The sequence below is a fragment of the Pinus tabuliformis genome, chromosome 2_2 (genome assembly GCF_031772625.1).
Source record: "Pinus tabuliformis cultivar Carrire ecotype Pingquan chromosome 2_2, CPIR1, whole genome shotgun sequence".
Lineage (NCBI taxonomy): Eukaryota > Viridiplantae > Streptophyta > Pinopsida > Pinales > Pinaceae > Pinus > Pinus tabuliformis.
Genome location: NC_142300.1, coordinates 15,915,722 through 16,059,900, shown reverse-complemented (window position 1 = coordinate 16,059,900; position 144,179 = coordinate 15,915,722). Strand labels below are relative to the sequence as shown.

Below are 144,179 nucleotides of genomic sequence, written 5' to 3'. Positions count from 1 at the left end.
TCTATGAATCAGCTGTTCAAATCATAAACAGATCCAGTGAATGGATTGAAGCAGCAAATGTCTACTTTGCATTTGTTAATGGCAAATGCAATTCGATTGCTACTTATAAGTTTATGAAATAAACAACAAGAGAAACACAAACAAACTAATTAGACATGTTCCCCAGCGGAGTCGCCATTTTGTTATCGGGAAAAGTGTCTATTTAGAACTGCTCTATCCCACTAAGGTGTGACAACTACCTTAGAAACAAACAGAGAAAACTACTTTTGTATTCTTCTTTATGAACTATAAACAAAGAGGAATAGGATGAACCAACCTGTGTCTTGCGCTAGTCCTTTGATCCAATCTCTCTCCTCTTTGACAGCTTCCAGTTACCTGCTCCCTTACTTGCCCAGCTTCACCAAGTACCTGTAACATCACAGAAGAAGGAAACTATACAAAGACATGGGTTTATATTCATAAATGACTTAGGATCAGATTTAAGTTAACCATACAAATGTAACAGGCATCAATGAAACACAAGCATGGAGAAGAAAATCAAATAGTTTTATTGATATACAAGAAGATCCAGGAGGAGTTACAACCGATGATTCCTGACCCAGCATCAACCTCCCAGCAAAGAATTCCCTTCTTCAACCCCAACAAAGCATAGATCACCCAATTCTCTGATATGTATCTCAAAACCAACAGCAATTCCTTACAATGTGCAAAATTCCAGCCTCCGGATCTCTGGGATGAGGGATCCATATATAGATGTATGCAAGGAGGATGAGTCAGCTCATGATTTGATTAGTGGCTTCTCTCTATCAGTTCTTGCTTCCACTTGGAGACTGAAAGCCTCTTACTCATCCTTGGTCGAATTCAGTGAGGCAAGTGTCATTAGAGAAGATTCTGGAAGCTTCCATTGTCTCTCCACCTCGCGGGATGACACTGCCATTTTTCATTTCCCGATCAACGCACCCTGGTAGTGCATTTAGGTGCGTTGCAACGCACCTAGCTAGTGGATTTAGGTGCTATGCAACGCACTTGGCTAGTGGAGCAGCTGAAATGATCTTGATTTGACTTATTCTGAGCAGTTTCTGGTGGAGAACTTCTGGGAGAAGCTGTAATTTGTTGACCTTGTTCCTTTAGGGGTTGGAACAACACTTTTAGGGACTTAGGAGCCCTTGGTTTATGGAAATTTCATGCTTAGAGCTGTAAGGCACAAAAATGTCTATAACAACTTGTGAACCACAGGAACGAAGAACAAAAGTTACACAAAGAAATGTGCAGGAAGCTATGGGGAAAAAGGGTAGAGCTCCAATGTTTAAAGATAGAGAAAAGGCGCCCTCATAAACAGATACCGCATGCAACAGAGCCGCAGATTCACAAAATGCTACTGAGCCATCCATTACAGATCTTTCATATACAGCCATGGTTAAATGGGTACTGAGCGATGCTGATATCAACAGACAGTTTAATGCTTAGGGTCAAGAGCTCACGAGGTCATTATTTTTACAAATTTTGAAGCTTTATACCCGATAAAGAGGAAGAGGCGCAAAAGGCGAAAAACGCATCAGAGAAGCCCAGATCAAAGAACGGAGGCAGTTTCCGATGCGCGATTAGCGCCTAGCACTAATCGCGCATCACTGAGAAAATTGCTCAAGAAGGAAAGCCTCTAACTGCTCAGTCACCTGTAAGTCCAAAAATTGCAAGAAAGCATTGATAAAAAACAAACTGGAAACAGAAAGCTAAATAAAAGGCAGAAGCAATCCAAAGGGTTAAACAAGTTGAACTGAGATTATTACTGGGCATACGCGGTAAAGCCACATAGTCAGTGGATGACTCTCAAGTATATCATCGATTTTGCTGAAGAAGATGGTGCCAGCTCTTGCCAATTCTGTTTTCTTAGCTCAACCAAAAGCGGAAGACAGTCAGCCGACTCTACTCAAGCAAATACTGAATGCTTGCAACGTTAAGGAGCAAATGCAGAAATCGTTAGATATTAGATTTAATTTTTAGAAATAGTTTTGTTTTATTTTTGCTTAGAAAAAGGGCGGTCATTTAAACCGCATCCCGAATCTTTGTAATTAAGTTATTTAGTTAGTAGTATTTAAAACCTTCTCATGCATTTAGAGAAAGGTCCAGAAATTTATCAAAAACTTGTCCTCAGAACATGCACTTTTGCACCCTCCGAGGAGGTTTTGATGAATGAATGGAATAGGATTTGTTGATGTTTGCATTTGATATCTGCTACTGATGTTGCACTTCTGTACTCTTAGTGGATGTTAGAGCAAAGAGAGATAAATCATTGTGGCTTGAAGCTCATGAGTAGGACTAGTTATAAATGGTACTTTTATCTCTTAACCATTTCTGCTTATGTGTTAAAGTGATATACAATTTTTAGTTGTTTATGTATTATTGCATGAATGCCTGAGTTATCATTTGGCACTTTTGTACGGTGACAACTATTTATTTATGCTTAATGTATGAATAGCTCATTATTTTTCACAACTGTTTCGTCTAACTTTTTATGCAAAGTGGTTCATTCTTATTGATTTATTTTCTCATAATAGCTGAATGATCTTTATTACCAGTTGTTATTTGAAATCTTTTTAGATCGCATAATAGAAGAATTACATCCCAGGTTAGTATAGACTTAGATGTTGCTGCTTATTAGATTACAATAGCATAGCATTAGATTAAAGTTAGAATTAGAATATCTCAATTAGGAACTGTTAGATCAGGAACATCAAATTCTACACACACACACTCATAGATTGGGAAACTGGTCCCATATCCCCAGTCGGACCCGCTATACCAAACGAATAAGGAGCTGCCAACCAAGGTCCGAACCGGGCGGGTATCCCCTTGTTGTAGACCCGATTTTCAGGGCTTCAACATATTTGGCGCTAGAAGGAGGGCCTGAACTATGAATGGAAAGTAAATCTAAATCTAAATACCATTCTGAGAGTAAATTGCCCTCACCATCTCCCCCGACTTCTCCATTGCACTTAAATCCAGAGTTAGAAGTCGCTGAAGTATCAACCGCTACTATGCACCCTGACATTTCAGAACAATCTACCATTTAACCTCCTGAAGTCGAATCTCTGATTCACAAACTTCAACAATTTTCCATTTCTCCTCAAAGGTTTGATAAATCTCAAGGCAGCGTGACTTCGCAATATAACCCTGCTCATCCCTTGACCAGATTAAAGAGTGAAAAGTTTGGTTTTCAACCAACCGAATTACCTCTTCCCACAAGGAAAAGAGCAAGGAAATCCCGTAAGGAGTCTTATAGCGAGACTCTTTCATCATCATCATCCATCTCAACTTCTTCACCGCGAAGTCAACCATCCACTCCACCACTTCATATCATCGTCCATCCGTCCACTAGAACCCCCACAACTCTTCCTCAATCATCTGCAATCGTAGTATCCTCATCTTCCCAACTGTAGGGATCATCTTCTGCACTTTCCTCTGTTAGTAGTTCAACAATGGCCCAGTCTCCATGGAATAACCCTGGGGCAGTCTTAATGCTTGCACCCTTGAGTCAAATACCGGCCCATCCTGAGAAATGGTGCCTAAGTTTAATCCCGAGGCAGGCATGCTAGCAGAATAGCATATAAAAAACTTTATGCTATCCATTAATCTCAATGGGGTTACTAATGAAGATGCTGTTGTTCGACTTTTTCCTTATACTTTGCAGGGAACAGCCAGATCATGGTATTTCTCATTACCCTCTGGATCTATCACTAGTTGGGACATCTTCCAAGAGCAATTCCTGACCAAGTTTGGTGATGACAGGTCTATGGCAACGCTAATCAATGACCTATTCAACCTTAGGGCCGAATCTAGAGAGCTTATCAAAGATTTCAATTTACGTTTCAATAAAATCCTAAACAAAATTCCTATTGCTTCCCAGCTCAGCGAAGAAGTACGAAGTGAATGGTATATCATTGCTCTACCATCAAACATAGCAATCTTCGTGGACAGGGCTAATAAAACAACCTTAGCCGAAAACATGAAAGAAGCAATAGCAGTAGAGAAACATATAATAGCCCTGGAAAAGAAATCCGTGATAGAGGAACGAAAATCCAAGAAAGTCACCTTCAAGGAAGACTCCAAGAAGAAACAAGCAAAAGATCCATTCGATTTGGAAGGATTGCAGAAAGTTCTAAAGACCATGTCCAATGAAATGGTCGACATCAAGAAGCAAGTAGCAGAAACTTCTTAAAAAAAGCCCTACAAAGCTTTTAAAAGAGGCCCTTCAACGGATTCAAAGCCACCCAATGCTATTTCAAATGCTGAATCCGAAGAAGAGGAAGAGGAAATTTCCATTGAAGGGCAAACTGATGAAGAAGAAGTTGTATAATTACAAGGAATGTGGGATTTCATCCTCCCACGAGAAGAAGATCAAGAAGTATTCTCATTTAGCACACGAAGTAAAAATCAACTTGATCCTCCCCAAACTATCCCTAAGCCAAAGAGCGCAAGCTCTGCAATAAAGGATAAAGTTGCAAAAAAGAAAATGACATCTAAAGCGACTCAAACCAGCCCAGTCCAAACAGATGCATCAACTCCATCTAAAACACTGATCATGTCGGATGAAATGGAGTACAATATTATAGAAGATATGAAAAAGACTAGGGCCAACATCACTCTTTACGAACTGAGCAAGTTAAAGCATCAACAAAAGATAATGCTGAAAGAATTACACGCTGTGCCAATTGCACCTTTGCCTGCCGCTGTATTTTCTCAAGCTTCTCATAACATGGGAAGACCTCCAACAAATGCGATCAATAAGATTGATCCAAATGACATCGCTCTAATTGGAGGAAGATCGAGATCGCATACTCCCCCGTTTCTCCTTACTTATGAAATTTTCAATAAAAATGTGCACAATTTCTTGGTGGATTCTGGTGCTTCATCGAATATTTTACCAAAGTCCATATGTGCCAAGTTAAACGTTCAACCACAGAAATCCACTGTGCGCATAGTTCAGCTAGATCGATCTCAAGTCGACGTGATTGGCGAACTAAATCAAGTAACCATAAGGCTGTCATCCAACCCGAAGATATGTCAAGTTATTGACATTTTAGTTGCTGATATTCCAGAATTTTATGGCTTAATTCTTAGCAGGGATTGGTCAGAAAAACTTCATGGATACTTCGCAACTGATTGGTCGCACATGTGGTTGCCCTACAATGGTAAACCAAATCAAATAAGAGTTGAACGAGAACTACATCAGAAATACATAGTAACGAAGCTAGAGTGGGAAAATGAACCAGTAGCATATAGCAGTAGCATTATTGGCAATTACTCGGTAGATTCTTTCCTCGGCAATTTCAATGCTCATACATCACCCTATTTAGAACACTCTGTTTTGTCCCAAATCGAAAATTTTTCTCGAACTGATAGTTCAAAATGTATCAATTTTTTAGATAGTCTTGTAAATAAATCTTTGTTTTGGAAATTATTTTTTGATGGTTATAAATCTAACGAAGGAGCAGGAGCAGGATGCGTTCTAATTAGTCCAGAAGGAGATAAAATCATGCTAACATGTAGACTCGAATTTGATTGCACCAACAATACAACAGAATATGAGGCTTTGGTCCAAGGGCTGTACAAAGCAATTGGGTTAGACGTCAAGTACCTTCAAGTTTTCGGAGACTCTGAGATTGTGGTCAGACAGGTACGTAATACTATACATTGCTTATCAGGTCATTTAAAACATTATCAATCCTTAGTTCAAGATTTGACTGAGCATTTTATAGCATTTAATATCTCTTCAATTCCCAGACTGTTATAGACATTTTTGGGCCCTACAACCCCAAGCATGAAATTTCCATAAACCAAGGGCTCCTAAGTCCCTAAAAGTGTTTTTCTAACCCCTAAAGGAACAAGGTCAACAAATTACAGCTTCTCCTAGAAGTTCTCCATGAAAAACTGCTCAGAATTGGTCAAAACAGGATCATTTCAGCTGCTCCACTGGCTAAGTGCGTTGCATCTCACCTAAATACACTGTGTGGGTGCGTTTCATTTCAAAAATCCCTTCTGTGGGGTGCGATGGGCGAGAAATGACAAATGGCAGTGTCATTCTGCGAGGTGGAGAGGCAATGGAAGCTTCCAGAATCTTCTCCTGTGACACTTGCCTCACTGAATTCGACCAAGGATGAGTAAGAGATCATCAATCTCCAAGTGGAAGCAAGAACTATCAGAGGGAAGACACTAATCAAATCATAAGCTGACTCATCTCCATTACAAACATCTATATATGGATCCCTCATCCCAGAGATCCAGAGGCTGGAATTTTGCATATTGTAAGGAATTGCTGTTGGTTTCTTGAGACAAACATCAGATTGTTGGGTGATCTAAGCTTTGTTTGAGGTGAAGAGGGGCTTCTTTGCTGGGAGGTTGATGCTGGGTCAGAACAACTGGTTGTAACTCCTCTTGGCTCTTTTCTTGTTTATCAATAAAAGTTATTCAAGTTTTCCTCCATGCTTTTGTGTCATTGATGTTTGCTACATTTGTATGGCCAATTTACATCTGATCCTAGATTGTTTATGATTATAGATCCATGTCTTTGTATAGTGCTATGCTTCTGTGATCTTACAGGTACTTTGTGAAGCTGGGCGTGCAAGGGAGCAGGTAGCTGAAGACTATCAAAGAAGAGAGGGATCAAATCAGGAGATTAGCGCAAGACAAAGGTTGGTCTTTCTGTTCCTCTCTATCTATAATTCATAAAGGAAAAACGAAAGTAGCTTTTCTCTGTTTGTTTCTAAGGCAGCTGTCACACCTTAGTGGGATAGAGCAGTTCTATACAGACACTTTTCCCTGTAACAAAATAGCGACTCCGCTGGGGAGCTAATTAGTTTGTTTGTTTATCATTCTTTGTTGTCTGTTTCATAAACTTACAAGTAGCATTCGAACTGCATTTGCCATAACAAATGAAAAGTAGATAACTGCTACTTCAATCCATCTACTGGATCTGTTTATGATTTAAACAACTGGTTCACAAACTATCTGATTGCCCTTGTGATAGCTCTTAGATCCTCCTTAGATCTACCCCTGATTGTTCCATTACTGATTGCTTTTTGCTCGGCCAAAACCCAAGAACTTAACTGCAAACTGTGACCCGGAACCCGAACAGAGTCTCGTTTCTAGCCCAGCGCAGGTACTGTTCAGAGATTCTGAACTTCAGCGCACTTCCTGAGTGGAAAAGATGCGCTGCATTTCAAATTCTCTGTGTTACAGGTGCGCTGATCAGACTAGCTCTGTGTAGTTGTGGCTTCTTTGGTTCATTCTTTCCAGTTCTATTCCTGAATTTTGCTGCCTGTGATCAGTATATGTCTGTTTGGAACCCCTTTTCCTTGTTATTATTCCACCTCCTTTGTACAAAAGAACTGCAAATGTTTTTGTGTGTTTGTTGAGTCATTTACAGTTCTCCTTTGCAAAAGTAGCATAATCTTACTGTCGTCCTTTGATTTGAAATTGTTGCAAGTGTCGATTTCAATCGTAGGAAAGAGTTTGATTGCTGTTGATGGTCGATTATCCTGTTACTATTGCTTTTGGTCTGAATTTGTAATTTTCTAGTGTCGAGAACAAGTATTCAGTTCAAAATCGTAAAGTGTTGTGATCGTCTCCATTTTTTTGATTTCGAAAAGAAACTTGCTGATATTTGTCGCTTGAAAAGAAATTCAGATTTGTGCATCAACTTTCTTTTTAGCATTCATTACTAAGAAAGTCGAAAACAAATACATGCATGTGCATTTGCATATAGACCGTCTGATTGGCTTGATTTAGGAAAGTGCATTTAGAGTGTGCTCTTTTCTCTTTGTGAAAAGATTTTGTCTTTCTTTTCCTTAGTAGCTAGGATTTTCATTGCACAAAGGAGATAAAAAGTTTGTTTATCATCTTAGATTGCATTTTAGGAATTACATCTACATCTCGTGGTGAACCTGAAAGGCAAACATCATAAACAAGATCAACTTAAAATAAATTCAATGAATCTAACAATGCTTTGGAACTTAACGCACAACATTTAGAAGTCTAGGCTAGAGACGTATTCCGGCGTCGTAAAGCCTGGTAACTGTTGTTCTCACTGATGGTTGGGTGATTCCTCCAGGAATATGACATTGAGATTAAACCAGCAAACATTGTAAGAGGCCAAGGCTTTTGCAAAATGCTGGCTGGAGCGTCGCAAGTTTCTGAAATTCCATCTGCAGAGGTACAAGTGTGTGAGGTAAGCCTAAACGATGCAGAGTCATTATACGCTGATATCATTTATTATCTTAAGAACGACTATGCTCCTTCACACCTCGATCATACTAAGAAAAGTGCTCTAAGGTTGAAAGCCAAAAAATATCAGCTCATAAATGTATTCTTTTTAGAATAAATTATGATTCTGTTCTTCTTAGGTGTCTTGAGAAATCTGAAGCTGAAAAATTTTTGCAGGAACTCCACGATGGGCTAGCAGGCGGACACTATGCTGGAGATGCTACTGCACATAAAATCTTGTGCACAGGGTATTACTGGCCCACATTATTTAAAGATTCGCACAGTTACGTGAGGAAATGTCAAGTCTGCCAAACTACTGCTGGGAGACAAAAGAAGCCATCCTTGCCACTACAGCCGGTTAACATTGAGCAACCTTTCAGTCAGTGGGGATTGGACATAATAGGTGAAATCATTCCTCACTCTTCTAAGTAGCATAGATATATCCTTACAGCAAAAAATTATTTTACTAAGTGGGTAGAAGCAGTTCCACTCAAGACGGCTAATGCTGAAAATATCATTGAGTTCATAGATCAATTTATAATCACCAGGTTTGGATTGCCTTCCGCTTTAATGTTTGATAATGCATCATACTTTTCTGGAAATGAAATGATTGAATTTGCACTTAAAAGAGGATTAAAACTTAAATATTCGGCCAATTATTACCCGCAAGGCAATGGGTTAGCTGAGTCCACAAATAAAAAACTAATCAGGATTATCAAAAGAACAGTTGACCAAAATCATAAAAATTGGCATAAGGCTTTGATATATGCTTTATGGGCAGACCAAATAACGCAAAAAGCTTCTATCGGCACTTCTCCCTTTAATTTAGTTTATGGGAAAGAAGTGATTCTTCCGACTCATTTGGCAATTCCCTCTTTGTCTCTAGTTCAATACATTGATGAAGTAGCCACTTCCTCCTTACAGCTAAGACAAATGGAAATAATCAAATTAGAAGAACAACGAGAACAGGCTAAGAAAACGCATGCTCATCATCAAGCACTAGTAAAATCCTCTTTTGATTCAAACATAATGACCAGAAAATATTTTCAGATGGGAGACTTAGTTTTAAAATGGGACAAGGCTCATGAAGAGAAAGACAAACATACAAAATTTCAAAGAATGTGGCTTGGTCCTTTTCAAATTGTAGAAGTCGTAGGTCCATCAACGTTTGTGTTACAGGATTTAGCAGGTAAGAGAGACTCTTTGCCTGTTAACAGACAAATTCTCAAGAAATATTTTCCATAGAAGATTATTCTTCTATTTTTGTAGAGTAGTTGTTTTTCTTTTCATAATAAAACTAGTTGTGAGTGGTTACATTAGGCATTTATGCACAAGACACCAATTCTCTTTCAGATTTTGATTTTTCGCTTGTATAAATAGCAAATCTTTTGGAAAATTGATCTTTATTATTGATAGATACAGTTAAAGACTCTAGCCTAGATATGATACTAGTTTCAACTCCATAAAGTTTGATGAAAACAACCTTTAGTGAAGAAATTGTTTTATCTCAGTACAATGAAAGGTATCAATAACAAGATAAAGATTCTCTGTAGAACAACTATTTCCAAAAACTCTACTATTGTCATCCAGAGCTATCTTAAGGAAACAATGACTTCCTCCCTGCTAAAGAGATCACAACTTTCAGAGGAACAACCCAAGGATACACTTCATCTTGAAGAATAAGAGGTCTCATCACGAGCCGGCTTATCATAATCACAGATATTATAACTTGCTGACTTTGCCAAATACTGTACACCACAACAGGGCAATGACTCAAGATTGTTGCAATCAAAAGACAAGGGGTCTCATCACGAGCCAGCTTGTTCAGTAAAGTTATAAATCAAGTGAATGACTGTGTCATAAATTGGCTACCAAACCAAGACATTGTTCTTTAAGAGTAAAAAGAAAATCAAAGCAATAAGTGTGGATGTGGATTCTTCTTTGAGAGTTGTAGGTTGCTTTAAGTAGGATACATGATCATTGCTGGGTAATAGGTAACCCTGTTGAGGCTATAAACGCATGCTGGCAGCAGAGGCTCTACCTACGACAAATGAGCATATTTAAAACTAGTTTACAGAGAAAACTTTGTTTTATCTTTACAAGACCAAGTAATGACTGATGTAAATACAAGGGCTAGCTTGAGGAAGCAAATAATCAAAGTTGAAAATAGTTGAAACAAAATGTCATTGACAGGTTAGAGCATAATGTACTTTATCTTTCCATAATAAAGTTTAACTTTCTGAAATTTTTTCTATTTTGGAAGTTTAGAAAATTCAATAGAAAAACAGAGATAACTGGTTCTTCCAAGTGATCGCCAATTGTTGTGGCCACCAACAACCCTCTTCCTTATTTAGTATTAGCAATAACACTATATAAATGGGGACCCTTAGAAAAAAAATTTAAAAAATCAATTAGTGCTTATATGTCACTCCTTAAAAAAAATATCGCATCGCGCCAAGAATGATAGGGCATTTTCTTATGAGTCAAAATGATAAAATGCGAGATTGCGATGCGAACTCCATCGCATCACATGCATTAATAAACACTCACATTGGAAAACCTTAAAATCACCGATATGCGATATCGCATGTCGCATGTCGTAAAATCGCATAAAATGCACATAACAATTAAATGATTAAGCGATCCGCGATCTTGCGATATTGCGATTTGCGATCTTTGCGATATTGCGATCAAACAACCTTGTGATAGAACAACACGATGAAATTGCGGTAATGCGATACAACAAAATGCAATACTGCGATGCAGATCGCAGAAACATTCCATTGTGGATTTTCCTGGCTCAATATTCAAGAAAACGTTTTTCCATAAACCAAAAACTGGTTACGCACTTTAATGATATTTAATGATTTACACGCCAGTTGTCAATAAAATATGGTTTTGTGTTTTTCAAAGAGCCAGTTCATGTCAGATGGCATGTTTTTGCATATCCGTGGCATTTAAAGCTTTCCCGTCATTATTTATTATCATTACTCTCTCGTCACTTGTGAACCGCAGGAACGAAGAACAAGAGTTACACAAAGCAATGTGCAGGAAGCTATGGGGAAAAAGGGTAGAGCTCCAATGTTCAAAGACAGAGAAAAGGCGCCCTCATAAATAGATACCGCATGCAACAGAGCCGCAGATTCGCAAAATGCTGCTGAACCATCCATTACAGATCTTTCATATATAGCCATGGTTAAATGGGTACTGAGTGATGTTGGTATCAATAGATAGTTTAATGCTTAGGGTCAAGAGCTCATGAGGTCATTATTTTTACAAATTTTGAAGCTTTATACCTGATAAAGAGGAAGAGGCGCAAAAGGCGAAAAACGCATCAGAGAAGCCCGAAAATTGCAAGAAAGCAATAATAAAAAACAAACTGGAAACAGAAAGCTAAAGAAAAGGCAGAAGCAATCCAAAGGGTTAAACAAGTTGAACTGAGATTATTACTGGGCATACGCGGTAAAGCCACATAGTCAGTTGATGAATCTCAAGTATATCATCGATTTTGCTAAAGAAGATGGTGCCAACTCTTGCCAATTCTGTTTGCTTAGCTCAACCAAAAGCGGAAGACAGTCAGCCGAATCTACTCAAGCAAATACTGAATGCTTGCAACGTTAAGGAGAAAATGCATAAATAGTTAGATATTAGATTTAATTTTTAGAAATAGTTTTGTTTTATTTTTGCTTAGAAAAAGGGCGGTCATTTAAACCGCATCCTGAATCTTTGTAATTAAGTTATCTAGTTAGTAGTATTTAAACTCGTCATGCATTTAGAGAAAGGTCCAGAAATTTATCAAAAACTTGTCCTCAGAACATGCACTTTTGCACCCTCCGAGGAGGTTTTGATGAATGAATGGAACAAGATTTGTTGATGTTTGCATTTGATATCTGCTACTGATGTTGCACTTCTGTACTCTTAGTGGATGTTAGAGCAAAGAGAGATAAATCATTGTCGCTTGAAGCTCATGAGTAGGACTAGTTATAAATGGTACTTTTATCTCTTAACCATTTCTTCTTATGTGTTAAAGTGATATACAGTTTTTAGTTGTTTATGTATTATTGCATGAATGCCTGAGTTATCATTTGGCACTTTTGTACGGTGATAGCTATTTATTTATGCTTAATGTATGAATAGCTCATTATGCGATATGTTTTTCACAATTGTTTCGTTTAACTTTTTATGCGAAGTGGTTCATTCTTATTGATTTCTTTTCTCATAATAGCTGAATGATCTTTATTACCAGTTGTTATTTGAAATCTTTTTAGATCGCATAATAGAAGAATTACATCCCGGGTTAGTATAGACTTAGATGTTGCTGCTTATTAGATTACAATAGCATAGCATTAGATTAAAGTTAGAATTAGAATATCTCAATTAGGAACTGTTAGATTAGGAACCTCAAATTCTACATACACACACTCATAGATTGGGAAACTGGTCCCATATCCCCAGTCGAACCCACTATACCAAACGGATAAGAAGCTGCCAACCAAGGTCCGGACTAGGCGGGTATCCCCCTTGTTGTAGACCCAATTTTCGGGGCTTCAACACGTCCTCATGTCTGTACTGGCTGTCATAGTCTTACCTTCCGTTACGCTTACTCATGCACCAAGCTTCATCCGCGTCTTACATTGCTTGTTGGGTACAACATAACTCTCCTCAAGCTCCACTAACTTTCCCCTTTTCCCAAGAAATTCCCAAGGTTCTCAAAACACAAAACACAAGAATCAAAAGAAACCAAGAAATGGTATGGCCATACACTAGACGTAAACAAAGTTGCAAATCAAGAACAAATAAATCACAAAGAATCAAATCACAAGATTCTCAACATACATCATGACTCAATCCCCATGGATCCTAATGCTTCCAAAGGAAAGCTCAACCTGAGCCTTCTTCAGAATTTCATGGTAGTCTCATGCCATGCAATCCCCTACATCATATTGCCATACACACATAATTGTCAGGAAATAAACATAACAACACATTTTTTCCCTTACCTTTTTGTGCCAAGCACGTTTCTTACAACTGAACACATCCACGCCATCTCTCAAGGGACTCCAATTCCCTTGACAGATCCACCTGTAACTAGAGACTAGCTAATATACCTATCAAATACATGCTCATGAATCTAGAACATATCCACATAATGTGAGACAAGATTAAGGTTAAGAAGACTTCTTGTATGCAAAGAAATCATTCGTTTGGAATTAGGGTTTCCAAAAATTCCTTTATTTTACCTCTTTACCTTTTCACACTAATAACAAGCATGTGTACCCTGCAATTGCTCACACATGTCAACCACATGTTCCAAACATCAAGACAATCATATCTATCAATTTGAAATCAACCTTTACCAAGACTAACAATCATGTCATAATCCATAGTCAACTCATAGTCATTAGACATAATGCTACAACTGTCACCTACTTATACCCAAGTACATATCAGTTGTCTCAACACATATGTATTAGTACAATCATCTTAAACCAAGATAATATGAACACATAATCGTATTATGTAATTCATCAAAAATCCAACCAGCTTGCAAACATACCATGTTAAATTAATCAACTAAATGACATAATTAAATAGTCAAGCACCAAATATACAACATAAGAAAACTCATACCTTAATGTATCTCAGGGGAGGTTATCTTGTTTGCACAATCAATCTAGTTAGCACAATATAACTTTACAACACATAAGCTCAAGCACAAATAATATCATGATATCCATAACAACTACTAACTAACATGTTCACATCATAAGCTCATATGCATTTGTTTTTCATGCATAGAAATCACATATGCAAAATCAATCTAGATTAGTACAACACCATATCAAAAATATGTCGTCTCATACCTAAATATCATAACCATAATGATCTGCATAGACCAATCCAGGTTAACACAATACATATAACATCAAGATTTTAAATGCAATAACCCTAATCATCAAGTTATTAACATATAACAACAAGAAGTAATATATCATGATCATCAACAACATATAACCTAATCATCAAGCTAACTAGAATATAAAAACAAGAAGTTAACCTATAACATACTCATTGACAACATATAACATAATCAAGTTATATAACCTAAAACAACAATATCAATGCATACAACCACATGATACTATCATTCATGACTATTCGGCACATGTGCATATGACTACACTAATCAGCGAGCATCTATCATGTATGTAATCATAACATTAATACACTGAAAGGCACACACATTACCATAATGCATATAACAATCCTTAACCTACATCCCTGCATGCCCAACATACAAACATGTATGACGACATGCTCTTGCCTCGAGGTCCAATGCTGCAACTTCACTTTAATGATCTACATATCTTGCTCTATCTCAGCCAACACATTAGCATCGTAACATACCAATATAATCATGAATACCTAATTGCATACAATGACTTCACAATGCATGCCTGACCTACCATATATGCATAACCATAACCATGACAATGCATGCATAACAACACACACATATTGACATGCATAACAAATGCATATACAATCATACACTCATGATGACACATCCCACAACAACATCATCAACCTTCACATGGCGACATCACTACAACCATGACTGACACCATGCATATGCGACAAGCACATAGACTACAGGGATGATTAACACACGTACAAACGACGTGATTGCATGACCAACACACTGCCCATCCAGTCTAAGGGGTGAGCCATGCTCTGATACCACTCTGTAACACCCTCCTCCCAAATCTACCCAAGCAACTGCCCACCAGGGTAAATATGCAACAAGAGGCCACTATGATATGATTCAACCTCCTAAGTCACATTAAGGAAGTGGAACCGAGGGAAACACACCATACAAACATCCAACATCAGCATTAGGACCCTTAGGAACCAACCCAACCTTTCTATCAACCAGCCCCTACGTCCTAATGACATTTTTGACTACTTGACCTCTAGACACTCTCATGCGATGGGCATGCCAGCGTCCAGGGACCTCTTGACGCTCTCACAAGCTTGCAAGCCAGCGTCGAGGGGCTCTTTTTCTCAGTGTTGTGCCAACGCCCTCGAGATTTGAGGCACTTTTTCAAGCCCAGAGCCCATAATTGAATGACACCATTGGAATAATAAGATAACATGGAAATAATAGTACTAATGCATTTACTTGAAGAAGACCTTGACTGGGCCCCTAGTAGCCATGACAAGAATTTCGTCAAACGTATCACGAATATGTAATCTACAGGTGTAAATAACAAATCTAAGCATAAGGGTCTCATACTTATATGAGGTTCGTTGTGAGGCATTGTTTACATGTCACTTTAGCCAGAGTTTCATCCATTAAGCCATGGATACATTGTTCATTCGTTTACAAGTAAAAACATGATGAGAGCCATAGATAGATATTGTCATAAAACATATACATAACCAACATAATAACGACAGAAATACAAAGGATACAATAACCATAGAATCCACATATAAATTAGTATAATACTCATAGAATTAAAAGGAGAAATAACCTCATATTGATGAAGCAAAATCCAAACCCGAGATGGGACTTCCATGTTCCACCTAACTGTAGAATGAATGATCCAAATCTCTCTTCAACCATTCACCCTCATGCCATATTCCAAGCATGAATGTGGGATCTCATAGAACCCATCAATAGAAAACCATCAAGGGCTTATAAATTCCCTCCACCTAAACCCATCAAACAATGGTTTCACCTTATGACCAAACATCACAAAAATATCATCAGATTGGTCTCTATCGATGCCTTCTAAGGCTTCTAGAGCCTTTGTCCAACCAAGGCTTCCAGGACTAGTAACTCAACCCACCAGGGAATTCCAGAGTGTTTGTCTCACCAAGGCTTACAAGACTAGTAACTCAACCCATGATGTTATAGGGCTTCTAGAGCGTTTGTCCAACCAGGGCTTCCAGGACTAATAACTCAACCCAAGCTAAGGAAACATGAGAACCAACAAAAAAACAACAATGAAATAAACCCACATTCTCCATGGGTTTTAGGAAATGACAAGGCTAGGAAATCCACTGTCAATCCTGGCCATCCTCCATGCCAATGACAGATCATAACCAACAAAACCACATGCATATGCCATGCATGCCAAAACTATTGAGGAAAACATACATGCAACTCAGTACCTACAAGAAAAACCTATTGTAGTCGTTGATCCGGATGTCCTCTTGCACTTTCCTGCTCTTCCTTTGCCTTCTTGCTCCAAAACTCCAAATATGCCACACTCTCCAAGAGCGCTCCAAGAAAAAGTGTCCAAGAGTATGAGAGAGAGATTAGAGAGAGAGCTCCAAAACTGAACTAACATAAGCTTACAATGACCAAGCCTAACCACTAATCCTCATAAACCTTTTATCAATGAGACCTCTATTTCTTCATTTTCCATTATTTCCTTCATTTTCCTCCTCACATGCAACCTGTGACCTTTCACCTTCCTTTTCTTCTAATTTCCATTATTTTCATAAATAAAATTCCAATTAATAGCTCATGCCTTTCCAAAGATTTTGCCATTTCCTTTGTTAATTTCCTTAGCCATAATAAACCGAATGAACACCCACTAGGATGTCTTTCCAAACGTTTAGCTTGGAATACGTGTCCCATCATTGTGGCCTTGTATATTTTTACATGAATTTTTAACCAAGGTTGTTACATAAGGGAGTGGTTATAGCCGCGAGATGTTAAAGTTGCATGGATGACAATGCTAATGGAGCGACTATGGATTTTTCACTAAAATTCCTCCACATTCCTCACGTATGATTTGAACTTAAACATAAAACCCTAAACAACCAAAACCCTAACCCGAGAACATGTAACACCAAGAGTCTATGGGCCCTGTTGGGCAACGAAATTCCCGAGGTCGTAACTTGGTCATACTATCTCTGTTTGACGCATATGCTACCTCATTGGAAAGATCTCTATGAGGACTACAATTGCTGATGTGATTACCTTTTTAATCACTAAATGAATTTTTCCAAAAAAACATCATATAGGGCCTCAAAACAGCTCCTAAAGTTTAGGACATGAAAAACTACCAAAAATAGTAAACTGTGCTACAATTAAGGAAAATGAAAAACTGAAAGAAACGATGATGATGGTCCAAGTGGAATAGGTGGGTGGCCACCAATATCCACCTAGATCAATCCTCCCCCCTTAGGAACAAATGGTCCCCATTGCGTTGAGTTCCTCCATGAGATGAGGATACTTCTGCTGAACTTGGTCCCTGGTGATCCGTTTGCCTTGGTGAAGGAGTTGGCCTTCTTTGACAACTCGATATAGTTGTATTCGTTGTTGTCGATTGTTATTGATATGTGTATCCATGATCTGATTAGTTGTGGCCAGTTCCATGCAGTCCGGGTTGAGCTCTGTTGGTGTGAGTTGTTCTGCAATGTCAGATGTGTCCAAAAATGGTGGAAAGTATGACCGAAGGCGATCAACATTGAACACTGGGTGCATACCAAGGAATGGTGGGATGCTGAGCTCAAAGGCATTGTCCCCGATGGCCTTGGTGATGGTGTATGGCCCATATTGGAGCGAGCAAAGCTTGCGGTGGGGTCCAACAAGGCGCTCCTTCTGCAAATGTAGCCAAACTTTGTCGTCCACCTGGAATTTGTGTGGCACTTGATGTTGATCATGGCGCTGCTTATACTTAGCATTGGATCTGTCCAATATATCATGGACCTGTTGGCGGATGTGTTGAATGTGCTCAATGAAGTTGCTAGACCTTTCAACTTCAGACTACACGCGAGTCGAATCTACCTGAGTGGTTGGAAATGGTATGGCCACATCAATGGGGCATAATGGTTGAAATCCCAACCCTACCTGAAAAGGGTTGTGGCTTGTTGAGCTCTGGAGAGATTTTTTGTAGTTGTGTTGGACATAGGGGAGATTTTCATCCCATGTGCATGGATGCTTCAAGTTGTACATGCACAGAATGTGTACGATCATCCTGTTAACAGCCTTTGTTTGGCCATCAGTTTGGGGATAGAAAGTTGTGGACTTAGTGACTTTTGTATCAGCATCGACTAGAGACTTGACCAAAATGCACTCAGGAATATTTTATCTCGATATGAGATAATGGACTGTGGGATCCCAAAGTGTACCCACACTTGCTCAAAGAAGAGCTTAGCAGTGGCCTCTGTTGTGATACTCTTCTTGCAGGCCGCCATGATGGCCATCTTAGAGAATCTGTCAACGACCACGAAAACACAATCGTTGTCGTGCTTAGTAGAAGGAAGGCCCGACATATAATCCATGAAGACAGATTCCTAAGGCTAACTAGGAGTAGGTAAAGGAGTATACAGGCCTTACTTCTTGATGGTTGGTTTGGAAATGGTGCAGGCGATGCAGGATCTGATGTACTTCCCAACATCCTGACAAAGTTTAGGCCAATAAAAATAATTATGTAATACCGCCACAGCTTTCTCTAATCCAAAATGTCTGGCGACCCAACTGTAGTGCGCCTCCCAAATCTTGTTGGCACGCTCACTTGAAGGAACACATGTGTCCTAAGTGCCATAACAGTGCATCCTGAAGGTGAAAATTTGGAAATTTTTTCCCTTCCAGGAGTGTCTGGTATATGTCGCTGAATTCTGGATCGCTATTGTAAATATGCGTCCACCCCGATGTCTCATGCCCACAAGAGTCGAGCACGGTGATTAGCGCCATGACCGATGGTCGGCTGAGGAAATCAACAACATTGTTGGTGCTGCCCTTCTTATACTTAATGTTCAAATGGAACTGTTGTAGATAGGTGGACCATTTCTAATGACGATCGTTCTGCAACTTCCCTTGTGTCTGTATGAATTGTAGAGGTCAGTGGTCTGTGTGGATGACCATTTCCTTCCCCAAAATGTAATGCTTCCATTGACGGTAGGCTTACACAATGGAATACATTTCTTTGTCATAAGTGGGGTACTTTCATACTGTGCCTGAAAGTGTCTCACTATGGTAAGCCATTGGATGCCCATGCTGAGTAAGGACTACACCAATAGCGTAGTCAGAGGCATTTGTCTCAATCTCAAATGGTTGTTACAGGTCTGGTAATGTGAGAATTGGTGTAGAACAAAGGCGATCCTTCAACTCGGAGAACGCCCGCTGCTAGGTTTTTGACCAAAAGAACTTTGCTTTCGCTCCGCCCTTTTTTTACTTGACTTAAAGGCCAAGTGATATGAGAGAACCCCAACACGAACCTAGAGTAGAAATTGGCAAGACCCAAAAAGTTATGGATCTCTGTCAGAGTGGTTGGGGCTGGCCAGTCCCGAATGACTTGTATTTTGGATGGGTCCACATGTACACCCTGATCATCAATGATGTACCTCAGATATTGAACCTGAGTCAGGCCAAAGGTACATTTCTCCAAGTTATCACACAACTTGTGTTGTCAAAGGGTTTGAAGGACTTGTTGAATATGGTGGAGGTGCTCTTCCCAACTCTAGCTGAAGATCAAGATGTCATCTAAATACACCACCATGAATGCATTGGTGAAGGGTTGCAAGATGTCGTCCATCAGTATCATGAAGGTTGTAGGGGCATTCGTCAATCCAAATGGACCTGACTAACCATTCAAAAAGGCCCTCCTTGGATTTGAAGGCATCCTTCCGCACATCAGAAGGTTTGATAGGAACTTGGTGATAACCTGATTTCAAGTTAATCTTGCTGAAATATTTGGCCCCCTTGAGCTGGTCCATAAGGTCATCAATCCGCGGGATTGGGTACCTATTCTAGACAGTGATCTTGTTCAGCACCCAATAGTCAATATAGAGCCTCTAGGTCCCATCCTTTTTCTGTACCAATACAATCGAGCTCCCACAGGGTCATGAGCTTGGCCTGATGTGCCCTTTTTGCAGTAGTTCCTGAGTCTGCCTCTTGATCTCATCATTCTCCAGAACAAAGCATCGATAGATCAATCCATTGGGCAGCGGTGTACCTGGGGTCAGATCGAAGGAGTGCTTGACCTGATAGTGTAGAGGTACCCCTGTGGGTGAGGTGAAAATCTCCATGTACTCCTCCACAACCTTGTCCAACTGTTGTTGCTGTGTAGAGGAGCCCTACCTAGAAGCCATGGCCACAACCTTCTTCTTGCCTTGGGGGAAAATCATAAGGAAAAAAAATCTCTTGGTCTAGGAACTGATCTTATTGCATTTCTTTGCAATGATCAAAGAGATGGCGGTACGCAGGGCTACCTCTGGTATCCTGTAAAACTTATTAGCCAAAGTAATAATCACAAAGCAAGGTCTAAACTCATATACAACTTGTCTCTTCCACAAGTATGGTTGTCCTAACAATACATCAGAAACTTCAAGAGGAGAAACGTCACACAATACCTCATCCGTGAAGGGCTTGATGCTATAGGGAAGGAGAAACTGCTGGCTGATGTAAAGATCTCATTCTTGGTGAAGCCACCTGATGGTGTATGGTTGTGGATGTGTTGTAGTCTTTAGGCCCAACCGCTTCATGACTTCTACTGAAATTAAGTTCTTTTGGCTCCCATTGTCGAACTGCAACAGAGAACCCTTCACCCACATCTATGAGTGGAAGAGGTGTTCCCCCTCCTCTGGATCTTCAGGCTCAATTTTCTGGATCTTTGTGGTGGCCACGGTGGCACTAGGCTCCGCATCAATGATCTACTTCCCTTTGTCAGTCCCCTTATCGGGTTCTGATTCAGAGTCGGAACCTGCATCTAATTCGGAAGCCTTCATCTCAGCCACCAGTGACTGCTTGACCCGACACTCACTTGTATTTTGGGTGGAGCTCTTATGGAACTCACACCATTTTCCTGTATCCTTCTTCATCTTCGTGGTGTTGTTATTTACTTGCGACTTTGGCGGGTTGTCTTGGGTAGCCCTGCCTTGTCTTGGTCCCTTGTTTTGTGGTTTGGGGGCACCTTTTCCTTGCTTTGGATTCACATATCCAAAGTCTCGCTTCTTCTGTTTAAACTTCTACTCAATATTTTCAGTGTACCGATACGCTGTGCCGAGCGAGGAAATGTATAGGAACTCCATCTCATCCTAGATGTACTTGTGTAGACAGTCGTGGTACTTGAGCACCAAATGCTGTTCAGTATCCTTGATACCCAGCCTCGTGCGAAGGGTATGGAAATTATTTGTGAACTCCGACACATCTTGGTCCCTTCCCTGTCGTAGCATGGTCCACTTTATGTATTTATCTTCATATCTCCCGATAGGGTAAGAATTTTCTTTGATGGCGTCTCAGAAAGAATGCCAAGTGGGTGTAGCTAGAAACAGCGAGGGTTCACTCTCATCCTTCTGTTCATAGTAGGTTTCCCACCAATTCTTGACGTGTGGAGCAGATTTGAGAAGTGCAAACGTAATCTTTTCCTGATTGGAAAAGTCATGAACTGAAAAATATCCTTCCAATAGATTTAACCATTTATCTACAGTGTCTGCATCTATGAGGCCTTCGAATATGGGAATATTGAAGTTAACTTGTACCTTAAAAGGAGCGGCGGCTCTAGAGTGGTTGCTAGATGAAGATGCATCACCTGTGGGTAGTCGTCGAAGGATATGGGCAAAGATATCCATCATTTTGTCACTCAAGGGCTTCTTTGAGCAACATTTTGAAAGGATCTCCTACCCCCTCGTCTTTCTTTTCTATTGCCATGGGAGGTTGTTGGGTTTTGCGAGGTTGATCCTGCAATGGTTCAACCAGATCGAGCCCTGACTCCTTATACCCTGACCTCGTTGGGGACATGCAAGGAAAAACAGAGAAAGAGTAGACCACTCTGATATCACTGATTCGAACTTAAATAGGAATGAAACAACTTACAAATATACTCATAAACATAGAGATGCAACAGAAAAACACTTCATTTCATTAATAGAAAAATACTGAACTATGCTTACAAATAGAATGGAAATAAGATAGCTTGGGCGATGGTAGCTTGTCTATGAGAAGAGATGTGGCGGCTACATGACCCTAACTGAGTTACAATGAGGCTCAAGGGCCTTTTTATTATTGAACAATAAGAGAAAACCCTAAACAACCAAAACGCTAGCTCGAGGAGATGTAACACCAAGAGTTTATGGGCCCCGTTAGGCAACCAACTTCTTGGGGTCGTAACCTGGTTATATTATCTCCGTTTGACGCATATGATACGTCATTGGAAAGATCTCTCCGAGGACTACAATGACCAATGCATACTCTCGCACAATCACTAGACGAATTTTTCCCAAAAATGTTGTGTAGGGCCTCAAAACGGCTTCGAAAGTTTAGGACCGAAAAACTGCCAAAAATAATAAAATGTGCTACAATTAAGGAAACTGAAAAACTGAAAGAAATAATGGTGAGGGTCCAAGTGGAATAGGTGGGTGGCCACCAATATCCACCTGGATTAGTCCTCCCCCCTTAGGAAGAAATGGTCCCCATTGCATTGAGTTCCTCCATGAGATGAGGAAACTTTTGTTGAACTTGGTCCCTGGTGATCCATTTGCCTTGGTGAAGGAGTTGGACTGCTTTGACAACTCGATATAGTTGTATTCGTTGTTGTCGAGTGTTCTTAATCTATGTGTCCATGATCTGATCAGTTGTGGCTTGTTCCATGCAGTCTGGGTTGAGCTCTGTTGGTGTGAGTTTTTCTGCAATGTCAGATGTGTCCAACAATGGTGGAATGTATGGCCGAAGGCGATCTACAATGAACACTGGGGGTAGACCAAGGAATGGTGGGATGCTGAGCTCAAAGGCATTGTCCCTGATGTTCTTGGTGATGGCATATGGACCATATGGGAGTGGGTGGAGCTTGCGTTGGGGTCCAACAAGGCACTCCTTCTACAAATGTAGCCAAAATTTGTCACCCACCTAGAATTTGTGCGGCACTCGATGTTGATCATAGCGCTGCTTGTACTTAGCATTGGATCTGTCCAATATAGCATGGACCTGTTGGAAGTTGTGTTGAATGCACTGAATGAAGTTGTTAACCCTTTCAACTTTGGACTGCATGTGAGCCGAATCTACCTGAGTGGCTGTAAATGGTATGGCCACATCAATGGGGCATAATGGTTGAAATCCCAGACCTAACTGCAAGGGGTTGTGGCCTGTTGAGCTGTGGAGAGATCTGTTGTAGATGTGTTGGACATAGGGGAAAATTTCATCCCATGTGCGTGGATGCTTCGAGCTGTACATGTGTAGAATGTGTACGATCATCCTGTTGACAACCTCTGTTTGGCTACCAATTTGGGGATGGAAAGTCGTGGACTTAGTGAGTTTTGTATCTAGCGTCGACTAGAGACTTGACCAAAATTCACTCAGGAATATGTTGTCTCAATCTGAGCTAATGGATAGTGGATCCCAAAGTGTACCCACACTGGCTTAAAGAAGAGCTTAGTAGTGGCCTCTGTTGTGATACTCTTCTTGCAGGCCGCCATGATGGCCATCTTAGAGAATCTGTTGATGACCACAAAAATGCAATCATTTTCGTGCTTAGTAGAATCAAGGCCCGACATATAATCCATGGAGACAGATTCCAAAGGCCGACTAGGAGTAGGTAGAGGAGTATACATGCCTGGCTTCTTGATGGTTGGTTTGGAAATGGCGCAAGCGGTGCAGGATCTGATGTACTTCCCAACATCCTAATGAAGTTTCAACCAATAAAAATACTTCTGCAATACCACCATGGTTTTCTCTACTCTGAAATGTCCAACGAATCGACTGTAGTGTGCCTCCCAAATCATCTTGGCACGCTCACTTGAAGGAACACATATGTGTCCCAAGTGGCATAACAGTGCATCCTAAAGGTGAAAATTTGGAACTTTCTTTCCTTCATGGAGTGTCTAGTATATGTTGCCGAATTCTAGATCGCTCTTGCAAAGATGCGGCCACCCCGATGTCTTGTGCCCACAGGAGTCAAGCACAGTGATTAGCGCCATGACCAGTGGTCGGCTGAGGCATTTAGTGACATTATTGGTGCTTCCCTTCTTATATTTAATGTTCAAATGGAACTGTTGCAGATAGGTGTACCATTTCTGATGACGATTATTCTACAACTTCCCTTGTGTCTGTATGAACTGTAGAGGCCAGTGGTCTATGTGGATGACCGTTTCCTTCCCTAGAATGTAATTCTTCCATTGACAACAGACCTGCATAATGGAATACATTTGGGGTACTTTCGGATTGTGTCTGAAAGTGTCTCACTGTTGTAAGCCACTAGATGCCCATGTTGAGTAAGAATCGCACCAATAGCATAGTCAAAGGCATATGTCTCAATGTCAAATGGTTGTTGTAGGTCTGGTAATGTGAGCATTGGTGCAGAACAGAGGCGATCCTTCAACTTGGAGAACACCCTCTACTGGGTTTCTGACCAAAAGAACTTGGCTTTCGCTCCGCCCTTGGTGACTTGACTTAAAGGCCAAGTGATATGAGAGAACCCCAACACGAACCTACGGTAGAAATTGGCAAGACCCAAAAAGCTGCAGAGCTCTATCAAAGTGATTGGGGCTGGCCAAACCCGAATGAATTTTATCTTGGATGTGTCCAGATATACACCCTGATTATCAATGATGTACCCCAGATATTGAACCTAGGTCAAGCCAAATGTACATTTCTCTAAGTTAGCACACAACTTGTGTTGTCGAAGGGTTTGAAGGACCTGTTGAATATGGTGGAGGTGATCTTTCCAACTCTAGCTAAAGATCAAGATGTCATATAAATACACCACCATGAATGCATTGGTGAAGGGCCACAAGATGTCGTCCATCAGTATCATGAACGTTGCAGGGGAATTTGTTAATCCGAATGACACAACCAACCATTCAAAAAGGCCCTCCTTGGATTTAAACACAGTCTTCCACACATTGGAGGGTTCGATAGGCACATGGTGATAACCTGATTTCAAGTCAATCTTGCTAGAATATTTGGCCCCCTTGAGCTGGTCCAGAAGGTCATCAATCCACGGGATTGTGTACCTATTCCAGACAGTGATCTTGTTCAACACCCGATAGTCAATATAGAGCCTCTAGGTCCCATCCTTTTTCTGTACCAATACAATCGGGCTCCCAGAGGGTGATGAGCTTGGCCTAATGCTCCGTTTCTGCAGTAGTTCCTGAATCTGCCTCTTGCTCTCATCATTCTCTACAATGGAGAGTTGATAAATCGGTCCATTGGGCAGTCGCTCGCCCAGGGTCCGATCGATGGAGTGTTAGACCTAACAGTGCAGAGGTACCCCTATGGGTGAGGCGAAAATGTCCTTGTACTCCTCCACGACCTTGTCCATCTGTTGTTGTTGTGCAGAGGAGCCCCGCCTAGAAGCCGTGGCCACAACCTTCTTCTTGCCTTGGGGAGAATCATAAGGAAAATGAATTTCCTGGTCTGGGAAATGATCTTACTTCATTTCTTTGTAGTGATCAAAGAGATGATGGTAGGCAAGGCTACCTTCGGTGTCCTGTAAAACTTATTAGCCAAAGTAATAAACACAGAGCCAAGTTTAGACTCATATACAACATGTCGCTTCCACAAGTATGGTTGTCCTAATAATACATTAGAAACTTCAAGAGGAGAAACGTCACACAATACCTCATCCATCAAGGGCTTGATGCTATATGGAAGATGACATTGCTAGCTGACGTGAAGATCTCGTCCTTGGTGAAGCCACTCGATGGTGTACGACTGTGGATGTGTTGTAGTCTTTAGGCCCAACCGCTTCACGACTTCTGTTGAAATGAGGTTCTTTTGGCTCCTGCTGTCGACAATGAACTGCAGTGGAGAACCATTCACCCACATCTGTGAGTGGAAGAGGTGTTCCCCCTCCTTTGGATCTTCAGGCTCAATTTTCTGGATCTTTGTGGTGGCCACAATGGCACTGGGCTCCACATCAATGATCTGCTTCCCTTTGTCAGTCCCCTTATCGGGTTCTGATTCAAAGTCGGAACCTGCATCTGATTCGAAAGCCTTCATCTCGACCACCAGTGACTGCTTGGCCCGACACTCACTTGTATTGTGAGTGGAGCTCTTATGGAACTCACACCATTTTCCCGTATCCTTCTTCATCTTCGTGGTGTTGTTCTTTACTTGCGGCTTTGATGGGTTGTCTTGGGTAGCCCCGCCTTGTCTTGGTCCCTTGTTCTGTGGTTTGGGGGTGCCTTTTCCTTGCTTTGGATTCGCAGATCCAAAGTGCCGCTTCTTCTGTTTAAACTTCTGCTCAATCTTTACAACGTACCGATACGCTGTGCCGAGCGAGGAAATGTCTAGGAACTCCATCTCATCCTGGATGTACTTGTGTAGACAACCACGGTACTTGAGCACCAAATTCCACTCAGTATCCTTGATACCCAGCTTCGTGCGAAGGGTATGGAAAGTATTTGTGAACTCCGACACATCTTGGTCCCTTCCTTGCCGTAGTGTGGTCCACTTTATGTATTTATCTTCATATCTCCCGACAGGGTAATACTGTTCGCTTATGGCGTCTCGGAAAGAATTCCAAGTGGGTGTAGTTGAAAATAGTGAGGATTCACTCTCGTCCTTTTGTTCACAATAGATTTCCCACTAGTCCTTGACGTGTGGAGCAGCTTTGAGAAGCGCAAACGTAGTCTTTTCTCGATTGGAAAAGTCATGAACTGAAAAATATCCTTCCAATAGGTTTAACCATTTATCTATGGCGTCTGCATCTATGAGGCCTTTGAATATGGGAATATTGAATTTAACTTGTACCTTAAAAGGAGCGACGCCTCTAGAGTCGCTGCTGGATGAAGATGCATTGCCTGTGGGTAGCCATCGAAGGATCTGGGCAAAGTTATCCATCATCGCGTCCCTCTGTTGCTCGAGGGCTTCTTTGAGCAACATTTTGAAAGGATCTCCTGCCCCCTCGTCTTTCTTTTCTTTTACCATGGAGGTTTTTGGGTTTTGCAAGGCTAATCCTGCAATGGTTCAACCAGATCGAGCCCTAACTCCCTATACCCTGACCTCGTTGGGGACATGTAAAGAAAAACAGAGAAAGAGCAGACCACTATGATACCACTGATCCGAAATTAAACAGGAACGCAACAACTTACAGATACACTCATAAACATAGAGATGCAGCAGAAAAAAAATTCATTTCATTAATAGAAAAATACTTAACTATGCTTACAAACATAATGAAAATAAGATAGCCCGGGCGATGGTAGCTTATCTCTGAGAAGAGATGTGGTAGCTACATGCCTATGACCTGAGTTACAATGAGGCTCAAGGGCCTTTTTATTATTGAACAATAATATAAAACCCTAAACAACCAAAACCCTAACCCGAGGAGATGTAACACCAAGAGTTTATGGGCCCCGTTGGGGTTAGTTGGGCAGCCAACTTCCCAAGGTCGTAACTTGGTCATATTATCTTCATTTGATGCGTATGATATCTCGTTGGAAAGATCTCTCCGAGGACTACAACTGTCACCACAATTACATGAGTTGTTGTTGGATGATTTTTGCCAAAAAAAACGTCATTTAGTGCCTCAAAACGGCTCTGAAAGTTTAGGACCTGAAAAACTACCAAAAATAGTAAACTGTGCTACAATTAACGAAACTGAAAAAATGAAAGAAACAATGGGGAGGTTCCAAGTGGAATAGGTGGGTGGCCACCAATATCCACCTGGATCAATGTTGTTGAGCTAATTTTTATGTTGTGGTGACATCCTTGATCGAAACGTTTCGGTTTATGGTTGGAAAAGTTTGTGGGGCCTCGAGAAGTTGATTAAAGTTGGAAATATCAAGAAGGATAACAAAGTTAGTGGTTGATTGAGTCAATGAGCTGAATTTGAATCTAATCAAGCATATGAACAGAGTTGTGATGCCCAGTAGTTCTGAGTAATTATTGAGTTGAGCACATGAGTCCATCTACATATTGGAGGAAGCTCATTATGAGATGATTGATAGTTTAGTGATGTTGTGAGTGTGTGTGTGGAGAAGAGCCTGCAAGCTGCATGTGTTCTCTAGTGCATAATTTCTGAAGCAGATTGCAGTTGTAGCAGCAGTGAGTTGAAGCTTATTTTAGCCACATATTCATGTAGTGAGTGAAGTGTTGAAGTGTGGGTTGGTGTAGTGTCTTGGAGAGATTGTGGAGATTGTAGTGTGATCAGAGGTTGGAGCTTTGTTATTCACTATGTACTTTGATGCTATATTGCTATAGTGTTCATGTTGAGAAGTTCTCAGTTCCAGTATGAAACATTTTGAAACGAGAACCCTCAACGCAAAATGTGACAAGTGAAAGTGATTTGATCAAAGTTGCTGTGTAATTCCTATTCTTCCTGTGATACTAATTGATTGGAGTGATTCGGAGCTACAAGGATCAACAAAACTATCAACACATATGAGACAAATATGAGTAGATTATAAAATGTCGCTAACAAAGAAATGAGACAATCTGAGTAGATTATCTGTAGAATCCGAAAGGAATTTTCTTAATTGAGATCGTCAAAATTTTCTTGATTGAGATCCAGATTGGACTTCATACACTTACATTCTACAACACAGCACACAGGTAAGAGCAGGCACGAATACGAAAGTGATCTACCGCCTTTATTCTACTGGCGTCCACAGTACAGCGCTAACTTAAAAGCTACGGCTTGAGGAGCTGAAGAGATAAAAACTGCAGCCATGGCGGTTGCAACAACTTTTGGAATTAAATTAGAAACCCTTGGGAAGGCGGTAGCAAGAACCTTTGCAAGAAAAACACAGCAGTGCTACTCTTTTCCCCAATTTGGTGTACAGATTTCGTCTGCACCAAAGAATCCACAATCCCAACTCAAAAGGAAATCGAAGGCGAAGCTTTCCTCTAGTTTTCTCCGCAGCGGGAGCCCTTGGACTGCTCTGGTTGTGCATCAATTACAGTTCAATAACAAACATCAAATTAATAGCATCTTCCCCCGATCTAGTACTCGTGTGGTAATCATAGCGTTCCACTGCGTCAAATATTTTTCCATTTTGATCTGTTAACTCATTGATTATGAGGACTAAATCTTGGCATTGTTTTGTAGGAGGCGAGATTGTTTAGGCCTGCAATCTTCCAGGCATCGAAGCTCAGGGTTCTGTTTCTTGGAACACACGAACAGAATCATCCGGGCATTTTTTGAGGATTTATACGATCACACACAGCAACATCACGGCCAAGATAACTCTGGCTATTTCTCAAACAATCAATAAAGATCAGGTCGGCCTGTGTTCTGTTTCGCTGAATCTTTTGAAAATAGGATTGGTATGGCTCAGAATTTTGAAGCCCGTGAATTCTTTATATGTTTGCATAATTGCAGGGATGGTAAAACAGGTTACAGAGAGATGAAGTTCTTGCTCAGTGGAAGAAATGTCAGGGAAAAATGTCTCTGCACATTCACTATCATATAAGCCGAGGGCATTGCCTCCTGGACACCATTGCCAGACTAGATTTTACATCTTCCACAAGGAACTGCTGGTGGTACGCCTTTGATTTTCCCTCATTCCTTTGTTCCTTTACAAGGGTTTGGAGGAGTATTTCCAGTCAATTTTATTAAATTTTTGCATTCTGTTGGGGTTAATGAACAAATTCATGAATTCACAGGTAATGGAGGCGTTGATACATGGAGATTGGGCTCTATTTAAGAAGTACCCATAGCTAGAGAGCGTGCTGGTTTGGGTAGCCTTCGTCAAGGCTGTCCCCTATCTCCTCTCTTGTTTATTTAGTCTATGAACTCTTTAAGCCTTCACATTAACGAAGCAGTCAGGGGTAATAGATGCAAACCTCTAAAGATTTGCAGGAATATCTCCATTTCGCATAACCTTTTTGTTGATGATGTTCTCATCTTCGCAATGCTGTGCAGAGGTACCTGGTCTCACCTCTATATCATTTTGAAAAGGTTCCAAGATGCTACTGGTCTTCATATCAACAAGTCAAAGTCTATCCTTTTCGATAATGATGTCAACATGGATACGACTGAATGGGTCTCTCGGTTGTTTGGGATTGATATGAAATCCATAAAGGATGGATTTAAATATTTAGGTTTCTAGCTAAAGGCAAAGGGATATTCAAAAGCAGACTGGCTATGGATAATTGACAGATACTACAAAAGAATATCTGCATGGGAATATAGATGCCTATCTCTGGCAGGTAGGATTATATTGGCGCAGGCAGTTCTATCTCAACTTGCTGTCTATTGGGCTCATTTATTCTTTCTCCCTGCGAGTGTCCTCCAGAAGATGAATAAGATCACTGCAAACTTTATTTGGGGTGGTAAATATCAGCAGAGTAAATTTCATCTCGTAAAAATGGAAAAGGTTTCCATGCCGAAGTCTTCTGGTGGATGGGCTCTGTTGGACCTGAGATCTTTCGGGAATGCGCTCCTGTGTAAATCGTTATGGAGGGGGATCTATGGTGAGGGTCCCTGGAGCAGCACAATTAAAATGAAATACATGGGTGGCAAAGAGATGGCTCATTGGTACAGATTAGGGAGAATCGGATCCAAGCAAGGGTCGGCTATTTGGTTGAGTTTTCGAAAGATCGAACACTATTTTCTGAAGAACTTAATATGGAGCTTCCAATCCGGAACCAAGATAATCATTAGAGTCGATTCTTTTATAAGCGGGCGTGAGAAAATTTCTATTATGGAAAATCTTCTAAGTTTCTTCCATAGGAAGGGTTTCTTCACCTGGGATAAACTCATTGCTTCATGGCAGGGTTACGTCCCAATGTGGATTGACGCTAACAGTTTGGGGATGAATGTTTTTCTTTTGTGACAGTGGACCTCTATTAGGGACGGCCTGCGAAGTAGTGGTTTATTTCGCTCGCAACCTACTGATGTTCTGGTCTGGCAAGTTCCAAATACAAAATCACAGGTTTGTGTAAAAGACATATATTCTCACCTGATTGCGCTAAAAAGTGCTCCCGCCGGCCCTTTGTTTCCTACCTATTTTTGGAAATCCGGATGTCCTCCCAAACTTGTCTACTTTGCGTGGCTGTTGTTCTACAATAAAAATATGTCTTGGGAGAATCCGATAAAGAGAAAGTGGCATGGTTCGGGTTTATGTATGTTGTGTGGAGCGGCAGAGGAAAGCAATTTCCATATGTTTTTCCAATGTCAGAAAACGCGTTTGCTGTGGTATGATTTGGTAGCATTACTTGGCTTCCCCGACGTGTCTCATGCTTCTACGCAGGATGCTTTCTTTTGGTGGAGTGGGCAGCGTGAATCGTGGAGATCCATAATCGTCATAGCACTGTGGTATGTCTGGAAGTGGAGAAACGATATAATTTTTAGAGACAGGAGAGAGCCTTTTATGACTATTTTTCAAAATGTTGTCTCCCTTTATGAATCCCTTCCAGCAAGAAATCATAAAAGGTTAAAAGTCAACCGGATCGGGCAGGAAGTGGTGTCCTCAGGGAATCCCAGGGCTTTTTTTGATGGTGCCGCTCAGCTAAATTCCTGTGGTTGTGGGGTTCATATTGTTATGGATGAGGACCTCCATTATCTCATTTCTTGGAATGGAGGTAAGGGATCAAATAGCATGGTAGAGGCAATGGCTTTAGCAGGGCTTCTTTCTTTCTGTATTTTTTTTGACATTCACCTGGTTTCAATCTATGGGGACTCTAAATTAGTGATTGATCACGTCTTGGGTAAATGTTGTATAACATGGCCTCATATTTTGGGCTGGATGAACAGAATCATGTTTTTGTGGGATAAAGTGGATGGGTGTTCCATTCAACACATCTATAGGTCAAAGAATTAGCAAGCTAACTGCCTATCTAAGGAAGGGTTGCTTACTCAAACAGGTATTTAGTCCGTAAAGGTTTTTCTGAGGGGGAATCCTTCCCCATTCAGGATTTCTCCTTTCTGGGTTTTTGATGCCCTCAAGTTGCAGGTGTGCTGTCCTTTTTGTTCCTTTTGATATGTATTCCTGTACATGTATGCTGTTAATACTTTTGGCAATCTGTTTTACAGCTTTGGGCTTTTTTGATCAAGTGTATCTTGGTATTCCGGTTTCATATGTGTCAGTTTTTTGTTTTGTTTTCCCCTGATGCACAGGGTGTCTTGTTATGCCCTCCTATATGCTTTCATAAGCTTTTGAAGGTCTCTATCTGATTGTAATTATCTGCTTTCTTATATTGCCTCAATATAATATATTTCAGCTTTTTCGTTCTGAAAAAAATATTTTCATTCCAATGTCAAAGAATTCAAACGTGTGGAATGCTGGGGTTCTTTGGGTGAGGCATGCAAGGTCAGTGAATCAGCCATTTACGTTTTACTATCTCGATTTCTCTTCTTCTTCCACGTATCATGGGATAATGTACCAGCAGCAATTTGATAATGTACGAAATTCTGGATGATGGGTATATATTTAAGTATGTGTACATGGAACTATAATACTACCATTTTCATTATATTTAATTAATATGTGTTTTAAACTCATGAGATCATATTGTTTAGTCCTTTGACATGTTGATTTAAGATATTTTAATAGAAAATATTTCGTGTAATAATCAAAGTATCTACATCAAAAGCATAGCAAATGATAATCAAAGTATTTACATCAAAAGCATAGGATCAAATTCAAGATTAAAGCAGAAGGGTTAAAGTTGTTACTTAACATAATAGTTTAGTTAATAAAGTTATTACATAACATAATGGTTTAGTTAATAACGATTTTAGTATTATTTTATAATTTATTATTAATGTAGATTTTTATTTATTTCATCAAAAATACTTTTCAATGAATATCATAAATCTTAATTATTAACCTTTTATATATTTTCATGAAATATTTTTTTTTTATAAAATATAAAAAAAAAACACAATTTCATCGATAAACTTAAACTATGGTAAATGTTTTTGCATTATTAATTAATTATAAAATTACAATAAATTATAAAATATGAATTAAATGAAATAAAATTAATATGATAAAATAGATATGAAATATATAGTTAAAAATTTAAAACATAATAAAAAATAGACATTATCTATAGAAACCACAATTTCATTTGAACAAAAAAATTCTCATTAAAATTTAATAAAAAAAATTCAAAAAAATCTAGCACTAATTATTTTCTAAACAAAATTATAACCTCCTTAAACTACAACATAACGTAAAAGATGCATGAACTCCCAGCATCATGCATGAACTCCCAGTGGTCGGATGACTTTATCCATAACTCCTCTCAATAATTATTACCCATCACTTTGCATCTCATATAAATGGCAAGCGGTTTACTTCAACCCACTTCTTAGTGTGGTGCTCAACATTTTATGGTGTGTTCCGCTATAATCCATGTTTTGAAAAAGTGGTCACTAATTTGATTCTAATTGATTTATAGTAAACTAAATATTTCGTGTTTTATTCAAATTTAATAAAGTGTATTTAATGTACTAGTAATTTAAATATTTTTAATTTTAATTATATATTTTAAAATTTAACTAATATTTTTTAGTTTAGGATTTTAGAAATGCATAAATAAGATAAGAGAGATGTATTTCACATTGAAATATTTGAAGAGGATTGATTTGTAGGTTTTTAACAAGTTGAAAAAGCAATTGTATGGTAAATATTTACAATAGCATGGATCTATATGGTAGATCCGTATATCAATTGCACTTGTTGTATAATTGTTATTTTTTTTTTTTTTTTTGGGTGTAGGTCAAGGTTTCCATATAGGTAGTATAGGTCAATTTCACATGATTTTTATAATTGTGCAATTGTTATTTTAATATTTTATGAAGGTTTTCTTTTTCCTTGTCAACTTCGAATAAGGAATGAAAAGTTGGTTTGAGTGTAATTATTTTAGGCTTAAGTTATTTATATTTTTAGTGATTGTGTGATTGATGCTATGATTTGAAATTTTGGTATTACATTAAATTCAACAAATTATCAATTTAATTAATATCATAAGGATGACAATAATGAAAGTTTGCAAATTTTGTACATGGTATTAGAGCTTATGTCTGATTGACATTCTCAAAGGTTTGCAATAACCAATCAATTGCCAGAAACAAGGACCATTTCCTCAACTATGACATCCTTCTAGAGTTTAATATCGTTATAGTCCTTTGCATCCCTAACAATTATGGGATCATCATTAGTAAGAGATAAAGCAAAACTATACAAAAATTGGATGGAGTAACGTTTATAGTTATCTTCTTTTCCAAAGCAATCTTCTCAATATTTGAGCAAAAGGTTCTTCTTCTTCTTCTTATTCATGTTCTTTTGTTGAGTCATATTCTTCATCTTTTAACTCAAATCCTAATATCTTTGATTAATTTTCCCTTAATAGGTCTTCCTGTTTGAGAACATCTTTAACCTTTGTAAATACAACATCTTGATATTGAATAGTCTTCTTAGTTACTAGGTTCTAAATTGTATAACATTTTATACCATCTTTACAATTAATAAGGATTCATTTTATAGGTTTATTACCCAACTTGCACATGCTTTCCTTTGGAACTTGTACATAAGCAACACAACCAAAAATTTTGAGATGTTCAAGAAAGGGTTTTTTACAAGTTTATGCCTCATGTGGAGTTTTTCCAAACAACAATAATGCGAGTGATTGATTAATGGGGTAACATGTAGTATCGACTATATCTACCCAAAATTTCTATTGTAACATAATGCCATTGAGCATGATCCTTTTATTTTCCATCATTGCCTTATTCACCCTAATCCCATTCCATTGAGATGTGTATTGAGCTATTTTCTACCTTGTGATTATATTCCTACAAAGTTCCTCAAGTTCATTCTCATAAAACTCTTCATCATTATTTATCCTCAACACCTTTGAATTATTCCCTGTTTACTTCTCCATAAGAGCCTTAAATTTTTTAATTTTACCAAAGACATTGGATTTGTTTTGGAGGAAATAAATTTGTGTTCCTTGATAAATCATCTACCAATGAAACATAGTATGCATATTTATCTAGTGATAGAACAAACACAAGTCCAAACACATCATTGGTCACCAACCATAAGATTCCCTTTGCTCTTGTAGTACCTTATAAGAATATTATCTGATCATGATTATCATATGTGAAATTTTGACGAAATTCGAAATCTAATGTGTGGAAAGAAAACATACCTTTACCATGTAATGTTGAAAGGCCCTCTTCTCCAATATGTTCCAATCTTTTATACCATAGAATTTCCATTTCTTTGTAGATATTAGGGGTTTTGTCTTCTTCATCTCCACCATTAGGAACAATAAAACTATTACACCCATCACTGATAGTGCTTTCCACCAACTTGCATAGAGCTCCATTCTGATCTCCCCTCATTAACACCATTGCTTCTCAACCATTTCCTGTTTAAACATAATATGTACACATGCTTCTTACTTATAGATATAAAGTTTCTAACTAGCTTTAGAATATGCAAAAGCCTAGGGAGTGTTCTAATTTTCTATCCTTAAGCATTTTATTGTTTCACGATTCTAGTTGTTGTGTCATCTCTTAGGAAAATGTCACCTCCACTATACTTTTCATATTCATGAAACCTCTCTTCCTGAGAATCATAAGGAAATAAGAACACAAGTCAATTAGTCATAGATCATGATTTACATGTGTGCTTGAAGAGAAAGTATGCATCCCCTACTTCCTTTGAAGAGGTCCTCTCTTTTGTGGAAGGAACATCATTAGACTTCATCCCTTTATCAACACTTTTAGATCTATAATACTTCTTGTAATGGAAAAATTTCCCACATTTTCAGCGTTTCCTTAAGGATTTGCTTGGAGATTTAGATATACCCTGCCATCACTTATTTTTGTTTCATTCTAGAGAATATCTCTTACAGACAAAGCATTTGTGCTTTAACTATCCATGGTTTTCCGCCTCATTTCTTTTGATAGAAAGGATGAAACCACATCATCCAATTTTAATCTGGTTGCATTACTTCGAATAGCTAGAATCATACTATCTCATGAACATGGCAAAGAACACAGTAAATTAATGTGCTCATCCTCATCAAAACTTTTAATATTGACAGATGATGATTGACTTACCACAATTCTAAAGGCATTTACATATGTTTTCATAGAATAAAAATTATTCATATTTATGGATTAAAACTTCTTTTGAAGGAAATAAATGTTTACCAAGGACTTAGATTATTCAAAATCCTTATCTTATTTCATAATACCTTGGTTGTAGTTTTTCCCAAAACATTCAATAATATTGAATTTGAAAGACATAGCCATATTGTATTGGTTTCCTTCTTATCCAAATTAATTTAGTCTTCTATCAAAATACCGACAGGTATAGTAGAGATATCCACAATGAGGCATTATTCTTTGTCCATAAGAATGTTCTCCATCTTGAGATTCCATAGCACAAAATTTTTGCTCCATTAAATTTCTCAATCTTTATTTTAGAACTACCCGCCATTTTATTTCAACATAGGAATCATCATTGTGGAGTTCCTTATGAAATTAGGTTTATTACAAGCCCAAGGTAAACTAGCTCTATTAAAAAACAAGTCAAGTTGTAACACCCTTCTCCCACATTTAGCTAAGTTACCAGCCTACTGAGGTAAACATGTGACGAAGAGTTACTATGATATGATTCAACCTCCTAGGTCACATTAAGTAAGTGGAATCGACAAACCAAAACTCTTAATGACTTCCCTATTAGGTGTTATAGGACCCCCAAGGTCTAAACCACCCTTCCAGCTGCCCAAACCTTGAATTAAACCTCTTTTTTCAGTACCCTGATCTCCCATACATTGGCACAAAACTGCGTGATTTTGTCTAAAACCCTCTAGTCGAATGCATGATGCCTACAAAGGAGTGACTGTAGTCTTTTTCACCCAGTTTTGTGCCTGCGACCATGGGATTTAAGCCAAATTTTTAGGCTAGGATCCATACTTCTGCCCATAACTTATTGAAACTTTCGAGTACCATGAATGACACAAGGACAAAGCCTTCCATACAAATATTAGACAAGAACTTGGCATAACAAGGCCTAGCCATGACAAAAATTTCGTCAAACATATCATGAACACGAAATCTACAGGTCATAAATGCACATCTGAACATAGGATCCTGACACTTATATGAAATTCATCAAGAAGGATTAATGCCTTCTTACAACAGATGCATTATCATCTATTAGGTCATACATTCATCATTCATTCATTTACTAATCAAAACATGATGAAATCCATACATCATCATTGTCATAAAACATGCCTATAACCAACAAATAACCAGAGATATATCAAAGATATAACAACTATTAAAGCCACATAATAACAAGTAAATTTAAACATAGAACTAAAGAGGAAAAGAGATCTTATTAACATATGAAAAATGCAACCAGGTTTGGGAATTCCACGTACCACCTGACCATAGACTGGGTTGAACCAAATCTTTCTTTCAGTCAATCACCCCGTGCCATATTCCAAGCATGAATGTGGGACTCACAACAAAATCAACTAGGGTTTCCTCACGTTTTACTACAATCCCCACTGGATCACTAGTTCCGAACCCTCATAAATACAACCAGGCTTTACCACATTCACCACCAGATCACTAGGACCTAAACAAACATGGATGCATCCAGATCTCTCCACCTACACCGTGAAGAATTTGGATGCCTCCTAGTCTCCAGGATTTACTGCGTATCCCACCATTCACTGGTCAAGGATTCCTAGGCCTAATCGAGACTCTAGCCTCCAAGCTTTACCATATATCCTGCCATTCACCAGTTGAGGATTCCTAGGCCTCATCGAGACTCCACCCTCTAGTCTTTACCATATATCTCTCCATTCACTGGTCGAGGATTCCTAGGCCTGATCGAGGGCACACATCTCTAGGATTTATCGTATATCCCGCCATTCGCCGGTTGAGGATTCCTAAGCCCACCAAGGTACACAAAATTTGGCTTTACCGCAATCCCACCTTCTTCGGTCCATGGATTCCTAGGCCTTGTGTCCTTTTTTCAGAGACCACCTCACTCAACTTCGATACCATCTAACAATCCAGCTCAACCAAATAAGAGAAGGCACCATCACACCATGGCTATCTGGAAATGGCAATGCAAGGTTTAACATCAATGTCACACCTGGCAAAACTCATGCCAATGATAACAAGAGAAATAAATACAGACATTCATGTACCATGCGTGCCAAATCTAGCAAGGAAATCACACATGCAAATTGATACCTACAAGTAATATTGTTGTAGCTGCTTGATCATTCTCTTCCTTACTTGATCTTTTCTTCCCTTTTCCTTCTTTTTCCTTCCGTTGTGTTAAACACAACCATGGTGAAGACAAAAATATGAAGGATAAGCATGGCGTGACTCTTGGATTCATCTTCCAAGGTCTCTTGGACTCCCTTTGATTGTTCAACTTCCTCACCATAACCCTTAGCGGATTAGGTGTCCAACATTGCCCCCCTTAATCCGAAGGGGTATATATTATTCCAAGAAGAGAGTTGTAATAAAAAATGTGCAAAAATGCATCACAACATGATGAGCCCCAATTTTTGGTACAATTTGGGCTCATTTGGCCTACTTACCTTGCTCAACCATTAATCTTTTATCACTTATGCATTCATTTCTTAGTATATTTGTGTTATTTGTAGGAAGAAGGGCAGGCATTATATCTATGTGGCTAATACATGATGATTTCAGGTTTTTGGCATTAAAGAGAGCAAAAGACCACGCAAATGGAGACAAGGAGACAACAAAGGTGACATTGCGGGTTCATAGGGAGGTTGTCCACAGTATTGATGACCTTCCTCGTGATTTTCACCTTAACTCCGAGCTCCAACAGCTCTCCCCACCGAGCTTAAAGGCAGCCAACACGTTCTACAGGATCAGCAGTTTACAGCAGTTTGACTTTCAGTTGGACAGCCAAGCTCCACGAATGGAGGAAGCCAGCTTGATCTTCATTGTGTATAAATATGAAGGCCGTAGCCTTTGTTAGGAGCTTTTTGAACTTTTGGACTGATATTGTAATTTCTGAGCACAGCTCGGTGTTTGTTTTTGTAAGCCAGTTTTGGCATGACATTAGACTTTTGATTATGAATAAAGGCAAGCAGATTTGAATCTAATTCTGAGCTTTTAAGGGAGCTATAGCTCTCAGGTTAGGGCCCAACTTGAGAGCAATAGACCTCCTCTTCTTGTAGTGTTATTTGCCTTTCTTTCCAGCACTTTGTTTCTTTGTTTTGATGTGCATTTCAAGAACATAGTCTGCTGATTTGATTTCTTTAATGAGATTGAGTAGGATTATCTTATGGTTGAATCACTTTCAGTTTCTTAGATTAGAATAGGAGGATTGTAATTCACTGGAGCTCCAAGAAAAGGTTGTTAGTGCCTTCACTGCCATCTCTGTTTAGGGATTGGGGTGCAATCTATACCAACCACAAAAAAAAACGCAGTCTTTTTCTACTTTTATGCAAGCTGCAACATAGTCGTTTTAATCATAGAACCATCCATGCACTCTGATCTTGAGCCATACTTCTTCATCAAAACTCCATGCACGACTTCTTTTCACGGTTTACATTGCTGTTCACAGGTTTAATAGCACAGGTAGCACAGGTTAATGGATTCTCGTTTTTGGTGCAAGACATAAGCAATTTGTTTTATTTACACTACTCAGTATCATTCCGCTTCCTTATTCTCCTTCTTAACCACGCCTAAAGCCACCTACTCGACCTCTGTTGAGCTCGTTCACCTTCCAACTCTTCCATTGCCACGTAGCTTCATTTTTTTGACCTTTCGTTGTTTCCATCCTTCTATTCACCAACCAACTCTGTGCACTCTCTCTCCATCTTATTCCTCTGTCCCTGAGCCATCACAAGCTCCATCTCCACCTTACCTATCCACCCATACCGCTCCATCACTTCACCATCACCCAAAACTCCCACGGTAGAACATCCTGTAGAAGGTAGCAGACTTCCTGTAGAATTCCTTAGTTTCCTGTAGGATCCCCTGCAAACATCCTGTAGAAGCCTGCAAACTTGGTTGCCGAGCACCTGAACATTGTAGACTTCTGTGGACTGATGCTAGGGACCCTTTGGGACCTCTCCTAGCCCTCCTGACCTTTCCCAAGCTTTCTCTCCCTTCGCACCACCTCTGCACAGCCAAACCCTAATAAGAAACAAAACCATAATCACTCCAACCACTTAAGCAAAAATACAAAAACAATGTTCTTTTTCATAGAAGTAGTTTGAGTTCATGCATTTCACATCATTAGAAGTAATGGCATCCTTTTTAGACATTTGCGCTCTCACTATTGCATCATAGAGGTTAAGCTAGTCATATTAGGGTTTACTAGGGTTTCCTTGTTTTGGTTGGCTTTCAGTTCATTTTTGCAAAGTAGATTAATTTCCTTTGAGATAGCCTTCGTCCATCATTTAGAAAGCTTCTTCTGAGAGCATATAGAAGTTGGCTTGAGCCCTAGCAGACTTGTGCCAGCTGCGACAAGAGCTAGTACTTGTGCATACAGCACCGTCGCTTCTAAGTTTGTACGAACTACCGGGTTGATAAAATTAGAGATAGGAAGCCCCAGGAGTTGTAGCATTATTGCTACAATACTGGAGCCCACCACAGCACTAGGTTGAATGTGCTCTTTGAAATGTTGGCATAATGTGGTCATTTAAGGATGACCACTAACACTAGAACACTTAGTGCGTTTTTTGAAACTCTTCCAAATCTAGCAAGAAGTTAAATCTTATGCTAGAGGAATTGTTTCTAATGCTTTGGAGAGGGAGACCTTCAACCTGGAAAAGGGAGGTCTACAACCTACGGTGGTTTAAGGATGACCACCAACTATGGAATTCTTAATTCAATTCCTGGAACTCTTCCAGAATTGACAAGAAGTTGAAGTCTTCTGCTAGAGGAAGTGTCCCCAATTTTTTAAAGAGGGAGAAGCTCAACCTGAAAAGGGAGGTCTCAACCCCGCATAGATGGTTAAGGCTGACCACCAACCAAAGGCATGTTCAAGGGCATCTCTGTCTATAGATACAACTCTGAATATGCTATGGAAGGTTGTGGCTTAGGCTCGTTTGAACTTTTGTGTCTCTAGCTACAACTCTGAATTAGTCAGTAGGTTCAGGTTGTGGCTCAGGCTCACTTGAATTTCTATGTCTTTGGCTACAACTCTGAATTAGGCAGCAAGTTCAGGTTGTGGCTCAGGCTCACTTAATGTGGCTTTGAATTTTGTCGATGACCACCACTCTACAACTCTGAATTAGGTAGCAGGTTTAAGTTGTGGCTCAAGATCGCTTGAATTTTTGTGTCTCTGGCTAAAACTCTGACTCAGACAGTAGGTTCAGGTTGTGAATCAGGCTCGCTTGATGTGGATTTGTAGCTTGTAGATGAATATCACTCCCCCTGTTAGATACAAGGTGAGATGATGGAGAAAACTAAACTGCAAGACTTTTCAATACTTTAGAACAAATTCTGACATACGACTGAAATATCTTCTTGGTTGTTGAAGCCCATTGCCAAGAAGTGATTCATCCAAGGTGAATATTCGTTCTTGCGGGAGGCTTTTTTTTTAAGCATATTTGTGAAGAATGAGTGGTCTTATGATAGTGCTCACATGGATGAAGATCAAAATAGTGATCTTTCATATGGACAAATCGGTCACAATGTTGGCATTTAACAATCTGTTGTGGTTGTTGTGGAAGAGGACCAAAATCTGGAACAGTTGAAGATGAATTGTCATAAAGAAATCCAACACTTTGAAACTGGATGGGATTTGAGCGATCTGGAATATGAAAGGATGCATCCTTGTCATATCCAAGACCAGTTTTGTGCTTGTTATGGACAAGCTCTTCCCAAGGTCTGATAATGGGCTTGGGAAGTGTATGATGAATTTTTTTCTTCTGCATGAAACTCTACTGTTGAGATGGGTACTGCATCTGAATCAACCTTAATCTCACTGATATGATTACTTTCTGGTAGCTCAATTTTTTGAACAAAAACAGGTTCAGAATGATGACTCCATTGTTGTAATTCTACTCGTTAAAGTTGAGATTCAAGCTCCAAAAAATCTACCTTCTCCTGTGTATACTACATAGAGGTTTTAATATCACAGAGAGAGTTCTTGCTAATGTTTATCATCCCATCAACATTGGAATTTATTAAAGTATTCAATAATTCTAATATATTATCTATTCGATCCATTTGACAGCAATTGAAGTAGAAAAAATGACGTCGGATTCAACTACAAATGTACAGATAAAATGATAAATAACTCCCACTGCTAAATAGTTGTAACTATAAGATGAGTAGCAAGCTACCAAGAAAACTGTGAAAAATAAGTTCCCGGAATATTGCATTGCCTTCACCTTCAGTTGGACTATTGACCACGTCTAATGCTATATATGAACAAAAAACAAATTTGAGAATCCCCAAAATAATAGGCTTTGAATGAGCCTTACCAACACTTGTAGAAATCGCACAAAGACATTGGCACAAAGATAGGGACTCATTTGTAAAAAGAAGAGTTTTTATATAAGTGCAAAATAGTTTTTTCCTTTTATCATAATAATATAATCTTGGTTCATTCATAATTGAAAAGTCTAGCAAAGTCATCGAGCATGTCTTTCTTTTTTCATTAAACACCGCCACATTATATCTGAAGTCTTCAAAATGGAGATAAGTTCAATCTACCAAAACATTTATGGTGTCAAAAGCATTTTGATTTGTCTGTTGCAAGTTGTATACTCCAGAAGGCGATTCCTCATATGGTAACAATCCATCTAAGGCAAATTAACAAATTGAGTTCAACGACATAACACAATATTCACCTCGAACAAAATCTCACATCGTGTAGATTCACATATTACAAGATGTTCGAGCCTTCAATTTCACCTTTGATGCCTAATATATACTCCAACAATGAAATCTTCAAGATGATAGGTACTCCTTGAGAGTTTCCCACAGTACAATCCTCAAAAACATCAGGCATAGAATGACCGTGAATTTCCCACGACTCCAGCAAAGGAAATGACAGTTAATAATGTAATTCAGCCTCTCCACTTGTGCTCTGGGTACCCCTCCTACAACCAATCGACTTTTTGAACAAGGGGATAAGTCAACAGTCACACTTAACAATCACTTTTAGCCTCCTTGGATGGAACTTTTAGCCCACAAATAAAAAATCGAGCCCAATAAGCAATGTTCACTCTGACAGTCCACTCAACCAACATATTAGCACACAACCTCTTCACAAAAGATGGTAACTCGGCCTATTATTTCAAGGCAGAACTCAACCCTCCTCCTAATGCTTCCCTTGGCCACACAGTTCCCATAGATCAAGGAACTTGACACTCAAACACAAAGATTATTGGATAGGGATATGGCCAACAAAAATGGGTAACTCAGTTACTTCCTTAGCAATGATATTCAACCTATTTGTAGTAGAACTCGTCCCTTTGTGTTATGGTTCCTTTCTACAAATATCTTATTCTCCTTGAAGGTAGTGTTATTTATGAGAGAGAGAAATGCCTTCATGCAACTATTCCTTTTATTATTTCAGAAATAGCACAATTTCTAGAGTATGTCATTTCAATGGTCGTTGCGTTCTCCAAAGTTCGACCCGTTGGGACTCCTTCTAGAAACAATATCCCACTTTTGACACTAGAACGGTGAACACAGAGCAATGGGAAAGGTAGTTACAGAGAGAATCAAGGTAAAAAAATGCTTGAGCCAAAATAATAGATTAGATAGGCTGAATGGATGGTAGAGAGATGGTGGCAACTAAAACTGGCACATATATCGGTGAGGGCAAGGAATATTTTTTTCTAGCAGCATGTATTTAGCTGAGTTTTCCACAACACATTACACAAATTTTATCATTTGACTACAACACATTAATGTAGAGACTGATATGTTAGAGTCTGTCACATGAAGAGAGCGGTTCTAGCCAAAAAAACTGAAAGGAAATTCTATTGTAGATGGGCAGTCAACAGAGTTTTAAGCAACACTCAACTCTTGGGATATTCAAACCATATGGATTATAAGGAGACGAGTTTAATTCACATACCAGCTCCAATACAACGCTCACAAAACTAGCCACCAGATCTGACCACACTTCAAACAACGATTCAACGTTGGAGGAAGGTAATTCCTGATGGTTTCAAGATTGTGGGTATTCCAGAAAGGCATAAAGAAATTTGAATGGTGCGCATAATTTTAAGAGGAATGCAGTGATCAAAATATGATTCAGTGTAATGCTAAAAGTTTGCAGCGCTGACGGAAAACCACACAAATGATTCATAGCAGGAGGATGGAGAATTTTGGAATGATAGGTTAGAACGACATGTAGAGAGAGGCCACAAGTGGATCAAATTGGAGCATGACATGAATTCATCCGCTCTGATACCATGTTAAACACAACCACGACGAAGATGAAAATATGAAGGATAAGCATTGAATGCCATATATTATTCACATGATATACATTTATAATACATTAGATTGATTGTTGGATTCATCTTCCAAGGTCTCTTGGACTCCCTTTGATTGTTCAACTTCCTTACCATAACCCTTAGCGGATTAGGTGTCCAAAACTTTGCTTTTCTTGATTGAATGCTAAAGTGCTCCAAGAAAACTCTAAGTGTCCAAGAGTTTGAGAGAGAGAGAATATAGAGAATAGAGAGAGAGAGAGAACTCTACCATAGAACTGTCAAAAGCTACCAATTGATAATCATAATCCTTTTTATTAATGAGGCCTCTATTTTCTTCATTTTCCATTATTTTCCTTCTCACATGCAACCTGTGACATTTCACCTTCATTTTCTCTTAATTTACATTATTTTCATAAATAATTGTCAATAAATGCCTCTTTTCCTTTCCCATGCCTTTTCCTTTTCCTTTGCCAATTTCCTTAGCGATAATAAACCAAATGAACACCCACACTAGGATGTTTTTCCCAACATTAAGCTCAGAATACATGTCCCATGACCTTGGTCTTATTTTTTTTAAATGAATTTTTAACCAGGGTTGCTATAGAACCCTCCCCCTTGGGGGAACATCGTCCTTGGTGTTCAATGACACCTATAACCAACAAAATTGTTGAAAACCAAAACATACTGCCCATGGAGCTTTATAACCCAGCTCGTTGTAGTAATTACAATGAACAACTTGCTGAAAACATGACAATCATACCGTTTACTGGAGCTTTATAACACAACTCATTACAATATTTACAATAACCACCACATATACTTATGCACATTTTCTTCAACTAGCAAATAATCATATTGTTTATGGAGCTTTTTAAATCCAGCTTGATGTAGTATTTACAATAATATACACTTTCTCTAACCAACAAATAAAAGGATACGATACTTGCATCTGCAACAAGGGAATCCAGAGGCTCACACCTCCACCCTCAAAAGTAGTACCAGGATTCACCTCCTTCCAAGGAAGTCCAGAATCCACTACCAAAGTCAAAGTTCCATCCAATATCCAGTGCCACAATCCTACGCCGCTTGTCCTCTCAATGAATAGTTGTCGGATCATTTTTTCAGGGGACCCTCCCAATGTGCACCTGATTCCATCTGGAAATTCTAAAGACCAAAACAAATCCATTCCCAACCTTCCCTTCTCTGCTACACAATCCCTCAAGCAATTCGGTCACCCCTTTCCATGCAGTCACTCACCTTCCCAGTTCCCTGAGATCCCCTACCCCGAGCAATCCATCCCTTGGCAAGGTTTCCTTGCATCAAAAGGTCCAAAAACTAGGCATATCCCTGCCTCAAAACCATCATATCAGTCATAGCATGCTCATGGCAATCAATGGACACTATTGGGTACCATTGTCCCATAATGGCCCTTTTGCTTGGGGGCTTTACTAGCATACTGCTGCTTGTTTCAATTCCTTTTTGTTGTTGTTGCTAATTCTTGCAGTCAATTTCAACCATCCAACTGGGCATTTCATGCTTTCCTGTACCAAGCACATAATTTCCATTAGACTCAAAAAGAATTGAAATAAATTCAAACCATACCTCATAGATAGTCTGTCAATAAGGTACACTTGCAATCCTGTTCACTTCTTGTCACAACAACTCAAAATGGTATCTTGACCAAATCATCATGTATAAACATATCACATCTGGTTAGCTCAAACTCAAGCATCATAAATCAAGAATCATGAATTGCATACTGTCTTTACAAACCAGAATCATAGATCACATGTATAATTGAAATTAAAATAAAATACTGATACTTATCCTTTAATCGGTCCTTTGCTTCTACTATTATGTTTTTCCTTTCTATACACATGTTAGATCAGTTTCCACACTCGATAAGCACCCAGTTCCTTGTCTTCAATCACGTACACATACATACCATTTGCATCACACACATACACCTACATATGACATACAACACCAGACAATACATGTACCCACACCTGACATACAATGCATACACCTACACTTGGTGTACAACACCATACAATACATGCACTTACACCTGACATACAACACATACACCTACACCCGCGCGTACAACACAACACATACACTTACATCCGGTATACATCACAACACATACACCTACACCCAGTGTACAACACAATACATACACCTACACAGAGTACAAAAAAATGAATACACAAGTAATGATATTATGTCTACATAATACGTATAACACAGTACCAGACATACACAAAACAACATGTATAACATGCACATAATACCACATGTGCACAACACATGTACGACATGCACACACTACTATCTGTACAACATGTACACAATACCACTTGTAGACACCACTTGCACAATGTGTACATAGCACCACATGTACACATCACCACCTGCACAATGTGTACACAACACCACATGCACGGCATGTACACAACACCACATGCACGACATGTACACAACACCACTTGCACACAACACCCCATGTATAACATGCACACGAAACCACATGCACACAACACCACATGTACATAGAACCATATGTACAACATGCACACATCGTCATATGTACATAGAACCGCTTTTGCAACATGCACAAAGCACCATATGTACATAGCACCGGATATCCAACATGCACACAACACCACATATCAACATGTGCATAACACCATATGTACACAACATCATATGTGCAATACGTACAACATATATACAACAATAGTACCATGCATCCAGATACCACGTTGTTTCTACCAGGAAACCTTGCCTCTAGTGTCTTTCCACCATCCATACTTGTCCCAACATGCCGTAGATTACACTTCTTTCATTTCACTGATGTACCTCTCAGCATTACTAGCCCATAACATAAACATAGGCATAATACAAGCATATAATATCAATTCATATCCACATGATACTAACCTTGTAGATTTGTTAGGGTTACTCTTCCCACTTGATTCCTCATAAGCCAGGAATGTCTTTATGCTATTCCTCTGCATAAGCAATCATTCCTCCACAAGAATAATCCCTGATGACCTTGTCAGAAAACAACATACATACATATATATATCTATATATATATATATATATATCTATATATATATATATATATATATATATATATATATATATATATATATATATATATCTATATATATATATATATATATCTATATACATATAAAAATCAACATTATATATATATATATATATATACATATAAAAATCAACATAAAATAATCATGGTCCCTGACGACCCTGTCAAACAACTACATACATACATACATACACACACACACACATATATAAGCACTAGCAAAAAACAATCCTAACGAACCTGTCAGTCGACGACATACATACTGTTGGCATTATGATACAGATGTTGTCCTTGATGGCAACTCACCCAGATGAAAGATCATAGTACAACAGGTTAACAGCAAAGAATTACAGATCAGACTACAAAGAATTAAGAAAGAGAGGTATATGTAGGTTCACCTTGACCAAGGTGCGTATACAAGTAGGTTCACTGAACACAAGTAGCGTATACGTACACATGCACTTTCACAAAAGGAAAATCGTGTATATCTTGGAAAACTACGTTTTTGGTCCAAGTTATTTGGTCCATGGTATTTTGATCCATGGTATTGGTCCAAGGTATCTGGTCCGAGGTATTGACCCTAGGTATTTAGTCGAAGGTATTGGTCCTAAGTGGTTTTGTTCCATGGTATTGAGAAAGGCCTAAAACTATAAAAGGAGGAGAAGATCATTAGGCCAGGAGTGAAAGTATTGAATATATGATGAAGTGTGAGATCTAGTATGCAGGTTATTGGCTTATGGTACTGTGCTTGATCTGAACCAAGGATGAACCTCAGCGGTTGGTGAAGGATAAGATCTAATGATGGATTGGGATCTTAAGGCTTGAAATGAATTATCATTATGTGGTTTGATCATGTATAGTCTAGATCTGAATACTGATGCATGTGTTGTTCTGTAAATATTATGATCTGGGTATAACTTAAGTCTGGAATAGCTGCAGAATTATGAATTAATATTTGCAGATGTGTATGCTGGTTGGCTTTGATAAAAGCGCGTATACACGCAGGTTCGACACATGGAAGTAGCGTATACCTCATAAAGTATGTTTCAGTTGTTTCTGTTTGCTGTTGCAGAATTCTGGGTTCTGGTGACTGTATTCTGGTGACAGTATTTTGACTGATCAGATTGACTGTCAAAGTGATTGATTGATTCAGTTATGGGTGATTCAGAAAGTGATGTTTGAGTTTCAGTGATTGGTTGATGCAGATGTATTTGATGATTGAATTGCAGTTATAATGTTGTTGATGGATCCAGTCTGAAAATTTATGAAACGTGGTCCATGGAGGAAGAAAGAAGGTCGTAGCCTTCTGTAGGTCGCAGCCTACGTACTAGTAAACATATTGGCTAGTACAAAGATTAGGGCGTTGTAGCTCCCTTCCAGTAGAAGCTGGAGAAAGAGAGAAGGTTGTAACCTTCTACAGGTAGAAGCCTGCGTACTGGTATAAGTCTACACCAGTACAAAATTGTAAACAGATTTTCTTATTATTAAAAGAAGACAGAGACAACAGTAGCAGGTGGTTTTCACCCACATTGGGTTTCCACCTTATATCTTGGTGTTCATGTGTGTTGCTTATGTGTGATGCTTTATTATGCTTTTACTGCACTGTCTAATAAATCTCTGACTAATACTGGTTAAAGTTTAATGCATGATAAATTGGGTAAATCAAAAGTTCTCTGCATATACGCTGGTTGCTTTAAGTACAGTCGCGTATAAATGCTAGTTCACTTAGCTGAAGTAGCGTATGCAAATCTGTTTGGGAAATTAAATTATTGATCTGATAATACTGATTCACCCCCTCTCTCAGTATTATTTCCAACAATTGGTATCAGAGCAGGTCCTTCAGAAGAAGATTGATTGCTTGAAGGGAGATCCATCTTCATGAGTAATCAAGAAAGCGTGGGATCCATCAGACCGCCAATCTTTGATGGGAGAAACTTTGTTTATTGGAAGATAAGAACGACAACTTATCTACAATCACTTGGAACAGATGTCTGGGAAATCGTGGAAGGAGGATATACATTTCTATCAGCAATTCCTAAAGATACGGTAGGTAAAAAGCAATATGAAACCAATGCCAGTGCTGTCAATACATTATTGGGAGGTATGTCACAATCAGAGTTTGTCAAAGTTATGTAGCCCAAATCAACCAAAGAAATATGGGACAAAATTGTTCTAAGATACGAAGGAGACTCTCAAGTAAAACGTACTAAACTGCAAACTCTCAGAATTCAATATGAAACTCTTAAGATGCACAATGATGAAAGTAATGCTAGTTACTTCTCACGTATAAATGAGGTTTTTAATTGTATGAAGAACTTTGGTGAAGAGATAAAGGAAGTTACCTTAGTTGAGAAAGTTTTAAGATCCTTGTCTACTAAGTTTGAATCAAAAGTATCTACCATAGAAGAAAAACAGGATCTACAGACTATCACTATGACACAGCTTCACGAAATCTTAACTGCCTTTGAGATGAGAAAAGGAGGCCCGCCAGATATGAGAGAAGCCACATTTAAAGCTTCAACAAAAGGAAAGGAAGAACTCAATGAATCATGACATATTTCAGAAGAAGAAGATGAAATAAACTTTGTCAAGAAGCTTCAACGGGGTTCCGGACGATTTAGAGGTAAACTACTTTTAAAATGTTTTGCCTGTGGTAGAGTCGGTCATTATGCTGCCAAATGTCCTCATAAAGATAAATATGATAAAGGGAAGGAATCTGCAAAATGGAATAGAAAACAAAATGTAAGTAAAAAGAGTTACTATACTCGTGAAGATAGCGATGGTTTATTAAATAGCGATGAAGATGAAAATAGTAATGACTATAGACTTCTAATGGCTTATGACGATGATAATTTTTGGGATGCTTTAGAAGAAGATGACCTTCATGAAGAAATATCTAAACTCAAAATCTATTTAGAAGAAAAGAATATGATTACAGATACCTTGACATACCAACTTGCTAAAAGAGAAAAACACAATGAAAAACTAGAATGTGAAATTGTGGGTCTAAGAAAGGATCTTGAGAAAACAAAGTCTCTCAATCTTAGATTTGCTAAAGGATTAGAAACCTTAAATAAAATTATCAAAGTACAGCGTTCTCCTCTGATAAATACGGGTCTTGGATATACTGAAGAAGCATCTCAATCAGAGAAGCCGTCAACCTCCACTAAAAGCAATCTTGATGCAGCAAAGAACAATGAACAGTATGACAATTGTCAGCAAAGGCATAAATCAAATTACCAATTAAATCAGGCTCAATTTGTTTCAAGGATGAACAGAAGCCACAACCAACCTCAGGCAAATCATACTCAATTTTCTTCAAAGATGAATATCAATAGAAACTACAATCACCAGGTCAATAGATTCGATAATCGCAGGAACTTCTTTAATGGTCAATGTTTCTCATGTCATAATTTTGGACACAAAGCTGCTCAATGTGTTTCTTACAAAACTATCATGACTAGAGAAGCACGAAATCAAAGGAATGTGACAGGGAATCAAGAAAAGTTCCTATAATAACTTTTCTCTTCTTGAAAATGAAATAGAATGCTCAATCTGTAACAACTTTGGCCATGAAGAATCTTAATGGAGGAGTAAATTTCGGCAAATATCTCAAAAGGAGAAAACTCCATTAAATCCCAAAATATGGAGAAATAAAGAACATAAAGATGTGGTATAGCCTTGTATGCAGAAGGACAAGAAAATCAGTGGTACATCGACAGTGGATGCTCAAAACACATGATAGGTGACAAAGAAAAACTTCACTCATATAATGCCTTAGAAAAGGAAAAGAATGTCTCATTTGGAAATGACACTCTTGCTGTCATAAAAGGTAAAGGCTCTGTTTTCTTGAAATAAAAGGTTAAAGCTGGGAATGTTATGTATGTAGATGGTCTAAAGCATAACCTGTTGAGTGTCAGTCAAATGTGTGATCAAGGAAATGAAGTGGTGTTTCGATCAAACGGATGTGTTGTTCATGAGCTTGATATAGGAGAAATCGTGATCAAAGGTACAAGAACTCCAAACAACTTATACATACTCAAGGGAGGACAAAAACAGTGCTATCTAAGCAAAAATGATGAAAACTGGCTATGGCATAGAAGATTGGGACATCTAAGCTTTTCTCAAATAAGAAAAGCATGCAGATTCTAGGCTGTTCGTGATCTTCCAGATATCAGCATTCCTAAAAATACAATATGAAAACCATGTCAATTCGGTAAGAAAACCAGATCTCACTTCATTGAAAAAGAAGGGTCAGCTAGTAAGCCTCTTGAACTTGTTCATACTGATTTATGTGGACCATCAAGGAAAAAGTCACCTCGTGGAGAAGAATACTTTATTTTGTTCATTGATGATTTTTCCAGAATGTGTTGGATAGGTATTCTAAAGCATAAAGATGAAGCATTTGAAAAGTTCAAAGCCTTTAAAGCTTTGGTTTAAAATGTATCAGATTGAAAAATCAAATTCCTCAGATCTGATCGAGGAGGGGAATTTACCGCGAATGAATTCTTTGACTTTTGTGAACAACATGGAATAAAAACACAGTTCTCCACTGCAAGGACTCCTTAGCAAAATGGAGTGGTAGAAAGAATGAACAGAACTGTTCAACAAATGGCTCGAGCTATGCTAGATGAATCTAGAACTCCTGCAACCTTCTGGGGTGAAGCTGCATTCGCCGCTGTAACTATTCTCAACCAAGCAAATGTTCGGGTAAACAACACTCAAACTCCACATGAACTTTGGTATGGTAAGACTCCTATGGTAAAATACTTTAATTTTTTTGGAAGAAAATGCTATATCAAAAGGACTGATGAAAAACTTGGTAAGTTTGAGCCCAGAGAAGATGAAGGTATTCTTCTTGGTTACTCTTCTTGAAGTAAAGGATATAAATGTTATAATAAAAGACTTGGGAAAATTGTTGAAAGTATTGATGTTGTAGTTGATGAAGCATGCAAAAATCCTAAACAGATAAAAACCAAAGATTATGACAATGAAGAAGATGGGGATTATTTTCCCACATCAAATCACAATGATTCTGAAGAAGAAACCAATGAAGCACCAGAAGAAGAGATAACAATAGAAGAAATGACTCTGTCCAGGTATGTTCAGAAAAATCATCCAAAAACTCAAATTTTAGAGGAAAAAGAGGCAGATGTACAGACAAGAAGAACTATTGCAGAAACCTCAAGCTATCTAGCATTACTATCCTCCACTGAAGCTCAAAATGTAAATGAAGCATTCAAAGATGAATGTTGGGTCAAGGCCATGAATGAAGAACTTGAGAAAATTGAAAAGAATAATACTTGGGAATTAGTTTCTAGACCTCATGATAAGAATATCATAGGAACTAAATGGATATTCAAAAACAAGCTGAATGAAAATGGAGAAGTTATTAGAAACAAGGCTAGACTTGTTTGTAAAGGATATGCTCAACAAGAAGGTATAGATTTTGAAGAAACTTTTACACATGTTGCTAAACTTGAAGCCATAAGGATGTTTTTTGCTCTTTCTAGTTTTCAGAACTTCAAAGTACACCAAATGGATGTAAAATCTGCATTCCTTAATGGAGACTTAGAAGAATAAATCTATATTGAAAAACCATAAGGATTCATTCTTGGAAATGATGCAAAACTTGTATGCAGACTCAGAAAGGCTCTCTATGGTCTAAAACAGGCTCCAAGGCCCTGGTATTACTGTCTTGACAAATATCTCCACCAACAGGGTTTTTCAAAGGGGTCAGCAGATAGCAATCTATATACAAAGATTAACACTGATAAATTGCTAATAATTGTTGTTTATGTTGATGATATAATTTTTGGTAGCAATGAAGAATCCATGAGTCAGAATTTTTCTTCAGTAATGTAGCAAGAATTTGAAATGTCCTTGCTTGGTGAGCTTACCTATTTTCTTGGTCTACAAGTTCAACAAAATAAAGATGGTATTTTTCTTTCACAAACCAAATATCTCAAACAGATCTTGAAAAAGTATGGCATGGAAGATTCTAAACCAGTATGTACCCCAATGGTAACAGGATGCAGTCTCAGCTCAAATGATGAATCAACAGCAATACATCAACCAACTTACAGATCCATGATTAGCAGTCTGCTTTATTTAATAGGTACCCGACCTGATATCATGCATGCAATAGGAATAGCTGGAATATTCCAAGAAAATCCAAAGGAATCACAACTTTAGGCAGTTAAAAGGATTTTCAAATATCTTCAAGGAACATAGAATTTTGGTTTATGGTATCCTAGAGATACAGATCTTACTCTTCATGCATATACAGATGCAGATTTGGCAGGAAGTGTTGATGAAAGAAAAAACACTAGTGGTGGTGCATTCTATATGGGTTCCAGGTTAGTGTCTTGGTTCAGCAAGAAACAAAGTTCAATTGCATTATCTACAGCTGAAGCAGAATATGTGATTGCCGCATCTTGCTGCTCACAACTAATTTGGATGATGCAAACCTTGCAAGACATTCAGATCACATGTACTCCACCCATCTCCATTCTATGTGATAATACAAGTGCCATTAGCATTTCAAAGAATCCAGTCATGCACTCCAAGACCAAGCACATACCCATCAAATATCATTTTCTATGTGAACAAGTGCTTGAAAAAAAGGGCAAATTGGAGTATGTTCCCTCCAAAGAATAGGTTGTTGATATATTCACTAAACCAATACCCAGAGAGACATTTGAATATCTCAGACAAAAGCTGGGAGTAGTTGCTGCATCATCTTGCTGTTAAATCCTATTTTTCATAAAAAGGCTGTTATCCACGAGTTTCATGAAGCATAGTCGCGTACATACGCGGGTTTTTGTGGGCACAATCGCGTATATGTGGGTTTGAGGAAAAGAAATGGGCCAGACTCAGGAACAATGGGTCTGATATGGTTCAGTCAATTATCTTCTCTGTTTGATGATGGTTACAATCTACTGATAACATGTGGAAATATGTTGGTCCTCATAAGTTTTTGATAACTTGATGTATATCTGATTGATGATGATGCCTTGATATTTCTTACTGATATATGCAATAATCAGATCTGACAGTGAACATCTGGCATAGGTTCAGGGGGATCATATGCTTCTAATAATGCATTGTTGACATTATCTTAGAAGATCTTGGTACAGATCCACATAATTGTTTTGATTCAGGTGACTCTTTTGATGATGGAAATATACAGGCTGTTGATCCTAATGTTGCTGATGGTGCAGATCATATATGGTGTATGATAGTTGCTGATGACTATCATGGTCTTGTTTAGATCGGTTTTCCTTATTATAAATTTCATGTATATCATTTAATGTAAAAAGGCCTAATTTGTAACCCCACTATGCATGGGATGGATGATGTAATATTTCTTGTTTTTGTCATGTATAAACAATTGGTATATCCCCACTTGGTTGGGTGGATGAGTCAAATTTGGTATATCCCCACTTGGTTGGGAGATGGATGTATGAGTCATTGGTGATAGGAAGGTCATCCTCACATAGTTGATTTATAGAGTCATGTTATTCTTTTAGAAAATCTTCTTGCAGACTTTGCTAGTGCTTAGGGGGAGCATGGACTCAATCATGGGAGCTCAATTAGTACATTTCAGCATATCAAAGAATTCAGCATGTACTCAGGGGGAGCATGACCCTTTTCCCTTGATGTCAAAGGGGGAGAGTGACTTGGTGTTGTTGTTTCCATCAAGTCCAAAGGGGGAGATTGCTGGCATTATGATACAGGTGTTGTCCTTGATGGCAACTCACTTAGATGAAAGATCACAGTACAGTAGGTTAACAAAAAAGAATTACAGATCAGACTACAAGGAATGAATAAAGAGAGGTATACGTAGGTTCACCTTGACTAAGGTGCGTATACACACAGGTTCACTGAACACAAATAGCGTATATGTACACACACACTTTCACAGAAGGAAAAGCGAGTGTATCTTGGAAAACTAAGTTTTTGGTTCAAGGTATTTGGTCCATGGTATTTTGATCCATGGTATTGGTCCAAGGTATCTGGTCCGAGGCATTGACCCTAGGTATTTGGTCCAAGGTATTGGTCCTAAGTGGTTTTGGTCCATGGTATTGAGAAAGGCTTAAAACTATAAAAGGAGGAGAAGATCATTAGGCCAGGAGTGCAAGTATCGAATATCTGATGAAGTGTGAGATCTAGTATGTAGGTTATTGGCTTATGGTATTGTGCTTGATCTGAACCAAGGATGAACCTCAGCGGTTGGTGAAGGATAAGATCTAATGATGGATTGGGATCTTAAGTCTTGAAATGAATTATCATTATGTGGTTTGATCATGTATAGTCTAGATCTGAATACTGACGCATTTGTTGTTATGTAAATATTATGATTTGGGTATAACTTAAGTCTAGAATAGCTGCAGAATTATGAATTAATATTTGCAGATGTGTACGCTGGTTGGTTTTGATAAAAGCACGTATACACGTAGGTTTGACACATGGAAGCATATACCACATAAAGTATGTTTCAGTTGTTTCTGTTTGCTTTTGCAGAATTCTGGGTTCTGGTTTGGGTTTTGGTGACTGTATTCTGGTGACATTATTCTGACTGATCAGATTGACTGTCAAAGTTATTGATTGATTTAGTTATGGGTGATTTAGAAAGTGATGTTTGAGTTTTAGTGATTGGTTGATGCAGATGTATTTGATGATTGAATAGAAGTTATAATGTTGTTGATGGATCCAGTCTGAAAATTTATGAAACGTGGTCCATGGAGGAAGAAATAAGGTCGTAGTCTTCTGTAGGTCGCAACCTACGTACTAGTAAACATATCGGCTAGTACAAAAATTAGGGGGTTGTAGCTCCCTTCTAGTAGAAGCTGGAGAACGAGAGAAGGTTGTAACCTTCTGCAGGTAGAAGCTTGCGTACTGGTATAAGTCTGCACCAGTACAAAATTGTAAACATATTTTCTTATTATTAAAAGAAGACCCATATTGGGTTTCCACCTTATCTTTGTGTTCATGTGTGTTGCTTATGTGTGATTCTTTATTCTGCTTTTACTGCACTGTTTAATAAATCTCTGATATACTGGTTAAAGTTCAATGCATGATAAATTGGGTAAATCAAAAGTTCTATGCATATACGCTGGTTCCTTTAAGTACAATCGCGTATACACGCTAGTTCACTTAGCTGAAGTAGCGTATCCAAATCTGTTTGGGAAATTAAATTATTGATCTGATAATACTGATTCACCACCCCTCTCAGTATTATTTCCAGCACATACATACATACATACATACATAGATATATGCATATATAAACATAAACATAATCATAGTCACAACACACTTACCAGATATCATAAGGTTTAAGGCTAAGAGAACTCCCTTTATCCCTGCACAACATGCGCAACATTGAGAACAACAATTCCCAACTTAGCTAAGGCATCTGTTATCTCGGGTCCTTTTAATTTACCTTTCATGTTACCTTTCTCATGATTGTCTTGACCCCACCCATTTACACCAATGGACTCAATCAATCCAATTCACTATTATGCCTTCAATTTCCCTTACTCATGCACCGAGCTTCATCTAAGTCTTGATGTTGTGCAAACAATCTATTCTACAGACATAAACGATCTCTCTAGTCCTATAAGAGGATCTAGCAACAAACTAGACAAACATCTGCATACTTTCCTACTTTATATCATAAAATACAAAGTAGGATAGATGACCTACCTCACTCTGATGTTAAATGTCCATTGATGTTGTCCTCGATCTTCTCGCTTCCAAGTTCAATCCTCTTTACATCGTTGTGGATGAGTACCTGCAAGGAAGATCAAACAAAAATGACAAAGGCATACATAGCATAATTCATTCTAACATAAACTATATGACAAATCAAGAAATATCATACTAAATGAGTAATGATTTACACACTTATGGAAAGTAAACACATGACGTATTTATTAATAGAAAATGAGGGAAGCATACAACTAATCAAGCCTTGATGTTGGAAGCCTCCTTTAGATGAGTTTCCAAGTCCTAGCCAAGACCTTCAAGCACTCCTCCTTAGCAAAATGGGCAACATTTAGGAATAGTTTCAGCATAGGAATGCAACCAAGCCATGACCAACCAGTTGTGGATAGTAAGGATCTCCTTTATATGGAAGGAGAGGGAGTTAAGGATCCATAAAAGGAGGGAGAGGTTCCACAACTCAAGGGGAAGATCCATGAGAGTAGGATCAAGAACCAAGAATGGGAGATCTCTCTATAATCCTTATTCACTTGTAAACAACTCGTCCTTCTCGAGGCTTCTAGTAAGCCTAAGATTCTCCTCCACTTTGGGAAAAAATGTCTGAAGAGTTTCAACGTTGGTTTTCCTACAAAATGACATGCTAGCAGTGCTAGGTCAGAAGAGTGCAACAAGTTACTAACACAGGTCACCAGTGGTGTAAAACGCACTAATCCTGAAAACTAGGTTTTTGACAAGTTTTCTCAGGAACTCTTTCAGGGCAACTTTTCTTTTATTCTTCAAGGAAGCTTCTATATGTTTTTCATGGTTAATACAATGACAACTTTCGTCATTTTGACACTTCAGGATATGGGATGGGAAGTGTGACAAAATACTTTGTAACATATGCCCCCTAAAGCACGAAGGAAGAACAGGAAGTGATGGGTGAAATGCTTTATATGTCAAGGCAAGGACCTGGAGAAACATCGTCAGGAGGCTGACAAATCAAGCATGATACAATATATCTGACATATTTGAATAGGAATTTAACAATACATGAATCCATGGCACTAACACAACCATCCGAATAGAAAGGATCATGTTTATGGATACATGGTATGGACGCAGCCATCCAAATAGAAGGGGTCATATGTATGGACCCACGACATGGACGCAACCATCCGAATAGAATGGATCATATGTATGGACCCACGACATGGACACAACCATCCATATAGAAGGAATCATGTGTACAATCATGAATAATTAAGAACTCCACGCATCCTGGATTTATCAGATGAAACCCAGGGTCTTCATCTTTGTCTCGATCCAACCAAAGTATGAATCCTACCATGTGAATAGACGTGTCAGAGTCAAACATGGTAGAAAACCACCTGATTACTGATTAATGATGTAAATCATTAATAGGCATGAGAGAAACCACCAATAATGACAATGGCTCTCAAGATGAGTCACCATTTTGATGAGCAGACAATCCCTTCTACGAACAGAAGTGATCTCTCGAGTCTTATAAGAGGATCTACAACAAACTACACAAACATGTGCAAACTTTCCTAGTTTATATCAGAAAATGCAAAGTAGGATAGATGGCCTACCTCATTCTTATGTTAAATGCTCATTGATGTCGTCCTCGATCTTCTTGCTTCCAAGTTCAATCCTATTCACATTGTTGTGGATGATTACCTGCAAGCAAGATCAAACAAAAACGACAAAGAAATGCTAAACATAATTCATTCTCACATAAACTATAATATAGATCAAGGAATATGATACTAAATGAGTAATGATTTACACACTTATGGAGAGTAAACACATGATGCATTTATTAATAGAAAATGAGGGAAGCATACAACTACTTAAGCCTTGATGTTGGAAGCCTCCTTTGGATGAGTTTCCAAGTCCTAGCCAGGACCTTCAAGAACTCCTTCTCCTTAGCAAAATGGGCAGCATTTAGGCATAGTTTCAATATAAGAATGCAACCAGGCAATGACCAACCAGTTGTGGATAGTAAATATCTAATTTATAGGGAAGGAGAGGGAGTTAAGGATCCATAAAAGGAGGGATAGGTTCCACAACTCAAGGGGAAGATCCATGAGAGTAGGATCAAGGACCAAGAATGGGAGATCTTGCTCTAATCCTTATTCACTTGTAACCAAATCGTTGTTCTCAAGGCTTCTAGTAATAGAAGCTTCTCCTCCACTTTAGGAAAAACCACGTGAAGAGCTTCAACGAGGGTTTTCCTATAAAAAATTGCACTAGAAGTGCTAGGTCATAAGAGTGCAACAAGTTACTAGCACAGGTCACGAGTGGTGCAAAATGCGCTGATCCTGAAAACCAGGTTTTTGACAATTTTTCTCAAGAACTCTTTCAGGGAAACTTTTCTTTTATTCTTTAGGAAAGCTTCTATATATGTTTCATGGTGAATGCATTGACAACTTTTGTCATTTTGATGCTTTAGGATATGGGATGGGAAGTGTGACAAATATTGTATAACACTTTCATCACATGTCGGGTTTAATTCAATGCTCCCCACACTCCATTAACTTTCCTCCTTCCCAACCAATTCCCAAGACCATCAAAACATAAAAGGAAAGAACAAGAAACAAATTAGAAGAAAAACATGAAAGCCAATAGCAAAATGACACCACAAACAAAGTGGCAAGGCCTTGCACCAAACATAAACAAAGCCGCATGTTATCTCCATCTCGCCCAAAAGTTCCTTCTGAGGATGGAGATGATATGTAAGATCTATAATGTGGTGAAAGAAACTTGTTCCCCAATGCTTATATCTCAGGGTACCATATATCGGATCTAGAGGAAAGGAGGCATTGCAATGAAATTAAAATATTTTAAAGTATTCAGGCTAATGTTTTAAAGGTTCAATTCATGCTTATAAAGTGCGCAGCTCAGAGCTCGGGTCACCCTCCATCCGAATCTGGTGACTGATAACATCATCTCCAGAACCTTACATGAAATAAGGTTAACCAAGGAGTAGACCCCCGATGTTGAAAGGTAAACGCCCATTCAACGACCATGATCAATTTGGGTGCCTAACAAAGAGTGCGCTTTGTTAGTTCCTGTCAGTCATGTCAGTCACCAGTGATCAAATATGCTCTTACAAGGTTTTTTAGGTTCTCGAGGTCAAATTTTATCATTTCTTTAGGTTTAAAAATAAAATTTTGTCACTAGTTGTTGTGTCTAGGTCACTGTTGCTCCCTTCACTTACTCATGGTCTTCATCACTCATCATGGTCATTGTATTCTTTGAGGTATCATATCTTCATTTAAGTGTCTTGGGTCATGAAATTGTTAAATTCCTCATTTTAGGTCATGGTCTAGGGTTTCACTCCATGTGTTGTGATGATACCATATGTCAAAACAAAAACATGTCCATCATGTGATTTAGTGGATAAATGGAGTTAGCAACTTAGGGAAAGAAAAATAAAAGTAAAGGTAATGTTTTATTTCAAATAAGACAATGTTGTAGTACATTACTTCGTCTCATGATTTCTCAAAGGGACATATGATGTCATGCCACTACCAAAGCAAAAATCAACTTTCAAGCTACAAAGGACCATCTAAAGCATCAAAAGGGTTTCATTTCAGCATTCACAAGTTTAAGCATCTCCTTGGCAAGTAAATAAACATCTGGCACCTCTTATGCATCCTTCATTTTGAAGAACTCAATGAAAATCCCTCTCCTAGGGTTTCGTTGTGCTTTTGGTCTCCAAATTCTTTTGCTTCATTGCAATGAGAAAAATCCTATTTTTTATGTTCCATAACCCCCACACATACCTTATATACCCCTCCCAACCATTTCCCATACCCATTCCCTTCATTTCCCCTCATTTTCCCTAAACCCTAGCTCAATGTTGCGTTTTTGCAAATTTCTAGGCTAGGACTGTGTTTTGGACCTTTTCACACCTTTCCCTCACTCTTTTCAAGAAATTCCACCTCCTTACACTCCCTAACATCTATCCCTACCACCCAAAATTTTCCCAAGAATTTAGAAAGCCGCTAACCCCTTCATTCCCCTCCATCTACAAGACTATCTCAAATCCCCTGTTTTCCTAAAACTAAACCCTAATTCTTCCTCCTAGTGAGCTAGGGTTTCACCTTGGAAGCAGAGGCCACACACACTGACAAGAATAATTACAATAATGGAGGACATGTATGAAGAGTTGAACCATCTAACATCAATGATCTAGCAGGATCTAGTCAGATCAGTTACATAGGTGTTCAAGTGTCGTCATCAGTATTCAGAGTCGTCGTCAATTCAATTTGGCGTTGTCAGCTTCAACAGTGTTGGTTATGGATCAGGTTGTTCAAGTAATTTCATGACGTTCAGTTGATATGGTTTTGTACCTAGCTATTGACTTGTGTTCATTGACAGTTCCGCCAGGATTTGATCGATGACATGTGTTTGTCGTTCGCCTCGCAGGATTTGGGTTTCAGCGCAAGTTGATCATCGACATGGTTGTGTCATCCATTGCATAGGTTCGATATGGTTCATCGTCACGTTGTATTCACAACTGTGGATTAGTGTCGACGATATGCATTTTGTTTCGTCACATTGTGACAATATGTTGTACATGGGTTGTTAAAACAAAATGTAATCCAAATGCATTATCAAACCTAAGCCTAAGTATAAAACATAATGCTAAACCTACCTAATCCATACCTATCATAGTCGAACTAAACATATAATTATAAAACCTAGCTCTAAAACCCTTCTTAGTTATGTAAATGTTTGAAACATTGTAAAAATAATGCAAATTCAATAAACAACTCTAAACCGCGCGGGTAGCGCAAACCGCATCGGAGAAAGTCATGTGACCAGGTATGAGTGTTACTCAGTAGATTGTCAAACCATCACAGAACAGTCACCTTAACCGCAGCCTAAACCGTGTTAGGAACATGTGACCAGTGTTAACCGTCGAGGTATGTGATGACAGTTTGGGAGTTCACCACCGGAGTGTTCACCGTAGCGGATACAGTTTCATGTGACAGGGTAATGAATAACTGTCGGAGATATAGCTGTCACCACAGTGCTAAAGGAGACTGCTTCCATGTGAACAGGCAGTTAACGAAGCCGTCGCGGGAACTGTCGGAGAAGACCACTAGGTGGCATCTGGTGGTTAGGCCACCAACAGTCACATGCAATGGTCCAACCTCTGCCCGATTAACCTGACCGCCAGTGGCTTCAGCCTTATCCAAAGTTTATTTATGGGTTTTATATGGTTTTTGTTTGTTGGAACTAATTCGGGGACCATGCAACCTAGCCTAAGTGGCATTAAACAACCAAACCGAATTCCAAACCATCCAGAAGCAATCCAAATTCACCTCAAACTTAGCCAAGGTGGTTTTAGTGTACCTACAGGCCTATAAGAGGCGAATTTTCCTTCATTGATCAGAGGAGAGTGGTTTTGACTTTTGTTTGCAGATTTTGGAGGTCATAGACAGTTTTGTTTTCAGTGTAACAGGAGCATCTAGAGTCAGAATTGGGAACTGTGACATGCATTGGAAATATGGTTCACAAGGCTATCTGATGACAATGATCAAAAGTGCTTCTGTGCACATTCAGACTGATCAAATATCTGTGTAATTGACCTCATCTATTTCAATCCTAATAAAGCAGTCGCCCATCTTGAAAGCGGACCCGCAGACGTAGTCCATTAGGGATGAACTTCGTAATCAATTTTACTGTTTGGTATCGCTGTGCTTTTACTGTTTTCACTTTTGTTATGCATCTATCTTGTGTTTAATCAGCTGTCATAAAGTCTTCTTCTCAAGCAATTTTCCTCGATTTCCGTTCTTTAAGATAACATTCAAATCATTAATGGTTAATCAATTCTACATCAGTTTAAGTCTATGATCATTTTCAGATCATGTAATTTGGTATCAGAGTAGGTTGTGTTTGTAGAATTTTCCATTGAATGTTAACTAGGTCAAAGTCGCAATGAGGAGAAGGAATCCTTGAGCAGATCAATCCAAAGATTAGAAAATGATGAGTCGCTCATAAATTGACCATGTTAGGACCTGATGTGGGTGAAAAAACTGAAACTAAGATGAGTGATGAACAGTTTCAGCAAGCATTCTTGACTATGCAGCAGATGTTGGGAGAATTGTACAAAGACAAGAAGGTGAGAGATGTAGCTTCTTCTTCAAAGCCATTGAAAAAGGAAAAAGTTAAAAGAAAGGTTGATAAACCATATTCACCTCCATCATCTCCATCATCCCCTTCTTCTTCTTCTTATTCCAGTGCAGAATCTGAAACCGAATAGAAACCTAAGAAAACATCTCTTTTGAAACTTGATGTAAAATTTGAGTTACCTATTTATGATGGCAAAATGAATCCTGAAAAGATAGATAACTAGATTAAGCAATTAGAAGTGTATTTTCGTATTTAGAACATTTCTGATGATAAATAAAAAATTCAGTTAGCTACACTTAGAATGGGGGGAACAACTTTAATCTAGTGGGAAAGTAAAACTCAGATAGATGTAAAGCGTAAAGGAAAAGTCATCTCTTCATGGTCTAAGTTTTTAAAAGCTCTTAGGAAACAATTCTATCCTTTAGGATACATGCAACAAGTTGTTATTGATTGGCAACATTTGAGGCAAGGTAAAGGGCAGAGTGTTTAGGAGTTTACTCAGGAATTCAGAAAGAAAGCATTGGCACTTGGTATTTCATTGGATACACGTGAAACATTATTAAAATACATCGGCAGTTTACATTCATATTTGCAGCAAACATTATTGATGTTTAATCTTAATGATTTTGATGAAGTGTGTGTTCAGGCCATACATATTGAATCAGATTGTAGACCATTCAAGTTTTCATCGCATTCATCCAAAGAGTTTGAAATCAAATATTCCAATGACAGTAAGGGGAAGAACAATTCGAAGAGAAAGAAATCACGATAGTTCAGAAGGAAAGACCTACTTGTTCTCATTGCCATAGAATCGGTCATGATGAATCGCAGTGTTGGAAACTTCATCCAGAACTTAAGACCAAAAAGTTCCTTAAGAAGGATGAAAAGAAGGCCATTGCAGCAGTCTAGCAAGATCTAGGTTCATATTTAGGTGATGAAAGGAGGATAACCATCATGGTTATGACAGGTAAAACTTCTAACACTGGTTCAAGTTCGAAAACTATTGCATCTTCATCAAACATAAATCCTTCAAATGAGGATAAAAGAGTTGAATTGTTTAACATAAGGATAACTTATAAGCATGCAAAGATAAATACAATGTTTGACAGTGGATCACAGGCCAATCTAATATCTGAATATTTAGTTAAAATTTTGGGTTTGGAAACATAGAATCATCCAAGACCTTACCCATTAGGATGGCTAAATAAATCAAATCAGATAAAAGTCACCAAACAATGTCGTTTAAGATTTTCCATAACAACTGATTACATTGATGAAGTGGAATTAGATGTGGTTCCAATAGACATATGTGGAGTTGTCTTAGGAAGTCCTTATCTTTATGATAGTGATGTAGTATTTTACAGGAGAGAACATAAATATCACCTTAAGAAAGACGGGGTTGAATTTATTGTCAGGGCACATCAAAACAAAAATCACTTGAATTCGGTTAATGTTAATCAAATGAAGCGATTAATAAGTTCAAACAAGAGATTTGTAGTCATGTGTGTAAAGGAGAAACATAAAAATCAACATGATGCTTGTTTAAGTTATGAGACTCAGCTTAAAGATGGTTTGATTAAAGAGATAGAAACTATTCCAGTTCTATGTAAAACCTCATAAGCAGGGAATACAACATGAATTACAGTTTGTGCCTAAATCTCCTCTTCCTAATGTCAGAATGAATCAATTCAGTCCAAGTTTGGAAATAAACAGTTGCAGGGATACACGTCAATATTGGGGAAAGTCAGTGTTCAATTTGTCTTGTATTGTGTCGCCATTTCATGTCTCAAACAGTATGGAAACCTCTTTTCAAGTGGAGAGGAAACCTATTCGTTTTCATATCAAAGCCTTTTCTAAAGCATTGTCAAAGTGTCTAAGGGAAACTTATGCATCAGGGAAAAGTGCTAATCAATGGAAACATCATTTAATAAATGAAGGAAAAGTGATTCAAACAAATCAACAACGAATTCAATACTTTCAAAGACAAACTAAGTTGCAACAAATTTCACCTTACAGTTTGATAGGTTCATTGCAACAAGTTCACTTAGTAATTAGGAAGCAGGAAATTATGTCAAGTCAAGTAGCTGGTTTGATGTCAAGAGTATCTTTGATTGTCTCTATTATTCCGCAAAATAGATTGTTTATACATGTTGAAGGTATTAAACAATATCTAGTAGAGACTGTTTTCGAAGATGATTATGAATCACTAACTCATGGTTCTTCATGGAAAGAAATCAATTTCCTTGTTCATAACAGGTTGTTTTCCCATCGTCACAAGTTTTTGATACTGTAGATGGATGGAGCAGGTCAATGATCCAAAGAGTGCGATGGTTAGCATCATCAGGGTCATCACTTTCAAGTGATTGATTGGATGTATTGTTACATCATCAGGTCAAGGTGGAAAGAGAGGGAGTTCTACTCTCATCGACTATTTGTTTAGTCAAACTTTTGGTGGTCCAAAAGATTTCAAGTGGAGAGGATTGATCTAGGAGGATCTTGTCAGATCATTTACATAGGTGTTCAAGTGTCATCGTCAGTATTTAGAGTCGTCGTCAATTCAATTCGGTGTTGTTAGCTTCGACAATGTTGGTTATGGATCAGGTTGTTCAGGTAATATGGTTTTCATAACGTTCAGTTGATATGGGTTTGTACCTGGCTGTCGACTTGTGTTCATCGACAATTCTGCCAGGATTTGGTCAACGACATGTGTTTTTCATTCACCTCGCAGGATTTGGGTTTCGGTGCAAGTTGATCATTGACATGGTTGTGTCGTCCGTTGCAAAGGCTCGATATGGTTCGTCGTCAGGTTTTCTTCACAACTATGGATTAGTGTCGACGATATGCATTTGGTTTCGTCACATTGTGTCAATATGCTGTACATGGGTTGTTAAAACAAAATGTAATCTAATTTAATTATCAAACCTAAGCCTAAGTCTAAAACCTAATGCTAAACCTACCTAATCCATACCTATCACAATCAAACTAAACATGTAAATCTAAAACCTAGCTCTAAAACCCTTCTCGGCTATGTAAATGTTTGAAACAATGTAAAAAAAATGCAAATTCAATAAACAACTCTAAATCACATGGGCAACGCAAACCACATCATAGAAAGTCATGTGACCAGGTATGAGTGTTAGTTAGCGGGTTGTCAAACCATCAGAGAACAGTCACCTTAACCCCAGCCTAAACCGTGTCGGAAACATGTGACCAGTGTTAACCATCAAGGTATGTGATGGAAGTTTGGGAGTTCACCACCGGAGTGTTCACCGCAGTGGATACAGTTTCATGTGACAGGGTAATGAATAACCGCCGGAGTTATAGCCGTCACTGAAGCGCTATCGGAGACTATTTCCATGTGAACAGGCAGTTAACGAAGTTGTCACCTGAACCGCCGAAGAAGACCGCTAGGTAGCATTTGGTGGTTAGACCACCGGAAGTCACATGCAATGGTCCAACCTCCGCCAAGTTAACCTGACTGCCAGCAGCTTCAGACTTATCCAAAGTTTATTTATGGGTTTTATATGGTTTTTGTTTGTTGGAACTAATTCAGGGACCATGCAACCTAGCCTAGGTGGCATTAAACAACCAGATCGAATTCCAAAACCATCCAAAAGCAATCCAAATTCACCTCGAACTTAGCCAAGGTGGTTTTAATGTACCTGCAGGCCTATAAGATGCGGATTTTCCTTCATTGATCAGAGGAGAGTGGTTTTGACTTTTGTTTGTAGATTCTAGAGGTCATAGGTAGTTTTGTTTTCAGTGTAACAGGAGCATCTGGAGTCGGAATTGGGAACTGTGACAGGAGTTGGAAAGCTGGTTCAGAGGGCTATCTAATGACAGTGATCAAAAGTGCCTGCGTGCACATTTAGACTAATCAAATCTCTGTGTAATCAACCTCATCTGTTTCAATCCTAATAAAGTGGTCGCCCATCTTGAAAGTGGACCCGGAGACGTAGTCCATCAGGGACGAACTCCATAATCAATTTTGATGTCTGGTATCGCTATGTTTTTACTGTTTTCACTTCTGTTATGCATCTATCTTGTGTTTAATCAACTGTCATAAAGTCTTCTTCTCAAGCAGTTTTCCTTGATTTCTATGCTTTGAGATAACATTCAAATCATTAATGGTTAATCAATTCTAAATCAGTTTAAGTCTATGATCATTTTCAGATCAATCAAAGAGATCAGTGCCTCACAAACTTATCAAGAGGTCATTTGCGGCACACATGGACGATTTTGCTTCAAAGTGTGCTTCTGACCAAATGGAGATGAAATTGACAAAAGTGGAAGAGGTGTTTATCAATCATATAACAATGAAAAAAAATGTCCTTCCGTTTTTACACAGGTATCATATATTTGGAGATATGCAACTTTCTTGGAGACCTATGTCAGAAAATCAAAATTTTTCAAGTTAATTTTCTGTTTTAGTCATGATTTTGTGGCACGGATTCCGAGCAAATGAAAATGAATTTACAAAAATGGAGAGAGGTTTTTCTTCACAACATCATTAGCTACAAAAAATTCTCTCAGTGTTCTAAAATACCTTATGGTTAGAGAGATATCACTTCATCTTTGAGCCCTATGTTTGCAGAAAAACCCAAAAAAAATTGCTCTTTTTCCTCAGAGCTCCAAATGACAAGTGGCTTGCATTTTTGGAAATATGATTGCCTCCTCTCAAAACCCATTTCCTCATATTTTCTAGACAGGGCTCATATTTTGAGAAAAATGAGAAAAAGTGGTCAAAAATCAACATTCTGCCCCTCTTTTTGACAGGCGTTGCGCTTTTGGAGACATCTTGGGAGAATCAATTTTTGAAGGCCTTCCCATGGGTAATTTTCAAAAATTAAAGATGTTTTGGAAACTAGACAGGAAAGGCTAGTTGACCATTCTCTCAGATTTCAAATTTTACTTCAGAAAGGCACCTAAAAGTGGCCTCAAAGTTGGCGTTGTGCTTCTACAAATTTCTGAGTTTTTATTTAAAATTTCACTCTGTAATTTCTCAGGTTTTTAGTTTGACTTGGTCAAAGTTAAACTCATGATGTAACTTCAGTAGTTAGAAGTTTAGATGATGTAATCATAAATAAATAGGCATGATAGGTTGTTTTTATGGTTAATTAGGCCTCATAGAGAAAGCAAAACTCAAATCAAAGTGTAAGAGAAGAGTTTGTTTTTGACCTTCTCACTCTCACTTATTGGTTGAGGGAATCTTGGAAATAGTTCCACCACTTAGGGATTCGACCCGTCAAGGTGGGGAAGATGTTTGATTAATTATATATGTATAATTTCTCATTCAGAGAGAAGGGTTGGAATTCATAGGAGAGACTTATATCTTATGCTTTCATATAGTTAATCAAAGAGCAGTTGCAACTATTTTTCAAGAATACTTGTTTAGTGAGTTTGTGGTGTTGTTTTCCTTTCATATAAATTTGTTATTGATGAATTAATCTCTCTTAATATGATTTTATTTCTTCATGTGATTTTCCTTACAGTCATATAGATAGAATTCTTTAGATTCAAAGCTCTGTTTATGTGGAAAATCATGTTTATGTATCTCTTCTTCTAGATTAATGAATTCATGCTAATACATGCTCATTATGATTTATTAAGTCTTTAGACCTATACTACATTGACCAAAATCTTAAGTTCAACACAAAACATTGCTATCTTGCTCCTCTTTATGCTTGCTACTGCAAACTTTGATACCTAGACCTAATTGCCTGCTCTCATCCTTGGTCCAGCAACCTAAAAATCCTAAATTTCCAAACATTCAAACAAAACCTATACATCTAGCCCAAAATCCATTTCTCTTCCAGTCATTGACTGAGAAATCCTTAGAGAGATCCCTCTCTGGTTTAGCAGGGCTAGTTGCTAAACTGCAAGTTGTTTTGAAGTTACCTCTTTCGATCTCCTCCTCATCCTGCGACATTGTAGGGGAGAACACGCTTGATCCACAATGTAGCCTGACGTAATAGGGTGGGGACCACTCGCCAGGAAGTCTTCTCTCATTGGCTCAGTGATGCTAAAGGTGTCAAGTAAAAGGTAAATGGTAAAGGTTATGGATAACCCATCTTCTTCCCCTAAGCTTTTCCTCCGTCACACCAAACCAATCCCCGAACATCACGTGTCTCCCTCTGCTTGAGCCCATCCTTCGCCACGTGGGCAATTATCCCTATCGTTCGCATAAATCCCTGAAGCACTAAAATTACCACGCGACAGTGATCTTTCAATCCCAGTCAAAGAACATTATTCCTAGACCACAATGTAGGATTCACCTCTCTACACACTCCCAAAGGTCAAGTACACATTCCAAAGTCGTTTTCAATCCTCCCCGCGGGCTCCAGGTAACCTGACACCCTGACCTCCTTGTTTGTTACTTTTGTTTTACTCAGAAGAATGAAGCACATGACATCTACAACTCCGAACACCCATGAGGTCAAAATCACTGGTGTTGGGCCTTTAACGGACATCGAAATCCAATTAGATGACCCTGTCTGTCCCTTACCACTCGCAGATCTCCGCTATGAGATGTTTGTTGACAATGTAAGGAATGAGGACCCTTTTAGGGTTGTTAACTCTGGATTGTATTACCAAATTTCTCCTCAAGTTCACCAACTCCCTGAGTTTGTAACTTGGCTAGACGACTCCTATCAAAAGGATAAGAACTACTTTTTTCTACTTCAAGAGTTGTAATCCTCAAGATAACTCCCCTCTTAATCCAAAGAGCTTTGAATTTCCTTGAGTCCTCCACTATGCACAAGTTCACAGATGCTGCCCTAGCCGGCCATTTCGCAGCCCTCCCAGCCGAAGAAAGAAATCATTCATGGGGAAAATCCTTGCTCCAGAGGTCATAACCTTACCCTCAAATATATGATTCCCATTGAATCTCTTTTGGGCATCAGTCCAACCCGTTTTAGCCACAATTTCATGTCTAATGGGTGAAGACACCACCCTAAAAATAAATAGGCCCACTTTGGGATGTTTACATAAAATGAAGCAATATAGGTGTCAACACAATATCCCATATATCTTTCAACGACCATTTGCTTCCAACTTAGCTATTTCATGGTCTCCTCTTATTTCCGCTACTACTCATTGATGTTCTACATGTTCATATGCGCTCACATCGAAGAGTTTCAATGCCTTCACCTAGATGTGTTTCCCCTAGATGTGTTTCCCACAAAAAAGAGTCCAATTCAGTCTTTGACTGGAATATCTTAGAGAGAAAGAGAGCTGGTTTGTGCTAGGTAAATTGACTCGGGGTTAAAGTCAAGGTTGACTAGGTTAAACAGGGGTAGTTTTGGGGCATGTGGTATTGTGTATGCATTGTTTTCTACCCATGGTATTACATGTCATAGAGCCTATAAAAGGATGGGAGGACTTCATTGTAAAGTAGGAGAGGGAGACGAGTTGTGAAGGCTCACTTGGCTAGGTTGGCCAAGGTTTTGGCCAAATATAATGAAATTTCATTATGGTGGGTTTTCCCCGGAGTTGGGACTTTTCCTAGGATAAACATTTGTGTTTATGTGCTATTATTACTGTGGCATTAATTATTTTTTCTCTTAGTTATTTTATCTATACTGTAAATAGTGTAATTATCTCTCTGGTTAAATTTTCTTCATTTGGTATCAATGCCAAATGTTGGCTTCAAACGGATACTTATGTTGCCAAGGGTTTTATTGGTCTAGCGAATGAAGGGGATATGATTTGCTACACAGATGCATTGGATTTGGATCTGGAATGTAATGGTTAAAAGAGTTGGAGAATGTATCATGTCGTTGAGGAAAAGTAGTGTGACTAATGAAAGTTTTCATGAGAATAATACTTGACTGGAATACCAGAGAAACGATGTGCCAAATGAATTGAGCAAAGTGGATTGATGTGAGGAGCATGATGCGAGTGAAGAGGGTTGGTGTGATCACATTCACTATTTTTTGGTATGAGCAATGATATTTTCTGGTTGCATAACTGGGCGTGAAGAATAGTGGCCTAGATGATCCTATTGTCGGCACATAGGGAGGATGTGTGGATGGTCACCCTCAAAAGGACAACTTCATTGGACCTTGAAAGAGAGCTTGATGTTTGGGAGATAGAGTGGCTTGTGGTAGGAGTGTGATTGCAACATTGTTGAGGACGAAATCCAAGTGATCGAGGAGGAAATGTGAGGATTAAGTGCCAAAATGTGAACACGGATGCAGGCTACGCAGGAGTAGATGCAGCGGGAACTGGAGGTGTAGATTGAAATCCCTGCTCAATTGATCACAAAGGATCTACCCAAGCCACCAAGATGCTCATGGTCGCAAGCTAGATTAGAGTCTGCAAGATGAGAAGAGTTGTAGAGATTTGCGAGGCATCATGGTATGGAGAGCATGAGTGTCATAGGATCTGCGAAGTGGCAAAGGTGGATCTAGATTTACACAGACGTGTTGATCATGGTCGTAGGTATGGTGGTCATGTTATGGGAGGAGCAGTCATAGTCAGCTCCAAAGAGCCACTCACCATGACCTAGAAAAGATATGTTGGGAGTGTTCCCATGGATATGGCGACAGTGTTGGCCACACTATGGACATCACAGAATATGTGTTTGATAATTTATCTTGAGGTGCGAAAATAGGGACTCTAGCGTATCGAGGCATGTAGCAATGGCCTAGTCTCTGATTTCTTCGATACATTGACTAACAATGCTTAGAAATGGAGTTCAAATGTCTCTCCCTATGGAAACAAGTTAGAAAATATCATGGTGTGGTTTTCAAGCTTGAGAGGAACTATTGGATTGTCATGAGTCATGAGCATCCGTGCAAAGAAGAAAAGGAGCAGTTGTAGCTAGAGTTGTAGCTATTTGACTAGATTTCATGGTTTGTTCGTGGGCACTATTAGAGAAATGAACAAGGAATTTTTGATGGCTTGGAATGGTGAGAAAAGGAGAGGCAAAAGGGTTTAATAGATCTAAATGGAAATGCAAAATTCACAGAAGAAAGCGTTGACTTGAGGGTTTAGGTAATTTAGAGGAGGCTATCGCGGAAGAAGAGAATGATGAGGTGCCAAGGTTGTAAGTGGGCCCTATTTTTCTCTAGAAGTTTTGAGGGTTGCGGGGTGTATGCCTGCTTAAATATATACATCAGTGTAATCAATCGACTAGCTTTAAAACTATATTCGATGATTCATTAAAGGAGTGGATGTTGGTGGTATCAGCAAATGGCATGGAACAAATCCTTTGTGGATTGTTATATGCATAAAAGTAATGTAGAATATGAAAATTCCATGAAGGAGATGCTAAGGAGAGGAGAGTATTAGACACGAAGAGTAAAGCGATAGAATATGACATCAAGAAAAAAAAATAGGAAATTATAATGGAGTCAAATATTATATGCAAATGGGCATATTGTTGTAAGACTTGGTAAGGCATGCGTACCCTTGGGTAATCACTGATACAATCTAGGTTAGAATTAGGTGATAGGGGGGATGTCAGGTTAACAAATACCTTAGGTATAAAAATTTGAGGGGGGTAAGGGCTAGAGTGAGCATGGTTGGGCTGACTCACTTGGCAAGGTTGGCTGGATTTAGTCAAGGAACCCCAAGTCAAGTTTAAGGGGGGAATGTTAGGTAAATTGACTCGGGGTTAGAGTCAAGGTTGACTAGGTTAAACAGGGCTAGTTTTGGGGCATGTCGAATTTTGTACCCATTTTTTCCTGCCCATGGTATTACATGTCATAGAGCCTATAAAAGGATGGGAGGAATTCATTATAAAGTTGCCTAGGGAGGTGAGTTGTGAAGGCTCACTTGGCTAGGTTGGCTAGGGTTTTGGCCAAAGATAATAAAATTTCATTATGGTGGGTTTTCCCCATAGTTGGGATTTTTTCCATGATAAACATTTGTGTTTATGTGTTATTATTGATATGCTGTTAATGATTTTTCTCTCGGCTATTTTATCTCTACGGTAAATAATTTAATTATCTCTCTAGTTAAATTTTCTTCAGTTTGGGTGGGTACTCTCATTTCATTTCATCTTTCATAGCCATTTCTTACCAAATCATCCATGGGGTACCACCTCCCAGAATATTCCTAGAACAAAAGGAGCTTCTCCAACTCAACAAGGAAGCTGCCACTGGAGACTGGTACCTCTATGAGGATCACATAGAAATTTGGGTTTGCGGATGTGAACTCCTTCCATATCATTTTCCAGTATTTCTGCCTATGAGGATCTTCACCCTCAAGTTCATCAGACAAGTCCTCAGTGTAGACCTACTCCACTTTGTACCGGAAAAGAAAGGCTACATTTTTAAAATGGGACAACCAGTAGGCCCTTTTGTGATAAGTACTAGACATGCCTTCAAAATAGTTGAGGCCCTCCTTGAATCCATGGAGTTTTAAAAGGGAAAAATTTGGCATTATGATCCCCAAGGCATCCTTACTCGAAGAAGGGAAAATATTAAAGCCTCAACTGATATAAATGTTGAATGGAAAGCTAACGTTGATTCATGGCCTCTTAATACAGAGATGGAGATTGAATCCTGAGTAAGCACAGACAAAACACAAAATAGTACTGCTGACACATCAGGGACAACTGAAATGGAAGAAGGACATGTTCATAAAAAGGCAAGAAGTCAAGGCCCTAATGCAAGAACTAACCGAGAGCAAGAACAAAGCTACTGCCTTGGAGTAGATAGTGACTGATTTACAAAATAGAATCTCTTCTCATGTCTGCATGATAGTTGTTGTCACTCACTACATTGTGGGATTCATCGGTCAACGTTGCCCAAGAGAAGTGAAGTTAAAGACATTTTTCATGCCACAGAAGCCATTAGAGCTTAACCAGACCCTCTCCATTGCCAAGTGCTTAGAAAAGTTTTTCCAACAGTATATAGAAGTCCGAAAATGGACTTCTAGATAAAAAGTTATATCATGTTGAAGATTGCCTTGGAAAGCTCAGGAAACCCAAAAAAAGGGCGAAGTGTGTGCAATCGGGGTCCTTGGTAGATCACAATAGACCATTGACAGGATTCTCGAGTCATAGACAAACTGTTATCAAGGGGGGCTGATTTGCGATATAAGGTTACATGGTCGGGGGAGGGTTAAAAAAACGTAACACAGGATTGGCTTGCAAAACCAAGGGTCGAGCCTCCCCTTCTCTCTCCTCCATCGACGATCGGCGATTCGGCGAAGTGTGAACTTAAAGCGACCTACTAACCATCGATATGGCGATAAAATGTTGCATTGTCGGGGGGCAGAGAAAATCAAATACAAAGGGATTCCCTGCAAAACTAAGGCTTGGCAGACCTTTTTCTCTCTCATCCAGGGGGCCACGTGGTGGATGATGTGGCAAGTATGGACGATGACGTGGTGGTGGACACGTGTCACTCATTTTTGGAATTTTTAGGGGTCCTATGGGGTTGTTTCCGAGTGCCATGTGGCACCACTCACACGGTGATCCATGGCGGTGATAATGTTAGCAATGATGTTAGCAGGTTATCGATGATCGATGGCTCTGAGTCTCGGGGATATCGATGATTGTGATGCAATAAGGAAGGTCTCGGATGCAATATTTCATGAGTTGCAGTTTATAAACGTTTCGGGTCTGGGAAATCGACTGATGAGGGATATGGCAATATAAAGAAAAATGTCTCCCGCGCGTTTATTGAGAGACTTAAGCGCTTCAAAGAAAATCCCCTGGTCTCCTCTTATGATCTTATGGGGAATTCATAAAAGGGGCTGAAAGCATAGAGGCTAATAGGAAAATTAAAGACACCCGCCCGTTTCATCCATTTTTTAACATTTAAAGGCTTGCGACTGAGAGAATTAGCTATCACACTTTAGCGAGGCGTTAATAGCACAGGACAGAGGGAAAAAGAGTGTGATGGGTCGGTGGTTAAGGTAGACAGTGACCAGGAACCAATCGAGAGAGGATCAATCATGACTTAGCAGGAACATGCCAAAGACCAAAGGCCAGCAAAGAGGAGTGGCATGAATATATTTCCAAAAACCATCATTTTAGTTTCGATGTACTAATTATGTTTTGTTGTTGTGATCATTGTATCGTTATTTTGTTTTTCTTTCAAGAAAGGAATCTCCCACTGTAATAGTTAGAGGATTCACGCTGAGGCACCGATTCATAGAGACAATTGTAACTTCAGTCTGAAAGATATTTTCTGTAACTGGTTTTCTTGTCCTCCCTCTCATTATAAAAGAGAGGAAGAAACATTGAGGAAAGGTTCTGAATGCTAGGAAAAAACTGCATGTGCTTCTGAAGTTGTATGGATTCCAGATCTACATCTTTGTGAATATGAATGAAACAGTGGTGATTCTGATATTTGAGTATTATAATATGTTTTTTCTTAGTTAAAATTCCATTATGTTCACACTTTCTCTTTGATTTCAAGCAATTGTAACTGCCAAAAATATCTCTTATATTCTTACATATTCATTGGCGTTAACTAGTTAATACATATGCCTGTATGCAAGTCTGAGATTATATCTTTAAATGTGAGCTTCTTGAAATCATAGAATTCACTCTTCTTACATCCACCTGTCTATCTTTAGCTTAGATAAGTATAGAACTCTTGATGTTTCAAGCTCTATGTGATGAGTTAGTATTCTCTTTCTCTTCTTTCATTATTATGCAAAATCAGATTAAATTGTAAGTCCTTTATTACTCACCCTCCACTTGTTTTTGGCTTATTCTTGTGAGTTGTATATGTGAAAGGATACTAGAAGGACATGGCTTATATTCTTGGATGAAGGAACCAACCCATGTTTTATGTGTATATTTGTAATTACTTTGTGTAGAAGATGCATATGATACCTTCGTTTCTTAAGGATCATATGAGATACATAAAATTGAGATGTTCCGAGGCACTGGTCTTGTAAGCAATCCAAGTCTATCTCTGGGAGAGACAACATCTTTTTGCGCTGTTTCCGGGGAGCTTATTGAAGGATTTCCCCCCCGAGATACAACAAATTGAACACCCTTCGTGTAGGTGAGAAAAGTGTGTTTTGATTGCATTCGTATTACCTTGGCAACTCCACACCCCCCTCATTATCATTAATAACCCCAACTTTTAAAAGGCCTCATACTCACTCAGATACATCCCAAAAGAAAGCCTCATTTGTATCTGATCCAGAAAATTTAACGTCCAAGAAAGTCAAGAAAGAGAAAACTCCCCCTACTTGTACTACCATCTCATCAGCATTTTCCACCTTCGTCTCCAATTCATAACCCATTGTTTCTCACTATTCAAGACTTACACCTAAGGCTCTGACATACCCTACTTCTCCTCCAACCACTGTGGTCTTGACCCCTATTTCTTAAGAAAATTTTAATCCCCCTCCACCAATCCAAATGGCTCTTCTGAGGTTTTTGCTAAATAAGTATGCACCTCTTAATTTAACTCAACCTCTGAGTGCAATGCCCCAGAACCACCTAAAGAATCTACCTAGGTTCAATGGGGAAGATGATAACACGACTCAGAGTCAAATTGAAGCCTTCAATTATTTTTCTCACATCCTAGATGTGGATCAGTTGGATGCTTTTTGTACAAAGTCTTGAGGGACAAGCCAGAAAGTGGTTGAAAGACTTACCCAATGCCTCCATCGCTACCCAGGAAGAGCTGGAAAAAACTTTCACCCAGAAATGGGGAGAAAAGAGGAGTCATGAGTACATCCTCACTAATTTTAATGCCCTAAGAAAAAAGCCGAAGGAGGATACTTAAAAATTTATCAAAAGATTCAATAAGCAATACAATAACCTACTTGCTGACATAAAGCCTTCTCCAATTGCAGCTCGTGCGGTTTTCCTGGGAGATTTTGAGTCTGACGTTGGTTTTTCCTTGACAAAGAGGAAGTATCTCACTCTAGACCAACTTCAAACTGATGCTCTTGAAGTGGAAGCCAATTTGGCCTCGACAGGAAATTCAAGGGTAAAGCAAGAAACTACTGAACCCAAAAGAGGGAAAGAGGAGGCATCCTCCTCTGGTCAAGATAGAGAATCATGAGACCCAAAGGTGGACGAGTTGTACAAACTCATTAGTAGTTTAACAAAAAAGGTTGGAAATCTTGTTAAGAACAAGAACCTTTCCAGACAAAACACTCAAGTCAACAATCGAGGCTATAACCCACAATATAGAAGGCCTCCACTGCAACTACTTCCAAGGGAAAGAAAGGAACAACTTGATCAGATCCCCCATCCATTATACTTGAAAGATGGTCCCGATGAACAATCATCGGATACACAAGAGATGCAAGGAAATATGTATTCTTATTTTACCAAAGATGAATATGAGAATATGGCTCGCCAAGAGTCTAACCATGACAGAGAAGAAACAACAAATGAGGAAGATAGGGATTGTTATTGCAAACAGTTTGCAGATTTCATGCAAGCAAAACAACAATGTAAGTATGATCTAAGATCTTCAAAGAAGAGGACAAGAGAACCAGAACAACAAGGGGAAGTTGCTCCCCAAGTTGTTACCCCAGTACTGAATAAAGGGAAGGGTAACCTGAATCCTAGCCCTTCCAAGACAAATGTCTCCTCTAATGAGGAAAGAACTAGTTCAGAGGGACATATAGAAAAATATATACCTATTCTGTTGAAAGTTGCCAGTGGCAAGGTAGAAAGAACAGAGCCAGGAGGTACAGAAAAAGTCCAGCTTGCATTCAATCCTCAGAAGGAGCTTGAGAAGGTAAAAATTCATGTTCCATTGACTGAGATCCTGAAGTAGCCTATTTATAAAGCCCAGGTCTCTCAATTTATGTATCCCTCTATCTCAGCACCAACCCATGATAGTTTAAACCTCCAAGAGGAGAGGCAAATGGTTGTTTTTGGGCCGCATGTGGAAGAGCTGGATCCTTCTACCACACCTTTTTATGTGAATTTACTGATCCATGTCCTTTTGTTACATAATTGCATGCTGGATTCAGGAGCCTCACATAACCTCATGCCATTATCAGTAATGGAACAGTTGGGCTTGGAAATCACTAGACCATACAAGGCTTTGTACTCCTTTGAATCCAAGAGATTCAAGTTCTTAGGCATGATAAAGGATCTGGTGGTAAACTAGGCTCAGATCTTGGTGAAAAGTGTGGTAATGGATATAGTGGTGGCTGATATACCTCTTCGTTTTGGAATGCTCTTGTCCAGATCTTGGGGTTCAAAGGTAGGTGTCTCTATCAAGATGGATCTAACTTATGCCATCATTCCCACTTTTGGAGGTGAGCAAAGAAGGTTGTACAGAGAATCCTGGTTTGTGAAAACCGTGACCCCAGCTAAAGGCTTAGAGAACTCCCCAGTGCATGGGAAAGATAGCGACATCTCCTATCTGTTCCTAGAAGAGGATGAGTCCTTCCTATAGGAAACATCAATACACCTAACAGGGCAATCAGAGCACTTACGGCAAAGTGAAAATAAAATATTGAAATTATACTTCTATGGATTAAACTCAAAAGATGGAAATGGAGTTGGAATATTGTTGGTATCTACGGAGGGCAGCCTAATACCCTTCTTGTTCAAACTGGAGTTTGAAGCGACCAAAAATGTGGCGGAATACGAAGCATTGATCCTTGGGATACAAACAACAAAAAAGATGAATATCGAATGCCTTACAGTCTACGGAGACTCTGAGATGGTCGTAAGGAAAATCCAAGATCAATTCCAGGCCAAACACCCCAGACTGAGGACATACCGAAATGAAGTGTGGGACTTAATCGATAATTTCTTCCTGGATTTTAACATCTAGTTTTTGCCTAGGGAATAAAACAAGATGGATGACTCTCTTGTGATAGTTGCAAACACTTTCAGGCCCCCACAGAATCCACTCCTCATATATGAGATAGAAGTCAGACACAGGCCTTCAATACCTGATAATGTTAAACACTGGCATGTATTCTAAGATGATGAGTAAGTCAAAATATTCATAGAAGTCATTGGAGAGTTTTCCCACTCCACCATCGATCAATAAGAAGAAGAAGTAGAACAAGAAGCCACTCCATGCAAAGACAGAGTGGCTGGTGGTGGGCTCCAGTATTGTAGCAATAATGCTAGAACTCCTGGAGCTTCCTTACTTAGTTTTATCAACCCGATAGTTCGTAACAAACTTGGAAGCGACGGTGCTGTATGCACAAGTACTAGTTCTTGCCGCAGCTGTCACTTGGTCAGCTGGCACAAGTCCGCTAGGGGCTCAAGCCAACTTCTATAAGCTCTTAGAAGAAGCTTTTTAACTGATGGATGAAAGATAATCTCAAAAGAAGCTAATCTATTTGCAGAAAGGAACTGAAAGCCAACAAGAAACGCAAACCCTAGCAAACCCTAATTCTACCAGCTAGTCTTACTGATGCAGAGATGGGGATGAAAACTACTGAAAGAGATGCCATTACTTCTATGAAGGTGAAATGCATGTCTCTAGACTACCTCTATCTGAAGAAAACATCTTTTTGTATTTTTGTTTCAATTATTAGAATTATCATGCATGTGCTTTTTAACTAGCTTTTTACTATGCAGAGGTGGATCAAGGAGGAGGAAGGCTTGAAAAAGGTTGGGAAAGTTCAGAGAGGGTCTAAGGGGTCCCTAACACCCTTCCAGAGAGTTTCACAAAGTTTGGCTACCAAGAGACCGCGTTTATGAGCTTCTACAGGAAGTCTGCAGGGGTTCTATAGGATGTTTCAGAATTTCTACAGGATGTTCAGTTATTCCTACAGGATGTTCTACAATCGGACTTTGGGTGATGGGTGAGTGGAAGAGGCTGCATGGGTGGATAGGGAGGTAGGAGAGGGTTTTGTAATGCCTTAGTGACCGAGAGATGAGATGATGAGGGGGTGTGCTAAGCTAGTTTGTCTGGAGGAGAGTAGAGGGAATGGAAGGCAGAAAAGGTAGGATAACGTGGGTAGTAGAGTAGTTGAGAGACAAGGGGTCTAATTGGGAGATGAGTAGTTGGCCTGGGCAAGGCTTAGAAGGATGAGAAGGTGAGGGAGTAGCATTGCACAATGTAAACTGAATCAAATCATCCACGTCCTGCACGTAATCAAAATATTTCTAACTGTTTAATGGAACCAATGAACAACAACGTTATTCTTAAGGAAAACCATGTATGGTACTGAAGCAAAGAAACATTACAAGAGGTCTGAACACATGGAAAACTTCTACAATCGAAAATATTGCACCAAAGATTTGCATGAACACGTAAACCAATGTTTTTGGTGGGTGGCACGGTCTGCAATTCCAGCCCCTAGAAAGAGGTGAAAATGAGTGTGCAGGCAACCCTTTTTTGGAACTTTTGTCAACTCCAATCTCTTCACTCTATTCTAAACAGCTTCTAACAATGACCTACTTAACCACACCAAGAAATCTAACTCAACAAACTGCGTTTCAAATGCATGTAAAGAAAAAAAAAACCATAATGCTGAAAGGAAAGATAACAATACAAAGGAAGGAGGCCTTAGGCTCTCAGGTTGGGCCCAACCCCGAGAGCTATGGCTCCTTTTAAAAACTCAGGACTGAGATCGAATAGGACTGCTTTCTATTAAAAAATAATAATCATAAGTCAAATAGCATGCCAATAATTAGCTACAAAAGAGTAAAACCAAGCTAGCAGCTCGTAGTGCAGAATGTGCAACAATGTTTCAAAAGTCCTTTTCAAAGGCTAAAGCCTTAGCATTTATACATCACGAGGCCCCAATCTGGCCTCCTAAATTAGTGGGACTCGGCTGACCAAACTAGGAGTGAACTGCTGCTTCCTCAAAATCCATTTGGCTGCCTTCTAATCCGGTTGTGGTGGCTGTTAGAGCTCGGAGTTGGGGGTGAAGATCCCGAGGAAGGCCTTTTAATGCTGGAAAACCCCCCTACGAATCCTCAACCCCATCTTGGCTATCTCCTGGTCCTTATCTGCTCGGTTTTGTTCCAATCATGTGTCAAAAAACCTTAAATGAGCACGTGTAAGCCACCTAGGAATAGTGACTGCCCTTATTCGTACAAATGACATAAACATACTAAAAAATGATGCATAAGTTATGAAAAATGAAGGATTGAGCATAGGTAGTTAGGCCAAATGAGCCCAAAATGTTACCAAATTTGGGCCTCATCATCACCCCCCAGCTAAAATGATTACTCATCCCTGAGCAACTAATCCAGCTCCTCGTCCTTCATTGCTTTCACCGCCACCCTCACATCCCAGGCTTCTGAAGTGGTCTCCTCCTCACTGGCATGGAACCCAGCCTTCCTTTCCACCTCTTCCCACTGCTTATGCTCTTCTTTTTCTGTGCTGCCTTCCATCAATCCTAACAGCAGAGGTGGGCTTAGCTTGAGGCCAATCCAGCTGGCTTGGAGGTTCTGTATGGATTTCTTGTAGAGGGGCACCCGTGCTAGAGCTTCCCTCATTCGAGTTGGAGTATGATATTCTCTGATTTTAAGGTTGTGGGACAATGTGTTCCATCGGCGGGTGCAAGCATGAACACAGTTGTCCCCTAATAGTCGCTCCATATCCTCGAAATGTGCTATGGCTTGTGCCTGCTGATCCATGTATTTCAATAAAGTTTGAGGGTTGGTGGCTAAGTGTTGGTGGGCCGATATCAATGCAGTGGGATCCCCTAGGTCTACTCTAATCAGCAGTGGCTCATGTAATTCTCAGTCCATGACCTCTTTGACTTCTGCTGCCCTCTTTTCTTCATGGTTCAACCATGAGGCAAATGCCATCAACTGCATATCCCCTATAACTGTGTTGGGATGCCATGTAGTCACGTTAGGAAGGGCCAAATTATGGAGATAGAACTCCGAGAGTTTGGTCTTATCCTCTGATGAACTGCTATTGCATAACGCTGTGAACTGTTGGGGGCCTTGGAGTTGGGAGATACCCCTCTGTGCCAATGCATTAATATGATATTGCAGCCACTGGTCTCGTAGGTACAGGCCATAGGATTTGGCTGGCTGTATGCATTGTAGAGCATCCATGGCCCAACTAGCCATGCAAGCCAGTTGTGCCTCTTTTTGCTGCAGCTGCTGTTTGAGAGCTTATATCTCGATTTGTGCTTGCAGTTGCCTTTCCTGTAGATGTGAGGTTGGCTCCCCAAGACCAACTTGCAGTCCTTCTCTGCCTTGATGTTCTGCTGTAGTGTCCTCTGAGGAGGTGCCCTTTTCCTTCTTCAGTTCCTGTAGCTACAGTTTAAGTCTCTCGTTCTCTTCCTGTAGGAATACCCGCTGGCAGTTTGCCACGTGTTTGGCCATAGCTAATTCTTTTCTTGCCTCCTTGAGTTGTTCCTCCAAGGAGCCTATATCTACCACTCCTTTTCATTTAGCTATTTTCATCCACGTGTGGGTCCTCACTCTTTCTTCCTCCAACGCAAAGAAAAGCGGCACGGTGAATTTTTGTGGAATAATTTTCCCAGCCTCCAAAAAGTTATAATACAAGCTCAAGCTTGGCTGGGGACTGGGTTCCGGAATATGCTCTTTCTCTTCTTCCCTCAGTGGCTCTACTTCGTCTCCCCTAAGTGGTGATGAGGGTGCCTCTCCCTCCATCCTCTCTGTCTCCTTAAGCCGGGCTAATGTTTCCTGTAGAGCGGCCTCGGCATCCTGTAGCCGGGCTTTTGAAGCCAACCTATCCATCCTTCTCTTCCAAGTAGTTGTCTTCGGGCTCCCCCGCTCATAAGTGACTGATATTTTTGAGGGGGACCTCTCCCTTGGCGAGGTAGGGGTATCTTCTATAGTAATTGGGCTGCTGGATGGAGGTTGTGGCCTACCTGTTTTGATTCTCACACTTCTCCTGGCTTTGAAATACAGAGGGATCTCCCTCTTTCATTTTTCCTTCGGCTTAGGAGGTGTACTAAGGGCGGCCAGCACGGTTGCTGCCTCCCTTGCAAGAATTTCGGCTCTCTTCTCCTTTGGTTTTCCTTTCTCAGGGCTTCCTGTAGAAGGCCCTGTATCAGCTGATTTCTGGCTCCCTGTAGAAACCGTTTTTGGTTTTCCTGTGGAAACAGGTGGCACCGTTTTAGCCTGTTTGACTGAGGGTGCTTTGCCTTTTGACTTGGTTGAGGCTGCTTTCGAGGTGCCTTTACTGACGTGGACTGGTTCAGTTCTTTCCATCCTACTCTGTAGCCTTTTCTCTTTGGGTGTCAATGTGGATTTGTCACCCTCCTTTTCGGCAACCTGGGGTTTCTCTTGCCTCCCCTTTTTTTCTTTCTTCGGTGCTTTGGACGCGGTTTCTTAGCCTTTCCCTTTCTTCTCTGTGTGTATTGGCTCCTTCTCCTCACTGCTGGAGGAGGTGAGCTCCTCGGTCAACATCTTGATATCACCATCCTTAGTCAGATTTCGGAAGGCTTCCCACGAGAGAGGGACTGTGTAGGTGTGGAGTGCATCATCCACGAGGAGCTTAATGAGCCCATGATGGGTTACCTGGTCTGGCGTGCCCTCTTTTAACTTGGTGGCACATTCAGTCATAGACTGCAGGAGGAAGTAAAGAATACTTAGCTTGTTTTCTGAAGGTAGGTCCATTTGGTGCCTCAATTCTGTGAGTAACCAAAAATGGTACCCATATACAATGCTGAATCGTCCTTTGCACGTGATGTATTTCATAATTTGGAGGCTGACCTCACTCCAAAGTGGCTGTAGGCTAGCTCTGCGAACCCCGTTCTTATCCTCTGAGAATTGCTCCTTCGGTGGAAAGAACTCTTTTTTAGCCTTCTGGCCTAATTTCCTTTCCTCCTTGTCCCATGGTACCCCCATTGGGAGGTCAGTGACCCTGCTGATGAATTGTGGGGTGAGTATGAGATTCAAACCCCTGAAATTGACAATGGCCAGTGTTTTTGATTTTGGCTTCAAAGCTCGCAGGAACTCCTTTGCCACCTCATCATCATAACCTTGAAGTTTGTCACAAAACGAGATCCATCGCGCACGGATGAACAGTTCTACCACCTCCGGGTTTTCCCGTAGTTTCTTTGAGTCTGTCGGTTCCTTTCTGATGAATCCACCTGGCATGGTGAAAGCCTGCTATGTTAGCCGAAGGTGGTGGGTGCGTATCAAAAGATGGCCTTTCGGATTTCTTTGGGACAGAGCGTAGAACTACGCCTCTGTCACGCACACAATTCGTGAATTCTTGGCTATCTACAGATGAGCCTTGACAGAGCCTTAATTACGAACCAAATCCTGTAGAAAACCCCGCATATACTACGACGACACTTTTCATGCAAAAGGAAGACGACGCTTGCAATTTTATGCTCAGACTGTAGTTTTACATTTTTGAGGACGTCGACTTTGCCACCCTTCAAACCAATTGCATGGGAGGAACAGGTTCAGGCTTACCTTTTCCAATTCGCCACCTTTGACGTGAATAGATCAATTTTCCTCCGTAGCGGCTAGCTTCCTGTAGCGCAGCTTCCTGTAGAAGTCGCGCACAGGTTCCGGAGAGCACGGCAGTGGTTTTGCACCTTCTGTGCCACCACTAGATGTCTGAACGAGCCGAGGACTTGGAGTAATGAGCTTCAGAGAAATTCGGATGCTTACTCGACTGCAAAACGGCTGGTGATAAATGAGTGGAGTGACAATCTAGCCGGTGGATTTGAATCCCAACCGAACTCGTGGCGCGGGGGTGAGCTATCCCTGCCGGACCGTTGGACGACGTCACCTACTCATTTCACTGCAAGTCTCCCTTACTGCCGCATCATTCCCTGCAGATCTGCCGCTGCCATTTCCGTTATATCGCCGCTTCTCCCCGACTGGATGCTTCTCACGTGTCCATTACCCGTTTTGCTTGCCACGACCAACACTTTCCAAATCTGACTAGACCATCTAACTAGTCGTGGTGGCCAGTTGAATGGCTACCTGACTACTCAACCCATTCATTTCCACACTTGCAAACATTTCAAAGCATAGTTCATGTAATTTGACGAAAAAAGGGTGAGGCACTTACCTGTGCGGCCGCGACGTTATTTTCAGGTTTCAGGACGAGGGTGATTGGATTTTCTTGTTGCTGCTTCGTGCACAGGCACGGGGGTTCCTCCTCGCAGACTGCTGTTGGTTGCGACGCTTATTACCTGGCTGCGGATGGTGCATGTGCCCGCTCTATGTGTTGCAGGCGCCTTGATGGTGTGCACTCTAGCTGGATGAACTGCTACGGGATTCCTGTAGGATGTCCTGTAGCAGTTTCTCCTCCTCGGGTGCATGCTGAAACGGTGGAGATGGTGGCATCACGGTCACGATCGCAGGACCCTCGGATGGCTTTGACAAGTAGTGCATGGTGTCTCTGCATCCTCTTTTCCCATTTGAGAATCGCTTCCTCTGATAATTCAATGTTCTGATTTGACTGTGCAGGTATCTCCATTGCATGGCAACTGGGGCGGTAGAAGGAGGCGACAACAGTGCGTGATGGAGAAAACATTAGCTTGCATGCCTCCGTGTCGGACCTCGGGCGTTAGATCTCCCCACACAGTCGGTTCTGGGCCGTCCAAAGCTTCTACAGGAAGTTTCCTGTAGAAATACAGAACTTCCTGTAGAAAGTCCTGTAGCTTCCTGTAGGAGGCTAAACTGTGATCAAATCACACCCAGACCTTGGAAGAGATGAGTGTTTTCAGAGGGAGTACTGGTGAGGTCGCCTGGTAGCATAGTAGGGACCCTTTTCTTTGAGTTGAGGGGCCTCTTTCCCTGCATGGAATACCTACAACCTGCATGCATTGCCACATCTTGAACTTGTTTTCCCTGTTTTTTTTTTTTTTTCCTTGTTTTTTTTTTCTTTTTTTTTTTTTGAAAGACAGCAGGGGCGCCTCCATGAGGTTTTCACCCTTACCATCTACCTTGAGCGCCTCAGAGAGTTTTTCACTCAAGGGTCTTTTTCAAACATTTCCAGAAAGACAGCAGGGACGCCTCAATGAGGTTTTCACCCCTACCATCTGCCTTGGGAGCCTCAGAAAGGTTTTCACCCAAGGATCTTTATTATCCTTTTTTTTTTTTTTTTTTTAAGATCTTTAGGGTATGCCCAAAATAGAGGCAGAACCCTTCTCTATGACCAGCACTGATTTTTCCACAGTTTGGATGAATTCTTGCCTTGAAAGAGGTTTTCTGTAGATCTTTAGTCGATGCCCATTGACAAGCATAGGGATGGCCTCCTCATCAATGGTCCGAATAAGAACAGATCCATTGTCATTACATTTTTCCACTGCATATGGTCCCAGCCATCTGGTTCTCAGCTTCCCCTTGAAATCCTTATGCCTGGAATCATACAACAGCGCCCAATCTCCCGGCTGAAATTGCTTGTCATTGAGGTGTTGGTCATGCCACACCTTCCTCTGAAGTTGAACCACTTCTGAGTGGAGAAGGGCCTGCATTCGGTGCTCGTCCAATCCATTCAGCTGCAATAACCTTTCTTGTTGGGCATGGCTGAGATCCAAGTCCAGCTGAGCTACCATCCTCAAGGTGTTGTATTCGAACTCAATTGACAGCAAAGCTCTCTTCCCATAGACCAGCTCATAAGGTGTGAAGCCGGTTGTGGTCTTCCAAGTGGTGTTGTAAGCCCACGTGGCCTCAACCAGGCGATCTGCCCAATCTTTCCTGCTGCTGCTCACCACCTTAGTCAAGATCCCTTCCAATGCTCTATTGGTGACTTCCACCTTCCCATTTTCTTGAGGATGATAGGGGGTGGAAGTCCTATGCTTGATTTTGTGATGAGCAAGTAGGTCTTCAATTAAGTTGGAGGTGAACTGGCTTCCTTGATCGGTGACTAGCTCTCTTGGGCAGCCAAATTTGTAGAAGATGTTCTCTCTTAAGAACTCGACCACATTTTCTTTTGTCGATGCTTTGATTGCCTTGGTTTCTGCCCACTTTGTCAGGTAGTCGGTGCATACAATGATGTAAGACCTTTGCCTCGAAGGAGGGTTGATTGGACCCACAAAATCCATACCCCACTTCTCAAATGGTTCAAGAGTCACTTGAGGTTGGAGAGGCATTTCATCCCTTGGAGTCGGTTTCCCCATTCTTTGGCATCGTTCACATTGGCTAATATACCTTCTGACATCTTGATGAAGCGTGGGCCAATAGTAGCCTGCCTGCAGGATTTTGAAGGCAGTCCTTTTGGCTGCAAAATGTCCTCCACAAGGTCCGTCATGACAGGTTAGGAGGATATCAAAGACTTCCTCCTCCCTTACACAACGCCTTAAGATCTGATCAGGGCCAAGCTTGAACAGGTTGCCCCCGATCCACGTGAATGAGGCACTCTTCCGTATGATCCTGCTCTTCTCTCTGGAGGATAGGTGCGGAGGAAACTGTGCTGAGACAAGGTAGTTTGCTATATCAGCAAACCATGGAGAGAGTATTGAAATAGCAAACAGATGTTCATCTGGCATCTGGTCATCCACTGTTCCATCCTCTCCTGCAGGTAAATCCAATCTAGACAAAAAGTCAGCAACAACATTTTCTTTACCTGGCTTGTCAACAATAGTCAAATCAAACTGCTACAACAAAAGTAAACATCTAATAATACGAGCATTCACATCCGGTTTATTCATTAAATATCTAATTGCAGCATGATCAGTACGTACAAATGTTTGATATCCAGTGATATAATATCGAAATTTGTTTAGTGCATGGACCACGACCAAGAATTCTTTCTCGGTTATAGTGTAATTCAGTTCTGCCTTGGATAAGTTTTTGCTGACAAAGTATATGGCGTATGGAAGTTTTTGTTCAACTTGTCCTAAGGCTGCCCCTATGGCTTTGTTCGAGGCATCAGTGTGGATGTGGAAAGGTAGGGCCTAGTTTGGACTTCTCAAGATTGGGGCAGACACCAACTTTTCCTTTAATTCATTCAGAGCCTTCTGACAATCGTCAGTCCATTTAAACTCAACATCTTTTGCCAAGAGGCTGAACAATGGCGAAGCTAGCTTGCTGAAGTCTTTAATGAATCTCCTGTAATACCCTGCTAAACCTAAGAAACTTCGAACATCTCTTACCTTCTGAGGAGGTGGAACCTTCTTGATAAGAGCAATTTTGTTGGGATCCACCTGTAATCCTTGGCGAGAAATGGTATGGCCTAGCACGGTCCCTTCAGTCATCAAGAATTCACACTTTTCAGGACTAAGGGACAGGTTCATCTCAATGCACTTGGTTAGGACTTTTCCCAGATTGGACAATGCTTCCTGGAAGTTAGACCCATAAGGAGTGAATTCATCCATATAGATTTCCACCGAATCATGGACCAGCTCAGAAAAGATGCTCAATACGGCTCTCTGGAAGGTGGCAGGAGCATTGCATAGTCCAAAGGGAAGAACTCGGTAAGCAAAGGTACCCCAAGGACAAGTGAAGGTGGTCTTATATTGGTCTTTCGGGCTGATTTGGATCTGGTTATACCCGCTAAACCCATCTAGGAAAGAGAAAAACTTCTTCCCTGCCAGGCCATCCAACACTTGATCTATGAAGGGTAGAGGAAAATGGTCTTTCTTGGTGGCCTTGTTCAGTTCTCGGTAGTCCACACAGATTCTCCACTTCCCGTTTTTCTTGGGAACCAACACCAAAGGGGACACCCATTCGCTATCTGAGATGGGGTAAATGAATCCGGCATCCAATAGTTTCTGTAATTCCTCCTTGACGATGTCCTTAAGGGATGGATTCATTCTCCTTTGGGGTTTCCTAACCGATTTACAGTCTTCTTTGATGTAGATGTGATGGGTACCGACTGAAGGATGGAATCCTTTCATCTCCTTATAGCTCCAAGCAAAAGCATCTAGATGACTGGCCAACAGACTACACAGCTCCTTTTCCTGGGAAGGAGATAAGGAGGATCTGATCTTTAACGTTCTCTCAGGGCCGAACTCCACATTTTTTACTCTGGGAGTGACAGGGTTGGTCACACAAAGGTCCACTAAGGTGCTGGCTTAAGCATCCTCCACCAATTCCTCTAAGGACAATGCACTGGGAGGTGGAGTCTGGATCAAGGTCTCAATCAAATCATCCTCGGTTGGGAGGCCTCCCCTAGTGGTGTCTAGGGTACACAAAGGTGCTGAGTACACCTCATCCTCTTCTCCTTCCTCCAACCAAAGTGGTAAGTCATGCTCTAATAAGGGTTGGGCAGGAGGGTACAGGACTAGCTGCTTGGACATAGGACCATTTTTGATGGTCATGTTTCCTGCACGGCAGCTTATGTAAGCATCTGCAGTGGCTAATCAAGGCCTTCCCAAAATAAGGGTGTATCTAGTAAGCTTTGCCTTTGGTTGCAGAACCAAGAAGTCTACAGGGTACTCCCAAGAGTCAACAGAGACCAAGACATCCTCTACAATCCCTTCGGGAGTCACAGTGGAGCGATCTGCTAGCTGTAGGACTGTCGAGGTCCTTCTCAGGGAACCCTGAAGGTTGAGTTTGAGCATGGTATCTCTGGTCATCACATTAATTGCAGCCCCCAGATCAATCAATGTGTGAGGTATGATGGTGCCGTTGATGTGGACATCGACTACAGGACTCCCAGGATCCAGATACTTTGGGCAGATGGCCTGCCCCAACATAAGATCAGACAGTTGTCCTATGACATTGATGGTTGAAGCATCTCTTTTTCGCCTGCGTGGGTGTTTGAAACACTTTTCCTTAAACAGTTTGTTGTATATCGGTACATCTTTGATGGCTTGGAGAAGTGGTATTCTTACACACAACTGTTTGAGTTCTCCCAGAAGCTCATCCTCCTTTGGGTTGGGTTGTGTGGTGGCCGTTAGTCTCTCAGGAAAGGGTGGAATGGCCTTTGGTTCACTTTCCTGTTTATCTTTCTCGTCCTCTGGGGGAGGAGGTTGGCGATCCGGAAGAGTCTTTCCAGATCGCAGATTGATCTCCTGGATCTCCACAGCATAGGTAGGGCATGATGTTTCCCCAGTATATACCTGTTGGGCCTGTCTGTTGTTGGGGTTCAGGTTCGGTTGAGCAGGCAATTGGGGTTGCCTTGGAGGAGCAGGAGGTAATGGTTGTGGTTGAGCGGGTGGTGGAGGCAAAATGGCGGGAGGAATATTGTACTGGGGCCTCCACCCCGATTGAGGTGCATTCCACTGAGGCTGTGGCTGGGCATGTGAATGAAACGAAGGAGTAGTGGGCTAAGTATGGTACTGAGGCGGGTAAGACCATGGAGGAGGTATAGACTAGGAAGGATGAACAGGGGGTCCCCAGGAAGGCATAGGAACAGATTGGTTGGGGCTGTAATAAGCTTGGGGTGTCCCTTGCATCCCTTGTTGGTAAGGTCTAGGTCCATGTGGCCTCCTTTGGTTGAGGAAATAGAGAGGTTCAATGGGTGCTTCTGTCCCTTGATACATGGCTTTAAGCCCCGGTAAGGTTGGACACTGGTTTGTGGGGTGGTCCTCCTCACAGACAAAACATACCTCAACTGAATGTAAAGGGCACTCGTTCTTAGGGTGTTTCCTAGTACACCTAGGGCAGAAGATAGCCAAAGCCCTCTCAGCTTCCTCTTTCTTCTGCTGGATTCGGAATGTATCAAGTTGCATGGCGATGGTCTGTCTCACCTCACTCTTGAGGTCCTCTAATTGATTTGCAAACTCATGTTTGGAGAAAGGAATACCAGCTGAGAGGAGGTTTTCTCTACCTCTTTTCCGGGCTGCCCTAGAGTGGTTTCTAAACACAGTCTTTATGTCCTCATAAGGCAGTTGGTAAATATCTCCTCCAGCTAGCATGTGAAGGGTATCTAGGAGGTCTTCAGGGACTCCTCAGAGCAGGACCAACTTAAGAGATTCAGGGTCAAATGTGCACCTGGCCGTTTATAGCTAAGTTGGAACCTTTCCTCGTAATCTTCTAAAGACTCATCATTCCCCATGGTCATCCGAAAGATTTCTCCCTTGGTTTCCTTGGACCTATAGTAGTCCTGGTATTTGGTATTGAAAGCTTGCTGCATCTGGGCCCAAGTGGTGATACTGTTCCCAGGTAAGCCCATGAACCAGCACAGTGTTGCATCCTTGAGGGTAGAGGGGAAGAGTTTCAGCTTTTGCTCATCCTCGGTATAGTCATAGGTTCGAAAAAGGACGGAAAAGTCAAACAGGAAGGTATCAGGGTCTTCAGTAGTCAGACCATGGAAGTGAGGTAAAGCGGAGGGGCTGATGTTCTTCATTTTCATGTCTCCATTGGTCTCTCGGATGGGGAAGGCACCTTCAATTCTCTCATCTTCTCCCCTATTGTCAGCCATAGCTTCAGATGGAGTGTTCTCTAACTCTTCTTCTGCTATAGGATCTTCGTATATCTCAGGAGGTTCACCTATAGGTTCTTCTGGATCACTGTCACCAAAGAAGAGAGAAGGGTGACTCAATGATGTGGTGGGGGTGTTGGGTAAGAATTTGCATGTTTTATCTTGATTCATACGAGGCATGAAATGAAAAGACTTCTGATTGCTTTTGTTTTTCTGGTACCTGCAAAACTGAAACAGATTGAACTGCAACTAACTATCTTGCTGAAATGGAAATGCGGAATTGAAATGAAAACATGAAAGAACTAATCTATTTTGCTCAAATGAAATTGCGGAATTGAAATGCTAATCTACGCTTGCAGAAATGAAATTGTGGAATTGAAATGTTAATCTATGAAAGCAGGAAATGTCTATGCTACTTTTGCAGAAAGGAAATTGCAGAATGGAAATGAAATACTACTTAGCAGAAGGCGAGTGTAGGAGAGTAGAAGAAAAGCAACAATCACTAATACTCTGACGCTTCCCCGGCAACGGTGCCAAAAAGATGGTGGGTTCCAGTATTGTAGCAATAATGCTACAACTCCTGGAGCTTCCTTCCTTAGTTTTATCAACCCGGTAGTTTGTAACAAACTTGGAAGCGACGGTGTTGTATGCACAAGTACTAGCTCTTGCCGCAGCTGTCACTTGGTCAGCTGGCACAAGTCCGCTAGGGGCTCAAGCCAACTTCTATGAGCTCTTAGAAGAAGCTTTTTAACTGATGGACGAAAGCTAATCTCAAAAGAAGCTAATCTATTTGCAGAAAGGAACTGAAAGCCAACAAGAAATGCAAACCCTAGCAAACCCTAATTCTACCAGCTAGTCTTACTGATGCAGAGATGGGGATGCAAACTACTGAAAGAGATGCCATTACTTCTATGAAGGTGAAATGCATGTGTCTAGACTACCTCTATCTGAAGAAAACATCTTTTTGTATTTTTGTTTCAATTATTAGAATTATCATGCATGTGCTTTTTAACTAGCTTTTTACTGTGCAGAGGTGGATCAAGGAGGAGGAAGGCTTGAAAAAGGTTGGGAAAGTTTAGAGAGGGTCTAAGGGGTCCCTAACACCCTTCCAGAGAGTTTCACAAAGTTTGGCTACCAAGAGACCACGTTTATGAGCTTCTACAGGAAGTCTGCAGGGGTTCTACAGGATGTTTCAGAATTTCTACAGGATGTTCAGTAATTCCTACAAGATGTTCTACAATCGGACTTTGGGTGATGGGTGAGTGGAAGAGGCTGCATGGGTGGATAGGGAGGTAGGAGAGGGGTTTGTAATGCCTTAGTGACCGAGAGATGAGATGATGAGGGGGTGTGCTAAGCTAGTTTGTCTGGAGGAGAGTAGAGGGAATGGAAGGCCGAAAAGGTAGGATAACGTGGGCAGTAGAGTAGTTGAGAGACAAGGGGTCTAATTGGGAGATGAGTAGTTGGCCTGGGAAAGGCTTAGAAGGATGAGAAGGTGAGGGAGTAGCACTGCACAGTGTAAACTGAATCAAATCATCCACGTCCTGCATATAATCAAAACATTCCTAACTGTTTAATGGAACCAATGAACAACAACGTTATTCTTAAGGAAAACCATGTATGGTACTGAAGCAAAGAAACATTCCAAGAGGTCTGAACACATGGAAAACTTCTACAACCGAAAATATTGCACCAAAGATTTGCATGAACACGTAAACCAATGTTTTTGGTGGGTGGCACTGTCTGCAATTCCAGCCCCTAGAAAGAGGTGAAAATGAGTGTGCAGGCAACCCTTTTTTGGAACTTTTGTCAACTCCAATCTCTTCACTCTATTCTAAACAGCTTCTAACAATGACCTACTTAACCACACCAAGAAATCTAACTCAACAAACTACGTTTCAAATGCATGTAAAGAAAAAAAACCCATAATGCTGAAAGGAAAGATAACAATACAAAGGAAGGAGGCCTTAAGCTCTCAGGTTGGGCCCAACCCCAAGAGCTATGGCTCCTTTTAAAAACTCAGGACTAAGATCGAATAGGACTGCTTTCCATTAAAAAATAATAATCATAAGTCAAATAGCATGCCAATAATTGGCTACAAAAGAGCAAAACCAAGCTAGCAACTCGTAGTGCAGAATGTGCAACAATGTTTCAAAAGTCTTTTTCGAAGGCTAAAGCCTTAGCATTTATACATCACGAGGCCCCAAGCTGGCCTCCTAAATTAGTGGGACTCGGCTGACCAAACTAGGAGTGAACTGCTGCTTCCTCAAAATCCGTTTGGCTGCCTTCTAATCCGGTTGTGGTGGCTGTTAGAGCTCGGAGTTGGGGGTGAAGATCCCGAGGAAGGCCTTTTAATGCTGGACAACCCTCCTACGAATCCTCAACCCCATCTTGGTTGTCTCCTGGTCCTTATCTGCTCGGTTTTGTTCCAATCATGTGTCAAAAAACCTGAAATGAGCACGTGTTAGCCACCTAGGAATAGTGACTGCCCTTATTCGTACAAATGACATAAACATACTAAAAAATGATGCATAAGTTATGAAAAATGAAGGATTGAGCAAAGGTAGTTAGGCCAAATGAGCCCAAAATGTTACCAAATTTGGGGCTCATCAGCTGGGCAAAAAAAATTGCAACTAAAAGGGAACACCATCCCTCGTGGACTTATTCCACTTGAAAGACTTTTCAATAAATACAACATAGCGTCCAAGCAAATGGCCCTAGAGAAGGATGAGAAAGTATAGGACTACAACATTGAATCAGAGGAGGAACCCCAGATGATCAGACTGTGCAAAGGAATCCCCTTGCAATACAGACAAAGGTATTTAGATCTATTCAAAACTTACAAAGATGTATTTGCTTGGTCTTATGATGATTTGAAATCATTTGATACAAATATTATTCAGCATAAAATTCCTTTGAAGGGTGGGATAAAGCCATGCAAATATAATCTCAGACAAATAACCCAACTCTTACTTCCCTCCATTAAAAAGGAGGTAAGGAAGTTGTTGTAGGCCAAGATCATATTCCCTCTAAGATACTTTGAGTGGGTAGCTAATCTAGTCCTTGTCTGTAAAAAGAGCAGAGAGATAAGGCTATGCGTCGACTTCCGGAATTTAAACAAGGCATCTCTAAAAGATAACTACCCTCTACCCAAGATGGATAATATATTGCAGAAGGTAGTGGGTGCAGTCAGAATGTCCATGATGGACGGATTCTTAGGATATAACCAAGTGGAAGTCCACCCTGAAGACCAGAAAAAGACTGCTTTCACCACCCCATGGGGAACCTTCATGTACACCCGCATGCCATTTGGGTTGATAAATGCAGGGGCCACTTTTTAGAGAGCTATGGACATAGCTTTTGTGGGTGAGAAAGATAAATTTGTGGTAGTCTACTTAGATGACATCACAGTCTTCTCTAAGATTGATGAAGAGCATATCCTCCATTTAAAGCTCACTTTCGAGAAGTGCAGAAGGTATGGCCTCTCTTTGAATCTGAAGAAATATCAATTCGCCCTGAGTGAGGGAAAGCTTCTTGGACACATAGTGGCCCAGAAAGGAGTAAATATTGATCTAGAATGGGTCAAATTGATCAGCCTTATTCCTTTTCCCAAAAACAAGAAAGAAGTCCAAGCATTTTTTGGGAGGATAAATTTCTTAAGGCGATTCATACCCAACTATGTTGAGATAGTTAAATGAATCACAGATATGCTCAAGAAGGCGAACGAAGTTAAGTGGAGCTTCGTCCCCCGTGATTCTTTCACAAGGATCAAAGAAGCTTTGGCTAAGGCCCAAGTGCTAGTCAACCCTAATTATTCATTACCCTTCTACATCTTTTCTTTCACCTCTCCACATACCATTGCTGTTGTGCTCTTACAAAAAAATAAAGAAGGATATGAGCATCCCATTGCCTTTTTCAGCCAAGTCCTAAGGGATACTAAGCTGGGGTATGATATATTGGAGAAATAGGCTTATGCATTGGTCAAGGCGTTGAAGTCATTCCGTATGTATGTACTGCAATCCAAAATCACAACGTTTGTCCCAACGACTGCAGTCAAAGACATTTTGGTGCAGGGAGACAACGAAGGAAAGAGGGGTAGATGGATAGCTAAAATACAGGAATATGAGCTGGAAATCAAGCCTACCAAGCTCATCAAAGGCCAGGGGTTGGCCAAGATTTTTTCTGAATCCAACTGCCAAGCTCTAGGAATAAGCCTGATCACAGAGGAGGGAAGTCCAGAGGATGAACAAAGAAGAATTAAAATGGATGAAGAGAAGATTTATGCCAAGTATGATGGATCATCCAGGTATAAGAAAATTGTTCATGACCTCTTGTTTCTAAGATGCTCGTTGGGAATGGATAGATCAAAACACCGAAGTTTGAGATTACAGGCATAGAAATACATTATATCCAACAAACATCTCTACTAGAAGCACCCGATCGGGGTATTACTGCTGTGTTTGGTTGAGGGAGAGACGCATGAATTGATTAAGGATTTCCATGGGGGGGTCTATGGAGGACACTACAATTGGAAGGCAACAACACACAATCCTCAAGGTAGGATTTTGCTGGCCCATGTTGTTTGGAGATGTTTATTCTAAGGTGAGGTCATGCAAAAATGCTAGTTGTTTGTTGAAAGTCAGAAGTTTGCTCCTCTCCCCCTGATTCTTGTATATGTAGAGGAGCCCTTTAGACAGTGGGGATTAGACTTCATCAGAGAAATAAATCCACCTTCTAGCAGTCAACACAAATGGATTCTAACAACCACTGACTATTTCACCAAGTGGGTAGAGGTTATCCTAGCTAGGAATGCTACTAATTTAATGGTGATAAATTCACGGAGGAAAACATATTGTCCCGCTTTGGGTGTCCTTTTAAAACCATCACTGATAATGTATAGGTCTTCAAATCAGCCAAGTTCACAAACTTCTACCACAAATTCAACATCATTATTGGACAGTCCACTACATACTACCCTCAATGGAATGGCTTGGATGAGTCTTCTATCAAAACAGTGGTGAGAGTTCTAAAGAAGACCATCACTGAAAATCAAAGGAACTGGGACTGTCAACTAAAGTTTTCTCTGTGGGTTAACCATGTAACACCTAAAAAATCCATTGGGAAATCTCCTTTTGAGCTAGTATATGGCAAGGTTGTTGTCTTCCCTATCCAATTAGCAATGCCAGTAGCTAAGTTGCTACAAGAAGCCGAGGAAGAGCCTAGCGCCTTGACTAGAAGAATAAATCAGTTGGTGGAGCTTCATGAGAATAGAGAGCAGGTGGGGACCAAACTATCAAACTACCAACAAAGGATGAAATCTCTGTTTGACAAGAAGGCTAAGGACAAACCTCTTCAACAAGGAGATTTAGTTCTCAAATGGGATGTCAAGCAAGAAGACAAAGGCAAGCATGGGAAATTTGATCCACTATGGTTGGGCCCCTTCAAGATTGCAGAAGAGAGGGGAAACAACACTTACATGCTTGAAAACTTGGATGGTGAACTGTTGGAACTGCCTGTAAATGGTCAGTTCCTAAAATTTTATTTTCAAAATTAGAGATAGTTGTCTCTTACTCATTGTAAATATCCGGTGTCTATGTTGAAAAATTTTATTTGAATTTTCAATTTATTGTCAAAAAATTCCTTTCTTTCACAGAATTATATGTTTTTTAAGAATAACTCCATGCCCAATGGAAGGAAAGGCTACTGGTCTACAGGTCCTCAACACCTTGCCAGCAAGGCACTGTCCCCAGTTGGAGCCAATGTTGTCACTCATTGCATTGTGGGTTTCATAAGTCAAGGTTGCCCGAGAGAGGTGAAGTCAAAGCCATTTTTCAGGCCACAAAAGCTATTAGATATTAACCTAGCCCTCTCCATTGCCAAGTTCTCAGAATTTTTTTTCCAACGATATATAGACTTCCGACAATGGAATTCTGGATCAAAAGTTAGAGCCTGTTGAAGATTTCCTTGGAAAGCTTAGGAAACCCAAAAAAATGGATAAGTGTGAAGATGAAGCGCAATAAGGGTCCCAGGTAGATCGCAATTGGCCATCGGCAGGATTCCCGGGTCACCGAAATTTTTTTATCAGCGGGGGGCCGATCTACGATATAACGTTGAACCACTGGGGGAGGGTTAAACCAATGTAACACACGAATGGCTTGCAAAACCAAGGGGCGGGCCTCCCCTTCTCTCTCCTCCATCGGAAATCGACAATCGACAATTCGGCAGAGTGTCAAATTAAAGCAACCTGCCAACCATAGATATGGCAATAAAATGTTGCATCGCCAGGGGACCGAGAAAATCAAATACAAAGTAATTCCTTGCAAAATCGAGGTCTGGCTAGCCTTTTTCTCTCTCCTCCAGGGAGGCACATGGCAGCCTCTGATTGGTCCACTGAGTTGATGTGGCAAATGATGTGGCGAGTACGGACGATGACATGGTGGTGAACACGTGTCACTCATTTTTGGTGTTTTTAGGGGTCCTATGGGGCTGTTTTTGGGTACCACATAGCACCACTCATAGGGTGATACGTGGTAGTGATGATGTCAACAACGATGTCAGCAAGTTATCGACAATTGGCGATCAGAGGCTATGAGTCTCGAGCTTATCGACGATTTTGATTCGATAAGGAAGCCCCCAAATTCAATATTTCATGAGCTGTAGTTTATAAAGTTTCGAGTCCAGGAAATCGGTCGGTGAGGGATATAGTGATATGAAGAAAAAGGCCCCCGCCCACGTTTATTGAGGGCCTTAAGCACTTCAAATAAAATCCCTTGGTCTTCGCCTTTGGTCCTATGGAGAAATTCATAAAAGGGGTTGAAAGCATAGAGACTAAGGGGAAAATTAAAGGTGCCCGCCTGTTTCATCCATTTTTTAACGTTTAAAGGCCCATGACTGAGAGAATTAGTTGTCACACTTCAGAGAGGCGTTGATAGTGCAGGACATAGGGAAAAAGGGTGTGATGGGTCTGCGGTTTAGGAAGACAGTGACCAAGAACCGAATGAGAGAGGATCAATCATGACTTAGCAGGAATACTCCAAGACCAAAGGCCAACAAAGAGGAGTGGCATGAATATATTTCTAGAAACCATCATTTCAGTTTCGATGGACTAATTCTGTTTTGTTGTTGTGATCATTGTATTTTTATTCTGTTTTTCTTTCAAGAAAGGAATCCCCCTGTTGTAATAGTTAGAGGATTCACGTTGAGACACTGATTCATAGAGACAGCTATAACTTCAGTCTGAAAGATATTTTCTGTAACTGATTTTCTTCTCCTCCCTCTCATTATAAAAGGGAGGAAGAAACATTAAAGAAAGGTTCTGAATTCTAGGAAAAAACTGCATGTGCTTCTGAAGTTGTATGGATTCTAGATCCACATCTTTCTGAATATGAATGAAATAGTGGTGATTCCCATATTTGAGTATTACAATATGTTGTTTCTTTGTTAAACTTCCATTATGTTCGCACTTCATCTCTGATTTCAAGCAGTTATAGATGCCAAAAATATCTCTTATATTCTTACAGATTCATTGGTGTTAACTAGTTAATACATATGCCTGTATGCAAGTATGAGATTATATCTTTAAATGTGCGCTTCCTGAAATCATAGCATTCACTCTTCTTACATCCACCTGTCTATATTTAGCTTAGAAAAGTATAGAACTCTTGATGTTTCAATCTTTATGTGATGAGTTAGTATTCTCTTTGTCTTCTTTCATTATTCTGCAAAATCTAATTAAAATGCAAGTCCTTGATTACTTGGCCTCAACTTGTTTTTGCCTTATTCTTGAAAGATATGGCTTATATTATTGGATGAAGGAACCAACCCATGTTGTTATGTGTATATTTGTATATTTGTAATTACTTTGAGTAGAAGATGTGTATGATACCTTCGGTTTCTTGAGTATCATATGAGATACATAGAATTTAGATGTGCCCAGGCACTGGTCTTGTAAGCAATCCAAGGCTGTCTCTGGGAGAGACAACAATAGTAGTGCCTGAAAACCCTCAAAACCCCACCGATTGCCTCACTCAGGCATTGACTGAGCTACAATTATCTGAAGGGGAATTAATGAAGGCTCAGAGTGACTTAGATGCTGTTAGAGCTCAAGTAGCTTAGAAAGAGAAGTTGCTCCAAGCTTCAATTGCCAATGTAGAGAAGCTCACTAGAGATCTACAGAGTGTGACTCAAGAAAACAAGGAAGTAAGGGCCCGAATCAAAGGAAACATGGCTCTCATTGAGACTAGGCAGTTGATTTGGGATAAGATCATTTACAAGATCAACCTTAGTTGGGAACATATAGACTTGATATAGGACCAAAAGAATCTCAGTGTAGAATTTGCTCCTTCTCTCCTCAATGGAAAACAGGTAAACATTACCAAATCTCATCATGCTAAGAAATACATTCATTTCCTAACTGAGAGGTCAATTGATGAGCTAAGGCCACCAGATATAGCTGATAGAATGGGTGCGATGGCATATATTTCTATATTAATTTCAAAGGAAGAAGCCATAGCTAGAGCAGAACAAAGTCTTATGAGGCTACAAAAAGAGGTGGCAGCTTTCAATGAGGAGTTCAACAAGCTTCTTGAAGCTGGGTTACCTAATTTGTGGGTGCCAAATAGAGAGCTATTCACACGAGAGCTATATAACCAGAAAATGATTGATATCAAAAGTAAGACTGGGGCAGCCCCCGAGAAGATGTCGATTCTAAAAGGAATAATGATAATGGATTTCCTTGAGAAAGAGTTTCACCTTCTTGAGTTGGTTAAAAGTACCTTTCAAGAAAGAATATTTCTTTAACAAACTATGTTTAAAAGGTCCTTTATATATATAATCTCCACGAATGAAGAAAGGTTCGGGAACATTTTTCCTTCTTTGATGAATGTATTACTCATATTATTAATGACAATCAACGGTGATTCTTTCATTATAGGATTACAGTATGTCTTCTCTCTGTTGTAATTTCATATTGTTAATGTTCCCCTTAGATTCCATGTTATGTAGCTGCCAGATATGTTTCCTACGTTATTATAGATTCTTTTGAGTTACAATGTTGATAAAAATGTTTGTATAAGTCTTTGGAAACTAAATCTTTAATTGCGCTCTGTGAATCTTTGCATCCATTCCTTTTGCATATTCATCATGTCTTTCTGAATCCAAAGAAGTGTGGAATTCTTGATATTTCAAGCTCTACATGATGGGTTACTTCCTCTCTTTTTTTCTGCTTTCATATTCATACTAAAGTAATTGATCTGTAATTCCTTGAGTGGTTTGGCCTCCTTTGATTTATCATTTATGCCACTGTGTATCCTACATATATGAATGTATAAAGAAATCATGGATTATGTCTTTCTTTGATGATTGAACCAACTAAATTCTCTTGGTAAGAAATGTTATAAGTGATGTCTCTATTCTTTGAAGAATTATCAGAGACACACTAGATCTAGATGTTCTAGGCACTGGTCTCTCAGCAATCAAGAGGTTGTCCCTAGAATCGAAAACACATTTTGGCACCATTGTTGGGGATCGAATTTGAGGATTTTCCCTCTGGGATACAACATTCAAGAACTCTTTGTTAAGGTGAGCAAAGAAGTCCAGATTGTAGATTCATAATCTTGGTGAGTCCACAAATATTAATGTCAAAAATATCATCCTGGCTTTTAGAAAACCACACACCCATTTAGATACCTCTCAATAAATAACTCCATTTGTATCTGACCCAAAAAATTTGATTTTCAGAAGAGTTTGGAAGGAGAAAACCCCTACTACTGATGCCATTGTCTCATCATTTCTTGAAGCCTCCTCATCCAGCTCCCAACACGCCATCATTCATTGCTCGGACTTTACTCCTAAGGTCCTAACCTATCCTTTTGAAAATGATCTAATGCACCATATTCTTCCATCTGAAGTCAAGGAAGAAGAAGTCTCAGTTAATACTCCTTCTTTCTCATTTCCCCTTCCCCTTGATATCGGAAATGGAAAAGCCATCCTTACTAGCAGTCATATTCATCACATATTTTTTTTTACAATTCCTAGCCCATCTAGTCCGACTGTTGTTGTCTTAGCGCAGATTTCCTTGGTTAATCTAGCTCCACCTCCATTAGTACAAATGGCGGTCCCAGGCTTCTTACTGAACAAGTATGCTCCCCTAGACCTACCTCAACCTCTGAGTTCCATGCCTCAGGACTACCTCAAGCTTTTACCTAGGTTCAATGGAGAGGATGAGACCACTGCACAAAGACATATCGAAATTTTCTGTGCATTTGTAGAAAATCTAAATGTGGAACACTTAGACGTGGTACTGAGGCTTTTTGTTCAGTCCCTCAATGGTGAAGCCAGAAAGTGGTTTAAATATTTACCAGATGCTTCCATTGCCACTTGGGAAGAGCTGGAAAACTCCTTTACACAGAAGTGGGGGGGGAAAGAGAGACCACGAATATGTCCTCACAGAGTTTAATGCTATAAAGAAGAAACCAGACGAAGATATCTCAGAATTTATAAAGAGGTTTAATAAGCAGTATAACAACCTGCCCATTGAGATAAAACCTCCCCAGGCTACTGCCCGAGTAGTATTTGTAGGGGATTTTGAGTCAGAGTTTGGTTTTACTCTAAGGGAAAGGAAGTCTTGCACGTTGGACCAACTCTAGATTGATGCCCTCGAGGTGGAGGAAAATTTCACATCTGCAGGGAAATCAAGAGGTAAGATTGACCCTATGGAAAAGAAAAAGGGAAAAGAGGAAACATCTTCCTCTGGTCAAGTGAAAGAATCACAGGAACTAAAATTAGAAGAAATGGATAAGTTGATAAAAATCTTATCACATAAACTGGTAAAGCTTGAACTGGAAAACAAAAATCTCCCCAAAAAGAATTCCCAAGGCCCGAATCGAGGCTTTAATCCACAATATTGAAGAAAACCCTTACAAATAATACAAAGGGAAAGAAAATATCAGCTTGATCAAATCCCCCCCCACTATACATAGAGGATGATCCAGATGAGCATCCACATGACACTAATGCGATGCAGGGTAACTTGTACTCTTCTTTCTCTGAAGGGGAACAAGAAATCAGAACTCATGATGAAGAAACTCAGGATATGGATGCAACTGTCTGTTGTAGTGGCTGCAACACCCTCCAAAATTTTGTCCATCATCCAATTTCGGAGCCTCCCATGGGTTTTTACTTGATGTTTGCAATCACTCAAGCTCACCCCGTGGGCTCGTGTTGAGTCTTTTCACCTACCTTGCTTAACCGTTCAACGGAAAACTTTTCGCATGTTGGTCACAATTTCATGCTTGCAGCCATGTTCTGGTCGTGCACAAGGTCTTCGCTTCGTGTGTACATGGTGTATTCACTATGTAAACAATCGTTGCACTCACACACGAATTTGTATGCACTATCGCACAAGCGTCGAAGTGGTCATCCAACGATCTATCACAAGCATCGTGCTTGTCGCTCACACCGTTGTTTAATCATGTTGAGCATATGTTGTCTTGAAGGTTTTATGCGTCTTGTCGTCACGTCATGTGAGTGTGTGTTTGCAAGGTCGTGTATACACAAATTCACTCGCTCACACACAGTCATTTTGTTGAAGCTTTGACGACTGGATCACCCTCTAACAGCCGAAGCTCCACCCTGCAATCAACTCGACCGACTGTCACCCAGAACAATGTAGAAGTGTCCAACAAGCCATTTCAATCTGCGATGCCCACAAGCTGATCAATCAACCCTCCTGCTAGTCAACCAGAGAGTTTGACGGGGTAGTGACCCCGAGATTCACACTCTTCAAAAATTGCGCAGAAGTTGCATACCTTGCCTGCTCCGCTGACTAAGGAAATTGCACAGATAGGGCAGATAGACACCTAGTGCCCATCCCTATCTCCCTCCAAGAATTGTGTAGTTTTTCCAGCTTTCCACCCAGTCAGTAGACCGACTGCTCACCCAGAAAATTGCGCAGTTTTCATGAGCAAGCCCTCAGCTGCCTAGCATCTCGTCCAACTCAGAAATTGCGCAAAGGTGTTCAGTAGGCCGGCCTCCCAACAATTGCACAATTTTTGTCTCCAGCAATTTTGCAGCCCGCTTCTAGCTCCCTCCAGGAATTATGTAGTTTTTGTTGCCAAGCCATCTCGCGGCCCACAAATAACTCCCTCTAGAAATTGCGCAGTTGTTGTTTCCCGCATTGCTTCTCTCTAGAAATTGAGCAGATCTATCCTCCATCCGAGCCAGATCCTGCTGACAACCACTGCTAATCTAGATTATCCATCTTACTCTCCCAGTGACCTCTACGCAATTTTCACCAACAATTCTCGGAGCTCGCATCCCATCTTGAAACTTGCCTTGTGTAGTTTTGTAGCCTTGTCCTCTCTCCTGGTCACCTACATTAGAAATCAATGACCATGCATCATGGTAGGCTAGGAGGTTTATGGATTTGATGTCGTCTCATCATGAGTGATTGCAGATACAGGTACATGAATAGACATGACGCAATGACAGATGGGATGAACAAGGAGAGTACATGCAAAAGGATGTGTTCGTGAACGGACGAAAGAACGAACATGCGAGGATGTGTTCGTGAACGGACGAACACGTAAGAAGATGTGTTCATGAACGAACAAACGAACAATGCATGCAAGGAGACATGTTCGCAGAAGAGAAAACAGATGAACATGAAAGGAGAACTTTTCGCGAACAAAAGCACATGTCAAGCATGCCAAATTACAAGCAAAGGAGCAACATGCACATGCAACATCAATCGAACACCAATGACCATCAAAGACTCCGCACACCTTGCCATGCAAAGGTGAAGTTGTTATACACCAAGAGGATATCAATCACTCAGCAGCATTGCAGCTCAACATGCACACCACCACCAGCATGAACATACTAACACGGTCATGTCGAGTCATGTCATGAGTCATGTCAGCCACATCACTACTGTGGACCATATTGTTGTAAATCAATGTAATGTAACGTGGAAGTCCAAGAGACCCACTTGTAATCTGAAGAGTCATGAAAGTCAGACAGTCATGAGGGAAGTCGAATAGTCATGAGGGCTAGTTTTACCCTTGGCTATAAATAGCCCTCATTTGTACATGCAAAGGACTTTTCACCTTGGCTCCTCCCACATAGCCTTAAGAGTCTGTAATCTTTTCTTTGAGGAGCGAGTAGTGGCTTCAACGCCCCGCCTATAGGCTTAGTGATGTATTGTGTATTGATGTGTCTTGGAACTTTCACTTAATTCAGAAGCCTGCTAATAGGCCAACACATTTTCACACACGTGTTGTAACTGTTTGTAAGATTAATCTTGAACACTTGTAATACATGTTTCTTTAACCTGTGTTAAACAATTGAACTCATTCAGTTGTTCTAATACATATATTAATGAAAATGTGTTGTATAAGTTATTAATGTTGTCCTGCCCATGTTGGTTACCTCTCCGGACATTAGAAAAAACCTTTCACATAAACTTTTTATAACGACCGTCGCACTCGCATGGACTGTCCCGATGGGTGTTGTACGTGCTATTTTCCCTTGTGTGTTGTGACTTCTGTATCTGTGTGGACTGCTCCTCCAGAAGCTGTGCATGTCCTGTTGTGTTGTGTGTCTTTGAAAGAGTTGGGACTTTGTCCCTTTCAACTGGAGACTCACATCCACCTGCTCTCTCTACAGTGAAAGAACATTGACACAAGTAACATTAGCACTCACTAGGAATGTGAACCTTGATGTTCGAAGACGATGCAGACCACTCCCACTTGCTAACAAGCAAGAGCTAAGGCATATCTTTAAGATAATTGCAACTGGGCCATCGTACCGAATGGGACTCCTACACAAAACGGTGTGAGGTCTAGTTGGGACTTCATACCAGGGATATCCCTTGATGTTGGCAGGTCCAGCACCGTCAGCACGATCAATGAGGAGGAAATAGTTGACTATTGCAAACAATTTGTAGATTTCATGCAGGCATAGTTGCATAGGAAGCATTATCTCAGATCCTCAAGAAAAATGTCAAGGGAACAAGACCAACAGGAGGGTGTTTCTCCCCAAGATACTCCCACAGCTTCTGATAAAGGAAAAGGGATTCTAGATCCAAAAATGTCCAAAATAAAAGACTCTCTAAATCACGAGGGTAGTAAACCTGAAGAACGAACAGAGGAGAATCCACCAGTCCCTTTGAAATAAACCTGTGAAAAAGAAAAAGAAAAAATAGAATCTGGTGGCATGGAGAAAGGCCAAGTTGTCTTCAACCTTCAAAAGGAACTCAAAAATGCCAAAATCTGTGTTCCTTTAATTGAACTCCTAAAACAACCCATTTATAAAGCCCAAGTCTCTCAGTTCATGCTTCCATCCACCTCCGCACCACCCCATGACTGCTTAAACCTTCAAGAAGAAATACCTATGGTTGTTTTTGGACCTCATGTCAAAGAACAAGATCCTTATACTACACCTTTCTATGTGACCCTTGTAATACATGATCTCTTACTTCATAATTGCAGGTTGGATTCAGGAGCCTCACATAATCTCATTCCCTTAACTGTAATGGAGCAACTTGGTTTACAAATCACTAGACCATATAAGGACCTTTACTTCTTTGATTCTAAGAGCGTAAAATGCTTGGGAATGATAAAGGACCTAGTATTGAACCTGGCTCAGATTCTCGTTAAGAGCGTAGTAATGGATATAGTGGTAGTTGATATCCCTACAAGATTCGACATGCTTTTATCCAGGTCCTAGGGTTCCAAAGTCGGAGGTTCCATCAAGTTAGATGTGACTTATGCCACCATTCCCACCTTTGGTGGTGAAGAAAGAAGACTGTACAAAGAGTTGAGGTTTGTGAAAATAGTGACCATAGCTGAGGGCTCGAAGAATTCTCCTGTGTATGGGAAAGAGAGTGATCTTTCTTGTCTACTGCTAGAAGAAGATGATATATTTAAGAAGAAATGCGGGTACATCTAACAATTTAGTTAGATGACCAACACAAAGTAAAAGGAAAATTGTGGAAATTATAATTTGATGGTGCTAATTCCAAAGAAGGAAATGAAGCAGGGGTGTTGTTGGTATCCCCTGAGGGAATCTTGATCCCCCTTTCATTTAAGCTAGAGTTTGAAGCCACCAATAACGTGGCAGAATATGAGGCATTTCTCCTTGGGCTGCAAACAACAAGGAATATGAATATTGAGTGCTTGATAATATATGGGGATTTTGAGTTAGTGGTGAAGAAAATTAAAAATCAGTGTGAGTCTAACCATCCCAGATTGAGGACTTACATAAATGAGATATGGGAATTGATAGATAAATTCTTTTTGGAATTCAATGTTCAATTATTTCCCAGGGAAAGAAACATTATGGCTGATTCCCTTGCTATAGCTGCGAGAAACTTTAAACCTCATAAAAACCCACTTCTCAAGTATGAGATCGAAGTTAGACATAAACCCTCTAAACTCGATAATGTGAAGTATTGTCAGGTATTTGAGGACGATGAGCAGATCAAATGCTTTATAGAAATGGTTGGGGAATTTCAAACTCAGCTATTGACCAAGAAGAAGAGAAAGTGGTAGAAGAAATTACAACTACATGGGAAGATACAATTCTCGGACACAAAGTCCTGCAACTAAAGGGAAATATTATTCCTCATGGCCTAGTCCCACTTGAGATATTTTTTAACAAGAACGATGTGGCCTCAAAAACTACAGCACAAGGAGTGGATGAACATGTGGAGGACTACAATATTGGCTCAAAGGATGAACCCCAGATGGTCAAATTATCAAAGGAAACCCCCCTGAAATATAAACAAAGGTATTTAAATCTCTTCAAAGTCTATAAAGATGTTTTTTCTTGGTCTTATGATGATTTGAAGATGTTTGATACTAACATTATCTAGCATAAGATCCCTCTAAAAAGTGGAATGAAACCTTGTAAACAAAAGCTCAAGCAAATCAATCCTCTCCTACTCCCCTCTATTGAGAAGGAAGTAAGGAAGCTTCTACAAGATAAAATCATAGTGCCTCTAAGGTATTCAGAGTGGGTAGCAAACTTAGTCCTAGTCTGGAAAAATAATAGGGAAATAAGGTTGTGTGTAGATTTTCGGAACCTTAACAAAGCATCGTTGAAAGACAACTACCCACTGCCCAAGATGGACTATATACTATATAAAGTGGTTGGTTCAGCCAGGATTTCCATGATGGATGATTTCTCAGGTTACAATCAGGTGGCAGTACACCCAGATGACCAAAAGAAAATGACATTCACTACCCCTTGGGGAACTTTCATGTATGCCTACATGCCCTTTGGTCTCATAAATGCAGGAGCCATGTTTCAAAGAGTTATGGATATAGCATTTGTGGGGGAACAAGACAAGTTTGTAGTGGTATATTTAGATGACATCATAGTCTTCTCCAAGAATGATGAAGAGCATATCATGCTCCTGAAACTCACCTTTGAAAAATGTAGGAGATATGGGCTATCTATGAATCCGAAGAAAACACATTTTTCTCTACACAAAGGAAAACTGTTGGGAGACATAGTGGCACAGGAGGGAGTCAAAATAAATCCTAAGTGAGTGGAGGCTATCAGTCACATCCCCTTGCCTAGAAAGAAGAAAGAGATTCAAGTGCTTTTGGGAAGAATAAATTTTCTGAGAAGATTCATACCTAACTATGCCAAAATAGTGAAGGGTATTACAGACATGCTGAAAAAGGAGAACGCAGTCAAATGGAGCCCTGTTTCCCAGGAATCCTTTGCAAGAATCAAAGCAGCATTTTCCGAAGCACCAGTGCTAGTCAGCCCTGAATATTCAACACATTTCTGTATCTTTTCTTTTGCTTCTCTTCATACTATTGTTGCAGTGTTGTTACAAAAAAATAAGGATGGTTATGAGCAGCCAATCACATTTTTTAGCCAAGTATTGAGAGATGCCGAACTAAAGTATGACATTTTGGAGAAACAAGCCTATGATCTAGTCAAAGCATTGAAGGCATTAAGAGTATATGTATTGCAGCCATACATCACAGCATATGTTCCAACAACAATGGTCAAAGATATTCTGGTGCAAGGAGACAGTGAGGGAAAAAGGGGAAGGTGGATAGCTAAGATACAGGAATATGAATTAGACATAAAACCTACAAAGTTCATAAAGGGCTAGAGATTGGCCAAGATATAGTCAGAATCCAATTTCCAAGATTTGGGGATAAATATGATAGCAGGTGAAGATGAAACATAAGTACATCATAATGACATCAAGACCCCAGAGAAAAAAAAAAAAAAAACAAATTATTCCAAATATGAAACATCGACTTGGTATAAAAACACCATCAATTATATTTTATTTCTGAGGTGTCCACTGGGAATGGATAAGTCCAAATATTGAACATTGAGGCTGCAAGCTCAAAATTTCATCATATCGAATGGCCAACTCTATTGGAAAGACCATGTTAGGATCTATGCTTAGTGGAAGGAGAAACTCACAAAGTAATTGAAGAATTCCACAGAGGTGTTTGTGGAGGTCACTACAGTTGGAAAACCATTGCTCACAAGATCCTGAAATCCAGATTCTACTAGCCCACACTCTTTGGAGAAGTTCATTCTCAGGTCTGGGCATGTTAGAAATGCCAAGTTTTCGCTGAAACGAAAAAGCTAGCTCCTCTCCCTTTGATCCCAGTACATGTGGAAGAGCCTTTTAGACAATGGGGGTTGGATTTCATAGGAGAGATAAACTCGCCCTCCAGTGGTCAACATAAATGGATATTAATCGCCACTAACTATTTCACAAAGTGGGTGGAGGCCATCCCAGCTCGAAATGCTACTGGTTCTATGGTGATTAAGTTTTTGGAGGAGAACATCTTGTCTTGTTTTGGTTGCCCTACAAAGATCATAACAGACAACGCTCAGGTTTTTAAGTCCACTAAATTTATCAATTTCTGTCAAAAGTTTAATATCATAATCGGGCATTCCACTACCTACTACCCTCAAGGGAATGGGTTAGCTGAGTCCTCTAATAAAATAGTGGTAAGAGTGTTGAAGAAAACCATTGCAGAAAATCAAAGAAACCAGGATACTCAACTGAAATTCGCTCTCAAGGCTAACATAGTAACTCCTAAACATTCCACTGGAAAATCACCCTTCGAGCTGGTATATGGCAAGGCAACAATATCCCAATCCAGATGGAAATTCCAGTTGCAAAGTTATTGCAGGAAGTAGAAGAGGAACCAAATGCTATGACTTGAAGGATTAATCAGTTGGTTCAACTCAACGAGAATAGAGAATAGGTAGGGGAAAAATTGTCCAATTATCAACTGAAAATGAAGTCTTTGTTTGAAAAGAAGGCCAAAGACATACCTTTACAGCCGGTCGATTTGGTCCTACGATGGGATGTTAGAAGAGAGGATAAAGGCAAGCACGAGAAATTTGATCAGTTGTGGCTCGGTCCTTTCAAAATCTCTAAAGTAAAAGGAAATAACACCTATCTGCTCGAAAAGTTGGAAGAAGAATAACTGGAACTACCAGTAAATGGTCAGCTCCTCAAACTCTATTTCCATAATTGAAGGTACTCCTCCCACACACATTGTAAATACCCGTGTGTACATGTAAATACTTTCTGATGGTTCAAGTTTTTGAATTTTTGCTTTCATAATTTTTTTTTTTAAAATGACTCCATGCTCAAAAATAAATTACCAGATTGTAGGTTCTTGACGCATTGAAATCCAATGCCCCATCTCCAGTTGGAGCCAATGTTATCTCCATATCAAACAAAAGTTCCCTCTGAGGATGTAGATGATATGTAATATCTATAAGGTGGTGAAGGAAACATGTTCCCCAATGATTATATCTCAGGATACCATATATCGGGTCCAGAGGAAAGGAGGCTTTGCAATGAAATTAAAAGATTTTAAAGTATTCTGGCTAATGTTTTAAAGGTTCAATTCATGCTTATAAAGCGCGCAGCTCAGAGCTCGAGTCACCCTCCATATGAATTTGGTGAATGATAACATCGACTTCGGTGGCATACATGTAATAAGGTTAACCAAGGAACATACCCCCAGTGTTGAAAGGTCAGCGCTCATCCAAAGGTTGTGACCCATTTTGATGCCTTACAAAGAATGCATCATCTCCATAGTGTAGCATGTCATAACAGGGTGGGGACCACCCACCAGGTGGTCTTCTCTCATTGGCTCGAGAATGCTGAAGGTATCACGTAAAAGGTAAATGGTAAAGGCTATGGATAGCCCATCTGCTTCCCCTGAGTCTGTCCTTCGTCACACTAGACCAATCCTCGATCATCATGTATCTCCATCCGCCTGAGCCCATCCTCTGCCACCTAGGAAATTATCCCTGTCCTTCACATAAATCCATGAAACCCTAAAATTATTGCCCAACAACAATCTTTCAGTCCCAGTCAAAGAAAATTCCTCCTGGACCACATCACAGGATTCACCTCTTTGCACACTCCCAAAGATCAAGGACACATTCCAAAGTGGTTTTCAAGCCTCCCTGTGGGCTCCAAGTAACCCGACACCTCAACCTCCTTGTTTGTTACTTCTGTTTTACTCAGAAGAATGAAGCACGCAAAACCTGCAACTCCCAACACCCATGAGGTCAAAAGCACTAGTGTTGGGCCTTTAACGGACATCGAAATCAAAATAGCCAACCTTGTCTGTCCCTTCCCACTTGCAGATCTCCGCTATGAGATGTTTTTTAACCATGTAAGGAATGAGGACCATTTTACGGTTGTTAACTTTGGACTGTATTACCAAATTTCTCCTCCAGTTCACCACCTCCCTGATTTTGTAACTTGGTTAGCCGACTCCTATCAAAAGAATAAGCACTGCTTCGTTGCTACTTCAGGGGTTGTAATCCTCAAGATAACTCCCTTATTAATCTAAACATATTTGAATTTCCCTCAGTCCTCCACTATGCACACATTCACAGATGCTGCCCTAGCTGACCATTTCATAGCGCTCCCAGTCAAAGAGCATCAATCATTCATGGGAAAAATCCTTGCTCTAGAGGTCAAAACCCGGCCCTCAAATATTCGATTCCCATTGACTCTCTTTTGGAAATTATTCCAACCTGTTTTAGCCACAATTGCTTGTCTAATGGGCGAAGACACTGCCCTGAAAATAAACAGGGCTGCTTTGGGATGTTTACATAAAATGAAGCAACCTGGGTGTCAACTCAATATCCCAAGGTATCTCTCAATGACCATTTTCTTCCAACTCAGTTATTTCAGGGTCTCCTCCTATTTCTGCTACTACTAATTTTTGTTCTAATTGTTCTTATACACTCACATAAAAGAGTTTCAATGCCTTCACCTAGATGTGTTTTCCCTTAACAAAGAGAGAAATCTAGTCTTCGACTGGAATATCTTAGTGAGAAAGAGACCTAGTTTAGGTGGGTACTCTCGTTTCATTTCGTCTTTCATGGCCATTTCTTACCAAATCATCCATGGGGTACCACCTCCCAGAATATTCCCAGAGAAAAAGGAGATCCTCCAAATCAAAGAGGAAGCTGCCATTGGAGATTGGTACCTCTATGCAGATCACACAAAAATTCAGGTTTACGGATGTGAACTCCCTCCATATCATCTGCCAGTATTTCTGCCTATGAGGATCTTCGCCGTCGAGTTCATCAGACATGTCCTCATTGTAGACCTATTCCAAGTCTTTGTACCCTCAACTTATATACATGATCCTAAGCCTGAGGTTGAATGGAAAGCTAACTTTTATTCCTGGCCTCTTAATGCAGAGATGGAGACCGAATCCCCAGTCAGCATGAACAAAACACAAAAGAGGACTACTGACACATCATGGATAGCTGACATGGAAGAGGGACATGTTCATAAAAAGGCAATAATTCAAGGCCCTAATGCAGGAGTTGACCAAGAGCAAGAACACAGTTACTTCCTTGGAGCAGACAATGATTGATTTACAGAATAGAATCGTTTCTCATGTCTTTGCGATAGCAGTGCTTGAAAACCCTCAAAGCCCCACTGATCGCCTCACTCAGACATTGACTGAGCTGCAGCGATCTGAAGGGGAGTTAATGAAGGCTCAGAGTGACTTAGATGCTACTAGAGCTCAAGTAACTCAGAAAGAGAAGTTTCTCCAAGCTTCAATTGCCAATGCTGACAAACTCACTAGAGATCTACAGAGTGCCACTCAAGAAAACAAGGAACTAAGGGCCCAACTCAAAGGAAACATGGATCTCATTGAGACTAGGCAGTTGATATGGGATAAGATCATTTACGTTATCAATCTCAGTTGGGAACATATAGCCTTGATACAAGACCAAAAGAATCTCAGTGCAGAATGTGCTCCTTCTCTCCTCAATGGGAAACAAGCAAGCATTGCCAACTCTTAGTGTGCTAAGAAATACATTCATTTCCTAACTAAGAGGTCAATTGATGAGCTAAGGCCACTGGATATAACTGATAGAATGGGTGTGGTGGCAGATATTTCTAAAGTAATTTCAAAGGAAGAAGCTAGAGCTAGAGCAGAACAGAGTCTTACGAGGCTACAAAAAGAGGTGGCAGCTTTCGATGAGGAGTTCAACAAGCTTCTTGAAGCTGGGTTACCTAATTTGTGGGGGCCAAATGGAGAGTTATTCACACGAGAGATATATAACCAGAAAATGATTGAGATCAAAAGTAAGACTGGAGAAGCCCCTGAGAAGACGTCGGTTCTCAAAGGAATAACTATAATGAATTTCCTTGAGAAAGAGTTTCACCTTCTTGAGCTGGTTAAAAGTACCTTTCATCGCAAATTGGACTATTCAGGGGTGATCCATCTCCGACTCAACTATAGACAGTTCAGCTCTATTCCTCCGCCTCTTCCAGCCATGTGGCAGCGATGCGAACAATTTGACAACCCCCCACTATGTTAGATGGTTCATCCTCGTGTTCCAATGGCTTCCCATCAACCATCTTCACATCTCATAGGTCTTGAGGACCACTCAGATCATGTTAGAAATGGAATTTTATTTTAGTTTCAGATTGTTCTTACTTTATGATTTTACTATATTTTGTGAAAAGACATTATGTATTGGTTAGGATAGTTGTCCCCACACACACGCTAAAATTGTGAAGCATGTTTTGTGATGATGTGTGAGATCAAGAAAGAATATTTCTTTAATGAACAATGTTTAAAAGTGCTTGTATATATATGATCTCCACGCATGAAGAAAGGTTCAGAATTTTGGAAAGAAAAACTCTATGTTATTTTCAGGAACTTTTTTCTTCTTTGATGAATGTATTACTCAAATTATTAATGGCAAGCAATAGTGATTCCTTCATTCCAGGATTACAGTATGTCTTCTCTCTGTTGTAATTTCATAATGTTCATGTTCCTCTCAGATTCCACGTTATGTAGCTACCATATATGTTTCCTACTTTCTTACATATTCATTTGAGTTAAGATGTTGATAAAAATGCCTATATAAGTCTTTTGGAAAGTAAATCATTAATTACGCTCAGTGAATCTTTACATCCATTCCTTTTTCATATTAATTGTGTCTTTCTGAATCCAAAGAAGTGTGGAATTCTCGATATTTCGAGCTCTACATGATGAGTTACTTCCTCTATTTTTTCTTCTTTCACATTCATACTAAAGTAATTGATCTGTAATTCCTTGAGCGGTTTGGCCTCCTTTGATTTATCATTTATGCCACTGTGTATTCTGCATATATGAATGTATAACGAAATCATGGATTGTGTCTTTATTTGATGATTGAACCAACTAAATTCTCTTGGTAAGAAATGTTATAAGTGATGTCTTTATTCTTTGAAGAACTATCAAAGACCCACCAAATCTAGATGTTCTAGGATCTGGTTTCTTAGCAATCAAGAGGTTGTCTCTAGAATTGACAACACCACAAATCAAGTGCAACAAATTACAAAACAACCAAAACCACAAGACTAGAATCAAACACCATGACTCAATCCCCATGGTTCTCAATGCTTCCAAAGGAAAGCTCAACCCAAGCCTTCTTCAATATTTCATGGCAGTCTTTTGCCATGCAATCCCTTACATCATACTGCCATAAACACATTACTGTTAGCACATAAATGAATATAACAATATTCCAGTTATCTTATCTCGTTGTGCCAAACATGCTTCCTTGTAACTAAACACGCATGTTAGCCACATGTTCCAAAGATCAAGACAACATATCTATCAATTTGAAAGAACCCTTTACCAAGTCTAACAACCATGTCATAATCAACAATCAGCTCACATTCATCAGTCATAATACATAATTCAACAACTATCACCTACTTACACTCAAGTACATATCAGTTGTCTCAACACATATGTGTTAGTACAACCATCTTAAAACAATATCATTTCTTCATGCAATCTTATAGACACATACTCATATCATGCAATTAATCAAACATTCAAACAACATATAAATGACATAATAGACACCAAACACTCAAACACCAAATATAAGACATAATCAAGCATTCAAGCACCAAGTATACGACATAAGCAAACTCATACCTTAATATATCTCATGGGAGGTTATCTTGTCTGCAAAATCAATCTAGATTAGCACGATATAACTTCACAACATATCAACTCAAACTTAAATAAGGTCATGATATCCATAACAGTAACTAACTAACATGTTCACATCATAAGCTCATGAACAATTGGCATTCATTCATAACAATCACATATGCACAGTCAGTCTAGATTAGTATGACATAATATCAAAATATATTAACTCATACATGAATGTCATAACCATAATCATCTACATAGGTCAATCCAAGTTATCACAAATAATAATAACATCAAGACCTTAGCTGCAATGACCACAACCATCACGCATATAACAAGTTATTATCCTTCATGATTATCTGACACATGTGCATATGACTACATTGATAAACTAGCATTTATCATACATGTAATCACAATAACAATAGAATGAAAAGAATATAAGTAACCATATTTCTTATAAAAACCATTAACCACATACCTACATGCTAAACATACAAACCTATATGATGATCTGCTCTCACCTCGAAGTCTAGTGTTGTAACTTCACTTTGATGATCTGCATCTCCTGCTCTATGACCTAAAATGCCTACAATGACCTCATGCACGATGACTATAACCATGCAAATGCATGCATAACAACAAATAGACACTCACATGCATACATGAAAAATGCATCCCAACAACAACATCATTAAATTCCACATGGCGACACAAAGACAACAATGACCACCACCATGCATACACAACAAGCACATAGTACACAAACATAAATAACACATATGCAACTTAAATTTATGCATGACAAACACATTTCACCCATCGAGCCCAAATCTTGAACCATGCTCTGATACCACTCTGTAACACCCTCCTCCCACATTTGCCCAAGTTACCAGCTTACCAGGGTAAACATGTGACAAAGAGTTACTATGATATGATTATACCTCCTAGATCACCTTAAGGAAGTGGAATTGACAAACCAAATCTCTTAATGGCTTCCCTATTAGGTGTTATAGGACCCCAAAGGGATAAACCACCCTTCTAGGTGCCCAAACCCTAAATTAAACCTCTTTTTTCAGTGCCCTGATCTCCCAGATGCTGGCACAACACTGCCTAATTTCAACTGAAACCCTCCAGTCGCACGCGTGATGCCTATAAGGGAATGATTGCAATCTTTTTCACCTAGTTTTGGGCTTGCGACTGCGACATTTAAGCCACTTTTTAAGGCTAGGACCCAAACCTCTTCCCAAAACTTAATGAAACTTTCTAGAACAATGAATGAAACAAGGAAAAAGCCTTCCATACAAATCTTAGACAAGAACTTGGCCTACCAAGGCTTATCCATGACAAAATTTTCATTAAACATATCATGAACATGAAATCTATAGGTCATAGATACACATATGAACATAGAGATCTTATACTTATCTGAAATTCGTCAATAAGGATTGATGTCTTCTCAAAATAATTGCATTATCATATATTAGGTCATACATTCATCATTCATTCATTTACTAATCAAAACATGATGAGAGCCATACATCATCAATGTCATAAAACATGCTTATAACCAGCAAATAACCAGAGATATATCAATGATATAACAACTATTGAAGCCACATAATAACAAGTACATTTACACATAGAACACAAGAGGAAAAGAGCTCTTATTAACATATGAAAAATGAAACCAGGTCTGGGACTTCCATATACCACCCAACCATAGATTAGGCTGAACCAAATCTTTCTTTCATCCAATCACCCCTGTGCCATATTCTAAGCATGAATGTTGGACTCACAACAAAACCATCCAGGGCTGCTCGGGCTTTACTGCAATCCCCATCGGATCATTAGGCCCGAACCCTAATCAATACAACTATTCTTTACCGCAATCACCACTAGATCACTAGTCTCTAAAAAAGCATGGATGCCTCCAGATCTCTCCACCTACACCATGAGAAATTTGGATGCCTCCTAGTGTCTAGGTTTTACTATGTATCTCGCCATTCACGGGTTGAGGATTCATAGGCCTAATTGAGACTCTGGTCTCTAGGATTTACTGTATATCTAGCCATTCACCGGTTGAGGATTCCTAGGCCTGATCGAGACTCCACCCTCCAGGATTTATCGTACATCCCACCATTCACCGATCAAGGATTCCTAGGCCTGGTCGAGAGCACACACCTATATGATTTACCGTATATCTTGTCATTCACCGGTTGAGGATTCCTAGGCCCATCAAGCTACACAAAATCTGACTTTACTATAATCCCACCTTCTCCGATCCAGGGATTTCTACGCCTTGTGTTCTTTTTCAGAGACCACCTCACTCAGATTTGATACCATCTGGCAATCCAATTCAACCAAACAACAGAAACCACCATCATACCATGGTTATCTGAAAAAGGCAAGGAAAGGTTGAAGATCACTGTCGCACTTGGAAAAACCCATGCCAATGACAACAAGATAACAAAATACACACATGCATGCCAAATCTAGCAAGGAAATCACACATGGAAATCGATACCTGCAAGTAATCTTGTTGTACTTGCTTGATCATGATCTTCCTTGCTTGACCTTTGCTTCCCTTTTCGTTCTTTGTCCTTCCTTTGCTTTTCTCAATCCAATGTTGAAGTGCTCCAAAAAAACTCAGTGTCCAAGAGTATGAGAGATGGAGAATAGAGAGAGAGCTCCACAATAGAACTACCAAAAGCTACCAACTAATCCTCAAAATCCATTTTATTAATGAGGCCTCTATTTTCTTCATTTTTCTCTTCACATGCAATCTGTGACCTTTCACCTTCCTTTTCTCCTAATTTCCATTATTTTCGTAGATGATTTCCAATATATGCCTTTGTCTTTCCCATGTCTTTGTCTTTGTCTTTTCCAATTTCCTTAGCCATAATAAACCAAATGAACAACAAAACTAGGATTCCTAGGCCTAATCGAGACACCACCCTCCAAGATTTATCATATATCCCACCATTCGCCAGTCGAGGATTCCTAGACCCGATCGAGGGAACACACCTACAGGTTTTACCGTATATCCTTCCATTCACTAGTTGAGGATCCCTAGGCCCATCGAGGTACACAAAATCTGACTTTACTACAATCCCACATTCTCTGGTCCAGGGATTTATATTCCTTGTGTTCTTTTTCAGAGACCACCTCACTCAAATTTGGTACCATCCGGCAATCCAGCTCAACCAAATAAGACAAACCACCATCACACCATGGCTATCTAAAAATGGCAAGGAAAGGTTGAAGATCACTTTCGCACCTGAAAAAACCCATGCTAATGACAACAAGATAATCAAATACACACATGCATGTACCATGCATGCCAAATCTAGCAAGGAAATCACACATGTAAATCGATACCTGCAAGTAATCGTGTTGTAGTTGCTTGATCATGCTCTTCCTTGCTTGATCTTTTCTTCCCTTTGCCTTCTTTTTCCTTCCTTTGATTTTCTTGATCCAATGTTGAAGTGCTCCAAGAAAACTCAGTTTCCAAGAGTGTGAGAGATGGAGAATAGAGAGAGAGTCCCACCATAGAACTGTCAAAAGCTACCAACTGATCCTCAAAAGCCTCTTTATTAATGAGGCCTCTATTTTCTTCATTTTCCTCCTCACATGCAACTTGTGATATTTCACCTTCCTTTTCTCGTAATTTCCATTATTTTTGTAAATAATTAACAGTAAATTCCTCTTTGTCTTTCCCATGTCTTTTCCTTTGTCTTTTCCAATTTCCTTAGCCATAATAAATCAAATGAACACCCACACTAGGATGTTTTCTCAACATTAAGCTTGGAATACATGTCCCATGACCTTGATCTTATTTTTTTATACATGAATTGTTGACCAGGGTTGTTACAAAAACCCTCAACTTTAAAGGTGTTCCCCTGAAGCCAATAAACTTTGGTTTGATACTAAATGGAAGTTTTAAACAATATGACATCAACTCAAAAACTATTTTATAGTCTAACATAATAAGACTCATAAGTATAGGTCGAGATTGATGATGATACCAAGTACCCAGTAATAGAATTTGATACCATTTCTTCTAGCCCAAATTAACTCTTTGTAATTTTGATAATGTTTTGTTTATTCTAAGTTTGAGGAAGAACTTGTGTTCAACTTCAATTTTGATTATGAAAAATAAAAGCCATGCAATTGAGTTCGTGAACCAAAAGATTTTGATAATAGTAATTTTTTTATTAAAATTATGTAAATCTTTAATCTATCTATATATATATATAAGATAAAGAATGAGATAATAACAATAGTTTATATAAGAATATGTTAACTGTATAGTAAATTATTATTTCCTTTCAAACTTTATTTTGATTAAAATTCTCGCGAAAAATATATTATATGTTTATTATAAATACATTAAAAATATATTATCATGTTTATCATGAATATATTAAAAATATACTATCATGTTTATCATAATTATGTTAGGAGGTTTGTATTTTATCATTTATTAAAAAAAGAATGTTGAACAAGGTGCACCTACCAAATTCGAACAAGGAATTGGATAAGGAGCTGGATGATGAAAAATTGGAGATGCCTAGTCATTGCCCGGAACCATGCCATTGTTGCTTTCCTCCTACGACCAAAGATGTTGAACATTTTTTCTAATCCTCACGTAATTATTTGTACAGTTGTATGTATTAAAGTGATTCTTATAATGTATAATCCAATTTAGATAATGAACAAATGAAATATCCATCATTGATAGGGGTGATGTTATGTGTAACTCTTGCTCATTTTAACAAAATATTCACGAGGGAATATACTTATCCATATATCTTATATTATAATGGAGTAATATATATATTTCATGAATAGTACCATATGATAGTTGGACACTTAGAACATTAAAGTTTATATTTTAACAAAATATTCATGAGGAAATATACGTATCCATATATCTTATATTATATGGAGTAATATCTTTATTCTATGAATTGTACCATATGATAGTTGGACATTTATGAATATTAAAGTTTAGATTTTAAGAGTTTCTTTGTAGGGTTCTCATATAATTTATGCAGATGGTATTATTATATCAATTTTTTTTTTTATTATGTATTCACATTATCTTTCTAATATTTGGTTTCTATGTTAGATGGTTTCTTAGCCTATTTTATCAATTGCAGTCCTATTGCAGAGCTTTGGAGGAGTGTTCAAGAGCTGATGAAGATGTTCCAATAGGTGGCAAAGGTTCTGGATTGAAGAATTGACGCTTTTACTTAGTTTTATCCCCAATCACATGCATGATGGGTCAAGGGAGTGGTTTTAGGTTCCAGTCATTGGCAGGATATGCTTAAGGTGTAACACCCTCCTCCCATATCTACCCAAGCAACCAACTAACCAGTGTAAACATACGACGAGAGGCCACTATGATATTATTCGACCTCCTAATTCATGTTAAGGAAGTGGATCTTATGGAAACACATCGTACAGACATCCAACATCAACATTAGGACCCTCAAGAACCAAACCAACCTTTCTGCCAACCAACCCCTGGGTCCCACTGACTTTTTGGACTACTTGACCTCTCGATGCTCTCATGCTATGGGCATGCCAGTGTCGAGGGAATTTAAGACGCTCTCACACGCTTGCAAACCAGCGTCTAGGGACCTATGAATGCTCTCACAGGCCTGTAAGCCAGCGTGCAAGGACTCTTTTTGTCAGTGTTGTGCCATCGTACCCAGGGTTTGAGCCACTTTTTTAGGCCTAGAGCCCAGGTCACTGCCCAGAATAGAATGACACCTTCGGAACAGTAAGATAACATAGAAATAACATTACTAATGGATTCACTTGAATAATATCTTGACTGGACCCCTACTAGCCATGACAGACATTTCGTCAAACATATCACGAATATGTAATCTACAGGTGTAAATAACATATCTGAGCATAGGGATCTTATACTTATCTGAGATTCACTATGAGGCATTGTTTCCTTGTCACTTTAGTTGAAGTTTCATCCATTAGGCCATAGATACATTGTTCATTCATTTACAAGTAAAAACATCATGAGATCTAGACATAACTACTATCATAAAACATATACATAACAAAAATAATAACAACAAAAATACCAAGGACACAATAGCCATAGAATCCACATATCAACCAGTATAATACTCATAAAATTACAAGGAGAAATAACATCATATTGATGATGAAAATCCAAACCTGGGATGGTACTTCCATGTTCCACCCGACCGTAGAATGAATGAGCCAAATATCTCTTCATCCATTCACCCTCGTTCCATATTGCAAGCATGAATGTGGGATCTCATAGAACACATCAATAAAAAACCATCGAGGGCTTCTAAAGGCCCTCCACCTCAACCCATCAAACAATGATTCCACCTCACTGTTTGAAATCACAAAAACATCATCAGGTTGGTCTTTATCCAAGCCTTCGAGGGCTTCCAGAACATTTGTCCAACCAAGGCTTCTAGGACTAGTAGCTCATCCCACAACTTTTGCCGGGTTTCCAGAGCATTTATCCAACCAGGCCTTTCAGGACTAGTAACTCAACCTGCCAAGGGCTTCCAGAACATTTGTCCAGCCAAGGATTTTAGGACAAGTAACTCAACCCAAGTTGTTAAAGGTCTTCTAGAGTGTTTGTCCAACCAGGGCTTCCAAGACTAATAACTCAACCCAGGCTAAGGAAACATGAGAACCAACCAAAACAAAACAATGAAATAAACCCACAATCTCCATGGTTATCTAGGAAATGGCAAGGCTAGGCAAACCATTGTCAATCTCGAGCATCCTCCATATCAATGATATATCCACGACATATCATAACCAACAAACAACATGCATATGCTATGCCTGAGAAAACCAATGAGGAAAACATACATGCAACTCAGTACCTGCAAGGAAAACCCATTGTGGCTACTAATCATTATGTCTTCTTGTGCTTTCCTACTCTTCCTTTGCCTTCTTGCTCCAAAACTCCAAATATGCCACACTCTCCAAGAGTGCTCCAAGAAAACTCTAAGTGTCGAAGAGTATGAGAGAGAGAGATTAGAGAGAGAGATCCAAAACTGAACTGACATAAGCTTAAACTTACCAATCCTACCCACTGATCCTATGAAGCCTTTTTATCATTGAGACATCTATTTCTTTATTTTCCTTTATTTTCTTTCATTTTCCTCCTCACATGCAACCTGTGACCTTTCACCTTCTTATTCTCCTAATTTCCATTATTTTCATAAATAAAATGTCAATTAATGCCTCATGCCTTTCTAAAGCCTTTGTCATTGCCTTTGCCAATATCCTTAACCATAATAAACCAAATGAAGACCCACTAGGATGTCTTGCCAAACATTCAGCTTGATATACATGTCCCATCACCGCGGCCTTATATATTTTTACATGAATTTTTAACCAGGGTTGTTACAGAACCCTCCCCCTTACGGGAACACCGTCCTTAGTGTTCAATAAAACCTATAACCAATAAGATTGTTGAAAGCAAAGCATACTACTCATCGAGCTTTACAACACAACTCGTTGCAGTATTTACAATGAGCATCTGATAAAACATGACAAACATACCATTTAATGGAGATTTATAACACAACTCATTATGGTATTTACAATAATACACACATACACACTTGCTTCACCCAACAAATAATAATACTGTCTATGGAGCTTTATAAATCTAGCTCGATGCAATATTTACAATAATACACACATATACACATATGCACATTTTCTCAACCAGAAAATAAAGGGATACAATGCCTGCATTCGGAACAACGGAATCCAAAGGCTCAAACCTCCACCCTCAAAATAATACTAGGATTCACATCCTTCCCAAGAAGTCAAGAATCCACTATCAAATTTAAAGTTGCATCCAATTTCCAATGTTATAATCCTGCACCACTTATCCTCTCAGTGAACAGCTACTGGCTCATTGTTCCACAGTGCACTCCCAATGTGCATATGATTCCATCTGGCAATGATAATGACCAAAACAAATCCATTCCCCAACCTTCCCTTCTCTACTACACAGTCCCTCGGAAAATCCAATCATCCCCTTTCGTGCAGTCACACACCCTACAAGTTCCGCTGGAACCCCCATCCTGGGCAGTCCATCCCTTGGCAAGGCTTCCTACATAGCATGCTCATGGAATCAATGGACACTATTGGATACCTATGTCCCACAATGGCCCTGCTCCTAAAGTGCTTTACCAACATACTTCTGCATTTTCCAATTCCTTTTGTTGTTGTTATTAATTCTTGTAATCAATTTCAACCACCCAACTGGGAATGTTCATGCATTCTTGTACCAAGCACATAATTTCCATCAGATTCAAAATAAATTAAAATAAATTCAGATCATACCTCATTGGTGTCCCATCAACAAGGTACACTTGCAATTCTATTCGCTTCATGTCACAACAAGTCAAACTAGAATCTTTTATTAAATCAACATGTATAAACATATCACATCAAGTTCACTGAAAACACAACCATCATAGATCAAAATCATAAATCACATGTAACCATCATAAAATAGAATCATAGATCACATGTAATCATCATAAACCAGAATCATAAATCACATGCATAATAAAACTGAAATAAAATATTGATACTTATCCTTTAATCAATCCTTACCTTCTATCTTTGTCCTTATTCCGTACACACTCCATATCATTTTCCACACCCAAAAAACACCTAGTGCCTTCTCGTCAACAATGTGCACATACACATAGTGTGCATCACATACATACAACCACACATGACATACAACACCATGCAACACATGCACCCACACCTAACATACAACACATAGACCTACACCCAATGTACAACGTAACACAATACATATGCCTACATCCAGTGTACACCACCACACAATAAATTCACTTACATCCGACGTACAACACAACACATATACATACACATCGTACAACACAATGAATATACATGTCAGGATGCTACGGCTACACAATGCACATACATAGTATTGCATGTACACAACACAATATGTACGACATGCACCTAATACCACATGTAAACTAGTACCACATGCACAACATGTACATAGTACCACCTAGACACAACACCACTTGCATAATATGTGCACAACATCAGATGTACATGGCACCACCTACACAACGTGTACACAACACCAAATCAACATCGTAAAATGTGTACACAACGCCAAATGTACACAAAACCACATGCACAATATGTACGTGACACCATATGTACACAACACCATATGCACGACATGTTAACACCGCCACCTACATATGGAACCATATGTACAACATGTACATGACACCACATGCTCACAACACCACTTGTACAATCATGCACACAACACCATATGTACATAGCACCACTTGTACAACATGCACACAACATCATATGTACATAGCACTGCATATACAATATTTACATAGCACACTATGTACATATCACTGCATATCCAACATGCGCACAACACCATATGCACACAACACCGCATATCTATCATGTACATAACACCATCTATACCCAACACTGCATATGCAATATTCACACAACACTATCTATACCACCTTGTACATAACATTGCATAAACAACATGTACACACACTATATATAGACCACACCACATGCGCACAACATCACAGATGCAACATGTACAACATCTACAACATATGCACAACAGTAGTACCACACATCTAAAACCACACTATCTCTACCAAGCAACCTTTCTTCCAGTACCTTATCGCTTGTCCTAGCCTGCCGTAGACCACACTTCTTTCATTTCATTGATCTATCCCTTGGTATAGCCTGTCCATAACATAAGTGTAGGCATAGGACAAACATAAAATATCAATTCATATCCACTTGATACTGACCTCATAGATTTGTCAGGGAAACTCTTCTCAATTGATTCCTCGTAAGACTAGTAACCTCTTCATGTCATTCACTTGCATAAGCTATCATTCTTCCATAAGAATGATCCTTGATGACCCTGTCAGACAGTGACTTAGCTAAATGGATACATACATACATATACATAAACATTAGCATAAACAATCGTGATCCTGTCAGACAACGATATGCATACATACACATACATACATATAAAAATCAACATAAAATAATAATGATATAGTTAGTCAACAGTATACATACATACATACATACATATAAATATTAGCATAAAATAATAATGATCCATGATGGCCCTTTCATTCATGACATACATACATACATACATGTATACATATATAAACATCAACATAGTTACGATCACAACATAATTACTATATGACATAAGGTTTAGGTTAAGATAACTTCCTTATTTGTGCATAACATGCACAACATTGAGAACCACAGTTCCCAACTTAGCCAAGGCATATGACACCTCATATCCATTTACTTTACCTTTTCTGGTTACCTTCCTCATAGTTGTACTACCACTGTCCATTTACCACATTAGACCCAACTAGTCCAACTGATTGTCATAGTCTTACCTTGCGTTGCGCTTACTCATGCACGGAGCTTCATCCATGTGTAACATTACTTTTTGGGTACCATAAAACTTTTCCCGAGCTCCACTAACTCTCCTCTTTTCCTAAGCAATTCCCAAGACTCTCAAAACATTAAAGGTAAGAACTAAAAGAAACCAAGAAGAAAACCAAGTAAACCCAATAACAGTATGACATCACAACAAACTGGTATGGCCATACACTAGACATAAACAAAGATGCAAATCAAGCGCAAAACACGCACAAATAATCAAATCACAAGACTCTCAACATACACCATGACTCAATCCCCATGGTTCCCAGGGCTTCCAAAGGAAGGCTCAACCTAAGCCTTCTTTAGAATTTCATGGTAGTCTATTGCCATGCAATCCCCTGCATCATACTACCATACCCACATAACTTTCAGGACATAAATAAACATAACAATACATTGGTTACCTTACCTTGTTGTGCCAAGCAAGTTTCTTGCAACTGAACACATCCACGCCATCTCTCAAGGGACTCCAATTCCCTTAACAAATCCACCTGTAACTAGAGACTAGTTAATGTACCTTTCAAATACATGCTCATGAATCTAGCACATATCCACAAAATGTCAGACACGATTAAGGTTAAGAATAATTCTTGTATGCAAAGCACTCATTTGTTTGGAATTAGGGTTTCCAAAAATTCCTTTATTTTACCTTTTTACCTTGTCACCCTAATACCAAGCATGTTACCCTACAACTGCTCACACATGTCAACCACATGTTCCAAACATCAAGACAATCATATCTATCAATTTGAAAACAAATTATCAAGCCTAACAATCAAGTCATAATCCATAGTCATTAGACATAATTCTACAACGGACACCTACTTACACCCAAGTACATATAAGTTGTCTCAACACATATATGTTAGTACAATCATCTTAAAACAAGATAATTTGAACACATAATTATGGAATTCATAAAAACCCAACCAACTTGCAAACATACCATGTTAAATTAATCAACTAAATGACATAATTAAATAGTCAAGCACCAAATATATGACAAGAAAACTGATACCCTGATACCTTAATGTACCTCAAGGGAGGCTATCTTGTTTACACAATCAATCTAGTTAGCACGATGTAACTTTACAACACATCAGCTCAAGCGCAAATAATATCATGATATCCATAACATTGACTAACTAACATGTTCATATCATAAGTTCATATGCATTTGTTGTTCATGCATAACAATCACATATGCAAAGTCAATCTAGATTAGTACAACACCATATCACAAATATGTCAACTCATACCTAAATATCATAACCATAACCATCTGCATAGGCCAATCCAGGTTAACACAATACATATAACATCAAGATCTTAAATGTAATAACCCTAATCATCAAGTTACTAAGATATAACAACAACAAGTAATATATCATGCTCATCAACGACATATAACCTAATCATCAAGCTAACTATCATATAACAAGAACAAGTTAACCTATAACATACTCATCAACAACATATAACATAATCATCAATTTATATAACCTAAAACAATAATAGCAATGCATACAACCACATGTTACTATCCTTCATGATTATTTGACACATGTGCATATGACTACATTAATCAACTAGCATCTATCATGTATGTAATCATAACATCAATAGACCGAAAGGCATACACATAACCATAATGCATATAACAATCCTTAACCTACATGCCTGCATGCCCAACATACAAACCTGTATGACGATGTGCTCTTGCCTCGAGGTCCAATGCTACAACTTCACTTTAAGTATCTGCATATTCTGCTTTAGCATCATAACATACCAATATAATCATGATGACCTAATTGCATACAATGACTTCACAATGCATGTTTGACCTACCATACATGTATAACCATAAGCATGACAATGCATTCATAACAAAATAGAGACACTGACATGCATAACAAATGAATATACAATCATACACTCACGATGACACATCTCACAACAACACCATCAACCTTCACATGGTGACATCACTACAACCATGACTGACACCATGCATATGCGACAAGAACATAGACTACAAGGATTATTAATACATGTGAAAACAACATGAATGCATGACCAACACATCGCCCATCGAGTCTAAGGGGTGAACCATGCTCTCATACCACTCTGTAACAACCTCCTCCCACATCTACCCAAGAAACCATCCAACTGGGGTAAATATGTGACAAGAGGCCACTATGATATGATTCGACCTCCTAAGTGACATTAAGGAAGTGGAACTGAGGGAAACACACCATACAAACATCCAACATCATCATTAGGCCCTCAGAAACCCAACCAACCTTTCCTCCAACCAACCCCTGGGTCCCACTGACATTTTGGACTACTTGACCTCTGGACACTCTCATGCTATAGGAATGCCAGCGTCCAGGGACCTCTGGACACTATCATAGGCCTACAAGTTAGCGTCTAGGGACTCTTTTTGTTAGTGTTGCGTCAACGCCCCTGAGATTTGAGCCACTTTTTCAAGCCCAGATCACTGCCCAAAATTGAATGACACCTTCAAAACAATAAGGTAACATGGAAATAACAATACTAATGCATTTACTTGAATAAGACCTTAACTGGACTCCTACTAGCCATGATAACCATTTCATCAAACATATCACGAATATGTAATCTACAGGTGTAAATAACAGATTTGAGCATAAGGGTCTCATAATTATCCGCGGTTCGCTATGAGGCATTGTTTCCATGTCACTTTAGCTGTAGTTTCATCCATTAGGACATAGATACATTGTTCATTCATTTACAAGTAAAAACATGATAATATCCATATATAGCTACTATCATAAAACATATACATAACCAACATAATAACAACAAAAATACCAAGGATACAATAGCCATAGAATCCACAAATAAACCAGTATAATACTCATAGAATTAAAAGGAGAAATAACCTCATATTTATGATGTAAAATCCAAACCTGGGATGGAACTTCCACATTCCACCCAACCGTAGAATGGCTGAGCCAAATCTCTCTTCAGCCATTCACCCCCATGCCATATTCCAAGCATGAATGTGGGATCTCATAGAACACATCAATCAAAAACCATCCAGGGCTTCCAAAGGCCCTCCACCTCAACCCATCAAATAATTACTCCACCTCATGGTTGGACATCACAAAAACATCATCAGATTGGTCTTTATCCAAGCCTTCTAGGGATTCCCGAGCATTTATCCAACCAAGGCTTCCAGTACTAGTAACTCAACCCACCAAGGGATTCCAGAGCATTTTTCCAAACAAGGCTTTGAGGACTAGTAACTCAACCCATGTTGTTGTAGGGTTTCTAAAGTGTTTGTCCAACCAGGGCTTCGAGGGCTAATAACTCAAACCAAGCTAAAAAACATGAGAACCAACCAAAAAAAAACAATGAAATAAACCCACAATCTCCATGGCTATCCAGGAAATTGCAAGGCTAGGTAATGCACTGTCATTCCTGACCATCCTCCATGCCAATGACAGATCATAACCAATAAACCACGTGCATATGCCATACATGACAAAACTAGTGAGGAAAACATACGTGCAACTTGGTACCTACAAGCAAAACCCGTTGTAGATGTTCATCCTGATGTCCTCTTGCACTTTCCTACTCTTCCTTTACCTTCTTGCTCCAAAACTCCAAATATGCCACACTCTCCAAGAGTGTTCCAAGAAAACTCTAAGTGTCCAAGAGTATGAGAGAGAGAGAGATTAGAGAGAGAGCTCCAAAAATGAACTGGCATAAGCTTACACTGACCAAGCCTACCCACTGATCCTGAAAAGCCTTTTTATCAATGAGACCTTTAATTCTTCATTTTCCATTATTTTCCTTCATTTTCCTCCTCACATGCAACCTGTGACCTTTCACCTTCCTTTTTTTATAATTTCCATGATTTTCATAAATAAAATGCCAATTAATGCTTCATGCCTTTCCAAATCATTTTCCATTGCCTTTGCCAATTTCCTTAGCCATAATAAATCGAATGAACACCCACTAGGACGTCTTGCCCAACATTTAGCTTGGAATATGTGTCCCATCACTGTGGCCTTATATATTTTTACATGAATTTTTAACCAAGGTTGTTACATAAGGGAACGGTTATAGCCCCAAGATGTTAAAGTCACATGGATGACAATGCTAATGGAGCGACTATGGATTTTTCACTAAAATTCCTCCACATTCCTCACATTGTTGAGCTAATTTTTTATGTTGTGGCAACATCCTTGATCGAAACTTTTCGGTTTATGGTTGGAAAATTTCGTGGGGCCTCTAGAAGTTTATTAAAGTTGAAAATATCAATAAGGATAGTGGAGTTAGTGGTTGATTGAGTCAATTGGCTGAATTTGAATCTAATGAAGCATATGAATAGAGTTGTGATGATCTAGGTGGATATTGGTGGCCACCCACCTATTCCACGAGGACCCCCACCATTGTTTCTTTCAGTTTTTCACTTTCCTTATTTGTAACATAATTTACTATTTTTGGCAGTTTTTTTCGGGTCCTCAACTTCCGGAGCCGTTTTGAGGCCCTAAATGACTTTTTTGGGGAAAATCGAGAGCAACATTTACCTAATGGTGATGTTTGACACTCAAAATTTGTATTCCTCGGATAGATCTTTCTAACGAGGTATTGTGTGCGTCAAACAGAGATCATATGCCAAAGTTACAACCCTGGGAAGTTGATGTACCAATTTACCCAAACGGGGCCCATAGTTTGGTGCTTCATCTCCTAGGGTTAGCTTTTTGAATGTTTAGGGTTTTCCATTTTTTTATCAACAATAAATAGGCCTTTGAGCCTCATTGTAACACAGTTCAGAGGCATGTAGCTGCCACATCTCTTCTCAAAGATAAGCTACCATCTCCCGAGCTAGTATTATTTCCATTTTGTTTGTAATCATATTTCAGTATTTGATATTAATGAAATGAAGTGTTATTTCTATTACATCTTTGTATTTATGGTTATATCTGTAATTTGTTGCATTCCTATTTAAATCAGGATCAATGGTATCAGAGTGGTCTGCTCTTTCTCAATTTTTCTTTGCATGTCCCCAACGAGGTCGGGATATAAGGAATTAGGGCTTCAACTGGTCGAATCGTTGAAAGACCAGCCTCGCAAATCCCGACGGCCTCCCATGGTGGAAGAAAAGAAAGACGAGGGGGTAGGAGATCTTATAAAAATCTTGCTCGAAGAAGCCCTTGAGCGACAAAGGAATGTGATGATAGACAACTTTGCCTAGATCCTTCAGCGGCTACCCAAGGGTGACACATCTACTTCCAGAAGCTACTCTAGAAGCACCACAACCTTTAAGATACAAGTTAACTTTGAAATTCCCATATTTGAGGGTCAGATAGATGCAGACGTTGTAGATCAATGGTTAAATCTGCTAGAAGGATATTTTTTCGTTCATGATTTTTCCAACCCGGAAAAGATCACTTTTGCACTTCTCAAAGCAACCCCCCATGTCAAGGATTGGTGGGAAACCTACTGCAAGCAGAAGAATGAAAGTACAAACTCACTGTTTTCAGCCGCACCCACTTGGAACTCGTTTCGGGATGCCATCAAGTAGCAGTACTACCGTGTTGGGAGCTATGAGGATAAATACATAAATTGGACGACGCTATGACATGGAAGGGACCAAGATGTGCCAGAGTTTACTAATGTTTTTCGTACCCTTCACATGAAATTGGGTATCAAGGATTCTGAGAAGAATTTGGTTCTCAAGTTCCGTGGCTACCTGCACAGGTACATCTAGGACGAGATGGAATTCCTAGACATCTCCTCGCTCCTCACTGTATACCGATATGTCGTCAAGATCGAGAAAAAGTTTAAACAGAAGAAGCGAGACTTTGGATCTGCGAATCTAAAGCAAGGGAAAGGTGCCCCCAAACTGCAGAACAAAGGACAAAGACAAGGCGGGGTGGCCCAGGACAACCCGCCAAAGTCGCAAGCAAAGAAAAACGCTATGAAGCTGAAGAAGGACATGATAAAGTGGTGTGAGTTCCTTAAGAGCTCCACTCACAACACAAGTGAGTGTCAGGCCAAGCAGTTATTAGTGGATGAGCTAAAGGCTTTAGAATCAGATGCATGTTCTGAATCTGAGTCAGATTCCAACAAGGGGAATGACAAAAGGAAGTAGATTATCGATGCGGAGCCCAACGCCACCATTGCCACCATGAAGATCCAAAAGGAGGAACCTGAAAATCCAGAGGAGGAGGAGCGCCTCTTTCACTCCCAGATGTGGGTAAAGGGTTCCCCACTATAGTTCATTGTCGACAGTAGGAGCCAAAAGAAGCTCATTTCGGCGGAGGTCGTGAAGCGACTAGGCTTACCAACCATAACAAATCCACAACCGTACAACATCGGGTGGCTTCACCAAGGACGAGACCTTCGCGTGAGCTAGCAATGCTGCCTTCCATACAACATCAAGCCCTCCACGAATGAGGTATTATGTGACGTTTCTCCCCTTGATGTTTGTGATGTATTATTAGGCCAACCATACTTATGGAAGCAACATGTTGTGTATGATTCAAGGCCTCATGTTGTTATTGTTACTTTGGGAAATACGTTGTACATGATACCAGAGGTAGCACCGCCTACCACCATCTCTTTGGTTACTGTAAAACAATGTAGTAAGCTCATTTCCAAAACCGGGAAATTTGTTTTCCTAATGATACACCCTCATGGAAAGAAGAAGACAGTGGCCACGACCTCCAGACAGGGCCCCTCTACATGACAACAAAAGATAACAAGGTCGTGGATGAGTACGAGGAGATCTTTACCTCCCTCGTAGGGGTGCCTCTGCATTGTCAGGTCAAGCACTCTGTCGATCTAAATCGAGGTGCGCCACTGCCCAGTGGACCAATCTATTGGTGCTCCATTCTGGAGAATGATGAAATCAAGAGGCAGATTCAGGAGTTTTTGTAGAAAGGTCACATCTATCCGAGTTCATTGCCCTGTGGGAGCCCGATCATGCTGGTATAGAAGAAGGATGGGACTTGGAGACTTTGTATTGACTATTGGGCACTGAACAAGATCACTGCCCGGAATAGGTACCCGATCCCATGGATTGATGACCTTCTGGACCAACTCAAGGGGGGAAAATATTTCAACAAGATCTACTTGAAGTCAAGCTATCACCAGGTACCAATCAAACCATCTGATGCGTGGAAGACTGCCTTCAAAGCCAAGGAGGGCCTTTTCGAATGGTTGGTTATGCCTTTTTGGTTGACGAATGCTCCTGCAACCTTCATGAGGCTGATGGATGACATCTTGCGGCCATTCACCAACTCATTTGTAGTGGTATACTTGGATGACATCTTGATCTTGAGCTAGAGTTGGGAAGAGCACCTTCACCACATCCGATAGGTTCTCCAAACACTGCGGTAACACAAGCTGTGTGTTAATTTGGGGAGATGCACTTTTGGCATGACCCAAGTTCAGTATCTGGGATACATTATTGATGAACAAGAGGTGCATGTGGATCTAGCGAAGATCCAAGTCATTCGGGATTGGCCAGCCCCAACCACTCTGACAGAGCTCTGTAGCTTTCTGGATCTTGCCAATTTCTACCACAGGTTTGTGTTGGGATTCTCTCAGATCACTTGGCCCTTGAGTGAAGTCACCAAGGGAGGAGCAAAAGCAAAATTCTTTTGGTTTGAATCTCAACAGAAGGCATTTGGAGAGTTGAAACATCGCCTCTGCTATGCACCAGTGCTCACTTTACCAGACTTGCAATAGCCATTTGAGATTTAGACAGATGCCTCTGACTATGCTATTGAGGCAGTCCTTACTCAACAGGGGCATCTAGTGGCATATCACAGTGAGACACTTTCAAACAAAATCCGGAAGTATCCCACTTATGACAAAGAGAGATGTATTCCATTGTACAGGCCTGCCGACAATGGAAGCGTTACATTTTGGGGAAGGAAACAGTCATCCACACAGACCACCGACCCCTACAGTTCATACAGATGCAAGGGAAGTTGTAGAATGATCGCCATCAGAAGTGGTCCACATACTTGCAGCAGTTCCATTTGAATATCAAGTATAAGAAGAGTAGCACCAATAATGTTTCAGACTACCTCAGCCGACCACCGATCACGACGTTAACCACCGTGCTCAACTCTTGTGGGCACGAGACTTATGATTGGCCACTTCTCTACAAAAGTGACCTAGAATTTGGCCACACATACCAGATGCTCTTGGAGAGTTAGCAAGTTCCATATTTTCACCTCTAGGATTCCCTGCTATGCCACCTAGGACACCTTTGTGTTCCTTCAAGTGAGCAAGCCAAGATGATTTGGGAAGTGCACTACAGTCGGGCCACTAGGCATTTTGGGCTTGAGAAAATAGTGGCAGTACTGCAGAAGTATTTCTATTGGTCGAATATTCGACAGGATGTCGGGAAGTACATCAAATCCTGCACTTCCTGCGCCATTGCCAAACCGACCATCAAGAAGAAAGGTCTCTATACTCCACTGCCTACCCCTTGTCCACCTTGGGAATTCATCTCCATGGATTACCTGTCGGGACTTCCTTCTTCTAAGCATGGCAATGACTGTGTTTTTGTGGTCGTTGACAGATTCTCGAAGATGGCCATTATGGCAGCCTGCAAAAAGAGTATTACAGCAGAAGCCACTCCTAAACTCTTCTTTGAACGAGTGTGGGTACACTTTGGGATCCCACAGTCTATCATCTCAAATCAGGACAGCAGGTTCCTCAGTACATTTTGGTCCAGTCTTTGGTTGAGTTGAACACCAAGCTTATTAAGTCCGCAGCTTTCCATCCCCAAACTAATGGCCAGACAGAGGTCTTCAACAGGATGATTGTACACATTATGTGCATGTACAACTCAAAGCATCCACGCACATGGGATGAGAACCTCCCCTATGTCCAACACATCTATAACCGGGCTCTCCATAGCTTGACTAGCCACAACCCTTTTTAGGTGGGCTTGGGATTCCAGCCACTATGTCCCATTTATGTGGCCATACCATTTGTAGCGACTCAGGCAGATTCAACTCATGTCCAGTCAGAAGCCGATAAGGCAAACAGATTCATTGAGCACATCCAACATATCCATCAGTAGGTCCATGACATTATGGAGAAATCAAATGCCAAGTACAAGTAGTGACATGATCAACATCGGGTGCCACACAAGTTTTAGGTAGGCGACAAAGTCTGGTTGCATTTGCAGAAGGAATGCCGTATTGGAGCCTATCGGAAACTCAAACCACTCTGATATGGTCCTTACACCATTACCAAGGTAGTGAGGGACAATGAATTTGAGCTCAGCATTCCCCCATTCCTTGGCCTGCACCCAGTGTTCAATGTGGACCGCCTTCGACCATACTTCCCACTGTTGCTGGACACATCAGACATTGCAGAACAGCTCACACCTACATAGTTAAATCCAGATTGCTTGGAACAAGCCACAACTAATCAAATCATGGACATGTAGATCAAGAACACCCGACAACAAAGGATCCAACTATATAGAGTTGTCAAAGCAGGCTAACTCCTTCACCAGGGCAAGTAGCTCACCAAGGACCAAGTTCAATAGAAGTTTCCTCATCTCATGGAGGATCTCAACATAATGGGGACCATTGCTTCCTAAGGGGGAGGAATGATCCAGGTGGATATTGGTAGCCACTGGCCTATTCCACTTGTACCCCCACCATTGTTTCTTTCAGTTTTTCAATTTCCTTATTTGTAGCACATGTTACTATTTTTGGTAGTTTTTTGGGTCCTAAACTTCCAGAGCCGTTTTGAGGCCCTAAACGACCTTTTCTGGAAATCTGAGAGCAACATGGGATATTGCTCAATGTTGGTCACTCATAATTTGTAGTCCTCGGATAGATATTTCTAACGAGGTTTTGTGCACATCAAACAGAGATCGTATGCCAAAGTTACTACCCTGGGAAGTTGATGTACCAGTTTACCCAAACGGGGCACATAGTTTGGCGCTTCATCTCCTAGGGTTAGGTTTTTGGATGTTTAGGGTTTTCCATTGTTTCACAACAATAAATAGGCCTTTGAGCCTCATTGTAACACAGTTCAGAGGCATGTAGCCACCACATCTCTTCTTAGAGATAAGCTACCATCGCCCGAGCTAGTTTTATTTCCATTCTATTTGTAAGCATATTTCAGTATCTAATATTAATGAAATGAAGTGTTATTTCTACTGCATCTTTGTATTTATGGTTATATTTGTAATTTTTTGCGTTCCTATTTAAATCAGGATCATGTGATGCCCAGTAGTTCTGAGTAATTATTGAGTTGAGCACTTGAGTCCATCTACATATTGGAGGAAGGTCATTGTGAGATGGTTAATGGTCTAGTGATGTTTTGAGTGTGTGAGTGTGGAGAAGAGCCTGCAAGTTGCATGTGTTATCTAGTGCAGAATTTCTGAAGCAGATTGCAGTTGTAGCAGTAGTGAGTTGAAGCTTATTTAAGCCACATACTCATGTAGTGAGTGAAGTGTTGATGTGTGGGTTGGTGTAGTGCCTTGGAGAGATTGTGGAGATTGTAGTGTGATTGGAAGTTGGAGCTTTGTTATTTCACTATGTACTTTGATGCTATATTGTTGCAGTGCTCATGTTAAGAAATTCTCGGCTCCACTATGAAACATTTTGAAATGAGAACCACATAGAGGAGAAGAGTTGGAGGACTCAGGATAAATCAATATAAGTGAGCAGATTTCTCAAATCCAATGGTGGTTGGATAGTTTGGTAGAAACTAGGCGAGGCTCATTGGTCGTGGTAACTTCCAACAAATTGGAGTTTGTAGAATCGTTGATAGTTCAGGAGTAACTAGGTGAGGATCGTTTATCGCGGTGGCCTTTAGCATATGGTAGTCTGTAGATCCGCTTGAGAGACAATATATGTTTGATAGTAGCCATATGTGTAACTGTATGTAAAGAATTATTTGACATAATAGAATTTGAGTAGTGCAACAACAGCGGGTGGTTTTTTTCCCTGGAGAGGGTTTTCCACCAGACATCTTTGTGTCCTTTGTGTGATTTCCTTTTATGCTTGCATATTTATTTTGGTGCTCTAATCGATGGTTTTGTGTTTCAATTTGTGCATGGTGTAAAGATTAAGTAATTGTAGAAAAAGTTTAAAAGTGTCACACTATTGATTCACCCCCCCATCAGTAGTGATCTAGTTTCCAACACCACATCATTAAGAGCACTAAAATGCCTTACCACACCCATGCTATTTTTAAAATTCAAGACACTTCCACATCACTTTTGCATCAAACAATGATGGCCCCATGTCATACAAATTTTTCCAACTTTCCATTGTACATTAGAACAATGATGGTCCCATGTCATACAAATTTTTCCGGCTTTCCATTGTACATTAGAATAATGATGGTCCCATGTCATACAAGTTTTATCAACTTTCTATTAAACATTAATTAGTTTTAGTACTAAAGACTGCTTAAAAAAAAAATTATTGTGCAAATATGAAAGAGATGTACACTTTCTTTAGTGTTCAACATAAAGTCGACACATAATATTTAAAAAATATATTAAGAACACAAAAAGATTTTAATGTTGGTCACAAATAAAGTATTTTAATTTCTACCTTAAATAATATGAGGAGATTGAGAGAAATTTTTCAACTTCATTTTATGAGAGCTATGTGTAATTTTTCAATTCTTAATATAGAGTTGACATGTGACATTTAAAAAATAATAAACAAAAAAATATTTCAATATAAAAAATATTGATATATGTTAAGTAAGATATTTCTATATCAACTTTATATATATATATATATATATATATATATATATATATATCAGTAAAAAAATCTTATGCTTAAAACAATTGAAGGTTGTGGTTCTTATTATGACAACGATGCTTAATTTCTTGGATGATCAATATGGAGTTGACATATGGCATATGAAAAAACTATATAAGTCCAACTTAATTATGGATTTATCATGTGATGAAAAAGATTAAAATTTGAGAAAATGTTTATATTCTTAGGTATTTGATTGCTAAAAATGTAGAGTCGTTAAAACATTTAAATGATGTATTGTGCAATATAAAGAAGAAAGATAAAAATTTGAGTAAATATTTACACTTTTAAAATTTAACTGCTCAAAATACATGGTAGTTAAAACATTTAAATGATATATTACATAATATAAAAGAGATGTGTAATTTCAATAATGTGTTACAAAATCTAAAAAATATATATAATTCTTAGCGTAACATAAAATTAAAATATAACATATTAAAAAGCAACAAAAATATATATTTTAACTTAGACACTAAGCCCTAAACAATCATGGATGCCTCTGGATCTCTCCACCTACACCGTGAAGAATTTGGATGCCTCATAGTCTCTAGGCTTTACTTTGTATCCCATCATTCATCAGTCAAGGATTCCTAGGGCTAATCGAAACTCTACCCTCCAAGCTTTACCATATATCCTGTCATTCATCGATTGAGGGTTACTAGGCCTGATCGAGATTCCACACTCCAGGCTTTACCATATATCCTTCCATTCACCAGTCGAGGATTCTTAGGCCTAATCGAGGGCACACACCTCTAGGATTTATCATATATCACGCCATTCAACGATCGAGGATTCCTAAGCCCATTAAGGTACACAAAATTCAACTTTACCAAAATCCCACCTTCTCCGGTCTAGGGATTCCTAAGCCTTGTGTTCTTTTTTAGAGACCACCTCACTCAACTTCGATACCATCCAGCGATCCATCTCAACCAAATAAGAGAAACCACCATTACACCATGGCTATTTGGAAATAGCAAGGCAAGTTTAAATATTAGTGTCACAACTGACAAAGCTCATGCCAATGATAAGAAGAGAACCAAATACAGACATGCCTGCCAAATCTAGCAAGGAAATCACACATGCAAATTGATACCTGCAAGTAATCTCGTTGTAACTGCTTGATCCTTCTCTTCCTTGCTTGATATTTTCTTCCCTTTGCCTTCTTTGTCCTTCCTTTTTGTTAAACACAACCATGGAAAAGACGAAAATATGAAGGATAAGCATTGAATGTCATATATTATTCACATGATATACATTTATAATACATTGGAGTGACTCTTGGATTCATCTTCCAAGGTCTCTTGGACTTCCTGTGATGGTTCAACTTCCTCACCATAAACCTTAGTGGATTATGTGTCCAACATTCCCCCCCTTAATCCAAAGGAGTATATACAATTCCAAGAAGATAGTTGTAATAAAAAATGTGCAAAAATGAATGGCAACACTAGGTTGAATGTGCTCTCTGAAATGTTGGCATAAGGTTGTGGTTTAAGGATGACCACCAACACTGGAACACTTAGTGCATTTTCCGAAACTCTTCCAAATCTAGCAAGAAGTTGAAATCTTATGCTAGAGGAAGTGTTCCTAATGCTTTGAAGAGGGAGACATTCAACCTTGAAAAGGGAGGTCTACAAACTGTGGTGGTTTAAGGATGACCACCAACTCTGGAATGCTTAATGCAGTTCATGGAACTCTTCCAGAACTGACAAGAATTTGAAGTTTTCTGCTAGAGGAAGTGTCCCCAATTTTTTATTAAAGAGGGAGAAGCTCAACCTGAAAAGAGAGGTCCCAACCCTGCATAGATGGTTAAGGCTGACCACCAACCAAAGGCATGTCGAGGGGCATCTTTGTGTCTGGCTACAACTCTGAATCTCGTATGGAATTTTGTGGCTCAGTCTCGCTTGAACTTCTGTTTCTCTGACTACAACTCTGAATTAGGCAACAGGTTCAGGTTGTGGCTCAATCTCACTTGATGTGGCTTTGAATCTTGTAGATGACCATCACTCTACAACTATGAATTAGGAAACAGGTTCAAGTTGTGGCTCAGGCTTGCTTGAACTTTTGTGCCTCTGGCTACAACTCTAAATTAGACAGCAGGTTCAGGTTGTGGCTTAGGCTCGCTTGATGTGGCTTTTAATCTTGTAGATGACTATCACTTCCCCCCTGTCATATACAAGGTGAGATGCTGGAGAAAACCCAACTGCATGACTTTTCAATACTTTAGAACGAATTATCAGATATGACTGAAATATCTTCTTGGTTGTTGAAGCCCATTGCCAAGCAGTGATTCATCCAAGGTGAATATGTGTTCTTGCAGGAGGCTTGTTTTTGAAGCATCGTTTTGAAAAATGAGTGGTCTTATGATAGTTCTCACATGGATGAAGATCAAAAGAATGATCTTTCATATGGCCAACTCGGTCACAATGTTGGCATTTAACAATCTATTATGGCTGTTGTGGAAGAGGACCAGAATCTAGAACAACTAAAGATAAATTGTCATAAAGAAATCCAACACTCTGAAACTAGATGGTATTTGAGTGATCTGGAATATGAAAGGAAACATCCTTGTCATATCCAAGACCAGTTTTGTGCTTGTTTGGACAAGATCTTCTCAATGTATGACAACGGGCTTGGGAAGCGTATGATGAATTTCTGCTTCTACATGAAACTTTGCTCTTGAGATGGGTACTACATCTGAATCAATCTTAATCTCACTGATATGATTACTTTATTGCAACGGATGGGAGTATGTCTCAATTGTTCGAACAAAAACAGGTTCAGGATGATGACTCAATTGTTGTAATTCTGCTCGCTGAAGTTGAAATTCAATCTCCAAAAAATCTACCTTCTCCTGTGTATACTGCAGACAGGTTTTAATATCACAGAGAGAGTTCTTAATAATGTTTATCATCCCATCAACATTGCCATGTATTAAAGTATTCAATAATTCTAATATATTATCTATTCGATCCATTTGACAACAATTGAAGCAAAAAAAATGGTGTTCGATTCAACTACAAATGTAGAAATAAAATGATAAATAACTCCCACTGCTAAATAGTTGCAACTATAAGATGACTAGAAAGCTACCAACAAAAATATGAAAAATAATTTCCCAGAATATTGCACTTCCTTCACCTTCAGTTGGACCCTTGACCATGTCTAATGTTATATATGAACAAAAAACAAATTCGATCATCCCCAAAACAATAAGATTTGAACAATCTTTACCAACACTTGCAGAAATGGCACAAAGAAATTGGCACAAAGATAGGGACTCATTTGCCAAACGAAGAGTTTTTATATGGGTGAAAAATAGTTTCACCTTTTACCATAATAATATAATCTTAGTTTGTTCATAATTGAAAATTATAGCAAAGTTATCGAGCGTGTCTTTCTTTTACATTAAACACCACCACATTATATATAAATTCTTTAATATGGAGGTAAGTTCAATCTACCAAAACGTTTATGGCATCAAAAGCATTTTGATTTGACTGTTGCAAGTTGTATACTCCAGAAGGCAATTCCTAATGTGGTAAAAATCCATCTAAGGCAAATTAAAAAATTGAGTTCAGCAACGTAACACAATATTCACCTCGAATAACACCTCACATTGTGTAGATTCACATATTACAAGATATTCAAGCCTTCAATTTCACCTCTGATGCCTGATATATAATCTAACAATGCAATCTTCAAGATGATAGTCGCTCCTTGAGAGTTTCCCACAGTAGGATCCTCAAAAACATCACCCACAAAATTACCATGACTTTCCCACAACTCCAACAAAGGAAATGACAGTTAATAATGTAACTCAGCCTCTCCACTTGTGATCTGGGTACCCCTTTTACAACCAATCGACTTTTTGAACAAGGGGATAACTCAACAGTCGCACTTAACAATCACGTTTAGCCTCCTTGGATGGAAGTTTCAACCCAAAAATAGAAAACTCAAGCCCAAGAAACAATGTTCACTTTGACAGTCCACTCAACCAACAGATTAGCACACAACCTCTTCACAGCAGATGGTAACTCGGCCTGCTATTTCAAGACAGAACTCAACCCTCTTCCCAATGCTTCCCTCGGCCACACGTAGTTCTAACAGAACAAGGAACTTGACACTCAAACACAGAGTTTATTGGATAGTGATATGGCTAACAAAAATGGGTAACTCAGTTACTTCCTTAGCAATGATACTGAACCTCTCTGTAGTATAACTCTTCCCTTTGTGTTATGGTTCCTTTCTACAAATATCTTCTTCTCCTTGAAGGTAGTGTTAGTTATGAGAGAGAGAAATTCCTTGATGTAACTATTCCTTTTATTATTTCAGAAATAGTACAATTTCTGGAGTCTATCATTTCATTGGTCGTTGCGTTATCCAAAGGCCGACCCATTGGAACTCCTTCCAGAAACAAGATCCCACTTTTGACACCAGAATGACGAGCGCAGAGCAACGGGAAAGGTAGTTACAGAGAGCATTAAGGTAAAAAAATTATTGAGCCAGAATAATAAATCAGATAGGTTGAATGGATGGCAGAGAGATGGTGGCAACCAAAACTGGCACATATATCGGTGAGGGCAAGGAGTATTTGTTTCTAGAAGCATGTATTCAGCTGAGTTGGCGACAACACATTACACAAATTTTATCATTTGACCAAAACACATTAATGTAGATTCTGATATGTCAGAGTCTATCACATAAAGAGATCAGTTCTAGCCAAAAAAATAAAAGGAAATTCTATTGTAGATGGGCAGTCAACAGAATTTTAAGCAACACTCAACTCATGGGATAATCAAACCATATGGATTTTGAGGAGATGAGTTTAACACACATACCAGCTCCAATACAACATTCACAAAACCGACCACCAGAGCTGACCACACTTCAACGATGATTCAACGTTGGAGGAAGATAACGCCTCATGGTTTCAAGATTGTGGGTGTTCCAGAAAGGCATAGAGAAATTTTAATGGTGCACAAAATTTTAAGAGGAATGCAGTAATCAGACTATGATTTAGTGTAATGCCAAAAGTCTGTAGCATTGACAGAAAACCACACAAATGATTCATAGCAGGAGGAGATAGAATTCTTGAATGATAGTTTAGAAAGACATGTAGAGAAAGGCCACAAGTGGATCAAATTGGAGTAGGGCAGGAATTCATCCGCTCTGATACCATGTTAAACACAACCATGGCGAAGACGAAAATATGAAGGATAAGCATTGAATGCCATATATTATTCACATAGTATACATTTATAATACATTGGAGTGACTCTTGGATTCATCTTCCAAGGTCACTTGGATTGCTTTTGACTGTTCAACTTCCTCACCATAACCCTTAGCAGATTAGGTGTCCAACACTTTTCTTTTCTTGATCCAATGCTAAAGTGCTCCAAGAAAACTCTAAGTGTCCAAGAGTGTGTGAGAGAGAGAGCTCCACCATAAAACTGTCAAAAAATACCAATTGATAATCATAATCCTTTTTATTAATGAGGCCTCTATTTTCTTCATTTTCCTCCTCACATGGAACTTGTGACCTTTCACCTTCCTTTTCTCATAATTTCTATTATCTTCATAAATATTTGCCAATAAATGCCTTTTTTCCTTTCCCATGCCTTTTTCTTTTCCTTAGCCATAATAAACCAAATGAACACCCACACTAGGATGTTTTGCCCAACATTCATCTTGGAATACGTGTCCCATGACCTTGGTCTTATTTTTTTTAAATGAATTTTTTACCAGGGATGTTACAGAACCCTTCCCCTTGGGGGAACATCGTCCTCAGTGTTCCATCACATCTATAACCAACAAAATCACTAAAAACCAAAACATACTTCCCATGGAGCTTTATAACCCAGCTTGTCGTAGTAATTATAATGAACAACTTGATGAAAACATGAAAATCATACCGTTTACTGGAGCTTTATAACAAAACTCATTATGGTATTTACAATAACCACCACATATACTTCTACACATTTTCTTACACTAGCAAATAATTATATTGTTTATGGAGATTTTTAAATCCAGCTCGGTGTAGTGTTTACAATAATATACATTTTATCTAACCAACAAATAAAATGATATGATACTTGCATCCGCAACAAGGGAATCCAAAGACTCACACCTCCACCCTCAAAAGTAGTACCAGGATTCACCTCCTTCCCAAGATTCACCACATATCAACATGCACATAACACCATATGTACACAACATCATAGGTGCAATATGTACAACATATATACAACAGTAGTACCACACATCCAGAGATCACATTATTTCTACCAGGCAACCTTTCCTCTAGTGTCTTTCTGCCATCCATACTTGACCCAACATGCCACAGATCACATTACTTTCATTTCGTTGATGTACCCCTCAACATTACCTATACATAACATAAACATAGGCATAATGGAAGCACATAATATCAATTCATATCCACATGATACTGACCTTGTAGATCTGCCAGGGTTACTCTTCCCACTTGATTCCTCATATGCCAGGAACCTCTTCATGACATTCACCTGCATAAGCAATCATTCCTCCACGAGAATAATCCCTGAC

General features: G+C 39.6%; 1 pseudogene; it reads left to right on the top strand.

The window, feature by feature from the left end:
- Positions 1-28,887: 28,887 nt before the first annotated feature.
- Positions 28,888-119,865, top strand: LOC149191316 (protein STAY-GREEN, chloroplastic-like; annotated as a pseudogene).
- Positions 119,866-144,179: the final 24,314 nt, after the last annotated feature.